Source organism: Triplophysa rosa, linkage group LG17 (assembly GCF_024868665.1).
Source record: "Triplophysa rosa linkage group LG17, Trosa_1v2, whole genome shotgun sequence".
In the NCBI taxonomy this organism is placed as follows: Eukaryota; Metazoa; Chordata; class Actinopteri; order Cypriniformes; family Nemacheilidae; genus Triplophysa; species Triplophysa rosa.
The window spans coordinates 16198002-16323435 of NC_079906.1; the positions used below are offsets into that span (position 1 = coordinate 16198002).

Below are 125434 nucleotides of genomic sequence, written 5' to 3' on the forward strand. Positions count from 1 at the left end.
GAAATTGATTTAGTGCGTGCATTTGTATCTCTAGTGACAAAACTGGGATCACATCTATTGTTTTTGTTTACACCTTTTGTCTAAATTATCTAAAAATCGAATAATATAAAAAATAAGGATTTAAAAAACGCCATAAACACAATAGAAGTAATAAACATTAAGAAAAGAATCATGGTTTAATTTGTAGTGTCTTATTTATTTTTCCCAAACCACTATTGTTTGGCGTATATGCGTGTTATGTTTTGTAATTTAGTTTTATATTGTATTTGCACAGCAATACTACAATCAAATTATTTTGCAAACGACTGCAGGATAATAAAGACAAAATCTAACTCGCCAAAATTCATGTAAAATAATTGTGTGAAGTCTTTGATGAGATCGAAGAAGGTGAAAAAACAAGGATTCAAGACTTTTCACGCGGTTCCCTATAGAAATGCCTTAATACCAGTGAAGGACATTGTCCTCCTGGTCAACTCTCAGCGTCGATATTTCAATGGAATGCAAATCTCGGGGTCTACAGGGCTTGCTTTGGGTGATCCATTGATTTGGGATGAATACAGTGGCTACTTTCAACCCCTTCACAGTTATTAGGCCTAAAAGAAAAACATAAAATAAAGGGTAGAAAAAGAAGAAGGGATCCGCACAAATGGTGCGAATTGCTCGCCTCCTCCAAGCCCTCTCCAACAGTTTGGCCAGCAATTTGCATTCCTTTGTACGACAACTTGTAATCCTCCCCTCAGCATGCCAAGAAACACACAACAGATTTATTGTCCCAGTCAACAAATCGTTTAGGTCATCCCAAACCTATTACCGCCTAATGCAGCGAGAGAGAGAGCCTCCAGACCCAGCTCTCCCCTCGGTCTCATCACACGAACCACTGGTTTCCAAACACCGACGAGGAGCCCAGAGCTCGGCCGCTTTGTTGAGACCCGAATCTATTCATGCCAAATACACTTCTGAGGACTAAACCACTTCTCAAGGTGGGCTATGAACAGCGGATTCTCAGGCCTGGCTGCCCTTCTGTTGCATGAAGACGAGCTTTTACACGCCACTAGCTTTTCAGTGAAGGTTACACCGCTTACACATTTAAGATCATGTTTACGTCACTTGTTGGGACCACCCAATAACTGCACTAATAAATAAATATAGCCAGAGACCAACAGAGACTTTAGCAAAAAATACCTGACCGACGAATTCAAATCACCGCCGACAGTCCATATAAGAAAAATGACATTATTGTTCAGTCAAAGTGTCTAATTGACCTAATGGTGACAAGAGCATGTTTTCAAGCAATGGCGCCGAGATGCGTGTTGGTTTTGCGTGCACGGCTGTTAGTGCACAGAGAAAGAGAAAAGAGGAGACTAAAGCCCATCTGCTCGCCTTTGTGTCGCACAATCCAAGACTCCAATGAGGGGTCATCTGAAGAAGAGAGAGATCGCCTGCGGAGAGAAGCACAGAAAAACTAAACACGTCTTTGATTCCATTCGTTTTGTTTGGAAACACACATTGATTTAATTCTCGCGTTTTTCCCTGCATGGTCTTTTTTTCCATGCAGGTAAAAAAGACATTGCTTAGCCCTTCTACCAAAGCAAATCTGGCAAATAAAGGCTAGTAAAAACACCACAAACAGTTGGGGGAAGTCATCTGCAAAGTAGCCTATACTATATTTTAAAAATATTAAAGTAAACAAGTAAATGTAAACAGCGAGTCAATATTTTTTATAACATCAACTCACTGTGTATAATCATATGGATATCACTGTCTTCTTAATAAGGCTCTCCCTGGAGGCCTATTCATCTTATTTTATCAAAGGAAGCAGCTACTGTATTGTGATATTACAGCAATCGAGCGGCACGCTTGCCAAATAAATCGCGGGCTTTACTGTTAAAGCGCTTCCCAAACTTAGTCTGGACCACTGAGCCTTTTGATTTTCTAGCTATTATTTCGTTGTTATTTTTTTTCTCCCACAACTATGTTGCTTGTAAAACAAAGATGCACTGTACAGGGGCTCGTGCAGCAGCCAAAATCCGGATTGATGTAATGGCGATTAATTGTGCGTTTCCTTCCTCACACCAAAATGTCATCTTCGGTGATTTCATTACATTACATCATTAAGGGAGTACAAAACGGATGAAACGTCGGCGGCATCTTCAATTCGGTGTGTTAGCCGGCTTGGGAACAAAGCTGAAACATATGTTCTCTTGTGGGTTTTCCTCCACACAACCACATACGAAGTGTGCTGACGTTTCTATACTTCTTAAACACATAAAATAGAATAACGAGAAAAGAGATCTTATAATGAAAAATCTTGTTACTGATATGAATATAATCGAAAAATCGCAAACAGTATCAATAATAACAACAACAATAATATTAATTATAATAATAGTAATAATAATAATAATTGTAAATAATTATTGGTATTATTATAATGATAATGACAATCAAATGCTATTATTATAAATATATAAAATATTATTTTTTTATTATTTTGTATTATTTTAAGTATATAAAATAATATAGATAGGCCTAAGTAATTATCTATATTAATCAGTGAGATATTATCCGTATTAGTGGGCTAAAAGCAATCAAACGACTGCTAAAAGTCAAATTGTGCAATGTTTTTGGAAAAGTGTCATAACAATCCAACTAAAATCTGTCTGTGCATGCCTCCTGTTAGGCTATTAATTTATCTTTGTCAAATACATTTTCCGTCTTAATGCATCGAGTCTAATAAACCGTAAGGTTTCAGGAGCATGTTTGTAAATTGTGTTTGGCAACGGATTACGGAGCTTTTCACGATTTGACTTTCTTGAGTTTCAAAAGCTTTATTTATTAATTTATTTTATTCACAATAATTTTTTCTTCCCCGGACAGTCTGTAAAATATTGATACAAGCTGAGGACTATTATATTTCTGTCCAAACGGACAACTCACAGCTGCTTTATTGAAAATAAATCAGGTTTGGACACAGACAGAAAACAGAAAGCTTTGAAGAAAGCTGCTCTGGATGTATTTAGGCATAACCTTTCACGCGTGGCAGAAACTGAAGGAAAACTTAAAAACGAAAGAAATATTTTCAACACACCCGATTATATTCAATACGTTTGTGTGTTAGCCAAACAAATATTAAAATCCCACACTTTAAAACGTTTTTTTTATTTCCCTCTATTAAACACGGCTGGGTTGGGGTTAATTGCATTGTCGGATTAGGAATATGTCCCTCGTTGACAGAAATAGCAGAACGTGAGCTGGGCTGCTATGAGTTATATAGCAAATATAAAACTATCAAAGCCCAAAATATCTGAATTTCATCGCCACGCGCACATATGCGCCTCGTTAGGTTGTGTCTTTTTGAACAGACGTCCCACAAATTCTCCCAAACAAAGTATGTCTACAATAAACAAGACACTGCCTCCAGTGAATTGAGCAAATATATGATTAAATTATGTCAAATTCTGGCCTGTGTTTTGTTCTCCTATTTTACAAATAGATGCAGACAATCTGGAAAATGCAAATGATTATTTCCTGCTGGTGTCTCTTTTACATAACCAAAAGTTTATTTGGATTATACGTCATATTTTTCTTCAGTAAAAGCAACGCAGTGAGCGCAACAGCCTGTGGCTGCCATTAGTAGGAGAGCCCATTGGGTTGGCTAGAAGAGATACAGCTACGGCCAGAAGTCATGCAAAATTTAGCCATAAAATTACAATAAATTACATAAGCTAACGCCTACACCTAGCCCAACCCAAACATAACCTTACAATAATAAAAATATTAATTAACTGTTGTCAGCTTGACAAAAATTATGCTGCACTGAAGTGGGCATGCCCAGTGGAGCTAGCTGTATCCCTTCTAGCAATAACCCCCATATTGCTGGATGTCTCAGTGAGTCTAGACAGACAGTGGGCAGTGGCTTGGAGATGGAGAAGGTTTGGAGTAGATAAGCAGGTGTTTGTTCTTTCCAGTGCTAGTGTGTCAGTAGTGAGCACCCCCATCCCACCCCTTCCTCAATGATCACAGCCTGCATTCTGCAGCCACCTACACTTGGCTGTTCCCCTCTAGCTTTGATCAAAGCCCTTCCACACACACACAGCTGGCCATGTGTGAGTTTCTGCCATCTCTTCAAGCCTCCCCTCCACACACACCCAAAACCTCAGATCACCCCCCGAGAGAAAGTCCTCTGGGTGGGATAGCTGTGTTTGTGCAGGGTGCCAGGGATAGAGAGCGCGAGAGATTGCCACGGAGCTTGTGTGTCCCCTAGTGTGTGTTGGTAGTGGCAACAATGGACTGAAACCAAAGGAGCTCTTGAAAGAGAATCTAAGAGAGCAAGAGAAAGAGAGAGAGAAAAGAGAGAGAGAGAGAGAGAGAGAGAGAGAGAGAGAGAGAGAGAGCGGAACAGAGCTGTACTGCTGTTTTGTTTACATGACTAAACATACAGACGTTTGGGGGTGTTTTTTAACACGCAAACAGACAAGACCGCAAATGAAAGGCAAGAAACTCAATGCCAGTAAACATATGTGAAATGTACAGCTATTTGGCAACACATGTATGTTCTTTATATTTCCAGGCCAAAACTAGATCGGCACTCTGAAACAGAACTGAAACTGTAACTTTGTTTGACAGATACATTGAATCAAGCACTTACAACTTTATAAAAATGGCTTAATATAACATTATTTCTTACACAAAAAATATCTGTAAAAATAGGGCACATTATATATTAATATGAATGCATTTTCCTTATTAATTCTTTACAGCTGTTTCACCCCCATTTCAATTTTACACTGCACCACATGGTGTTTTAGCTTTATTGAAAATATAAATTAACGGATAATGTAAAGGAAGAAAATTACCAGAACCTTTTCTATAATTTTTTTACCTTGTACCAGCATTATTGATGGTAAATGTGTAATTTAATTATCTTTTATACAGCTTTAAATGTAATTTTGTGATTGTTTTTAAATTGTTAGTATTTCAGCAGACAGTAAGCACGAAGAAGGATTTATGGGGCTTACTGTATGCTAACAATTTACAAACAATCACAAGTTCAAGAATTCTGAATGTAAGAAAATCATTATTAAATGCCTTTAAAATGATTAGCAAATTAAGCAATTGTCTGGTGTCCAAAGAAATTGTTCCTTCATGTTTACTCTTTGCCCTGAACTTTTCCTCAAATCAGCCTTTGGATGTCAATCAACTTATTAAGTGCCAATTACACCATTAAATACTTCCCCATAAAAGCAAATAAGTAAGGGAACCATATGAGTTTCCTTCAAAAAGAGGGAGCCAGAAATACAAATTTACGCAAGTCACAAATTCTAAGAAACAAAAATTGTTTGTTGAACAATTACGATACATTATGCACATGATTGACATCAATGATCCATACATAAAATACACACACACTACAACAAACACCTATCTGGAGGCTTTTCAAGACAACATCAACTGGCGATTTTCTTTACATCTCAATCTTGTTGTCACAGCTCACTTTTGGCTGAGATCAAAGCAGATCATCCAGAAAACTGCCCAAAGGCAGACAAAGCAGGAAGAGAGTCATCAGAGAGTCGGGCGAGAGAGATGTATTACACATAAGACAGTCATGTCTGTACCCTCTTTACTCTGCATTAAAGCATCACGTTTTGCCACAACAATGGTCACTTGGGATACGAACTCAGACTGGCTGTGTTGGTTTTTAGGCAACATCTTTGTGCTTCTTAAAAGCCATCAGATGTTTTTAATGGGCCAAGGCTCACAAGAAATAGCCTTCAGCTGTTCTTCCTCCTTCATTGAGGACAGAACTCTGTTAGATCTAGCTTCACAAACATTGCTCATTATTCAGTCCTTTTTCTTACTTTTAACATAAGCATAACATGCAGCCATCACAGGGTTTTAAATCTTATTGCAAAACTAAAACAAGCAATGTTAATTCCGATACTTCCCAAATTATTACCCAACAATAAATACGACACAGGCAGTTTACCTAAACCATATTTCTATTCTTACCCTTAAGCTGAGGTAATAAAAAGTGCAAGTGTGTGTAAAAACATGTTCTTTTGATTGACTACCGAGCACATACATACAAATAAGAAAGACAAAGAACAGTTCAATGCTAGTCTTTGCCACATGGACGGAAAGTCTATTCATCCATAATGCATGATGTGACGTTAGTCGGTTGCTCATTTCTTCCAAATGTTTCATCTGGTTCTCCTGACTCTCTTCAAGTGCTGATACCAGACAGAGTCACAGAAACTCATGAAACTCTAATCCCTTGCCTGTTTATGTAAGCTCCTGCCAGTCCAGTTAAACAGCCTCTTATTTTTGCTTCAACCTGTGGAGAAGCCAAAGCCCAAACTTTTCGGTTGGGCTGAAAAACTATGTGTACGGAAGGATACGGCAAAAAGACGTAAGATTGCTTATTATTATGCCATTTGCTGCTACATTGTGTACTTCTCATTTTCTAAAGGTTAATGACAGTCTGATGATACTGTAAGAAAAACAAAAAAATATTTGGATTATGTGTTAATTTGAGATGAGGTGATGCTTTAATCTGGCTATACGTTCACAAAATGAATGTCAGATTTATGTCGGTGCTTACACAAGTTCAACAGGATCTGATGAGCACAGAACCCTCCAAGACATGACATCACAACATGGCATGAGTTCATACTGATTCTCCTGTAACCACACAAACACACACATCAATCTTACTCATTATGTCCACGTCTCCTGACATGGTGAAACATTTCAGGTGACTAAACAAAGCAGCACAGTCCTGTATGACCACACTGCACTCTATCTTGTGTGTACTAAGACCACTTTGCCTTTCAGTGATGTGATTTTAAAATATTCTAAAGCTATAATGTACTCACCACTCTATGAGCTTCATGGGTGATGGAGGACTGGAGTTTGGACTAGATCACATGTGCAACCTCTGAGTCCCGTAAATTGAGCAGGGAGCATTGGGACAGTCAGTTCACTGCAAATACACCATTAAAAGCATGTAAAATGGTAAGATATACTGCTAATGGGAGAAAGGGAGCTGGTGGAAAAAATAAAGGAGCTGGAAAAAGAGAAAATGGAAGATGAAATGTGAGGCTTGTGATGCAGAAGAATGTAAGGCTTTCCTGAGCACAGCTTCCATAAATCCACTAATGTTTCTCGTGGGCTGAAATATTGAATGTTTTAAACACTCTAAACACAGACACACAGACACATTGACATTAAGTCCAATGGCATGAACTTTACATTCCTCAGTGCTGATGACAACAAAGAAATGCTTGGAATGGAGCAGTATACTAAGCCCACTGAAAAACCCTCCAGAACATGTCATCTTGTGGTTTAATGTACGCATTTTTAACACACATTGAATTTTTTTATCAATTATCAATTTAGCTTCCACATATGGATGCTCAACAAGTTATAATAAAGATAAAAATACTACTCTGTCAGTAACCAGACAAAACTGAGCACTGAGTGTTGATGTGAAATTTAATTTCAAGGTCAGAATAAGGTCACACTGCCCCACAATGGTCAAGCTATTTTTATATTCGACAGTGATAGTTAATTCTGAAAATGTGCATGTAAAACACAATACAACAGATGAATTTTACCAAATTAGGCTTATTCCCTTATATTCAATATTGAACAAGATTGTACATTTTGAATATAAAATGAAAATATAGAATACAAGATGCTTTTCAATTTTACTGAGCAAATACTTCATCCTACCAAAGTAACTTCTGACAGACATATATTCCTTACTTCTTCATGAGGTTGTGATGAGATGATTCCAAAATTTTCACTAAAATGAATGTATATATGATTAAAAATATATGAAACAATTAGCACTAAGCAGTGGGGCTGACTAAAACATTATCCAAAAAAATATCTGAACATTATTTTTTAAACACACACATGCATTTCCATGTTCCATGTTCCATTTCATTGTTTTATGGGACTTTTCGTATACATAATGTCTTTTATACTGCACAAACTGCATATTCTATCCTAACTTTCACAAAAAAAACCTTTACACTAAAATCGTTTAGTTTCATTTATAAGCTGTTTTCCCAAGAATGTCCCAAGGTAAAAAATGACTGATATCTTTGTGGGGACACTTGGTCCAGAACCACTTGCACACGCACGCACGTGCACGCGCACGCGCACACACACACACACCTCTGCATCAACAAAACTCAAGAAACAAGCAACTGTATTAACAGATGGAAAGAGTCAATAAAATACATGCACACAAATAGTTTCTCTGACACATCTGTTCCCCAGTATTAGAATAAACCTCCGCACTGCAGAGACCCGGGCCTGGGACAGCAGTGAAGGAATGGGTTGGTCTGAGGCCTCTCGTCTTTCACTGGGAGCAAGTAACCAGGCTAATCCCCCTTGTTGTTCTGGAAACATTGAAAATCCCCTTGTACTATTTATAACACATTTGGCACTGGGATTTGTTCACTTAATTACCATCGCAGCTCATCTCAGATACTTCTAGTTCATTTTAACCTACAGTGACAAAATAATACAACATAAAAAAACAGACATTAGACATTCATGTGTCACAGACAGCAGGTATAGTCCAGCATGTGTCAGAGCTGAACTGGAACCCAGCAGCTCAAAGCAAGGAAATTCCCATGATTTAAACGGTCCAATTAAATCACAGCGGCTCTTTTTAATCCAATGAGTCATAACTGGCTTTTCTACTGAAAACTTTTGTGCTATTAAATGTATATTAATAAAATTAAGACATGACCTCAAAACCACGATGGTACCATGCTGATAAAAACAATGCTATCTTTGGATAAGAGAATCAAGTCTTTGAACAGGCTTATTTCTGATCACACAACCTCTTTACACATATACTGGACATCTATACTACACATGTACCGCGTACTAAACTATCTATGTATACTGCTATTTTTTTACTTGACAATCTGTCAATTAAATTATGTTTACTATGACAGGGGAGGTCATAACTATGGTTGTAAAACATTGTCTGTACAATATCTCTGAGTGACAACGGAACTATTACTGAAGAAAGGGGAATTTATCATTCTCTATGCGTCTGCAGGAGTGGCCTTTAGACAAACAGTCACCACATGCTTAACTTTCAAATAAGCCATTATAGATCAAAGGGCAATGAATGTGATTAGAGCACGGATGCTCGCTCTCTTTTACTTCTGTCTGCGTGTTTAAAGGGGCCGTTCCAGTAGAATAATCATCACCCTCACCTGGCTTTCCACAAAGTTCTGGAACAAAAATATATCATGCAAGACACAAGCTGACGCACCACCACCAAAAAAAATCGTTGTGGAGCGAAATACCAAAACATCAAACAGATTTAATCAGAAGAGGTCGATAAGCATCCAGCCTCGGTTAATTCTCAACAAATTATCTAATCCAGATGTTGCACTTTGAGTGTAAACACGGTACCCTGCAGAATCATAAAACAAATAAGCATGAAAAGGGTTTAGAGTTTCAAACAGAGCCTAACCCGGCTCGAGACCTTTCCACTGCAAACCCACCGCTCCCCCACCACCCTCCCTCCTGGCTTGGCCTTTTTCAAACAGGAAAATGTAAATATGGTAATATTTAGCACGTGTTCTAAAACAGATCGGTTTTCTCAAGCAGGAAAAAAAGGAAAAGCAGGCCCACACACGATTCCAGGCCTCCCCACATTTACTGTGTGTTCCTGTTTGGTTCTACAGGGATGTGCTTTGTGGCTCTAATGTGTTTGCAAACTGCCCCACCCAGATCTTCCACACTCCCAAAACTTCATCTGGAGCAGAGAAAGCGTCTAATGCCACAGCAATTTAACAATAGAGAAAATACACCAACAGGTCTTCTAATCTACTCATGCTCAAGGATAATGTTTCCGAAGAGGGAGAGAGAGAGATTGAGAGAGAGACAGAGAGACAGAGAGAGAGGAGGAGTGGGAAGGAAAACACTCAAGACATATGGATGTGTTTAAGGACCACCAAGGAAGGGAAACTTGTGCATTTTCGCATAAAGCCAGATAAACTCCAAATATGTAATTACACGGGGTTTAGGGCTTGTCTGTTGACAATTCATTCAGGAATCTTATGGCTATGTCTCTTGGTTTTACTTGTAGAGCACTTGGAAATATGTTGCAGGAGTCACTGCCTAATCTACATTCTATGCTTGATCACTTACAGCCAAGAAGAGAGAGAGGGAGAGAGCCTCGTCATCTGGCAGACCGAGAGAGAGAGAGGAATGGCTGAAAGTACATAAAAAGAAAGGAGGAAAAACGAGGACGCTCATAAAATACCTGCAGCACGTTTTAAAACTTTCATCGCGTCCAGTTTATAGTTCTTCGATTCCATGTCAGTGTTTGTAGCCAATTTGTTGTGTTCCAATAAATAGACTGGCCTATTTATCAGAAGACCACATGGCAGCCATTTATGATGGCTAATGAGAGGCAGATGTGCAGTGTGTATATTTTCACATGCAGGTTTGACGCGCTGACAGCCCCGAACAGATAGCTGAGATGTACAGCCCCGGCCCCTACTTCCGTATCAGCTGCACGCAGCCACCGTGATTCTGCAGCAGCGCGTCCGTCTGCTCGTCCGCTCGCAGATGACTGATGATCGTATTAATATGTTCATTCCAGGTCGTTTGGTCCTTGGACATTGGAAAGATTTTCTTTGGCAGAAATCATGAGCATACACAGCCTAAACAACTTCAAAGCATCTTCATTTTGGAGAGGGAGGATTGTGCGTAATCCCATACACATCTGCGCTATCAAACTGTGATGTAACATGAATCATAATTTGGCCTGGATCTTCCCTCACACTTTGTGAGAAAAGTGCACCACAAACTGTATGTGTGTGTGTGTGTGTGTGTGTGTGTGTGTGTGTGTGTGTGTGTGTGTGTGTGTGTGTGTGTGTGTGTGTGTGTGTGTGTGTGTGTGTTGCCAATTACCTCGGCTATAAATACAAGAGCCCCATCCGTCACCGAGTCTTTGGGTGGCTCTTGCACCACCCTAATTGGTTTCAGATGGTCCCCCAGATTTCTTTGCTTGCAACAGTGCCGTCACACAGCCTGTGTGTGAGAGAAAAGCCGCAGGGCAGAGGGAACAAGGGAGGAAAAAAGATGAGTGACAGTTCAGAAGTAAATATGGGTAGAGGACAGGAATAAACAAGTTCCTTTCTCTTTCTTCTCAGAGTAGCCTACTCGTGCTCCAGATAATCTCTGACTGTGAGCCAGATTCATGAAGGCGGGGCAACACAGAGGATTAAACATGTTTTTTTTACCTCAACTATAAAATTTCTGTTTCCTATTTTGTGAGTTGTTTTATATGATTATGTTTATAAATGGTAAATCCTCTCCTTGCAGAGGGGCTTGTAGAATATCGAACAGCAGCCAATACAAATGATCTCCAGGGCAGGCTTAGCATGGTAAGGAAATAAGGACCAGAGAACTAATGAATAAAAAGACCACTCGCCCAGGTACAGCAGGGCTTTAAAACAGAGATTGTACAATCATCTAAACAGCCTTAAATTTTGTGGTATTTTCAGGCTGTAAGACAAGTTCTACACATGTTCTACACACCCAGTTTTTGTGAATTAAACACAACTTTTAAAGACTTTCATTACTGTCACTGTATTTTTTGTCTCAAAACAAATCTAAACTTTAACTGCATATAAGTTATACAATTGACTATAGACAGAAAAATACATTTACTCTAATTTGTAGTGATTTAACAATGTTATGTAAAAAACAATTGTAACCCCACCTGTGAAATCCGGGCTAAAGTCACAATGTATATGATTATGAACATCAAAGTAGTCATAGTCATAAAAAGGATTAAAATGTAATGTGTGTATATATCATTATGATAGATTTCAAGATACAGTACCCAAAATGTTAATTATTATACGATTTATAAAGATTATTTATAGATTTCGTTTTTTATAAAGCTTGTTTTTTTTAAACATTAATCTCAATCTTTGACATGACCATATACTCGGTCAATAAAGACATCAAGGTGACATTTTCACACAATGTTATTTACATTATGTGGACTAATTTTACATAGAAAACAGTAAAATTCTTTCTTCATTTACTCACCCTCAGATTGTTCCAAACCTGTATAATTGTCTTTGTTCTGCTAAACACAAAGGTAGATAACCGTGCAGATCTCGCCCCCTATTTACTGCCAAAATAAATACTATGGGAGTCAATGGATCTGCTCATTTACCGACATTCTTCCAAACATCTTCCTTTGTGTTTAGCAGAACAAAGACATTTATATAGGTTTGGGACAATCTGAGGGTGAGTAAATGATAACAGAATTTTCATTTTAGGGCGAACTATCCCTTTAAAGTTTTGAATATCAAAAATGTGTTTTTTGACGACTGTGGACACAAAAAATACCGGATAGTTTTCTTTGACTTCAGGAAATATCAACATCACAGGTTATCTTATAAAGATAGTGTAGAATTGCATTTTTGCATAGGCTACTCTCAATTCCCAGATTACCTCCTTTACAGGCTAGATGTCAAACTCTGTGTGTGGTCATGCCACACCCCTGGGAGATCAGATCAATTGACATCTATTAACACTAAATTAGTATTGATCATGGAGCTAGAGGACAAGGCTGATCTGACAGCTGGCCAGAGCAAACACTGAGCCCAAATGACTTTCAACTGCTGTGGAATACAGACAACAAGCCAGATGGATTTAACAGTTATGGTCTTCAACTAACCTTCAAGATCCAGATATAAACTCAACTATGTCTGACAAATGATTAAAATGTAATAAAAGTATTTCAATAATAATTGCAGATTTTGAGAAGACATCTTATTGCTAGTTTACTTTATTTCATAATATAAAATGTGTGCAGCAGTACAGTCACATCATTTTTTATTTGCTTTAAATCACAGCTAAACATGAATGCTTTGTGCCTTACAACAAGCCTACAGGATGTGTCAATCATCAGATTTGACTGCACATTGGCGTCAGGCGAGCAAGTAGACTCGTTGACAATAGAAGGGACTTTTGGGCAAACTCCATACGCCAATTAAATCCATTTGACATCAGGGAGCCTTGTAGGTCTGAGCCCTAAACGGCAATAAATCCATTAAATCCCGCTCATTAGAGTAGCAGCCTCATTAGGTGCGCGCGAGAGAGGGAGGAGCAGCACGTTACTAACTCACTGCATGCGCACTATAACGCAGTCATTAACGCAAGCTGAGATAATTACCGCCGCCTGTTGTCAGCTAATCAAACCGCGAACATTAACACTAACGCGTAATTGCGCTTCTGTGTCGACTAAAATCTTAAAAATCTAAAAAAAAACCTTAAATAAATCAAACCATCATTAACATATTTGAAGGAAAATAACATTTTAGACGGGATCTAGATTTGGACAGAACTTAATCAGATGTTATAGTCATATCTCTTTAAAATGTATCTAGGCTATACTTACATTTTGAATAGAATAAATTAATAAATTTAATAAATTATTAAATTGTTAATAAATATACGCACGCATGTTTATTAAAGGTTAGCTGGAACAATAAACGTTTTGTTTGATTTTTTATGCAATCCAACATCTAGGCTTATGTTAACTGAAACAATTTGGCCTTGTTTTTGTCATTTGGTTCACACAAATAGGTCTATTTGCCATATTCATATATAAAATATTTAATAGGCCTATCAGCTATTTGGGACGGCAAAACTGCTTTCTGGCTTTATCTAATGATTAAGGCAAGCCAATGTTTCATAAAAATTATAGCATTAAAATGATTAGGTAAAGTTGTGCAATGCATTCTGAAACATCCTGATTCGTCACTACACATGAAAATAAAAAATATATTCACAGTAAAAAAGCAATTATTTTCCCCTGCAGTACTCTGAACACAATCTCTCTAAAACTAACATTTAGGAATAGCTGGTAATCTAACTCCCAATTACACAGTCTATTGAAATTTACTACAATATTCATAAAACACTGTGACATTTTGAACAATGGCAGCTGAATCTAATTTAGCATGGTTCACACTATACCCCCATGAAGCGCAAATCCTTTATCAACCATTCACATTAAACACAACTGATGCTGTTTCATCTTAAGGTGTGTAGAATCCATCTGTTGAAAAGAAAAACAGTTGGTGAGGAAAAAGCTGAGTTAGGATAAAGAGAAGTATTTACAAGAGAGGGATCGAAAGAGGGAAAAAAGAGACAGATGGGGTTAAGGAGAGACAGGCTATGCGCTTGAAGTGTGAGCTCTCGTCTGGATGAGCATGTGCTAAACCTTTGCAAACCTGTATCGCGCAAGATCAAATATTTATATATGCTATTGTCTAATGGAGAGCTTGGCGGCGAGTGCCTTAATTTGTTTTCCTCCGCTGCAAATTAATTTCGTCCCCATCATCAGTGTCCTTCGGGTGACAGCGATTATCTCGTCTCTATCTTTGGACCGTTGATCAAGCATGCTCTCCAGACATTTTAATAGTCAAACTCCACTTTACAATTACTTCTCATCTGATACACACATTTCCATAGATTAAAGGTGAGGTAGACACACTTGAGGTATATACTCGGCCACCCCTAACTAGCTCTCTCTCTCTTCATTTCTCTACTTACTCTCTTCTTTTTTCTCTCATCCACCTCCCCCTCTCCATACATAACATGGTTCTAATGAAGAGGCAGATAAAAGAGAACATCTACATAAGAGCGTATCAACTTAAGAGCTCCACAATTGAAACTCTAAGTACATATATTTTCTCTATACTCAATATAATGTACAGTTAGAAAGCCAATCGTCATAGAGAGAGAGAGAAAGAGAGAGAGGGAAGGAAAGGGCAGTGCACACAGTGTCAGGAACATCGCTCATTGTAAAGCAGAAATGTGCTGGCACACATTGAGGTAAATGTTGGCCCCTCCGGAGCAATATAGTCAGAGTTAAAGCCTGATTGTGGTGCTATTACAGTCAAATGACAGCACTTCTATTCTATCTCTGAAGCCTTAATAATCAAAGTCATTGATAGAAAGAGAGAGAGAAAAAGTGGGCCAGAGTCAGGGGCTCTCAGACACTTCTGCTGTCACCTCTATCATGTTGTCATGAGTGGATCAGAGTTTGACCGTGATGAACCTGAACGCAAGTCGCTGAATCTTGCTGATCAAATGCAGTATAAAGACAGATTGGTCTTTCATCTTGATTCAAGAAAATCAAGTCAACAACTGCCTCGCATCAAACCAACAAGCCTCCAATTTCAGGCCAGGGGACACAAACATCAAAGTATCAGACATTATCTGAGCAAGCTGTAGCAGAGAGAAAGTGGAGGGGTCAGCGGTTGAGACCAAGATTATGGTAGTAGCTGTGAAATAAATAAATGGAAAAGTACAAATTAAACCTAAAACTAAGCCTCAATGTTTAGTCTTTCAAGTCAATACTGAGAAAATCAAGCATGAGTCATTGTGAAGATTTACCACACGGATAAGTGCACTTTTAGACAAAATCCTTAGTGTGCAAAAGTCATCAGAAAGTAACAGCAGCAGGTTGTGCTGATCCATAGCATTAGAAACAGGTCAGATATCCCCACTAACACACGTAACAGTTGTTTTTTTTCACTGCAAGAAGATGGCAAGAGAGGAAAAGAAAGAGCCGTAACTAAACTCCTTAAAACATTAACTTAAAGTATGATGTAACTTGAGGTAATCTAATTTCCTTTAACTCAATTTGCGTGTATCTGCACCAAATCTGCATCAGTGCAACTCAATTTGTTGAGAAAATTCTGAGAGCGAGATATCTTGGAATAATGTTTACAAAGTCACCCAAATGAAAAGTCCAAAAGCCTGTGGAAAGACAAACTGCATGTGTTGCAGATACCGTGTACCGATACAACGAGATCTCAAAGAAAGTTTCATTTGAGCTGACTGACAGGCTAAGGGTTGGATTACACGGCTGCTATGCTCGAGCATCTTCAGCGTGAAACTCTTTCAGGTTGTTAATTGGCTAGAACATAAAGTTCTGGAAGATGTGTTCTCACCAACAACATCATCATAAACTGGATGAGTAAATCACCCTCATTTCCATTTTTAAAGTCTGTCTCTTTGGTGACTTCAAACTATTAGCAACATTTTACTGAGAACTCCCAAAATTTATAAACCAGCATGGAAAGTTCACCCAAATGTCTAAAGTCATATTAGACAAAAAAATCATATTCTTTGTTTTCTGACTGATACATGCAAGCCACGGTTCATCCCGCAATTAAGTGCTATCCAGTACTTTGTTCTTCCTGCTGATGTTCCGTTAGTTTTTCTACATGTTTTCATAAGTAAAAGTTACATTTGGTGTTGATGGGGTTTGATTAAGTTCCAGCTCGGCGATGGATGACCTTTTAAATTCACTCTGACAGAGGAACAGCGAAAAAGGCTTTCTGACACGAGCAGCGGTGAATTTTGTCTTCTTTTACGCTAACAATCTCTTTCAACTCTCCATTACCACCATTAACCCTCGTCCCACTTTTCTCCTCATAGTTTAGGTTTCTTAGGTTTCATTTAACCCAATCGACCCGCTTCCTTAACCCTGTGTCCTTCAAAGCTCCCATGCCCCTGCCAAGTGGCATCAGACGCACTTTAGGAAATAAAACGTGAACACACTAAATGTTTATGAAATTCCAGAGGCTTGTTCTTATAGACTATGTAATCGTTTCACTATCGGCCTAAGCATCTTAAGTACAACAGTATGCACACCTTGTAAGGATAACATACAAATGTAGTCATTCCTGAAAGAAAGATATAGAAAGATAATTAAATAGAAGTAGCAGTTGAGAGGTTTGGAGATAAATATAGGAAGACAGGGAAAGATAAAGACAGAGATTAGAGATCTAAAGAAACTGTTATGAGAGGGAAGGAGAGGGAGAGAGAGTGATCACTGTCAGAAGCAGGTCTCAATGTGTGTGTGTTGTTCTCTGGCAGGCTTCAGTGGAAGTTGAAGTCTGTAATGGGAACAGTGTGTTTTTCCCTCCGAGTTCTTTGCCCCAGCTGCCTATCAAAAACTAATATCCTCAAATTTGACGCTTATGTTGTCCTTTGAAATTAGAAAGAATCTGTGTCTAATGCTATAAGCCAAACCCGGCTCCCATGAACTTGGGTTCGCTTCCAGCACAGTTTGCCTGACTCTCTTTTTCTTTCTTTGTGCCACTGAGACCCCCGGTTTTAAAGACCTACAGCATTCTCCTTCCAGTCCCTCGCCCCTGCTCCCCTTGGCCCCTCTCTCTCTCTCTCTCTCTCTCTCTCTCTGTCTCTCTCTCTCTCTCTCGCTTTCTACTGTCTGTTCTTTTTTAAATACAGTAACACAATCTGCGGGAAACTGATATAATCTTTTCTAAACTATAAAAGTCAGTCACCCAGAGAAACATCTGCATGGTCAAATTTAAAACAAACTGTCAGGGAATCGGGTAACCCATAAAGAGAAGGCAGAGAGGTGCCACGAGGGGCTCCCTGATGTTTTCAACTTCACCTCTCCACAGACGCTCCTCTATCCATTTCTTTCTGCTTGTCCATGCTCTAGCCCATCACGCCATACCAGTAAATTCTATCACATTTCTCTTTTTCATCTCAGCAGAGCCCACCCAGGGAACGCTATTCTTGGAGATTGATTTTATTAACCATTAAAGACACGCTAAGTGTTTTGACTTTCCTCTTTTGCTAGCTATCAAACTTTCACAAATGCTTTCACTTTACTCACATACACATTCAAAGACACTTTTGAGGTTTCTGTAAATCACATACTTACCAAAGGGCCTTGCAGTTAGCACGTCTCCGAAGTGTTCAGTTGTGGTACTTCGAAAGGGCCATTTGCATTCATGTAACATATCGTCACTGTTTTTTTTTTTAGGAAATCAAATGATTAAATACTGCATTGTCAAAGTTGTTCGATATTTGCAAAACCCAGGGACAATCATAAAGGGTGAACAGTAACAATGATTTGTGGCAACAAATAAAAATCACAAAATATGGAGGTTTCAGAAGGACAGCTGTGATATATGACACATGCTTCTGTTAAATTCCCAAATTCTTCCGTCACATATTACCTACTCTAAAAAAATGACAAAAAATGTCAAAAAGAGACAAACCCAACCAATGGGCAAAATGAACCCAGAAAATGTTTATGCTTAACCCAACCATGAGTTGAAACAACCCAGCATAGCCCAACGGTTGGGTTTGTCCCTTTTTGACCCAACCATGGGTCGAAACAATTCAGCATTTTTTGGGGTGTACCCTAAAATATATTTTTGGAAAAATTAGAAATAAATACATATGTTAACTAGTAACTATAAGTGTGTATAGGCCTACATTTTTATACATCAGATTGTCCTCTTGCCTGTTGAGTTACACTTTTGATGGGTTTAATTGGCACAATGACCCATCACTGTCAGAGAATGAACCTGACAAAACGAACAGACAAACACCTCTCACAAACACACTATATGCTTCAATACGTCAAGTGTCCTGCTTCTGTCTGAGCGCATACAGTGACTCCAACGTTTGAACGCATAAATACACACCCTGCTCAGACAGTGAAAACATATTAAGAAAACACATGCCAATGAAGAACACACACGCCCTCGTCAGCTCACTTACTCTCTCTGTCACACCAGGCAACTAATCTCACCACAAATAGGTTGAATAACACCCGCTGCGAGGTGTTAAATTGGTAGTAAAGAGTGTGTGCGCATGTGTGTCCTTTGTGCAAGTCAATAACAGTGGATCAGGCTAATGCCGATTCTAAATGGTGTCTCTAATTACTTGGCCTGGAGATGGCTTTTAGCTAAATCACATGCTTTCTGAAGAGCCTGTATCAACAGAGACAAGAGCTTGAACAATTACGCCAGTCCTCTCCCATCGGCAAGCCGTGTGGCTTTACCCATCAGCCCCTGGCTCACCGACGCTCCCTCATTAGCCGCTCTCCTGGACCAGGATGTTTTCCCCTGGTGTCTCTGCAACTGCACATGGCTATGGAGAGGCCTGCCGTGGAGAGAGCTTACTTATGTTAATGTTTTCACTGGCTGTGAGAGAGAGAGATGGATAAACAGAAGCAGAAGATGAGTGCAGAGTGGACTGCTGGTTTTAATTGATACTAGAGAGGTGTAATATGATTATTCTGTAGAGGACACTATTGTTGCGCTTACAGATACACAGGCACACACTCTCCAAGCGAGTGCTGTGGGCACGGCTCTCATGTTTAATGTAATGTGATAATACAGAACACTTTGACTTGGAATTATAACCTCGCCACAGTATTTGATCAGCTGTTTTTATTAAATACTGGCTGAATGTTGAAAAAATGAAATACACATGGCATACACTATTTTGTATGGCGATAGTTAACTTTTTTCATTTTCTATTTGTGTCACGTTGTTTTGTGCATTTTGTGTTTTGCAATTTGCTGTGTCACCATAGCACCAACGGCTTAATAATGACTGCTTTCAAACAGGTTTGCCTATCTACTACCTACATTTTCCCTACTGTTTAGAATAAAGCAGCAATCCCGCCCCAAACTCACGGCATTGGTTGAACCAATGTTGGTCCAATCAAACAAACACAGTTTTGAGGGAAGTCACCAAACCACAGTGTTTACACTTTTGAGGGAAGTCAACCAACAAATGAGCTACTTATACCGTAGCTGTCCTCTATCAATTCCAAAAATGTACATTTTTTTTTTTTAAACACAGCAGTTACACATTTTAGCCAGATAGTGGCAAAGCAATAGTTTACATAGAAACAGAGACAAAACAGAGAGAGAGAGAGAGAGAGAGAGAGAGAGAGAGAGAGAGAGAGAGAGAGAGAGAGAGAAAACGGGGGGTGAGTATGGAGCTAAGTGGGGTTGGCTCTCTCAATACTCATACTGCTCCACCCTATTAGCCTCCAACCATCCTCTTCATCCAACAGCACCATCCATAACTAAACACTGACTCCAAACGCTATCTCCCTCAGAGCGCAAAAGAGGCGGGTGAAGGGGGGGTAGCCTCAGAGTGCCGGTGGCTGTGGCTCTTCAGTTAAAGAGCTTTGCAATCATTGTGCATATTTCATTTTGCACCATTTCCAAATCAACCGTCTCTTTGGCTTCTGAAGCCCATGTGGCAATCACAAGCAGCCCTCTTCACCGCAGTCGTCTTTGACTGGTACAACATGTACCAGCTACACACATCTTATTTTGAAAAGTGGTTTAAGGTAAAGGCACAGGGTGTCATTTCTGTACCACCAACAGCACAGAAAAAAAGCGGATTTCAAACAAGTTTCAACTGAACAGGTAACAGGCTTGTGTGGTCTGACCTTTAGACTGATGGCAGAAGGTATAGGCAATCTTTATTAGCCAAAAACTGCTAAAGAGGCTGTCTGAATGGTATTTTAAAAGCAACCGATCACAGTTTGTTTTGTTAAGCGTCATGTTTAGGGTGTGAAAATGTAAAGTCAATGTCCGTACTGTAACCCTACTCATGTAAGCATGTGTAGAATTCAACCAACCAAACTTTGAAACTCTTGAACTTGTTTTGTGTACCTTATGCATCAGACGTTCAGCCAACAAGATGACATTGAGGCAGCATAATGGGTAACTCGGCTTATTCTTAAAAAGAGGGTTCGGCTGGTTAGCATGACCCCATTACCATCTGATTCCAAAAAGCCTATTTCTTTATTTAAAAAAAGTCTTTGTCTTCTGACTGCCCTAGTAAAAAACAATTCATTTAAAATGCATTTATTTCATGCTAAGTATAGTTTAAATGTATTAATATATTTACTGATGTGACTTACTGATATAAAATTATAATTAAACGTTATTTGGAGAACTATTTATACACAATGCTCATTTCTTCATATTAAGACTGTGTTTCAATAAACATGTGTTCTTTGTCACTTTTGATAAGGATTTTATGATTTTTTAAATAAAATCAATCTTTCATTGAAAGACATTTAAAGTGTACCTGTAGCATACTTGCAATCGTTCCACTTTCATACTGTGTTTAATCGTACACTTAAATGTATTTTTAGTTGGACTTCAGCACTATTTCTGCACAATTAAAGTATATTAAGTACAAAATGAGTTGTTCTAATTTAGCAGACTTTAAATATACCAATTTAGTATACCACAAATACAATCGCAAGTACATAAGATGTAAATGGATTTGCAGTATACTTAGCATCAAATAAATCTATTTCAAATACATTTATTTTTCGCTAGGGATGAATTACATTACATTACAACTTTTTTATCTATAGATATTACAGACCTATTTGCATGGCTCAAATGAATAGATTGCAATTCTGTTCCCTGACACAGAAATTAAATTATGCAAACTTTAATAAAAAAAGTTTCCTAAACACTTCCAGGGCCATTCTGCCTGCTCACATCTTCTATTGTCGATTCTTTTCTCAAGAATTTATTACAGGAAGTCCTACCGTAAGTAATGGCATGTCGGATGACAAGTTGGACCATTCAGACAAATACGGCAATGTTTTGAAAGTCTCACAGAGGCATTGTTTTAACACTCTAAAAGAAGTGAACCTCCAAAACTTTTGTAGTCTCTGCAGGATAAGAGAATATTTTGTAATGTCAAAAAAAAACACACTTCATCTTTAACATGGAAGGAAGAGACCTTGAACATCTTTTGAAAACATGTGGGGTCCGCACTTTCAAGAAGGTGAATTCATAGGGGTCTGAGACAATGGCGCCAGCCAACAACAGTGGTGCCCTCTCTCTTTCCCTTTTTCTCTTCTCTCTCCATCTTTCCTCTCTGCCTCTTCTCTTACACAAAAGCCAGCTGGTTGGATCACTCAGTGGAGAAATGAAAAGAAGGACATGGCATTTTAATGGGAGGGCTAACCGAGATGGGGAAAAGCGACAGAGCAAGAGAGAAAGTGAGAAAGAGAGAGAGAGAGTGTTCAGAGCCTAGCCGTGCTGTTCCTGAGCCTTTTTATCTGAGTGATTGCCCCCAATTAGATCCGTGTTCGGGGTGGGTGAGAACACGCTGGGTTCAGAGAGGGGGTTTACTGTGATAGTGCCCGGTCTCTTGCTCATTAACCCCAGTCAAACGCAACGGCAATGCAAAAAGAACATCAAAAAACACATTATTTTGTTTAATTGCAGGTTTTCATTTTAATCACGTAAACAAGTGTACACGGACAGAAACGGGCTAATTTTGTATCCATGGCTGATCTAGAGAGGGCCCTTCTTTTTTTTACATGGGTAACACCAATCACAATATAACCTTCATTTTTACAAGAGTTTTATTTTAAGAGTGCAAAAAAACCCAGCCACATAACAGAAAGCGATAAGCGGAAATTCTCAATGAGAAAACAAATGACGTAGTTATACCACTTGAGTCTAGGTGATAAGTTCAGACACTTCTGATTACTTTTGTGCTTGGTTCATGGTGTTATTACTGGCCCTCAAAACCCACTAGTGGCTTCCTGGCAGAACTTTCTATTCCCCTCATAACATGACTGAGCGACAGAATAAAATCTCTCCATTCATCCCTGTCTGTCCTCATGCACCCCACGCAAACTCTCATCTACACCGTTCTCTTCATCTCAAACACACAAGTGAACCGCAAAGAGTGGGATTCCAGATTTTTATCGAGGTGCAGGGAATACGCTGTCAAATCCACACTGATTTACAATACCAATTTGCATGGTTTGATATCACTTTATGGCTAAATTATTGGGCAATAAATTGGTTCCATTACTCACCAAGGTGATTGTGGGACAGAAGGGAGGCAGGAAAGTGGTAAATCTTCACCAGCGACTGCTCTCTCACTTTCATATTAAATGACACAAGGATCATCCCTACAGCTGCCCTAATGCACATAAAGACCCACATACATTAACAGATTGTCACTGTCAGGCATCCACGCATTCAGTCTTTCGATTCTACTGTATATTGACACAACAGGTGTGGAAGGGCAAGAGGGGAAAGATTACTGCTGCGATCCCTTGTCTCCATTAGCTTAGACGCTTAAGGGAGAGAAAGACAGAGAGCTGAGGAAGCCAACAACCATAAATCGCCATGAACGTGTAAATACCTCTGCTGTGCATTCCAGCAGAAGAACAGGAGTCCAAACTGCTACAAGTTCCTTTTTCTCCCTGCTGCTGTTGTTTTAATGCAGCTCTCCCACAACCTCTCGCTCTCGCTCTCTGACCCCTAGGAGGCTAATAGTTTAATATGAGTCAGGGCTTTCCATAGAAACCCACCCTTAGTGATTTGAATGAATCTTATGTCTGAGGAAATACTCCCTCGCTGTCATATACTATGAGAGAGGGTAAAGAGCAGTAATATGACAGCGTGTTTCCAATAGCTAAAGGGAAGAGGCTATGCAATCACTCTGTAACACCCCACAGTTGAATCGAGAGGGAGAGTTAGTTTACATTATCATCAGTGTTGCTGGATTTCTGTTTATGTTTAAATAACCACTGTAATTATTTGCTTGGACAACACAGTTACCTACACAGTCGGCTGCTTAAACTTGTTTGAGCGAGACTAATTGAGTGTGTGGGAGAGAAACCGAACTCCTAAATGAGCAATGTTTGTCTTTTTTGCGTGTGTCATGACATTCTTTGTCATCTCAGAAGCTAGATCAAAACAGAGAATAAGGTCTCAAAATAACACTGTATTATGCAATATTTATGGCTACTGGAAATAGTCTTGGAAATTTGCCCTTGATTTTTCACAGGCAGCATTCCAAACAATAGGAAGTTGATTCTGGAGCACACGCTTCCTCTGACCATGGCGTTCCCATGACTTTCAGACACAGAATTAAACAGAAAACTGACTCAAATCTGTTGGCCAGAAGAGAATCCATAATATCTTTGCTTTCAGTATTTTGAAACACCCAAATAACAACATAGCACCTGCCTACCACCTGACATCCTTGATAATATTTTAGCAATATTGTCACGTCCCATATTTTCATCAGTTTATTAAAATCAGAGCTATAGATGCCCAGTTCATAAATAGTCCGTTTAGTTAATAACTATAAATTTGACAGCTGACAGCTGCTTCTCTTACTTTAAATATCTATAAGAGGGGTTTCACAATATACTGATATTGACAACAACCGTGATAGTAAAAATCATGATTAATAATAATATAGTGTTAATACTGCACATATGATAATATATCACAAATAATTTAGCATCCGTTTAAAAAGTCCCCTAATAGCCACAATGGTTAAAACTCTGTCTCTGCCTCCCTACTCTCAATATTTTGAATAAGATTCATTGGCCAAAAAAGAGGAGACCCAAAAAAAAAATTACAGATGAATTAAACAAATACTTGCAATAATATTGTTATTGTAAAATATTTTGCCCACAATAATTGTGTAGTTAAAATCTGATATCTTAACAATTCTATTAAGTACAATATATTAATATTATTTTTATTTATATTATTCAGTAATAGCAGCATAGATATTAATTCCTTCAATATTGTTGCATCCCAACCTTAAGAAAATGGCAAATAATAACGAAGAAGGATAAAGTAAAAAATAAAAAAATCTAAGTAAAATAAACGGTAAATAACTATCATAAAAATCATACAAGCATTAAGTAATATTTTTATATAACCTGTTAAAATGTACTTTGAATTCTAGATGGATTAAGAAGAACGGCCTTTTAATCTAGGTTAACATGTTCATGTATGTTTATGAAGGAGTTCATGCATACACATACACACACACACACACGAACACACAGTCACACAAAGACACCCACCATCAGCCAGTGTTCTTAAACTGGGCCTGCCTGCCAACTTTCCCTTACCCCCACATCAAAGGCCATCAATCTCTCCTCGTACAGAGGGAAAGCCAAATATTTAGAGAAGGCCCAAGCCCCCATAAATCTGTTGTGGGAGAGAATGGGGAGAACACGATATACCCCAAACACACACACATACACACCTAACTCCCATCCGCATGCTCTCCTCACCTCCATCAGACAGAGGAAGCAGGGACAGAAAAGAAGAATTCTGACAAAGAGGGAACAAGAAAAGAAAGCACGAGAGAGCGAGAGAGAGCTGCACTGTGCCCAAGTTTAAAGGTGCATGGGGAGTCTTAAATTAGGTTGAGAAGTATATAGTGCCCCCTGTCTTTTAATATACACATGCATAACTGCAGACGTATGCAGAGACGCAAACATGCCCTAAAATACATTACTGCCTCCTTAAATCTAGGTTACGGCCCACATACTAACACAAATGCAATCCCCCAAACACAATACACACACACTTGCCATGCGGACACTTTGCTCCCTGCCTTTGATTTACAATAACAAGGCTTGGTTCCACTCGAGCAGGCTGGCAAATAATCTGGACTATTTATGACTCCTTTCATTGAAAAACAATATGGTGTTTTGTATAATAAAGAATGGAATGCTGTACTGACAGGTCAGAGGTCGTGGCAGGAGTAAATTGAGGGCAGATGAGGCCTAGTGGAGATTATAGTTTGTGAATGGAGCCGTACGGAGGTGAATGGAGAAGACGTGAATATGTTTGCGTTCTTGCTCTGAGTATGATATTCCTATACAAAAAATTATCTCGGAATTCTCAACAGTCAAACTGATGTGTAACAAGCTGGGATTAAACTGCGTGTTTCTACTCAGCCCTTAAGAGATCCAAGCATGTCCCTTAAGGTCAGAGCAGAAGATTGATCCCGAAACAACACAACAACCTCTAGCCCTGACAGACGCCTGGATCAACTACAGCCTTCCTCTGGGACCCTGGATAAAGAGCCACCTCAGGCTTTTCTGAGAGCAAGCCAAACCTGTCGGCCTCCACCCGAGCATCCAGCAAAGGGTGAAACGCTAATGCAGGTGCTTTGCCATCTCGCTCTGCAGTTTGTTGGTATTCCTGGCTGTCCCGCCCAGTAAAATGTCACCTCTCTGAAGGCCTCCGTCTATTTTGTGTATAAATGTCAATAGTGAGTTATTCAAGCACAATATGGCAGAGGATTCTTTGCACAAGCGTTCCGTAACCTTTTTTCAACGCTGCAGCTTTACTTTTAAAAATTCACGTATGTCTTGAATGTTTCCCCAGAGCAGCTTCGGCCCCCCTCACTGTTATTTAACTAACCGCTTCTCCCGTGTTTCTTTTCCCTGTTTATTCTTACAGCATTAATTCCACCTTTTCTCTTTCCTCTGCTCCTGTGTGGCCTGCGCAGAGAGAGCTCCCTTGTCTCAGTGTTTGACACGCGCCTTCCTGTGCGGCTGCCAGGACCCGCCAGGGACAGCGGAGGAACAAAGCTGTCCAGAGGTCTGCCCGATTCAATTACACACCTTGACCACAAAGAAAACTCAGACCGTCTGCACTCATAGACACAGTGGCCCGCACTTCCAAGACTCTGAATGAAAATATTTTCTGGCTTTGTTGAACTGACCCACAGATAGAGGAAAAACGGTGTGGTTTGCTAAGATGAATAATAAGGACGGTACATCAGCGTATTAGCTTGGATTTTCAGAAAAAAAAACAATACATCTTCAGCAACCATACAGTATAAATATTAATAAAAAATAAGCATACAAATAGCCAGTCATAACAAAAAAATGTGCTCAGACTGGGTAATTTTGTGAAAATGACTGTACAGTATTTCAGACTGTACTCATGTCTTACTGTATAATGCATGGCATGAAGATAAATTGACAAAAGTAGGAATAGATATTTTTATTCATTATCATCTTTATTTACTCAAAATAAATTGACAAAATATTTAATGTAGTTTTTAGATTTAGTTTATAGGTAGAGTATTATGTCACAGGAAAGAGATACATAAGAGAAAGCTATAAAGTTGGAAAACTGGCTGTGAAAATACTACATTTAACAATTTAGACATAATTACAGTATATGTCAGTTGGTATCGCATTGAGCGCATTGCGTTAGCAGCGCAAAGGTCATGGGTTTAATACCCAGTAAACACACACAATGATAAAATGTAGACCTTGAAGACACTGTAAGTCACTGTGGACAAAAGCTTTTGCCAAATTCATAAATGTAAATTATACTATATATACAGTATATTATACATAATAAATATCTGACTGCAGAATGCTAAAGAAAAAATGTTAAAATCACGTGATCACTTATCTGTTTCCTGTATTACGTCATACATATCCCTCTTACTTTCCCAGTCTTCACCTCATTCCACTCATGATGACAACAGTCCCCCACTAGGCCAGGGAGGGTCCTGGTCACATAATTACTCTTTGCTGATCCTAATAGCACATCACAGATGCCGGCACTTCAGCTACCCTCCGTTCAGATGCACCCGGTCAGAGACGTTCGTTACCCCGTGACCCCCCACTTCAGCACCCAGCACCCGGAGAGGGACCCCCAACATCTTCTACCCCCAACACCCAAGCACCGTTCTCCCTCCACATGCATTGTCCCCTGGGGTTTAATTGGAGCGATGTTCTCTATTGTGCTCGCACTCAATGGCAGTGGAGAAGCCCATTGTGGAAGTGAATGAGGCCAGGAGTGTTCATTAGGTCCTGCGGCTGAATGGGTCTAACTGGGGGTGAGGGCCACAACACACAGCGTCCTAGACCTCCATGGAAGGTGAAACCACAGTCGGTCTGACATACACTGACGGTTGGCCCCCTGAAGGGCCTACTTTTTGGTGGCTTTAAGACGAGGTATATAGAAGGAGATAATATTTGAGAGAAGCAGGGAGAGACAGAGAGAGCCAAAAAAAAAAACGAGAAAGAAGGAAAAAGAAAAGAGGGGAGCAGAAGGTAAGATAAAAATACCTCTCATTACAGAAATGTTTCTCCACTAAGAGCTGATCTGGAGCTGTTGGGAATAGGTGGAGAACGTTTGGAACAGGACTTATAATGATTCAAAACATCCTGAGCTGTCTTTACCACGCCCTTACATATGCCACATATTTTCCATTTAAGGGAGAGTTTACCCAAAAATGAAAATAGAAATGGACGGTACCCATTCACTTTTATTGTATAGACACAAATCCAAGTCAATGGGTTACCAACATTCTTCAAAATATCTTTTGTGTTCTGTGAAAGAAATAAAGTCATACAGTTTTGAAATGACATGAGGGTGAGTAAATGATGACGAATTTTAATTTCTGGGAAACTGTCCCTTTTATCTATCATTTTAAACAAAAAACATACTTTGAAAAGTTTCAGGGTCACGCAGGTTGAGCTCCAACATTGGCCAACAAGATGTGTTAATGTGTATGTGAACTTGTAAAATGTGCAAAAAAATGGTTACTAGAAATTTAACACCAAACATTGAAGAAAATGCCCACAGTAGACTAAATGAATGTGAATGCTGGGCACGTACGCACCTCTGCAGACAGCAGCTGGCGCCATGCCCTTCGACTGGCATAAAGCCAGAACCCTTTATACGAGTCAGCTATGATTGGAGGGTTGTACTTGCTGTAAAAAGCTGCAGTATGTTTATTGACTTTTAGTGCAACAAGTGCAGGTTGTTTATAGGTGCAATTTTGCAATTATCAAACAGAGCTTCCTGTAAATGACTCTTTAGCACTTTAAATACTTAGCCTGCAACACAGGTCTATCCTGATATGATGTCATTTACAATAAATCATTTACTCACCCTCCTGACAAACATGCTAGTTGCGGGTTTAAAGCTAAACAGTGTTTAGGTCCAACTTTGCTGAACCAGAACGTAAACCGAGCCGCTTAGGTAAACTTACTAAGCTTCCTCCACCCAGACGGCACTGCCTTTAGCCCTGCCAGACCCCGGCTGCCCTGTCACTGGAGCCACAGTATACCGAAACTGCCCTGACAAACTCCAGCTCTCGTCCTGATCCACGCTCCTCACGTCACCTCTCACAACCCTGCTATTGAAGTTCAGGCTCTCCCTGTCTAACACATACACTCATGACCAATGTTTATGGCTTGGAGACCAAAGTCAACAGTGGAGGTCATGCAAATGAACGCACACATGTACACAAAAGCGTGACTAGATCTTAATGTTAATCTGACATCATAACCATCCTGTCTTGCTTTTCATCCTTTGGTCAAGAGGAGCGTGTGTGGGCACCATGTTATTCCTTTAATACACAAACACGCTGTCTACAACCCTGCCACTCAAAACACGCTCGCACGCACGTGCACAATGATTCATGCGTCTCGAATGTAGCAGATTTTCGTGAACACTTTACAATAAGGTTGTTTTTGTAAACATATAGCAGGGGGCAGTCGTGGCCTAATGGTTAGAGAGTCGGACTCGTGACCAGAAGGTTCGATTCCCGGGGCCGGCGGGTAACGACTGAGGTGCCCTTGAGCAAGGCACCTTACCCCTACTTGCTCCCCGGGCGCTGCAGTGATAGCTGCCCACTGCTACGGGTGTACGTGTGTTCACCACTTGCTGTGCGTGTGTTCACTACTCTCTGGATGGGTTAAATGCAGAGGTCACATTTCAGGTATGGGTAATCATATCTGACTAATAGATCACTTTCATTTTAAAGTAAACTCACAATGAGTTATAGTTTTCAGCATTTGTTTTTTGTTAATGTTAGTTAATGCCTAAAAAATTGTTCATGTTAGTTCTCTGCGCCTTAGCTATGTTAAAAGTTACAACTTTCAATTTATTAAATGTAAGGAAAATCAGAAATTAATAGGAACTAAGATTCATAAAAACTGTATCATTCAGTGTTGCATAAACTAATGTTACAAAATGCAAGACCCTAATTGCAAAGTGTCACCAGATTTTTCTTGTTTTAATTGTTGAGTTTGAATAGTTTTTTTTATAGCAGAGGTGTATTCACTGCATTCATTTGCACCTAAAATTATATTTTTCCAGAACTATGTGATGTGATAAATATAATGCAAATTCCTCACATTAAGCCACCAAAATTTAAATGATTTATTCAAATCTGTCACATTCTGTGATATAACACATCAAGTATGATTAGCCATAAATACATACAAAATAATAAAAACATTATGCAAAACACTTGTATTATATAGTTTCATGCAACTACATTTTGTATATGTATGTAATATTAATGCCAACGTTTGTCCTTGATAATTCAATTACGACAACAGCTCTGCTATTTCTAACTTCCTAACTTATTTTGGACTTAGTCAATACTTTCCTTATTCTAATTTCCCTGCCTACAAATTCTTCAATTCTTTACTTTCAGTTTTTCCACACTCTCTCTCACACTACATAGATTTAAATCCCTGTTTAGTTTTTCACACAGTCCCTCAACTGAACCCCCATCACCCGGTTTGATCTAAGAGTCATGTGATCTTCACTCATATAATGACATCTGTGATTGGAAACAGCGTATCCGCCCACCCATGCGCTGCACATCACACAGAACAAGCTGCCGAAGATGTAAAGCCATCGTGTTCTGCCAAAAGCATGTGGCAGCGGGTACAAACGTCACTGTCTGAACCTAAGATCTGTCTGGGAGAGCTGTCCTGGGATCAGATGGTGGGGCGTGGGTTTTAATAGGCAGGCAGGCTGTATAAAACTCACTGCTTTGGTTTTGTTGCAGGCAGCATTCATACTGTAAAATCCTAAAGTCATTCTCAGCTCCACCCTCTTTCATTGAGGAATATCTGTAGAACAAATGTTTCCCACACTAGAGCTGTTAGTGGCCACACGATGGAGGATGTCTGAAGAAAGAGAGAGAGAGAGAGAGAGAGAGAGAGAGAGAGAGAGAGAGAGAGAGAGCACTTGTGTGATTCAACACAAACTGATGAAACACACACACAATAGAAGGCAGGGCCTAGGGCTGTGAGGTGTGTGTAAATGAGTATGGTCCTCTCCGCAGTTCCTCACATCCTGACTCACACCACATCACAGAGCCAAACCACAGCCTGTCCAGCCATACATCTGTCCCCAAGCATCCCGGAGAAAAACAGACAAACAAAAAGTAGGAAGACAACAACAACAGAGAAACAGACATGCCGGCAAGCCAGATAAAAGAGAAACTGAGTGATGGAGGAAGGATGGGTAGAGCGAAATGTATTCAAAGAAAGTAAGTAACAGAGGAGAAGAGAGGGGTGTCCAGCTGTGTCCCATTAGAGGTGGAGCACAGGAGGTGGTTGGGGTTGGCAGGGGGCAGTGTCCAGGAAGTGCTATGAGGGACATACAGCGGTCTGGACAAGGGTTTTATTAGACAAACTGCCCTCTGTCTCTCTCTCACTCGCTCTTTACGCCCTTGGGCCTAGCAAGGGCTATACCAGTAGAAAACTATTAGAGCTTTGGAACTAGGGCCAGACCACCCAGATACACACATATCATAATGGCTACCAGGAGGAAGTCCGCCATCAGCCCTGCAGCTGGAGAGAGACTGAAAGAAAATGTAGATGACAGAGGCAGGGAGAAAAAAAAGAGAGATAAAGAAATAAAAGAGGCGGACTGCTGAGGTTTTGCCACTTGTGAACAAAGCTCTCTTTTGATTTATTTTTTGTTCATTGAGCCTGATGCATTTAATCAAATGATCCCCCAGTATCCTTACTCTTGGTTTTCGCACACACACTCTCTCTCTCACGCCCTGGCATGTTGGAATAGCTCGCGTACTTGGTTTACGAGCTGTGCTTAAGAAAGCGCGCGTGGAATCAGAGGCCGTTGGGAAATGTGCACGGACGTTTCTTCGCACAAAATAATCATTATCGTCGCAAGCCCGAGGGGTAAAATACATATTCAAGGCAAGTCCGAGTTATTTCAGTGGTATGTCCGCATATTAGCATATTCATCACCGTCGCCTGAGGTAACGTAACCAAAGTTTTTAATAACGGTTTCTCGCTTTAAAAAGTAACTGAACCGCGACGAGCATGTGTGGAGAATTTGACACAGCCACCCTCCGTGTTAACATTCCGGAGCAGGATGTGTATACCGGTAATGAGCGTTGGCTCGGACTTCTGAGATCTTTCCTCCATTGTCTTTGATCTTCTTCGACTGAGTTGTATATATTGTACAGTCCAAAACACGCGCACCGTCGCTATCTCTGCACACCGCAGGAATGTTTGACTAGATGTGAGGGTACACATTGGCTCTCAAAGTTGAATTAGAGAATGTTGAGTGGAAATACGTTGCTCCAGGTACAAATCGCTGCATCTTTATGGATTGGAATGTCCACTAGAGACGCACGGTTTTTCTCTTTTCTAATGATGAAACGTAAGCAGATGTATTTCCATTGAGCCTAGTCCAATACCATTTTATACAAATAACGGTTAAACTATGGTCATTTTCATGACACCATAGTGAATTTGTGGTTATTATGGTTTTACTACAAAGCCAAAATACTAATATTCTAATAGTCAAATCATGGTCAGTTCTAGGTTGCCAGGTTGGGTGAGTTGTTGTAATACTTAAGCTGTTCCGTCATTAATGTTGTATACAGCTAGCCCTGGCCTAACAATAATATTTGCCTTTCATTACATGAGAACCGCACCTACCAAATGCCAGTATATATTTAATAAATAATCAAGTTAATAATCACAAAATCCATAAAGCTTGAGCTGATATGGAAGAGTTGCTTCTGAGATACTGCAGCTTTTTTAATCACTTTTATAAAAAGAGCTTTTGGAGATTGATAGATTATTCTGTATTGTAAGAAGGAATATCATTTTCTAAAAATGATTTTAAATGGGTTTAGTGGTTTAAGATATTTTTTTAAGATGACTTTTCATTACTTATAGTTGTAAGCCCCAAAGTGTTGTATTTCAAGGAAAGAGCAAGACGCGCAATTCACATGAGTTTATACATTTTTCACCCCGGTCTCGGAGTTCACTTTAAAAAGTGAAGCGTATTCATTGGCAGGTAATTATTAAACCACTAGAAGCAGAGAGAGAGAGAGAGAGAGAGAGAGAGAGAGAGATCAAAATTATAGTATGGGGAGGGTTTATTCTCCATCTGACCACATTGTCATACTCACATGTTTGGTCATCATTGGCTTTAATGCTACAGGCTCAGGTCGGGAGGTTTAATACTTAAGCTATTCAATCATTAAGGTGTTTTATTCATCTTGCCTCTGCCTTCTCTCTCCCTCATAAAAAAATAATATTTGTCTTTCCAACTGTACTGTGAACCACAAAGTCCTTATGTTTTATTTTCATCTGAGCTGTAAAACCTTGTTCTTGCCCTCAGTCCCACCCGGCTATGGGCAATTACCTTGTTCTGTAACTGTACTGTGGCGTGTATTCATGTATATGTATGTGCGTCTGAAGATGTATGAGCCAAGTTGTGGGGAAGCCACACTCTGGGCAGGAGGTCAAGGCTACTTGAAATTGGGAGTGTGTGTAATATATGATTTAACTTCTCTTGGCCTGGCAAACACACAGAGAGGGAGAAAGAGAGAGAGATGAGTTCTTTGCTGAAGACAGGGTAAACCCGGAAATTAAGTTGTGAAATTAAATACATTTGAAAGAAAGCACAACATGGACCCAGTACCAAGGTTTCATCACTAAACAGCCAAAAGAAACCCAAGTGAAACAACTTATACCATCATTCTCATGCCTACTACTTGAAAAGTCTTTCTCTACAGTGACTGTCAAGATGTTTACCATCAATCACATTGTGCTTGAGTACTCTGTCAAGTCAGCTAATATTATTGCTGCCTCATTAGCTAATCAAAGCGCTAACTTATGAGATGAGCAGAGTGAGCCTGTTAGCATTGTGAAGAGGCATCTTCAGTGCGTGTCATTTCTCTCATCTACACCAGCAGGCTCATTAGAGGACTTATCTGACGATCTGCTCATTAGGGATGCAAGCAGTGGACTTGAATATGACAAACTCTCTAAAGAGCCCACTGCTGTTGCTATGTTCGGAATTTGGATGCTACCACTACACTCCACATTTTTTGCAATATGTATACAGTGTAGATGCAGATTTTATAAATGCAGGGACAGCCTGAGTAACCTACTACTACTGTATACATTTGTAAAAAAAAAAAGCAGTATAAGTATACAGTATATCGTATCCCACAATGAAATGCACTTAACCTTCTATTTCCAATGAGACAAATGGCCCAGAATCACTGTGGCAATCACCTATGTAATCATTTTCCTGACAAATTAAGAATGTACGAATAACTTGAGATGATAAATATGACAATCTCTGTCATGGGTCCAAAATAATGTTTCAAATAGATTTGTGCTGGTATTCAGCAATACTGGTTATTGTGATAATCGATTTGCAAAATATTGTTACAGTGGGCAATTCAAAAATACAGTGAATAATTCTAGATGACATCAGCATTATTGTTTAAATTTCTCTTTCCTCTTACAAAAGCTTACTTTATATCAATAATACTCTTTATATCAGAATACTCTCTAAAAAATGCTGGGTTATTTTCAACCCAGGCATCGGGTCCATGCGACCCTTATACAATGTATAAGAAGAATGTATATAGCTTTTTAAGCGTGTTAATCTTTTTAATTCAATAAATAACAGCATAAGTGTTGCTGTTGACAATTGTGAATATATCGGACTATTAAATGCAACAGAGTATCGTGATAATACCGTATAATACCATCTTGATAAAAATCTTAGCAATTATTGTGATGCGAAAAATTGATACTATCACTATACAGGCTCACATATAAATGATTAATGTAAGCAGGAAAGAAATGTCTCTACTGCTAAACCATTATAAACCTGCTTTGAAACAAAGCAAAATTGTGAAAAGTGGTAGAAATATATATTGATTTGTTTAGTATGCAGTATGCAACAAGCTAGTATTCCATTCTAAATACCAATGCACAAGAGGTTGGTAAAATAGTAAGGCTTTTGCTTTTTTCGTTTGTTTTTTGGTATATGTTTTATCACATCTTTAATAAAGGTATACAATGTCGAATTTATCAAATTATAGCAGATACTGTGTATTATCATACAATTTCTCAAATTTACTTAAGGTGGGAGGACGTGCTGATAACGGTTCATAGGCCTTAAAATGTATAAACGAAGTTGTTAGATTTATAACCTCTAGTGTATATGAGCAATTCATGGCCTTACAAATACAGAAAAGTGAGCATCCATTTGACCAACTCCAAATTAAACATTAACTCCTGTTCTCTTGTTAAAGCTTTTAGCACGTCACTCAGTAGGTTGTAAATACCTTCTCATTGCCTCTTCCCCACCTACGTGTGTATACCTTACAGTAATGAGCTTCACCAGGTGGCTATATTTGTGCATGAAATTTGACTATCACATAGCCCTGACCACCATCATAAATAAATCTATCATCCTAAATGTAAACATATTTTAGTGCCCTCAGTTTACACTTATTGTTATTACTAAAGTCTCCTCTATGAAACACACACTGAACGCCCGTATCACATTCTCAAAAAACATCTGTTTGTCATTCAAAAGGATCCATAGATTTGTTGTTGTTGCCTGGATTAAAACCAGATTAATCAGATTGTCAGATCTGTTTTTATTCCTCTGATTACATTTTTAGGGATTGTTTTAGATTATGACCCCGGCAGTATCCACGCCAACCATTTATGTATCCCTTTTTTCCATGTCCTGAGCGATTTGTCACCTCTTTCCTTTCCGTCCCAATAATAAAGGCAAACACATTACGATCCAACAAAGAGAAGATGACACGAGCCTGAATTTTCCTCTCAAACCTCATTCCAAGGAATGAAAATATTATCATTTAAGATTTGAGGTTTGACTTTTGTTGTTTGGCTTTAAGGTTTTGAGAAAGAGCCAGTACAATGAACAATGAAAAACAGCAGCTGAGGTAAGTCAATGAAGCACAGAGATGACCATGGGCATGGAAAGATGGTGTATTCAGTGTCAGCATTAGGTTACAAACTTCAGCATTGTCAACACTTCTCTCTCATTCTCCCCTCCTCTCTCTCTCTCTCTCTCTCTCTCTCTCTCTCTCTCTGGAGTGATCCCACCCTGCCAAACCCATCTATTCCTGGGCTCGTTCATTTTGGCTATTGAAACACACCTCAGGCTGTTATGTCTTGCACACTTTCGAGCACTCTAGCCATTAAAAGTACCAGATTGACACGTTTAAACGATATTCACAATATGACTGCATTGGTCAATAGTGCTCTCTGTAGCAATTTCCCATCCGTTCCTGTCCTGTCTATACACTCTTGTAGAAGGACCAACAAAAATATAATCTGGCAGTGAAGGAAAGCAGTCCTCTCCCATTATCAATTCTTTTATACTCTTCTCCTTCCATGTAAAATTAATGTCCTGAATCTCTCCCTTTTCCCCGTGCTTTCTTCCCCTGCCTACCATTATCCCGGATTGTCTATTTTCCTATGCTGCGTTTATTTTTCTGCTGCATTCCAGCGTTCCACTGCCGCGTTAAAACCGGATTCCTGAGAATAAATGGATTACATCATTGTTATTGAATAGATATTGCTAATTCAAACGTGCTGTATGGATTTGTTTTTAGAAATCAAGTACAGTAAGTGTTTGGGGAAGAGCAAGAGCACCAGACAGGTCGAGCAAAAACAGAAATGGAGAGAAAGCTGCAGGAGCAACTTAAAGAGAAACTAAATCTAAACTTTATTTCTGATCGTGCCTGTTGGGTTTGGAGGTAGAAGCGAGCTTTGTGGCCGGCTGTGTTTGGGTTTCTCTCCATCTGCTGACAGCTTTCTCTGTCGGATCGTGGCAGGGCGCTTCCCACAGCGCCATAGCCAATCATGCCAATCAGAGTTGACATTTAGAGTGGGCCCCAGAGTTAGGCCGAGCTACAGACTGACCCGTGAGCTCTGTTAACAATACAACTCAGCAGATTTCAGCACCCGATTAGCTCCCAAACACTGCTGCAGTTTGATGTTTTCGAAAAGTACAAATTGAACTGGGCTTTAATTGAGTGGATGATAAAAACATAATGTTATACGCCTGCATTCTGCATAGCTGGGCAAATTAGCTCTGTTTTGGAACGAGTTAGAGCACACGATTTCTGAATCTGTTCCCTCCCGAGAAAACTCCAAACGGGGAACAACTTACAATTTAAGTTGCATTAACAAAAACACACAGGCAGTGTGAAAGCTAGTGATAGAGATAAAGCAGGAATAAGAGAAATCTGAGAGGCCTGTGATTATGCCCATGAGTTTTTCGCACCACCCAGACCCTAAGATGGAAAAAAACTACACTGTCCACTTCCTCTCCTCAGTCCATTCCTCCCACTCACTTTCTGACACTCCCAGTCATGTTACATCAGCTCGTAAAGGTGAGAGACTTTGAACCCTGTTGTTAGAGAGTCTATTGCCCGTCCACTGTACAGTAGACAGCTACAGACGTTGCATGCATTTAACATCAGGAGGTAGAATAAGTGAATGGCACTAGTTCTTGAAAATCGATTTCTGTATCACACACCTTAGCTTTTGGCTACAAAGCCTTTCATTGTTAGTGGGGCATGTTGTCACACTTGTTGATGCCATCATTGACACTGCCTGAATATACATACTTCTATTTTAAATGTAAACCGTTTATAAAATAAAGCTAATATTGGGGCAAAGTGAGCACAGGTATGTGCGTACCCCAGAAGAATCGCAGACTGCTGATGGTTTGGGAGCTCATTTCCTGCCACTACTGTGATCTGGCTTTATCATTAACACCACTGCTGTCAGAGGATTACAGTAATGATACACATTACAGTCTCTGCCATTTTAACTGATCACACCAAACAGTCACAGTCTTTTTAGACAGGGCATGTGAAAAAAGGGCAGCACTGTTTCTCTGACCTCTCATTCTCAGTGTAACACACGTCTCGTTTTCCATCTCCCACGTTGCCCCAGCTCAGTGTCTGTTCCTCTTTTCTTTTTGGTATCACACTGTCCATCGTTGTCTTTTCCTTCTCTCCTCCCTCTATCTCTCTCTCTAGTGCAGATGTTGCAGCAGTAGCAGAGGTCAGAGGTCAGTAAGGGTTTGGGTTTCCTGAGCAAAGCCTCCTGCAGCGCTCGGTACGAGAGCTTCCTTCAGCACAGCCCACTCACTGCAGCCTTCTCTGAAAAAATATATGTCCTCAAGAAGCACAGGGGAAAAGAAGACAGAGGGAAATTACTGTTTTTCTTCATCAGCTATGATGGTAAAATCTATATTTTGCATGAAATATATTTTGCATAAAAAACTGTATCATAGGAATCTATAGTAAGTCGATATTCTTAACGAAATTATCATTCATAGTAATGATTCTCTTTAGATAAAAAACTAAATTACAATGATTTTCGTGTTACCATAAAACATACTACAAATACACATGAACAATGAAAACAAAAATATAAATTATTTCATTATAATTACAGTAATGAAAATTGTTAAGGAACAATGACAAATATCATCGGGCACAAAATGAATCTACTGAAAACAGGCTAAATTTATTTTTATGAGTTATTTAAAACATATATTTTTACTTTATTAAATAATAAAACATGAATACATTTGATTATTTAAAAAAACTTAATTAAAAATAAAATGTGAAATATAATATCTCATTTTGTTTCTTTAGGGTGAAATGTGACATATTCTTGACATGCTTTATTGGATTGATATACTTTAATAAGTTTAAACTCATTTTAAATGTGTTTGTTTTCATACGTTCATGTTTGTAAGTCTGTGTTTATGAAGAGCCCGGAGGTCCAACTGCCCTGCTCTTTATAAACACATCACTTGGGTTGACAGTGCACAGTAGGGGTGAACTACGAGGCAGAGAACTGCAGCACAGCCCTCATAAAAAATCACTTCTAATTTATTTCCCCCCAAATTGGAAAGTGCACGCTCACACCTGACTAAATCATCACGTGTCAACAGGAGACGGCCCCCCGCCGCACACTTGCGAAACCTGAGCCCAGCTTTGCTGCACGGTCTTGAGCCAGCCAGGCAGAAAAAACACACGAATACATCGCACACCCTGTAATGGATTGTGCAGATGTGCCGGCCCAGATAGCCCCATTCTCAATATGGGCCCTACTATTCAAAGAACCTTTATCAAATTTGTCATGTTGTCTTTTTTCTTCTCCATCTCTTTCTGTTTCTGGTCGGGATGGCCTCAGAATGCCCTCTAACTCTTTCTTGGGTTTCCCTCTGCCCTATTACCCTCTCTTTTCCTCTACCATCTCCCCTCCCTGAATTCCCCCATCAAGCTCATCTGTCACTTTGTGTCAGTTGTCATTTCCTAGAGGGGCGTCCATGCTTGGCATGCTTTAGAAAAAAGGCAATTCCATGCTTGTTCATCTTTATTTTATTCATAACCGGTTTGCTGATCAGATCATTTCCCATGTACAGTATGTTATTTCACACCTTTTCTCAGTTTCTCCAGGTTTCGTGTACTTCGCCTTGTTCACACTTTATTTCATTTTCTCTCTATGGAGTCTCCAGCTTCTAATGTGCAACACATATGTTATTCTGGCATATCAGACACAGCTTACCACAAACTTGACATATACCAAACAAACTGCACAGGTGCCCCTGGGAAAGAAGAGAGAGGGGTTGAGGTTGGGAGGTTGGGAGGCTGGATCCAAATGCCAGCAATGCAGACCTCCATGAAGACTGGAGATTCAAACCCTGCAAGGTATGATCATTCACTATAACTAGTACCATGCGATAATGCAAATTCCATGATATGATATGCATGCCCATGCCCCATATCACAAAATTACATTTTAATATACACATTATCATCATTATCATAAACATCAAATTATTTAGACACCCAAAGGAACATGTAGTAAAACAGGCTAGTCCTACCATTAGAAAGTGCTGTCATGGGAGTTAGGGCAAAAACGAGATTCCACGGCTGACCGATGTTCTGGCTTGGCACAGAATGAGGGACAGCAGGAGTCAAAGGTCAGAAAGGGTTAGACTGTCAATACTAAGACATAGGGCGTTTTTACTCTCTCTCTCTCTCTCTCTCTCTCTGCCCTTTCTCTCTAGGGCCATGCCAGATGTTAAAATGTATGTAACTACTGACAGGCCTACACAGATCTTTCTCTCAGCCTGTGACTGACCCTTATGACCTCTGTTTCTCACAGCTGTTGTACTGTAGAGCACTGCTTCCAGAGATGGCACAGAGAACAGAAGATAAATGATGTTATTACATTTTTGTTAGGTTTATTTTGCTGATTTTTGTCGCATTGAAGTAAGGCGAGGATAATGTTTAAGACAAAAATTAAAATTCCACAAATTTCTTTTTAAAAATGTTGCTTCACAGTGACATCACAATGAATGCCACAATGAATCTCAAAAGATTGTATATATGGTCATTCAATGTATTTATGAATTATATTTAAAAATAAAATACATTATACATAATAATAATAATGATAATGATAAATAAACTATATTTTTCATATAAGTTACCCGTCGCATTAAAATTGAATTCAATTTAAAAATATTAGTAAACTCAACAAGTTAAATCAACTCAATGAGAAATTCATTGAGTTAACTAATATTTTTAAGTTTAATTAACTTAAAATTTTAAGGCAACCATTTTATGTTAAACCAACAAAAAAACAACAACACATTTTTTACAGTATATGTTTTGTGAGAGACTAGGAAATGTCCTGAATGCTACAAAGTGCTGTGTATGACATCACAGTACAACATTTCTTGAGACAGCATGTATGATGTCAAAGAATAATACAGATCCTTATCCTTTATTAAAGCATGGATACTTGGTACTGAATTACTTTATCCTCAATGAGCTCACATAAGAAAATGCCGTGCTCATACTATAATCCTTAAAGGTGGTAACTGAATCTGCATTTTAGCTGAGAGGATGGAAAAATAAGGGTCTGGATTTTGTCACATTCAAGCTGTGGAAGTGTTTTTACCCCTACGTCCCTTAGGCCACTTTAATCTGCAAAACCAATGTATTTCATCCTTCATGGAGCAATAGGCCAAACAGAAATGACACTCAGTGTTGTCACGACCACGCAAGGCGATTTCGACAGGAGAAATACATTGGGATGTGATTTGCATGGGTGACCACTGAGGCTAATAAGACAAGCAAACATTTTTACAAACAAACACATCTGTTAAGGCACTGTCTCGGGTGATTAATCACCACAGTAATTGTAGTGTTGTTCCCACTACCAACAAGTCAGGTTCTGTGCTGCAGGAAACGTGATCCGGGCTAATACAACCTGCAGAGCTGTGCTAAGTTGTGTTTGTGTTATTACAGCTTGTCCAGCTGCATAAGCAGTGATGCCTTGAAGAACCAAAAACACCCCGAGACTAATCCAAAGCCATACATCACCAGATTTAATCATCATGATACACCATTCTACCAAACTAAACTGACAGACAAGCAATACAAGTATTAGTGTATCCAAAATCCAATTTAAAGGATTAGTTTATCTTGTCATCATTTACTCACCTTCAATTGGTCGAAATCCATTTGATATTCTTTTTGCTGTGAAATGTACAGTAGGTAAAGCATTAAAGTAAGTTATAATGTACTGATAATAATTAATAAACAAATTCGAATAAGTTTCAAACCCATGACATGAGGCTAAGAAAATGATAACAGAATTTATTAAACAAATTTAACTAAAAATGTAACTAAACAAATTTTTCATTAAAATCAAATAAAAACAAATTCTCACACTACTATATCAGACTAAGCTAAACATATTCAAATGAAATATAATCACACCAAACCAAACACAATCCAATATTATCATAACATTTTCATATCAAATTACATAAAAACAACATGTTAAACCATGACATCCATTTTAACAATCATTTTAAACAAGCAAGGGTTTTGTTGCAAACCTGTTCCACTTCATTTAAAGGTGTTGTGTTTAATTTTTTGAAAGATCTATTGACAGAAATGCAATGCAATATACTGTACATAACTATGTGTTCAGAGGTGTACATAATGAAGTGTTATGTTTATCTTACCATAGAATGAGCTATTTCTATCTACATACAGCGCGGGTCCGCTTGCAGGGAATGTTGTTGCCATGTCACCATGTTGTTTCTACAGGAGCCCTAAACGGACAAACTGCTCTACAGAACGTGTTTCATAACTAAATTACCTCAATCGGGAAAAAGCGAAAACGTGACAACATTTTAGTCCTAAATTGCTGTATATTGCCCACTGTTTTCATTAAACATCTTTTGCTTGTGCATGATCAAACACTTTCTGTATTGGTTCGGTAATTCTCTAAGAACGAATATGTTGGAAAAAATCTACACTTCAATTGCACAGTAAGTAGCTTTGTACGAAAGCATCTGACAAATGAATGTAGCAGTGAATATTTAGCACTGCAATCAGGTTTGACACCCCTATCCTGCTGCTGTGTGAACACAGTCATAGAAGCTGAAGTTACGGCCAAATCCCCTTTTCCCACCTCTACTCCAGCATCACTGAACAGAGACCTCCAAAAAGACTCCAAAATGTGGCGATTAGAATCTGGGTAAACCAACTCTGCCTCCTACGTTTCTCTCTCCTCTTTGTCTGTCTCTAGCGCTCTCTCTCTCTTTCAATCCCTGTGTGGCTGTATGTAACATCAGTAAAGCTGTCAAGCAGCACAGCCAAGATAAACAGGCCGAGGGCTGGGTTCAGAGGTGAGAGGGGCTGAAATGTTTTTCCTAAGGAACTGAGGGACCCCTGGAGAACCACGGCTGGGGCCAGGCAAGGGCCAGCGGGGAAGACGATCCCCTCGATCGCCCTCTCCACACTAACACATTGGCCAATCTTCTCTCTCTCTTTCTTTCTCTCTCTCTCTCTCACTCACTCTCTCCCGCGTTCTCTCCGATCTGCATCTGTGTACACAAATACTCTCAACAGGATCCCCTTCACACGTACACACACGCACACATTCATTCACTCGCCGGCTCGGCTCTTTAAATCACCGCTGTGTCAACACAAAGGCCAACACTTGCATACGTACTCACACATGCAGGTACACATACACAGCGCAACGAAAAACCTCAGTCTACATTAAAATAAAAAATCATAATAAAACTTTTGGGATTTATACATTTTGAAGGATTTTTATAAATATTGAAAGATATTTATTTAATGCTGTGGAATGAATAAAAAATACTATTTCTAATCCATGACGACTCAAATTCTTTTATGTGATATATAAAAAATGTATGTGAATTTATATAAAAGCTATATGCAAGTAATATCACTATAATAAACTATATTAAGTGCTTAACAAAAATGCTTCAAAACAGAAGCATTTTCACAAGTGGACTGGATTGTTTAGCAGCAAAATAATTGTCAATTTTAAGACACCTTTCACAGAAACGTATTAAATAAAATAACTGCATGTTATTTTGACGAACTTTGATATGTATATGCAAGTATTCCGGGCAGAAGAGCTCTGCATCCTGTGAGCATATGGTACAGGAGTGTCTTGGGAGGGGTGAGACCACTCACCCGAAAGTGACCTTTCTCCATCTCTCCGGCTCCCTCTCTTTTCATAGAGAGTAAGAAAAGGTCCACACAGAAGGAAAGGGAGAAAGGGAAAGCATTCAGGTGCAAAAGCAAACCAGAAGAACAATAACTCAACTAGAGTTATAGCAGAAAAATTAAGCTCGATTAACTTCCAAAGAATAGCTTGAAAAACAAGTTGCAGAAATATTATACTTAAAAAAGATGCAAACTAACTGCTATTGTGGAAATGAATCCATTCCGAGTTACAAAGAAATAGGATAATTACAGCCTGTTTAGATTAGTTAATTTTACTCAGTTAATTAATAAACCTGTATGTGACTGTACATTAAAAACAGTAGTGGGGAATTAATGAACGAAGTGAAAAAGAGAGACCAAGGCCCGAAATTGATGCCCAGAAAAGCATGTAAAACTAGATTCAAACAATAAGACAAAACAGAGAAAGAAGAACAGTGGAGGGTGAGAGAGTTAACTCAACAGCACTCATACCCTGCCATCTGGATCTGCATTCATACATGTAATGTAGTTCAGAAGAGAAGGACTCGTCTAGGATCCAATTCCTTTCTGGTTGCAAAGTGTGGATTCTGGTTCAGCGCTCCAACCCTGGGATAAAGTGTGAAAACCAATACTCTGGTTAAATGGCAAGACTATGAGTCAAGTTTAAGGCAAGGGTTTTGACCTGCAAAAAACACCAGGTTGAGAAGTAAAACAGAGGACAATGGGAAAGTCAAATCAGTCAGGAAGTTCTGGCCTGGCAGTGTCCGTTTCAATTAACCTCTATACCTTTCTGTGTGAAAGCAACACTATCCCTCAGTCAGTGCTCAGTGTGTGTGATGTTTTTGGTTATGGTTGTTAGCTTGGTGATCAAAAGTGTTCATCAATTTTTTAATGCTTCACTGATTTAAGAATATATTATAAGGTATAAAATACTGTCAAATGGCGATGTGAAGATCTCTCTTTTTTTAAGAATTTCAGCTTTTCACTTCATTACTTTCAACAACCTTCAGACAATTACTTTATTTAAACCTAAAAAAATCAAAAACAATTTTACTATTTTACAGAATTTCATTTTTAATCAATTAAACTAAAAAAAAATACTTCAATGCTAAATTGTAATATTGTAGCACAGTACTTTATTATTTCCTATTTATTGTATTGCTACATTGTAGCACTGTACTACAAAGAATAACAGATATGAGTGAGAATTGCGTAAATAAATGATGGAAAGGACGACATAAGAAAAAAGTGGTGCAGTTTATTCCTTTACCTGGCCCAGGATTTTTCTTTCCCAGCCCTCAGTTTCCTGCCACTGCTCCCCATCAATCTGCCTGGCCCACAATGGTCTGTGACAGAGCCAGGCAGGACCGCAGGGGAAGACAAACAGTGGTGGACACGCAGCTCACTTCCTCTTCCCCCCTCATGGTATACACACATGGGGGTCTGCCACCCTGCCGGACTCCCTCGTGCTACATGCCACATCCTCTCGACACATAAATACCCCGAAAAAAAAACTTCCTGCCCTTCACCAAAACATGACCCAGGAACAGAAGAACATGAGAAGACATGGGGGAGATTAAAATAAGAATGGATACATTTGCCAGCAAATGTATGCATTAATGTACAGAAATATTTTGTGACAGAATTCTGCTGTTCCAATGTGTCACCGCACAAGTTAGACCCCAGCAGACATCCAAGGCCGCGAGTTCAAACACCTGAAACTGTAGAATATGGAGAATCCCATGCAATTATATAATTTTCACTTCAGCTTCTCCCTACACACAGCCCCAAGACGTCCTTTCATTCTCTCTCACTCACTCAGCATCTGTTACATCTAAACAGCCCACTTAACCTCATCTCTGTCACTTTCTCCGCCGGCGACGCACACACGCATATCTTCTCTGAGGTCTCTCACAATGCATTCATGACAGAAAAGGAGAGGAGAAATCCTTAGTAAAATTACTAGAGGACATTAATCATTAGGGCAGATTATAAGCAGACCCTGTGCTGCCAGATGCCTCTCTGTTTGAGCCTCTGCTCTGCAATCTCAGGGCACTTCACCTCCGCTGCTTTTGCCTCTCAGGGAGGAAGGCCATTGTTTCTGGCCAGCTTTTATTTCTTTATTCCTAACATTTTTTAAATAAGGCGCATTAGAGAGGTCTCATCATCTTTTCCCGCTTTTCAGACCTCCTCAGCTTTGAACTTGAGGGCTGAAAACCGCAACCCACTTCAGAACCTTTAGCCCTGTGCGGCCACACACACGCACACTCGTATGCACATGCAGAAACCCATACGCATACATCACAAAAGACTTGTTCCTCCATAACATGTTGCTTCAGCACTAAAAAATAGTCCCAGGAAAGGTTCTCCATAGGCAACAAAAGGCTAAGGGGAATATAACACGCATACACACACACACACACACACACACACACACATAGTCCTCTCTCAAAGGATTAGGGTACGAGAAGCAGTATTTAGGACTAAAACCACTAAAGAAGGGTTGCTACCTTAGAAAGTCTCTTTAAGAGTGATAAGTAGTCTCCACCTCCTCTCGCCTTTCGGTTAAATTAAACATGGTGGTAAATTATCGTGGTAATAATGGTTCTCCACTGCTCTATGTGGTGTTTGGTGACACTGGAAAAGTATTAGGGATGGACTCACACCTGTCAGCTGGGTGAACAAACATAGAAATATCCTCAGAGCATCAACAGTTTGGAACTATTGCATGTCCTGCAGGGGAAAAGACACCATTGCCTGCTATCTATTAAACTAATATTAGCAAATACCTCGTCCTGAATCAAACCCTAAGCCGCCTTCAACAAAGACATCAAAGGACACAACATTTAATAGTTTTAACTAATACAGCTGGGATCAAACATCTGGGTCCACTCAGTTTTGTATTTTTCTCATTTAATGTTTTTCATTTTTCTAAATATATTATCTGCATAACAATTTTTTGTAGTATTTGGTTTGCATCTTTACTTAAATAGAAGCAAAGAGTTTTGACCTTGGGCAATGTAACAAATATGCTCATTTGAATATTGACCCAAAATACTGCACAATCATAAATATTTCAATTTACATTTACATTTACGCATAGGGCAGACTTTTTTATCCAAAGCGATTTACATTGCATTTTATTATAAATATGTTTCAACTATGTGCAGTCCCATGGGATCGAACCCATTGCTAGTGACATGCACTAACCATTGAGCTACAGGAAAGCTTATATTTTTATATAACTGTTTCAAAATAATAATACTTTATTTAGTTCCAGGTTTTAATATGATTTTGCATACAAAGTTATTGAAGCTATTTATCTTACATCCTTTTATATTTATCTTAAGAAAACAAAGTATGAAAGGGAATCAGACACTATTTAAATGCATATCTATATATATAATACATAATGTTGCCATTAGTATAAAGACCCTGTTTTAAATAAATTACTTACGTATAAATTTAAAAATACCGTTGGTGTAAATAAACGGTGTAATGTTTAACAAATGCATAATTTTGTTCAAATTTAAAATTAATTTACAAATATAAGTTCACACACAATTATTTTTTTAATTGTGAACACTTCTTATTTTTTTCTTATTTTTGAATCCATTTTAATTTTTTATTTGCTTTCTTTTTTTTTAAGCGCATTAAATGTAAAAACAGTAAAGAAATAAATACATTTATTTTTTTACTTGTTTCCGACCATTTCGTTTGGCCTGGCTGAGCTGCAGAAGAGGCTTGACACACGGGAGCAGAGATTTCATTCCAAAATGTGCAAATAGTTTCCTCTCCTCATTTCCTCTCTTGCACACATCTACAAGCATGAGCAAAATGACAGTAAATGCATTCACACCAACCCAGAGTGTATAATTAGAAGTCAGAATTAGAAGTGGTGCATAGTGAAGGGCAGCATCTTGAAACTATGAACCATCGGAAAGGAAGCATTTGGACAACTTCTGAGCCACGGCGTTAAACAAGTAGGTGCAACAAATCCGGATTAGCCCTGTTTTGCACTGCATTATCTGGTATTGTTTTACTAACGAGTACAACACACACACACAAACTCTCTCTGCCTCTTTCATTATACCTCACACCACTAGGCTGTATAGAGTGGGGTGGGGGAAAGGTGCTCGAGAGCGGTGGAACATTAAGTGTTTCGCGTCACCCGGTGAACTCGAGACTATTGTGCCCGTATGCTGGCGCAGATCTGGGAGGCAGGGGGCTCTGCCGTGTTAAGATCCCTTAAAGGTAGTACTAGGAGAGTGAAGTGCGGAGAGGCTTCATCCTGCTCTCTCTCTGCCCGCTGCCTCTTCACTTGAGTATGTTCTTTGGTATGTGTTGCTGCCCAGTCATTGTGTTTCTGGGCTCTCAATGGGCTTATCTCACTGGTGTGGCATCCGTCCAATAGTTTTAACGCAGTAACACTCGAACTGAACGCAACATATAGCTGTGTTTGACAATGTCGTTAGTTTGTCTAGGCACAAATCCTGCTTTAAAGGATACCACAAAAATAGGCTTTTTTCACAAATACAATAGGCCTAGTATTAAAATATGGTTAAGCACGTCCTTGCGTCCTGTAACGCATTGGTGTAAAATAATTAGTGACTTTAGTGAGCCTGTCATCTGTACCCAAAGAAAATCTCTGAAAATGTGTGCTGGTCCAGAGCTAACTATCCTCCCTAAAACCCGTGTCGGTGGTGAGGCGCGGCCGGGGAGCGTGAGACGGCTGAGGGAGCGAGGCAGAAGCGGGGAGGGAGACGCGCAAGACCAGGACTGGCTGTTTGATGGCCATTCCAGCTGAGCAAACAAAAACACCCCAAAACACGATGGACCTGGGAGTTGGAAAAATGTACAGGTCTGCTTTGAGGTCAGATTCCTAACCGTATCTAATTCAATTTCACAAACTGTAAGAAAACACAGATCTCGACGGAGCCTCTCCTTACAAACAACACACGGGCTTTCATCCGTTATCACAAAAGCATCAAGACAACGGGTCAATTCGTCCCGAAGCAAGTTCACTCGAGCGCGAGCGTAACAGTTACAGTTTCAAAATAATAAATGTGTTGAACCCAAATATTGTGATTCGTCCGTCTCGCTTTTTAACACACAAGTCTCCTCGAGGGGCTCCCGCCACGGTGTCAGTAGCCGGGAGAAGCGCACGCGCACGCGGTGGGCTGCTCGTGCGGTGGTCCGGTCAGCTCTGCTAAAGACATTAGTGCTGCGCTCGAGGAGAGCGCGGGAGGCTCATAGACAGCGCTCACTTCTCTAAATAAACATTAGTCTTAAAAAGTTTGGCCCCGCGACCTCTCTCTGATCGCATTTCACTCTGGATAGTAAACTTCATTTTTATCGCGGGACTTTCCCATTCTTTCCTAAAACAGTCTTTGGTTTTCAAAGATATGAAATACCTACATTGACAAAGTTTCTCTTTCACCTGGCTCTAGAACAGACACGTAGCCTACATCTCATTTCTTTAACGGTGGAAAATAGACCCGTTAAATATGACACGGGAATTAAGTTTTAATTTTCGAGATGAAAAGGCGTGCATGCGGTTGGCAAACTTGGTCGGATCATTCCAGAAAACCAAAAATCATTATTTTGTTTAGACAGACCTCAAAATTTCACACTAAGGGAAAATCTCTCGTACAGTGAGACTGTATAGATGAAATTTATGCCGCTCTTCGAGGCGACTCCACGTTTCACTTTTTCAGTGCTTAAATTGTCTGTTGCTGATAGTTTCCTGGACTGTCTAAATTGAAAAATCACTAGCTTTGTTGCAACCTCTGTATTTAAATGCAATTTACTAAATTGGAAAATTGCTGGAGTTTCTTTAGTTCTGCTTGCTAAAAGCGAACCCTCATTATTATATGTAATATGCCCGTGAACTCATTTTGAGAGGTGCCCATGTACGACTATTTGCGCGTAAAGCTGAAAAAGAGCCATGCTGCAACCAGTACATTAATTAAACAACATAATAAACCACCTTCAATCAAACGCAAGAATTTCTTTAGTTAGTCTAGAAAGAAGGTCCAGCCTGTAGAGACTTTTGCGCATGTACGTTGTGTTGAGAACGAGTGGTGGTATCCTGACCGGATGAGAGGAGTGTGCACGCAGACATGCGACAGCTGCCCCTCTCCATCAAGCTTTAAGTTCTTAGGTCACAACTTAAGCCTTCGGGCCTACGTAACGCCAACACTAAACCGTCACTAAGCCGGGTACCGTTTCAATATCCTGAAATCACATCTTGAAGGAGTGTGTTACTGTTTGGGGCAAACAGAGAAGATGCACTGTTGGCATGGATACTTTTTTTTAACGTAATATACAGTATATCACCTCCGCCGCGAGCAGCCGTTTTTGGGACGTATAAAGAAGCTATTGTGTTCATCTGATGACAGATCAGATTTTAGATCATTCTTCAGTAATCGGTCATCGGTCTCTATGTCCATGTGCGTCTCTGTGTGTGGGATGGCAGGCCAACAGCAGGTGTCCTTCAGCGAGTCCCAGTGAGTCGAAGTCGATGGGGCGAATACTTCCAAAGTTAATATTTTGTTTCCAGAGAAGAGGGGAGGCCTGTATCTCTGCTTTATTTACACATTCTAAATTAATTAAGCAGAGGATTCCTCGGTGCGCTAGAAAAACATGGAGGGGGAGATGCTGGGCTACGAGGGGAGGGCCTAATTTATTGTGGCCGTACATCTCTGCTTCATGCCGGGTGTCAGGGGACTCGGCCGTCGACATTCCTTCACAATGAGGGAGAAAGCTCCCATCATCTATTTCACAGCTTTAAATAAAATAGTAGAGAGAGAGAGAGAGAGAGAGAGAGAGAGAGAGAGAGAGAGAGAGAGAGAGATGCAAGCCTGCTAAACAACAGAAAAAAAGATGGTTAATTACAAAGCACGAATATAATTAAGGATTTGTAAACCTAGCGTTTCGTTATTTATGAAGCGATTAACAGAGTTTTCACCAAACACTTTGATACATATATAAAATTAAAAGTTTGCTTTTTTATCTTGATTAACAGACTTGCATTAAATGGACCAGTTGATGCTAAAACGCACATATACTCTGTAGTTTATATGGTTCATGCAGCAGGTGCCCCAGTTCATTTAAGGTAATATGTGATACATCTGGACCACTCTACTATCAACCAAATAGATAAGTTATGATCATGTAAAATGTTAGAATAATACAAACCATAATCGTGCAATAATAATAACAATTCTGTTCATTTTTAAAATAAAGCGTAAAATCTTCCTAAAACATATAGGCTATGTTTACAATACCTCCGAATATAATGCCGTTTAGATCATTTAATTTGTGAAAAAATACGTGAACAAAATATTACCATTATCAAAAATGTAAATAATATTATCAATAAAGTAACCTTTTTGTGAAAATAGAAAACCAAATAAACTGTGCACATCTTATGATTCTGAAATTTGGATACTTGCTAAATGAATGAAATACAAAACAAAAATGTTTGTATTTAAAGTCAAAACGACACATTAAACACCCATTCTCAAAATATAAATATAGATATCTCAGGATATGCCTATTAATTGTCCAACACATGTCCAGAAAGCGTTTCTAAATTAAATGCTGAACGATCAGCAAGACCTGGTTAATTCGGGCGCTATGAATTTATCTAAAACATAAATAATAATTATTATTATTTGTAAACTTGAGCTGAAAAAGGATTCAGAAACTCAGCACAGCAGCAAAATCTAACAACCCCGAAATATAGAAGTTAAAATAACCTAAACAAAAACACCACAACCTCATAAAACAAATGTTATAAATAGAACATTCTGTGTAAATACATCCATGTGCACCAACTACGACCAGAGATAATAAATCCAATCTCATACATTTCTAAACAATTTAAGAGCGAGTACAGATCGGCGGCGAAAATAGAAAATTCACTGCACGGAACAGTAAAAAACGCTTGATTGGTCTAATAAAAGCAAATAGGACAAATGCTGACAACATCGCAAAACGCAGAGAACACATAAGCACAACAGGCCTGAAGCAAATCCATGGAGTTGTTTTAGAGATATCCGTTTATAAATTACAACGATAGAAAATGAGATAAGTATATATATGCTTTGCTTCATGCCAAATCGTGGGTGGTCCCCTCATGGTGTAACTAACACGCCACAAGGAAAAAATGAAAGCGAAATGAACGGGCAATTAGAGGGATTTAAGGCCGTAACCCGTGATTTACACTTTCGATCCGATTAAAGGAGAGTGATGTAATTTCTCACGGAGAGACAACACAAGACTCAAAAGTATTGAACGCCAAGAGAGTTTCATGAACGCCCAACAAACTCGCATTTTGCGCACTTTAATCTACAGTCATTCTTTCTAAAAACTTAAGCTAATTGTCAACAATTCTTGAGGTGAAAAGAATGTAGAGTCACGACGAGATCTAAACAAGCGTGGGGCTGTGGATATTTTGTCTGTGACTACTATGTGAGCCATGGTGTTTTATTTGCTGTGTGCGTGCAGATCAAAAATTGTCTTTCTGACTTTGGGTGTATATAAACGTATGACCTCTGCCCTGAAGTCAGCCTGAAGTACTACAAAAAAGACACACTCACAAATTATTATTCTTATTACTACTATTGTTGTACTATTGTTGAAATTATTATGAAAATAATTTGTTTACAAAATAAAATTACTATGGCATCACATTTCTGCGTAATGTTTGGCTAAAAAGGAGGCCCCTCCGGTATAGCTACCTTAATTCCTTATAACGAACCAATTTAATGCACTTAAATATGGATTAAGAAAGAATAATAAATTGTAACAAAACAGTATATTGTTTTTCTTTATTATTTATATCCTAAATATGACTTATAAAGCGTGTGGAAATATAGTTTAAACTTTTTAGTTTTAATCATAATTTGTTTTCATGGTATTTTCGGGACAATATACATGACATTTTGAATTGATGGGCTACAACCACAAGCAACATGTTTGCATTCGCTTCAAAAGGATTTGTGGATTTAAAGACGAGGAAAAATACGGTGAGTCAGTCAACCCTCCCTTTATGCCTAACAACCAGTTGTCAAAAACACCCCACGAAGCAAATTTACCCATTTGCGCACGAACCAAGTAAATAAAGGCAGCTTTTTATACCACCTTCAGAACAGTACCGTGTGCTCGGCCAACTCTGAAATGGATTCATCGGTCTGTTTTGCGCACTAGGGCGAATTCCCGCTGCTTCTTTTGTACATGCTCGAGACATTACAGATGACATGAAAGCAGACAACCGAGAGTCTTTAGACGATCGCCTTTCAGAAGCAAATGTGTGTGGCTTGTCTCGCTAGGGACCACTTGCTGGGTGCTCATTCAGGCCTTAGGGACGAGGTCTTCAGTGACAACATCAACAAATGGGCAAAAAACTGCATTATTGTGGATTAGATTCCAGATGAAAAAAAATGCTACCACAAATTAGCAACGAATCCTCAAAAGACTTCGTGGGTATCCATGTAGAACCCTCGCATTCAATTATAGGCTTTCAAACGCTGATGTTCCCATTGCTTTGGCTCTTTGTCGTTTGCCAGCAACTGGTCAATTATCACGGCTCGAAAGCGCCACACAAGAGGAAACATGTGCTGGGCCCTCTGAATATGATGGGCAAATTTCACACGTTTATTTTTCACATTTAATTATTACGTATTTATCCTATTTCATTAAAAACAGTGTAAAGTAAATAAAACATTTTAATAGAGTAAATAAATGTTATTTGCCAATCTTATTGAGTGTCTTTACCCATTCTTTTTAATAAAAGCCTCTGGCACGAACTATATTCTTGAATTCATTGTGGTCATTTTCAAAATAATTTTAATGTTCACTTAACCTTCACAATTGTTTGCTGCTTAAACATTATATTTTGTGTCAAAACGTTTAAAAAAACACTCCGATGTATTTCGGTTAGGATTGAACTTCAAAGCGAAAATAAGTTAAGCATGAACAGTTAAAATTCACAAACATTTATTGTTTTGTCATTACAACAAAAATGACCTACATGGACATTGTTTTGTCTCTTTACATAGAACAACATTCTTTTCACAGATTATTTTTAATGGAATAATGAAATATGACGTATGCTCAAGAGTCAGACAGAAAGAGAGGTAATGCGATTTACACCAAAAACCACATAATCATCTATCAACAGATATAAAATAAGAATAAATTCACCAGAACACGTCTGTTGAGAGAAGGAGGGGAAGTGGGACCTTAACCTATGTAACCTATTTACAGCCCCCATTGTCTCTGGAAATGTGCTTTCAAAACAAGTAAATCCTGAGTTTCAGTCTCGGTATTGACAGTGCTTTTCACAAACTCACAAAATATACAAAATAATAAAATAATTAAAACAATCTTCATTTAAGTTCACCCAACGAGAAAAATGTATGTCAATAAGTACAAACTATTTCACTTTTAGGACAGCGGTAAGGGTCCACTGGCCGTCCAAAGGTGAACTCTTAACCTCATATTTAGCTTACTATTTACATCGTCTTAATTACCTCTCTTCGGCGCGTTTTCTCGTGTCAAAATCTTACATATGTACAGTCCATAAATATAATTAATTATCATTTCATTTAACAATTCAGAAACATAAAACGGGAGGCGTTTTAATCTGGCAAAAGTGTAAATCCTACCTTAGCAAATGAAGGAACAACCATATTAAATTGGACTGCTGCGCATTCAATTTGCTGCCAGTCTAGAAATGGCAATTGTTAAGGCTTGACGTTTTGCTCGAGAATGTCTGTGTGCCAGGCTGAAGCATAGTTTCTGGCGTCAGATTCAAATGATTCGTGGCCGATGCAAGTGAAGGAGTCAGCATGGCCAAGATCTGAGCCTGTCCACCCGGTTGCGCAGTGTAAGGAGAAGCCGGTGAGCTAGCTGCACCAATAATATTGTCTATAGAGAAGGAAGGCCGGCTCGAGGCGTTACTGTCCGTTTTAAGTGGCCCAAGAGTAGGAAGAGTCGGGCTGAGTTGGGGATAGAATGGCTTTCTCAACTCGGTACCTAAAAATGAAGGCAAGGAATGTGGCGTGGAGAATATTGAAGAAGGGGTCGGGAGCCCACAAGTTGCGTTTTGGAAAGGGAACGCGCCTCCTGCTTGGTGTGGGTGATAAGGGTGATGTGCGTGGAAATTCTGCAGCTGTAGGCCGTAGTTGTAACCGTAAGGTCCGTAGCCGAAGCCAGGTAGAAATCCTCCTGCGTCCCTAAGTATCTCATTGGTCTGGTGTCTTTTGAAGCGCTTCCTTCTGCGCAGAAAACTCCCATTGTCAAACATGTCGGCAGACTCTGGGTCGAGGGTCCAGTAATTGCCTTTGCCCGGGTTACCGGGTTCGCGGGGGATTTTGACAAAGCAGTCATTAAGAGACAGGTTGTGACGGATAGAGTTTTGCCACGCAGGAAATTTCTCCCGGTAATACGGGAACCTGTTGCTGATGAACTCGCAGATCTCGCTTAAAGTCAAACGTTTCTTCGGGCTCTGCAAGACAGCCATGGTTATCAAGGCTATATAGGAATAAGGGGGTTTTACCAATGCATTTTTCCCTGGTTTGTCCCCAGTCAACGCCCCAGTACTGTTTTCATCTCGTGGTCCTACCCGGTCACCCGGACAGTCCAAGCTGCTTTGGCCCGGAGAGATTGCGTCCTCCCCCGCGTTTTGGGATAGATTGTCATCGGAGTCATTGTCCAAGTGAAAACTGTGATGATGGTGAAGATATTTACCTTCTTTAACAATATCCCCACCAACAACATCGATGTCCACGTCGTCGGACAGAGCAGAACTGTCCGACATGTCCGTCCCCAGAGTCATCTTTGGAGAGTCTTTTTGTCTTCCTCTCTCGCGTTCCGTGTCCAGTCTCGTGTAGCACCCACCACAAGCAATGCGCCCTCCTCTCACTCACTTGTGTGCTCTGGACCGTCAAACTCCCCGTCCTCCAAATGTAAAGAATAAGCGTTCTTCAGATCCTGGAGCAGCATAAAATTGTATCTTACGCAGCTGTAAACCCGCAAAGAATAACAACAAACTCGCATAAAACAAGAACTGTCCGGAGCTCAATGCGCATTCAAGGCGAGCTGGACAGTCAGACCTAGATTTCCTTTTCACGCAACATGTAGTTGGCCCATATGCAATAAAAAACTTTTAGAATATAAAACTACAACTGTGCGTCCACTACGGGTTTATTTTCATTTTCAAAAAATCGTTATCGAGTACAGCTGTAGCGCGGCGCTTGAGTGAGTTTCCAAGTATACCCCCTCGCGGCTCTCAAAAACTATTTATCCAGACACCACAATCACGTGACCAACATGTCAGTAACCAGGAACTAGAGGAAGTTTAGCGCAGAAAACAGCAGCACGGGAAAGGAGAGCAAGTGCGTGTAATCTATTCTCCCTCAGTTGTGCGTTAGTCTGGAATCATGCATATATAAATTAACATTCGGGTCATAATAATAACGCATTAAAACGAAAACGATTCTGATGTGACAGTTTAAATTGTGCAGTTCACTGAAATAAAGTATTTGTCATATTAAAAAATATGACAAACTTTACTTTATTACATTAATTGGCATTTAATTGACATTTGATGGCTTTTACATTGGATTTGTATTTTTAATCTTTGTTTTGTTGATTTATTTTTGCAGCAATAGGCTACTTTTAAGATATATTCATACAGAAACAAAGAAAAAAAATCATTGAATTCCGATATGTTTATTTTTTAGGATGACCGAAAGATAATCATAATAAATCAACTAGGCCTAAATGAATTACTCACCCTAAAATGATTTAACGAATCAAAATAATCTATAATACACTGTCACATCTCAACAGCTGTTACAAATAGACGCGGTTTGTTATCACAAATAAAAAGGCTTTCAAAAAATCTTTATAAATTTATCATTTTAATAAAGTGCATGATTACTCAAAATCTGTGCTCATAAATTATAGCTCATTCCATATCTGGACATTTCGTGATATTTGTACATTTAAATAAATTGATTAGCATTTTATTATTAATACAAAAAAACAAATAAAAAACTTAGTTTACACGTGCCTGGGCTATTCAAATAAAAATGACAATTGTACGCTAAATTAATATTATAACACTCGATCATTAAATTATGCATATGAATAATTGTCTATGAATTGTCTATTTCATGGTTGAAATTGTGCTAAGGTTGCTCTTTTATTGCCGTCTCAGCTTCTCAGGTTTATGTTTTCTCGGTTCAGATCCTGGACTCCAGAATTCTAAACATCTCGGTTAACGTTTCTCACATAACTAACATACACTCCTGTAGCCTGTATAAACGGTAAACCTCCGATCTGCTCTAATTCATCGTGGCTTATATTGTGTGTATGAAAAGCTATGCCACAAAACGTTGGTTTGTAATTAGCCTTCGTTGTACACATTTTTATACCAAGTTTGTGTCTCAGACAGACTGTAATCCTTGGGATATTAAATATCAATAAAATGCGTTCTGCAAGTTTTCGTTTATATTTTCTTAATCATCCATTCTCTTTTTAATTCCGTTTGCAGTTTAACTATTTAATTAGCCTCTGCTCTTACTTCAAAATCAACACAGTTGAACTAATAACACACCAACTACTTAAAAAAATCAAGGGAGCAGTTTTAAAACCTAAAATAAAAACGTGGCCCAATTGTTTGTATTCACATCTTACCTGCTGGTGGTTCATGGCTAACATCGCTAAATTAAACTGAAAAAAGAAATAAGATACACATTTTAGTGCAGGAATTAAATAGATCTGTTTGTCTGAAATGGTCAATGTGACACTTGAGCTGGTATTCAGAGGTCAAGTTTGCATCCCCTGCAATGCCTTTATATCACCAACTGCATTTGATTTCTGATTTCTATGGCTTAAAACAGGATTTGCTCTAATTGGGCTATCGGTTTACAGGCGGATAATTGAGCAGTGCTTTTTTAATTGGGCCTTTTGCCATGCGTGAAATCTCGGGTTTCTTATAGGCCTAAGAAATATTATGTATACATATTAAGTAGGCTACTGAATAAACCTTTGATATAACTTCTATTCAAAGAGAACAATGTTTGGAAATGTCTGCATGAGACTCTGAACAACACGAATGTCATAGTGGAAATCATAGGCGACATTACCTTCAATTTTTGGCCTAAACTGACAAAAAGGGTTTCGCTTACTATTGCCGCTTTTAAGTGGACTCGCCAGTCGATGTGTTGAGGGCTGACGTGAATAAAACGACTCTAGGAACGGATACTGTCACTATACCACGTCACTGCCTCCTAGCGGTTATCTGGTGCACTCTACAGCTGCAAAAAGAAATTTTTAAAAGGAGTTGAGCTTAAACTTTGCATGTATACAGTACATATAATAATTGCGTACACGCAAACTCAATTGCATTTTGAGTATTGCAAAGCTGTACTACAGACTATAATTCTGCAATAGAGAATTAAAGAAATGTTGGTAAAAGGGTACCCTTTTTTCCCACTGTAGAGAGCCCAAAACGAGCAATAAACGTTGTGATATTAGAAAACAGAAGATGGCCCACAGTAAGATAACGTGAGACATTAGTTGAGGCGATTATTATTATTATAAATTGCAACGTTCTGGCGAAAACCCTGCCATGGTCTTCACTTGGTCGTGCCTGACATCTAGTGGACGTAATATGTATACATAATATGCACCAAATATGGACAGATTAACCTTTAAATTAGCCATTTGGCCAGTTGATGTCGCCCATTCACCAGCGAAATTAGTGCACATTTACACAATTTGTGATTATGGGTGAAGTCTTTCAGAGTTATAAATCGCAGGTATATGATTAAAAGCGTTTAATGCAATTAAGTCTACAGCACAACGATACAGTGTTACATCGTATTGCAATAAATTAATTATAGTTAGACTTTGTCTACGTTTCTATGTTGGCAAACTGAATGTATGAACACACATAATATTATTTTAGATGAGTTATATACTGGAAATGTATATATTTTTACCTTCGTGATAGCGTACTACTAAATTAAACAAAAACATTTTAATAGGGTCTTTGGAAAATAGTAGAGGCGCAAAAATTAAACCCAATTAAGGTAGCATAATGCATTGATAAAGTTTGACACTAAACGACAGGTTGTTACAATCATGTAGGCGTACAAACTTCAGAAACAATTAAAAAAGGTGTTAAAAAAGATACGGATGTAATGATCTAAAAACTGTACTAAAAGTATTATTATTATTATTACTGATGATATATTATATAAATATATATTTAGCAGATAAATCTTCAAACATCAGCATAACCATTTTTAAAATTATTTTAAAAAGATGACAAACAGAAAGAATGACAAGAAACACATTTATTTATTTACATCTATACCTCGAACAAGAGGCTGTTTTCTGGTTCCGATAACCAATGTTTTCGACTACATATAAATAACTATACATTACTTTTTATTTTAGCTAACAAACAGGCCTATCTATAGCCTACTTTCAGCTTAGTGTTAATTTTTACTACTTACACTCCACTTCTATTACATAACATTTGTCAAAAATATGACACTTGTTCACAATGCCTGAGTAAGCAATAAACGTAAAACACAAATTTAGTTAGTTAGTCACTTGAACACTAATATCTAAAACGTCATTTGTCATGGTCAGTGCACGAGTTCTGGTCGCTCTTTCACATGTATCGCTCTAGTCCAGGGGCAAAATTTGCTTGTCTCATATATGTATTATTGTAAGAGTTCATTGCTGGTCCGGAGAGACCTAAAAGGGATTCCGTGTGCTCAGCGCACGACCCAGAAAGCACAGTCGAGAGCGCAATTCTATTCCCTGAACAGTACGCTTGTGAACCCTCTGGAGAGAAATTGGACTGCGAGATCCCGGAAAGGTGCGTCGGTGATGCTGACGTGGGGTACGCGTAGCTGGTGGTCATGTTTGAAGCAATTCCAGTGTTCCTACTTGTGGGATTCATCAGTTGTGTCTGAAAGCATGTAGGGTCGGAGGTCGATACGGAACAGGTGGATGTCATTATACCCATGTCTCCCGCGCCGAGTCCGAGCGACTGCGTATTGAGGTCTCCTCCTGGTCCACTTTGCATGACCGTCTGCTGACTAATGATATTATCGATGCTAAACATCCTAGTCTGACCTTGCGCCGATGTCTGATAATGATGCAGCATCGTTGGATGCGAAGATCCAGTCAACTGAGACCCGTAACCCGACGTCATACTGGGGTACAATGTGTTGGGGAATGTCTGTCTACCCATAGCTGTGGGCGTAAACGCGCTGGAGCTCTGTATGTACCCAGGGTACGTGCTCACATCAGTCCGCTTGAATCTTTTTCTTCTTCGTAAAAAACTGCCATTATCGAACATGTCCTCAGCGCCGGGGTCGAGCGTCCAGTAGTTTCCTTTGCCGGGCCTTCCGGGCTCTCGAGGGATCTTCACGAAACAGTCGTTAAGAGTGAGGTTATGCCGTATTGAATTCTGCCACTTTTTAGAGTTCTCGCGGTAAAACGGAAAGCGCTCCATGATAAATTTATAGATGCCACCCAGTGTGAGTTTTCTCTCGGGTGAGTTGGCGATGGCCATTGCTATGAGGGCGATGTAACTGTAAGGTGGTTTTCCGCGCTGTACCGGCCTTTTTCTTCGCCGGCTCCCAGTGGCAGGCAGATGTTCCTCGGTTTGACCCACTGGAATCCCTTCGTCATTTTCTGTGTTTGGACTGCTGCCCCGTGGCTCAGCTTTGATTAGAACACTGTCATTCGTTCGAGCTTGGTGGTGGAGGGGAGCAGGAGGAATCGGGGATTCCAGGCTCAAGTTTGGAGACATCACCACCGGACTGGCCGCCTCGGCAGGCGAGTGGTGCGACTCTGCCGTCACGTTGCACATGCCCGTGAAATAAGAAAAATTTGCAAGATTCATAAAAGTTTGATCAGTTATGGATTTTGGTCTAATTCTATGAAGCCAATAATAGGCTGTAAAAACACTAACAGGAACGAAATAAAGTTGCGCGCTCTCAGCTGGAGATTACAGAGATGTTTGTCTAACCAGGTGAGTGGGCCGGGGGGAGTTTTATACACCGGGTGGAGTGACGACACTGGCACCTCGTGACGATCGCTTGGGCGTTAGAGACAGTTCAACAAAGAATGTAAGTTCATAAGATCGCCATTAAATTTCAGTTTGGACAATGTATGAACTTAAAATAAATGCGTAATTAAACTATTTTTATGTTAACACCAAAACTGAGGTCAAACTAAAATTTATGAATGAATAAACCGTTCATGCTTCTTGTTAATTATAGCCTACACTTAAAAATACGGTGCTTCACCATGTCTTTCATGTAAGAACCATTTATGGAACCACATGAATGGTTCCTTGAGAAGCTTTAAAATCCAAAGAACCTTTCACAAAAGGTTATTTGTTGTTAAAAAAGGTTACCTTTTTAAAATACTATTAAAAGCAACAAAGAAATTGTTCTTACAAGTACCCTTGTGTGAATGGAAGTTGCTTCTATAGCTTCGCTTTTCTAAAAAGTGCATAACAGTCCTACCTCTCCTAAAGGAAGTGGTACCCGATACCTGATTATGACCCTGCAATATACATCATGAGATGTAAGATAAGGACAAAGTGGCTGACATAATAACTTCCACTGACATGGAGGTCTGACAGGATTAGAAACTGAAGGTTGGGGAGGTGAAGGTTTACCCCCTAGACAATGTAACGGTCCTTAGAGGAATTTCTTGAAAAATCACTAAGTCACTAAAGATCTGAAACATTTCAGTAGCAAATTTGTTGAAAGAAGAAAATCCTCAAATCACAAGAAAGGACTGACAAAAAAAAAACGTTGAACTATCTTGATCAACCTCACCATTTGCCCAGCATTCAGTGTGTATCTAGGACAGAAACAACACACATAAGGCTGTAAAAGACTTCTCAAACTAACTCTCAATCCTCCAATTGAAAAATAAAATCAAGCCTCTAAAAACAGCAATTGAGCTATGAAAGCATCACAGTACGTTAAGAAAATACGGTAGCTGCTTTATTTATACTCTCCAGAATGAGACGGGAAAGGAAAAGAAGATGATAAACTGAAGTCATTGTTACAATGATTGAATTACAAAACGACACGAGAACGAAAAGAGTTGATGTGCCAAGAGAATTATCCACATCTGTACCGACTATCTAAATCTATCAGAGAATTACAAGGGCTTTATTTTTCAACACAAGGGATCTACAGGAATGTCAGGAGTTAGAAAGTTGCTGTGGATCTTTTACTTCCTCTTTTAACAATCACATAAGTCTCTCAAAACTAATGTAATATTATTAATAAGTTATATAGATGTTAAATTGATAAACAGAGTGACAGTAAGCAAGATTGAGACAGTACTGGACAGACAGTATGTTTTCAAAGCGAGACCTCATCCAGCAGGGATCTGACTGATAAGAAAGAAATGGTAGGATCAGGATGAATAAGACCAGAGTCATAAAGTATTACAGCGTTCATAGCACAAAGCATGTGGCAGCCTCAGCCCACGCCCCTCCCAGCGCCCAGACGGACTAAGCCCAGCTAGCCCAACACAGTGGCTGGCTAACAGCTTCAGACAGGCGTGGGATCAGGGTTGTATCCAAGCAGGATCTGCCTCTAGTGCTGCCAGGTCAGGCAGACAAACAAGGGCTATAGCCAGGAAACAGCCCCTCATCCCCCACCCTCATCCACCAGCCCCAGGGTGTACCATCTCACGGTAATCCCCGTTATTTTACTCCAGCATCACACACACACACACACACCACAGATTCACAGTCTCCCAACTCCTGTAAAGTCTGAAGTGAAGTATCACAATGTTTACATGTTCACAAGCATGCACACAAACTCTCATCGTGTTATTCATTGATGGATGTGTCAGCATGTACATCAATTGACAGTAACATCGCAATATGTAACATTTCTTAGAGACTTAGAGGTTGTATGGAATTAAATGCAACCTCAAGTAAAAACATAAGCCGAACAGCTTTGGTACCACCAACAGTGACCCCAAGAAGCATCTTGACATAAATGACTATTAAAAAGTTTAAAACAATTGACTAAAATGTTTTTCATCTTAAAGGGACACTTTTACAAAAATGTAAATTCTGTCATGAATTACTCACCCTCAAGTTGTTCCACACCTGTAAAAAAATATTTCTGTTGAACACACAAAGAAAGATATTTGGAAGAATGTTAGCAAATGAGATTTTTGAGGTTTTCAAAAAATGCTTGTCAAAGGTGTCCCAGAACAGTTTGCTTTGCTAAATTCTGCAAAAATGTCTTCTTTTGCGTTTAACAGAACAAAAAAATATAAAACAAAATATCTATGGTAGTCAATAGTGCCCCAGGAATCTCAGTTGCTAACATTTTTCTAAATATCTTTCTTTGTGTACAACAAAACAAAGAAATGTATACAGGTTTGGAACAACTTAAGGAAGAATAATTCATGACAGAATTGTCATTTTTTGGGTGGACTATCCCTTTAATTTGCACCAACATCCTTTCATTAGACAACTAAAATATAACAATTTAATGAATGTTTATAGCTGCACAGCTGTGTTATTCCATAGTTTTGATGAGTTTGCTATTAAAATGTGGTAAAAGTAAGTGTTTCTATTCTTTTGAATGGTAGTGTGTAAGCCACATTTAAAGATGTTCCAATTTCATTGCATTGGATGATACAATTTTAAACAAAGAGGCCAAATGAATAACGTCCTTTTGCTTGCAAAGTGTGCTACCATTCTTTAAAGGAACAAAAGAAAATTTTGTCATCACTTTCCCACCTCTTCAGTTCACATGCATAAGCATGTCATGACCTTTATTTCATGAAACACAAAAAGAGACATTAAAAAGACACAATAAAGACATTATTTTTGTAAGCAATTAAAATGAAGGACAGCTGAAGCTTTCAAAAAAGGACCATAAAAAGGCTGATATGACTTGCATTATTTTACATTAGCTATAGCTCTCCTTCATAAAAGTTTTTAAAAATGTTGATAAGTCTAATGGTCTTGAATGGCCGTTACTATGATTTAGTTCCTATTCATTGTAATTTCACATAAAAGAATGACAGCACACTTCTCAATTTATTTTACAATCAAAAATAAAGTTGTATGGGGGAGGCAGAATTTCCATTTTTTTGTAAACTATTACTTTAAAATGTATTCCATTTGGTTTAATATTATTTTAGTGCAACAATATTTGTATTTTTATGTTCAAATACATACCACAGTATACACTAGTTTAACACTATTTACTTTCATTACAGTAACACAACTCATCTCATATTTTAACCCAACTCTATATAATAACCTTTTCGATGTTAAAAGACATATTTTTGATATTGAGCCTGAGATCTGTCATTCTATCAGATCAGAGCGTGGAAAGAGAGAGATCTGAAGGAAGAGGAGTTAGTGAGAGAGAGAGAGAGAGAGAGAGAGAGAGAGAGAGAGAGAATTGCTGAGTAAACACTTAGAACTCATTCATTTGCACACTGGCTCCAGGCAGGGTTGGGGTTCGAGAGGGGGGTGCATGAGAAAAAGAGAGAGAGAATGAAAGAGTGCAAAGCGAACGAGAGAAAGCGCTGCCCCTTTTCTTACCCAAGCTCATCAAGTACGGGCCAGGGCTCCTGAAAACAGCAGGATTAGTGGAGGGCTGGGGTTCGGTCATGTCGGCTCAGCCCACATCACTCCTGTACTGCACGCTACGCTGCTTCGCTAAAGCATTTCAACATGGTTCTCACAGAAACACGCACGCAGACACAAACCATATAGATACTTACTAGCACGCTCTCAAAAGCATAAAGTACATCACATAGGTCACTGATGAACATTCTTAAAGTAAAAATCAACACACATTTTTTTCAATTATATATTTCTACTTAATTCCCTCTTGTACGACTGCATTTAAAGGATATAAGTGGATACAAGTAACATGCACTTATGGTTATAATCTTCTATTAGCACAATGTCAGTTCACCTACAAGTTTACCTCTAATCTATACGTTTTGGTCAAGCTCTACATCCATTGCTTGATTTTATCACTAAACTCCTAATGACAGCTCTTATTGATTTTGACCCTTAGGGCCTGCTCTCATGCACGAAGAGAATTCACGTTCACTAGCACAAATGCAGTTACATCCTGACCTAAACCACTCTTCCCTCCTTTTTTTAACTAAGCCATTCTTTTTGCTGTGCAGCAATAGTAAAAATAAGCCAACACTGTAAAAAATGATTTGTTGCTTTTTGTTGGTTCAACTTTATAAAATAAGATAAATGAGATAATTAATCTTAAAAATATTAGTTAACTCAATGAATTTGATGCGAATTCGTTGTGTTGACTAACACCGCAACCTTACCGAACGCTATGCAATGAAATTCCTGCAATAAGCAATTTGTCTGTCCATACCGACTGTGAAAAAGGGGCATGACGCGACAATCAATCACAAAACACAGCCAATCAGAACCACGCACTGCAGCCGGAGAGTGCACATAGACAGATAGGACCTGTTCTCATGACTTCAGTGATGCCTCACAGGATGCTATAAGTTCAGAATCTAAAAGTATGTAATCAAACGCATAGAGGCTGTCCTCAGCCATCCATGTTTGGCGATTAATATTCATGAGGTGTAGAATTTACATCGAATGAGATCGTTGTGTGGGCGGAGCTGTCAGCCGCGACGTCACTGCCGTTGCTGCGCGACTCGGCTGGTTAGGACAAAACCATTAACATTGAAAAGATACCTTTTATCGCGACGTCGCATCGCCTTTGGACAAAAAGACAATAAAATGCATTAGAACACGTTGTAATTTTAAAATTTGCCCACACTGTATGCGTCGCGATGCAACAAACCCATTAGAACAAGCCGTGTGTCGTGTCGCGTCGGGCCGAACGCGTCCAGGGTAGACAAAGTGAACTATTTTTAAGTTGAATTAACTAGATTTTAAGGCAACCATTTAACTTATGTTTTTACGGTGAATAATAAAATTAAAGGCATCTGACAAATTTACAAGAAACTTCCAGTCTGTGCTTTTATGCTTTTTATTCTGTCATGGTGGGATCTCATCAATGCAGTTGCACATATTTCACGTAAATGAAATGACAGCCTAGACAAAGATCTTTCTCTGAACTAACTCTGTAAAAGTTAACCCCATAAATGCCTGAACCTGTCAAACAGGAATTTCTGTCAACAAGCTAATTACATAAAGCAGGGATCCATCAGTGGTCCCTCATCTTGTAAATCCACTGGGTGTTACACAGAATCTCTATTTGGACAGAGTAAGCCTCAGGATGACCACATCATAGCTGATGCGAAGAACCAGTGTGACTAAGCGACAAATAAACATAAACTGTCTATATAGCATTCCTGAATGTTCATTGCACATTTACAACCCACAAAAAGAAAGAGAAAACATAAAAAAATGAACCCGCAAAATGTAAGGTAGTTTACTCTCTTTTGTTGGCGGTTTAGGTTTGTTGATGTTGAGAAGTCTACTGCCCTGAGTGGGAAGTGTCCTGAGCAGACCGGAGATTCTTTGTGTGTTAGGTGGCCCAGACTGCAGATTGAATGTGTCTGTCTATAAGAGAAAGGGGGTTTTGAGAAAGCGGGCATGTGAAGTATTTTGAAGCACTGCGGAAAGTTGAAATTAGACACATTAAACTCCCGAAGAATATACGATTCTTTTTTATTGTAAAATATTTTTTAATCCAAAAACAAATGCTGCCACTAAAATAATGGGTTTATAATTTAAGTTTTATGAGAATGAAACAAAAAAAATAAAAACAGATAGTTATAGATAGCCATGGCAAAGAGAAAACTAAGTAAACATACTCCATTTTCTAGGGGTACCCACACAGCAAAATCGGCAGTGTTAAAAAAGGTCAAATTAACACTCACGGTGTACAGTATATATAATCCACACTCTCAAATTTGACCTTTTTTAACACTGGCGATTTTGCTGTGCACTAATCTAATTCAGTGGAAAAATTTTGCAAGTGATGCAGGAGAGGCCACAGGGCTATGAGAGGCGAGCCAGAGACAACCACAAACAGACAAGAGCCTTCTTTCTCATTCCAGACTTATCTTTCAACAGACACTTCTCCTTGTCTTTACCTGCTTATTCCATGAAAAAAACTAGGTAAAATCCAAGAAGTAACGTTTTCGATTTGGGTTCTGTTGAACTATTAAAAAACTTTAATTTTATTACAAGCTTTCAAAAAAACATGCAAACACTTCACCAGCCCGAAAGTCTGGCATGAGTAGTAGCATTGAATAGTGATGAGAGATGGAGCCTCAGTATCTCAACCCTTCATTACATCAGGGAAAAAAGAGAGAATGGACAGTGAGAGATAGCATGAGAATGGCACGACAACATAACATACACATCTGCCTACATTCTGTTCACACTCACAAACTGGTCCACACACACACACAACTCAGCTTTTATCTTCATGACATTTCATTAAAGCAGAAAGGTCAGATGCAAACAGGTTTCTGATGAGTTCCTCACCTTCTATGCTCCACCCACTATTCATCCAGTAACCCACACACACACTTTTCCTGTCACCAGAAGACACCATCTACACCCCACACATGCCATCGGGTGCTCAGATGTTTTAGGAATTTCACTATTCCACTAGTCACTATTTTTTACTACTGCCTGGTCCCAGCTCCATCTGCATTGCATGGATTTAAGTGTATTGTACTTGTTTACCAAAGGAGGATTCCCATGCATGTCTTTAAAAGTCCCATCACAGAGTCACATTACAGGGATTGAATAGGCGGTAAAGTGGTCTAGACCTGTGCTGTATAGGTGAGAGAAGTCCTGGATTATTTACCCACCCATATAAGGATTACAGACCATTTTAACCTGTCCATTAGTCCATTAGTATTGGGCTATTTTAGACAGACAGGCTACTTTACAGACATAAACCACCTCTGTTACTCTCATTCTCTTTCTTGACCTAAACTCTAATCCATATCTCCAGAAGCCAGAGTCGGATGACTGAATTTAAAATCCAGCTTCCTTTCTTTTCTCTGCTTCTCTTCCTCTGATGGCTAACTCTCTTGTTCTTAGCCAGGCAAAGACAGGTGAGATCTTGTCCCCAAGAGTCTGGAAACACAAAAACCTTAAAAAGCATTTGTCAAATATGGCTATATGTAATCAAGTTGATAGTGCACATTGTACTTTTATACAGCGTATATTTTGCACTATAGAATATATTTTTATAAGAAACTTTTGTCATTAAAATAAGAAACAAGACAATGTTGCCAAGTAGACTTTACACACACGAAAGCAATCGGATACACTCTTATAACATGTCCAATCCGCATTCGTCATAAGCAACATGGCCCCCTGCTGGACAATTTAGTAAATGCAGAAAATGCCTTCAGAAACGGTAACATTCCAGCAAAATAAAATCACTCGAGTTGTGTAAAAATAGTCCAAAAAAGAAGCAAATATTACAATAAATGATACAATGTGTATCTATTGTCAAATAATATATATTTCGTTTTTATTGAAAGCTTCCATTTCATTACAAATACTTTTTGGCGTGGTCTCCACAACACTCCCTTCATCATTGCAATGGCAGATAATGTGTCTCTGCACATTAGTTTTTCTTTAGTTTAAAGTTTGAAATGCACCCAACAATGATACTTTATTTTCCTGTGATGTCACTCACACCTGTACACATTTAACCAGTCAAGTCACACTTTATTTCGGGGTGAATTTAGATAATCATCATCATTATAAGACTGCACGGTGATACTCTCTGACAGTGAAACGGATAAATCTGACATGAGTTCGCCTCAATGACGACAGTCCATCCCTGCCGGTTGTCATGGTTACACGGAAAGCTATCAATTAGGAAGCGGAACATGTTTCGCTGCTGTATAATCTCCCCTGCGCGAAAATGTATAGTTCCCTAAAGGTAAACTAATGGTTATTTTCAGTTCCGCAACTAAACATTTATATATATATATATATAAAGGGAGCAGCAATACTGCCCATTTAATCCAAGTATTGTAAGTAAGAGTTCATTTTGCTTTAAAAATTTGATCAAAAAGAGACATCTGAACGATCACGTGCCATAAAATGAAAAAAAGCTATAAAAAAATTAGAAGATATAAAGCCATACTCTACCGGATCACATTATCACGACATTTGTATTCCTAACAAAGTGTAGCTACTTAACATCCTCAAGGAATCAACCAGTGTTTAAAACCCTCTTCCATTACAAAGAACCTTTTGTGTAACAGATAGATTTTGTGAATGTTAAAGGTTCTTTATGGAACCACAGTATAACATAGAACCGTTAAAGAAACTTTTTTTTAAAGTGGAGAAAATAATTATGACATATATTAATAAATATTTAACAGCAAACATCAACTTAAGTCAATAGGTTCAAACTCCCGTAATATGAGCCCGCCTTTTATTGCATTTAACAATCGTCTTATTGCAAGATTTCACTGCAATATTGCATTATTTTTCCCAGATTTGACAAACTGACAAGATCAGCGGAGTGAATCTACGTGAGCAGATCTATAACGCACTCCCACGCGCCTATGAGCGTTCATTCAGCACCACAGCAACTGAACAGCGACAGCGGCGCGCATGCCAATAACGGAGACGCGCACTGTTTATTCAAACGGTCAGGATGAAAGTGCACAGATGAAGCTGTTATATTCCAAGTTCAGCGGTCTATTCAATTTCATTCGGATGCTTTGCATGTCCATGTGGATTATTTATGCTTACGGAAGGTTTACGCTATAACGTAACGTAACGTCAGATGTGATGTGATCGAAAGCAACATACCACAGGCGTACGATACTTTTCGCGGTTCCTCTGCCGTAAATCATGCGATACTTTGAGAGTGTTTATTGTTCGGAAAGGACAAAAATCAAGCAAAAAACGGAGGATCGCGAGCATCTCTCGTCGAGGCGAGAGGTCCGCCACACCTGACTGTTTCTGCTCTGCCTCCGGTTGTGAGATGAAAACTCGGACCAGAAAGAAACGGATAAAAGGGCACAGAGCTGCAAAAGGACATGTGGATTTAACAGAGAAGATATACAATTAATGTGGGCCCAAAACAACCCTCAACTCTGTTAGCGGGTGACAATCACAAGCTTGGGAATGCCAAAGATCAAGAAAGGATCTTGCAACCTGTGGAGATCTATAGCTGTTGGTTTAGAATAGCATGACAGTGATTTGATATATATAATTTTTTTCACTTAAATGTATTTATTGTGAGAAATATCTGTATTAAGCGCCTGAACAGGATCAGACACCCGACTATAAAAGCACACCCCTACTTGCTGGTTACCCCGATTCTGACCCTCTCCAGTCATGGGCTGCCTTCAGAGTGTCGCCTGTAAGCCGCGCATTAAGCGTGAGAACATTGTTGTTTACGACCTTTCAACTACAATTGACCATTGCCCGACCGTAATCGAGGAAAACTCACCCATAGTGCTCCGCTACAAAACCCCATACTTCAAGGCCTCCGCCCGGGTAGTGATGCCCCCGATCCCTCGTAATGAAACTTGGGTGGTGGGTTGGATTCAAGCGTGCACTCAAATGGAGTTCTACAACACTTACGGAGACCTTGGCATGTAAGTTTATCTTCAACCTGTCAAGTATTAAGTCTTTGCTTGACTACAATCATCCTGTACAATAGATTTTCCACCGATAAGCAGGTTGACAAATTTAGGGACATTTAACTCAAAAATGAAAATTTTTGCATCATGTATTCACCCTCATGTCATTTCAATGGCAATTCCTGTATGACTTACGTTTATCTGCAGAACACAAAAAAAGATATTTTGAAGAACGTAACCAAACACCATTGCACCCCATTGACTTTCTTTGTATGGACACAAAACCAGAGACATTTCTCAAAATGTCTTATTTTGTGCTACACAGAAGAAAGACTCATAAGTTTTCAACCATGAGGATGAATAAATTATGACAGAATTTTTATTTTCCTTAAGGTAAACTGACTGTGTGACTGTAGGAATCGTGTCTGAATCAAGAAAGGATAAGTTCAGTGCAATGCAACAGTGATTTATATTCACAGTGTGTCTTCGCATACATCACCTCGCTGCCTGACGGGTTGAGTGTTTGCACCTTCATCATTCACTGCTCTTTCATTCAAACTCCCACAAATGAGTTTCACAGATTGTCAGTGGATCAGACCAGAGCTAGTAGATAAAAACTGAACAGATGCTCTGAAACACGAATGTGGTCGCACTAAACACAGACAGCATTGCCGGGGAACACGCTTAATGCCTGATCTGCAAAAGAAGACAGAGCATTCTCACACCCACCCACAATCCCTGTGACGTGTGATGTGGGCCCTTCTGATGCTGCCGGGGGGCCTGTCTGTGTGGAGGTGCGGACATGTGTGTGGGGGTGTGCATCACTGACTGCGCGGCTGCGAGACAGATGGTACCGTACCGAAATGCCAGAGCTGGGTTATACCTAACAACACCCATATACATTAATGTCCTCTCACACTGAGTCATTTTACACTGCCAGCTGGGACCTTGCTAATGAATGTCATTACCACTACTCCTTCAGTTACATGTGCAGCAAAACCAACGCATTCATTTGTTAACCTCTGAACTTCAATCTTTGCAGGTCAAGCTGGGAGTTGCCCGAGTTAAGAGAGGGACTCGTGAAAGCCATCAGCGACTCGGACGGCGTAAGCTACCCGTGGTATGGAAACACTACGGAAACGGTGACCCTCTCCGGACCCACATCCAAGCCTTCCCGCTTCACAGTTAGCATGAATGACAACTTCTATCCTAGCGTAACGTGGGCCGTACCTGTGAGCGAGAGCAACGTGCCTTTGCTAACACGGATCAAACGGGATCAAAGCTTCACCACTTGGCTGGTGGCTCTAAACATGGCCACACAGGAGAAGATCCTTCTCCAGACAGTCAAGTGGAGGATGAAGGTGGACATCGCAGTTGACCCCACCAAGCCGCTGGGCTCCCGAGCGAGACTCACTGGACGGCTGCACCAGGACCAGCCCAAGGTGTTGACCCACATGGAGCCCATCCCAACTAACGCTCTGGGCAACCCCAATGCCAATGATGCCCAAGTGTTGATGTGGAGACCCAAGCGAGGCCCACCATTGGTAGTCATCCCATCTAAGTAGCAGGTCATGAGAAAACAAGCTAAACAAAGAGCAGTAGACATCTGTAAATCAATGACAATTCACAAGTAAATTTGCCTTAATCCACACTGATGCCTTTAAATAGATACTTGTTTTCTGAAATGTTCATATGCCTTAAAACCTCTTTGGACTCTTTAAAGAACTAAAGAGAAAAACCAGTCTGATAAACCCAAAGGCTGTTGATATTAGGATATCATAGATCAGAGTTTCTCAATCAATTTCTACAGCCCCCAAAATCAAAAACTCGGGCAACATCTACAATGATCAGGATTAAACAGCATGGTTAAAGATTTTTTTTATTCATTCAACCCAATACAATCAGGATAGCAAAGTGCTTACTGTCCTGCCATTTTTAAAGATTTTATTCAATTGAACGATAAATACTGCAAAACGCATTTTAATACAATGTAAACCAAATGTTTCGATTGCAGTCAACTACACTTAAAGGGATACTTCACCCAAAAATGAAAATTCTCCTTCTATGGCATTGTTTAGCACCTTTATTTTTAAAAAGTGTAGTGAGACATCTGAAATGTGAAATGCTGGGGGGTCTGTAGGTTATTCAGCTTCAATAATTCAGTGTCTTTAAACTGATATGAGCTTAGACTCCGTGAGGTTTTAACTGAGAACGCCAGAAAAACCTCCTCGTGTGAAACAAAAGGCTCCTGTTCCCTACGAGAGGAACATTTGGACTACACAGGAGCCACTGAGTCTCAGAAAGCGGCAAGCTACACATGCTAATTTAAGATACACGCTATCAAAAAAAGGAAATTGTGCAAAATTTAGAATGCGCAATTTTTGAAATTATACTGAAACTGGGCTGAATTCAGTTTTGCCTTGTGATTCCAGTTTGACTCAAAGTTGACGATTAAAAAATCCTACCTTTGCATAAGGAGACCTAAGGTCCACCAATTACAACTTGGATTTGCATACCGCTGCAGCGTTTGCAACCTGGAACCCTAAAGACTCCTGAGACCTGAAGGTCTATACATAACTCCAAAACTTGAAGCTTTGGACGAAATGTCTGGAGCTACAAAATCACTGTTGTGCACACCTGGAAACGAAGGAACAAGAGGGCAAAAGTAAGATTTCCACTTTTATTAACTCCCACGACAAACCGACCAGACCTTCCTCCTCATATCATACACATAGGCCTTTATCCACATTCAAAAGCACAAAAAACACTCACCTGTTTTTCTTCAAAGGACCTCTCCTCTTCTGCCTCTCCAGTACCCAACACCGACACAAATTAAGCTGAAGTGACTTCTTGATTATACAAAATATAAAACTGTCAGCTGACTTGAGCATTAAAGTCACTGCATTTGTACAAGCTGAAATTATGATGCCATATGGGATGTACCGACTTCAAAAACAGCATAACAGCATAAACTAAAGGACTGGAAGAACTGACTGAATAAATGCCAGACCAACTTGATGTAGGTACAGAACAATCATTTTGCTGTGCTTGCATGCATTGTTTTTACAGTATTTACATCTGGAAAATGCCAAACTTTTTTCTTTAAAGTTTTGTGCTGCCCTGGTGAAAATGTGTGTATTGTTTGAGAAAAAAAATATTTTTTAACACAACACCTGATTTAATATTACTCATCACCAGCAACTAATACAGAGTCATACATAGTGCAAAATAGCCTAAAAAAGCAATTCCTTGCATATATACCGGTTAAATCAAGTATTATTTATTGCCTGGTGACAGAGGTAATTTGTTAAATAAAGTGTAATCACGGCAGTGGAGACGGTCCACAAACTGACTTCCTAGCATCATTATCATCATCATTAATAATTACAAACATATGAAAAGTTTATATCATATCCACAAAATGTGGATATCCCTGCACAAACCTAACCCAGCAACCCAGTTAATTAAAATAACATTCAAATTTTTCTTCGGGACTGAAGCGGTTTGATTTGATTTGGTAAATGAAAAATACAGTGAAGAAATGACCCCATCAGAAACCTGAAATTCACAAGTTTTGGTGAGATTCAAGTTTAATTTGTGGCAAATTACTGCAGGCCACTGCAGCGATCCAAAAGCAGCCATCACCCCTTATGGATGAATGTATATAAAACCACTGATCACGAACGGAAACTGGCAAAGTCGTGCGCTACAGTTCCTGGAAAGTCATGATTGTCTAATAGAGTCTTAATTCCTCAAAAACATCTGACAAAAAATGGCACATTACGAAGCGGTTTTATTCCACACACTGACGTTATTAGCGTAGATGAATACATTTCACGCTAAACTCGACAGTGTTATCGGGCTCTCAGAGTGTCTCAGCTCAGCACTGCACAGCAGTGGCCCAGCCTGTTAATCCAACCTTGTATCAATCTGTTTTTCTCCTCTCCACGCCTCCTCTTCTGCGTCCTTCCACTCATTTTATCCTTTTGTTCTGCTCCACTTTCACCTCATCTCTCGTCCACTTTCTCTTTCACGCTCTGCTTGGGTTGGCCACCGGCTTGCCCTCGTAACCATAGAGAAACGTTGCCGCTATCACCAATGCCGCGCCCATGAAAAACACACTGCACAGGGAAAAACATTTTCAGTTAAATACAGTTCATCTCCAACAATTTATCTCGAATATCGGCACAGGAAAAAACATTTGCCCAGGTTTTGTTACCTGGTTGGTTCGAAGTCCTCGAGCAAGAAATATGAAATGAATGTGGAAAGAATGATGGAGAGTGATGTAGCAAAGCCTTTCAGTATGTTGTCAGCATATTTGATAACAGCAGCTATCACTAGCCCTCCAAGAGCCTAAGGAGATAAAAAGAAATTCAATTCATAATGTTGCATTTTAATAAGTTGCAGGGCAATAACTTGGAACAGCTTCCTGTTGTTCTTAACACTGAATCGCATGTTAAGAGCTACAACAAGTTTGTAAGACTCTGAAAAGCATTTAGAGTCACCTGCAGCGCAACAACAATCCAGGTGAGCATATTGTAGCCCTGGAACATTCCGTGTTCTTGGACTCTGGCACCATCGTAGGCAAACATCCCGAACAACCCGAACACAAGCCCAAACATGCCTGCACAACGGAGACATAGAGGGTATATAGTTATAGTCTATATACAATGCAAACACCAAAGATCTCAGATACATAAAGCCAAATGTGTGCAAAGTACTATAAAAAATTGTGTTGTCACAGTCAAGCCCTTAAAGGAACAGTTCACTCAAAAATAAAAATTCTGTCTTCATTTACTCAGCCTCAAGTTGTTTCAAATCTTTATACATTTCTGATGAACACAGAGAACGATGTTTGGAAGAATGCTTATAACCAAACAGTTCTTGGCAACCATTGACTACCATAGTAGGAAAAATTGCTTTATAAATGACTTTGTTCTGTTGAACACAAAAGAAGATATTTTGAAGAATGTAGGAAAGCAAACCGTTCTGAGGCACCATTGACTACCATTGTAATTGTTCCTTCTATGGTAGTCAATGGTGGCCAAGATCTGTTTGGTCACAAAGCATTCTTCTAAATATCTTTCTGTGTTCATCTGATCAAAGAAACTGTCATATAAGCGAGTTAAGTCATTCTGGTGGCACTGCATCATAGATGTGTATTTATATTGGTTTACAGAGCAACAGGGTGGCTTATTTTGGCTCAGTTCACAAAGATGAACAGAAGTTCACATTAGGAGGTGAATCGCTACAGACGCTCAATTCACACATTCCCAGTTAAAAATAAACTTGACACTGAGACACCACATGGCAAGTGGAACACACTGGAAAAAATGACTCGAGCATTAAAATGTAACCTGCGAATTTTGTGTGCAAGGATGCTTAAATGATTTACCTGTGGGTGGATATTGGTTTGACTTAATGAAATTAAATGTCCAAAAAAATCAGAAATTCTGAAAACGTTTCTTTAACAAAAACAGCATTTATCCTATAAAGATGTGATGGTGTTGTTTAGTTGACAGTTCATTTTTACTTGTGCAATTTGAAGTGTTAAATAGGTTGACTCAATGGGTTGACATGTTCAGCGTTAGAGAAAACATTGTACATCTCTACCAGCTTCTATTTTTCACTTTAGTTTCAGTCGTGCTCATAGTGGGCAAAATGGTGGGTGGGGGTTTGAGAAAATGAGAAACACAAGGTAGTTCTGATTTGACTATGTCTTCACTGCATTCAACCTGTGCTTTATATAAAAAACCAAAAGAACATTTTATGGAGTATCTGTAAACGCCTTTTTGTATAATAATGGTTTAGTAGGAAAGTAAAAATCAGTAAATTAACAAAAATCACCAAAGTAATCTACATGGATGGTAAAAACTAAGGCAATTTCAAAATCCAATACAATAAACAAAGTCCCAGTGAACCGGAAGTTGCGATCGTTTTTTACTTCCGTATTTTGTCGCATTTCCGAGTAAAATGTAATTTCTAATGAGAAAAATAGTGGGCGTGGCTTTCGTCTTTCTCTGCCATTTGATTGGATGTATAAAAACAGCCGTTGCATTTAGAAATGGAACTGGCAGCAGACTGACAGTTGAAGGGGTAGAGATAACGGATGCTCCGCCCAAGCCAGGAAGGTGCATTTTCAGATTTTAACTAAAGATTATGAGGGCACACAAATTTTAAAAAGAGAATGACCCACATTGATAAACTATTTACAAAGAACGCTGCAATATTTCATGAAAAAATAGGCATTGTCATTTTTAATTTCACTGGGACTTTAAATTTTGAAAAATGAAGGAAGAAAGTTTTCTTCACAAACATACTGACCTAGCTGGATGTTCCGAACCCAGACACTTTGTTTGGTCTCCTTGAGGATCTTCTCAAAATAAACTCCAGCAAAGCCACTGGAGCAACAGGCCACCAGTACAGCCACCAGTCCCACGAACTGTGAGCCCGCAGTCAGCTGCTCTTTCTGAGGATCCGATGGTGAGTCAGTAGGCCACTGTCAAACCAAGAAACCACGAGGTCAGCCAATCATTTCAACAACTGCATTTTTTATGTAGTAGAAGACGTATTGCTTTAGTCCAGGGGTCCCCAGGTTCAGTCCTGTCCATGTCCTGCAGAGTTTAGCTCCATCCCTAATCAAACACACCTGAAGCAGCTAATCAAGATCTTACTAGGCACAGCAGAAACTTGCAGGCAGGTGTGTTGTTCCTCCAGGAATAAGTTTGGGGACCCCTGATTTAGTGGATTAGTGGCTTCTCATTCAGCTTTACCTGTACAAATGCAACCCCAGCCATAAGAATTAGCAGAGACAGCCACTGGTAAACCCCCAGTCGGCGACCCAGCATGGACACTGAGAACAGGGCTGTGGTGAGGATCTTCAACTGATATGTCACCTAAAAGTTCATTAGGGTGAAGAAGAGGGGTGGATTGTTAATGGTGAATCGGAAACAAAAAAAAACTTGGATGATGATTTAGGACGATGGATGGCGACTCGCCTGGTACGTAGCAGCATCAAGGTTAGACAGTGCTGCATAAAGCAGGTTATTCTGCAGTGTGTAGATGCCTGAAGGAATCGCCAGCTTCAATGTTTCTATAGGCTTGTGGAGAATCTCCTGTCTTAGTACGCTGCTCAGCGCTCGGCCGCTGAAACCTGCCCAACACAAACACAACATTTATCCAGAAATAATTAATCAAATTCACAGCCATTGTAATGAACCACACACAGACTACTTATTGACTTTCTGAACACAAACCAAAAATCACTTGTGAAAATTGCATGCTGCCTGCATCAACTGACTACAATTACAAATGATTGGATTTGCCAAAGTTTACCAAGTGCAAATACTCGAAAGATGTTTTTTTAAATAAACGTTTGGCTTTTATTTGTTTTATCGCGTTTCATCATGTTTATCGATTTGGCTTGTGCGCTTTTGGTTAGACAGCTTCAAAAATGTCAAAAATGATTTCAGGTAAGAAAAATCTGTTTCAGTGCACTGGAAGGATTCTGCCCTTAAAATGACCGACTCCCCGATCAGCGCCCTGACTACTGTCGATTGAGACGCACCCTAGGTTCACACACTAAAGCGTACACTTTGTTTAGCTGTTTGTCTGTACTGAGAGAATCATTACGTAAAGACAGACAGTAATTCTAGACTTTTTTCCATTCACAGAGAATGTCATTCTATGATTAACCTGTCAAGTCTATTATTGAGATATAGTCTCATTTTATTTCAGATAAACCTGCACCCAAACAGCAAACAGGTTGATCAATTTACATGTCAAACAGATGGTTTCTTCCTGTCTAAGTGGGTGATTCTTGGCCAGATTACACTGAAAACCGCCAAAAGTCAAATGTCTGGCAACACTAGATTTCCCTGATGTTACTCAACCATTTGTTACAGTAGTCTGTCATTTCCTATTGAATCGAGGGAATTTCGAAGAAGAAAATGATTGAGATAATCTGAGAGGTTTAGTTATAAAAGGGGAACTCAAGGTCATGGCTCATGCATTTTCCTCTCCGCTTGCTGAATGCATGGTTTAATTATAGAAATACATCGCTGAATTTCACACTTCGTTCACTATAATCTCTCTGTCTCCCACAGAACGCGGTGAGTGATAGAGACAGCATCTTACCATGTTGTGGTGTGTTAAAAAAAGACATTAAAAAGACAAGATTATCTTAAGCAACCAGAGCAAAAACCAACACTTACAACATTACAGCACGAAGTAACATTAAAGGGGTAGTTCATGAAATGAAAATTCATTTATTCAACTTCATGTCATTCCAAACCTGTATGACTTTCTTCTGCAGAACACAAAAGATGTTTTGAAAAATGTCGGTGATCAAACAATTGTAACCCCATTGACTTCTACTGTATGGACACAAAACTACAGAGACGTTTCTTAAAATATCTTCACTTGTGTTGCACAGAGGAAAGAGCCATGTACAGGTTTTTCATTTTTATTTACGGGCGAGCTGTCCCTGTAAGCACCCTGCTTAAAACCATAGAAACCACCAAAGAAATTCTAATAGATATAATAGTTTTAATGGGAATTGTTTGGTTTTCAATGGGAACTGTAATGGTCTCTGTGTGTATCTACTGGTAATGTGTTGGTGGGATGTTACCTGGTGGATGGGAACCAACAGAACATAGTAAAGCTTAAAACACACTACAGAAAGGAATTTTGTAATGGTTTTAATGGGGTATTAACTGCTGATGGTTCATAATGGTATTTGCAATAGAAACAACAACCGGTTTGAGAACTGACAAAGTCGAGTAGTTTTGCTTAAGGTAAACATACTGTGCTCTTTGAAGACCAGTCCCACACAGGTGAGGATCTTGAGGAGCTCTGCCACCACCACAGCAGAGGAGGCCAGGTACCGCGGCCCATCGCCCTGTAGGGTCCGTGAGTAACGCATGGTCAGCACCAGAGAGGTGGTCTGGAAGACCAGGACCCCCAGAGAGAGATACTTCAGATTGGCTGATGCCATTTTCACAGTCTCTCACAATGAGACCAGGACCGGTCTGTGATGACATGATGAAAGAGAAAAGGGCAAAGAGCATACAGATGTTTAAAGACAATATTGTCTCAGCTGGATGGACTCTGTCAACATTAATGCCCAGAAAGTACACTTAAGCTTATGTCCACATACGCTATAGTTGTCTTCACAAAGATATCAAACATTAACCCTTAGGTTTTCTTAAATTTTGGCCACAGATTGGAGACTGAAATGAAGAATAAAAATACGAGTTTCAACGTTTCAATGAGTTTAAATAGTTAACGTCATATGTGCTAGTCTAGAATTGATTAACAGTAGCGTTCTCGAGTAAGTTAAATGTAAATAGTACATACGTGATTATTACCACACGTGAAAATGTCTACATATAAACACGTTGTCTTAAACAAAACACTAGAATCTCAATTGAGTTTTAGTTTTATGTAACGTTAGACTCACCCTCTCTGAAGATTAATGAGGAGATCCCGGAAGAAGTGAAGTTGCAGTTCGAGAACACGAGTTTGAAAACAAACATAAACTTCTGACCACCCAAAAAAACTGTCAAAGATCCATCCTTAAAGATAAGGTACGGGCACAAAATTCCCGCGAATATATGACGTTAAATAAACAGTTGAGTCGTGTCTTATTTTGACACCTTAAGGCTGAGAACTAGTGCAGCTAAGCGCTGGACTGAAATATCCGTCACGAAAAACAGGTCTCCATAATATACAATGCTTATGTCAATCTTATAGCTTTTTCTTCATTCATCAAGTATATAAACCAGACTGTCCAGTGTGCTGTACAAAATCCTGATCTCTAACAGTCTTGCAGTACTTCCTAGTGTCCTGTTGTTTCGTTGCTCATTGCGCCTCGTTGTCGCCACCTGTTGACCGGCGGACAGAACGATACCGGTTTTACTTGACAGTTCTTTTATTTCTTTCATTTGAATAAATTGATATAAGATTGCATTTTGATTCCGTGGTAACTGTTTAAATAACTATATTATATTATTATTATATTCCATGTTAATGAATTGTGTACACTATGAGAACACTGTCAAAATGTTTTTACAGTCTTCACTGATGAATAAGGATTTGGGAGACTGTAAAGTGCATTAAAGTGTTCTGCCATTAACTGCACAGAAGGGTAGTGTCGATCAAGATGAATAATAAACTTTATCAATGTGTGTAAACTGCAAGAAAATGACTCATTTAGCCATATCAAATTTTAAAGCTCTTCATTTATTGTTGCGTTTCATTACTATTGTGATCATCAATTTGTTTGTTTCCAATACACAGACTTTTGTTCTTTAAATCAGATTTTCATCTACGAAACACTAAGATGAAACAGTCACTTCATTCTAGCATATTTTATGCATATATTTGGTGAACAGGAAAAGGAGATACAATAAGCATAAAAACAAACAATCAAAATTATATACAGCACTTATAAAAATAGCTTTGCATAACATTTGGGTGAAAATACAATGGTCCAGAAGCTTTGCGATGATCTTTTGGTGGACAAACCTATTAATTCACTTAGATTTCATTACACCAAAAATGATTCTGTTGAAGGGGCCATAAGTGCTACAAGAGGAACAATATGTGAGAATATATTGTGGGTTTTACATCGAATAGTGATATTTTAAGCCACATAATGAAGCCAATTGATTCCAAAAAGAGCCTTTGGAACATATTGCAAAAAAACGTTGTTTACACAAGTAAGTGTAAAGTCGACTCACTTAATATTGAACACACAATATCACCGATGAAGCCATTAAAACAAATACAGGAAGTTAATAAGACCTTATAAAGAGTATTTTATAATCTCTGACTAAGGTATGCATGGCTTTCTATATACTACTTTGAGTATTTATTTGGTGTTTAGTAGATACAGGGGCATTATTGTGCAAAACAAAGAAAAGTGTGATTGTACTAATCAGGCTTATAAAGCTTTGCTCACATCATGAATCATAAAAAGAGAAACAGTACATTTGAATTGTATAAAGTATGATTTCTAAATTACAAAGTTATTTGAACGATCGCACAGACAGGCTGATTGTATTACAATAAAGAGAATACATGGAAATACATGTATTTAAAAATCACGTAAATGAAAACACAAAAAGAACCAGTTAAACTGCTCAGAATATTTATGTAACACAAAGCAGAACAACAAAAAACATAGTAACAATGATTACAAATACATTTAAAAGGCACTGATAATATTTGTCTAAACTTTTCCTTTTGCTGGAATTCCATTCGTCTGTAATATTTGTGTGGCCACAAAATACTGCATACCATAAAGAAACGAAGTTGAACCCTTTCATATTTACACACCTCATTTTACCTCTTTTAATCATTGGCAAGGCAGAAGATACAAAGTAACACAGACAATGAGATACATAAACTAACATTTTACAGACTATTTACACAACAGTTTAGCTGTGAACCACATATGAATGAGATGTATGTGGGCTCCTCTACTACACACATTCATGCTTCCAATCTAAATGCGACAACAAAAGTACCACCAATTCTTTAAGAAACATTCCATCAGTACAAAAAAGGTGAACGATAGGAAAACACACAGCTGATGTCTTATATAAAAAAGACAAATTGGTACCACCTAAGCATATCTGGCAAAAAGATTGCAGATTAAATGAGAAAATTTCCTTCAATACGTAAAAGCTCCAAGAAAAAAGTCCCACGCTGGGACCGTAACCACAGATAACTTGGCAGCGTGATCGTCCATGTGTAACAGTGGAGTTTTTAAAAACATTGTTTTTCTCTGCTTAAAAGACAGGTTCTGTGTAACATCTGATCCAATTTTAGGATCTTTTGGGTGATCAAAAATAGCTTGTGGAAATTTCTAAAATGCAAACATCACAGTCAACATGCATAAAGATGAAGGGCAGAGAAAACACAAGGAAGACTGATAGTTGGCCACTCCTTTGACACCTAGACAGAGAAATCAAAATGGCCGTGCAATTAAACTCCAAAGGTCAGAGTGCACCACTGAGGTCTGTGTTCTTACGCATACACGCTGCTGCGCTGTGACTGCTGTGACTGAACCGGCTGCAACTGGGGCTGCAGCTGAGCCTGTTCGGGAATGTGTTTGTGGCAGGAAGGAGGCAGTGAATGAGGGTTTCCTAGAGGGGTGGGGCTTGTGGTGACATCGGACCAGTCTGAATTGGAGTGTGGTGATGAAGAGGACCAGGGGTCAGGCGATTCGGGTGAAGGTGTGAGGTAAGGGTGTTCGCTGGGAGGGTGTGCGGGATGACCCGGAGTGGTTCCCTCAGAGCCAGCAGTGGCATAGCTGTGCTGGGACGGTGGGGTGGGATATTTATCCACAGGGCTCTGGCGTGGCTGATAGGACGCCACTTGTCGTGCTTGCCCCTCTGCCAAGCCGTGCCCGTGAGGGAGGGTGTGGTTGTGACCATGGGGGTGTTGAAGGGTGTGTGAGAGGCCGTGCAGCATTCCTACATCAGGAATGGGGTACATCAAACCCTGGTTGCAGTGCAGGTGCTGGCCCGCTTGGGCATGGGCCTGGCTCTGGTTCTGCCCTTGTGCTTGCATCTGCCCCTGTTGCGGCTGCTTGAGGAGGCTCTGCCCACCGCTCGTTGCCATCGTCTGGAAGGTGACGATGGGGGGCAGCTGTTCTCGGCTCATGGTGACATTCATCGGGGTGAGCATGCCAGGGCTGTGGTGTTGCTGCTGCATGCCGGTGTGGCCCATGCTCATCTGGTGGGACTGCATGAGACTAAACATGTGGCCGTTGTAAGGGTGTTTAGGCAGACCCACCCAGCTCTGCTGCTGGCCCAGCATGTGACTGACAGGGGGCAGCATGGGCCTAACGGACGGGCTGCTCAGCAGCGGGGGAGAGTTTGCCGTGTTGGATGTGACGGCAGGCTCTCCGGCGTACGAGTGTGGAGACTCCAGAGAATCCACAGGTGACATGGTGACAGAGCTTTCGGAGAGACCGCCGGCCACTTTGGTGACATTCCCCACAACTCCGCCCACCGCTACCACAACCGGTCCCTCTCCGCCAGCGGGCTTCTTCCGCCTCTTGGCTTTCATTTCCTTCAGATCTTTGGCTGTCCCACCTGTAACGCCGCCTGCTTTGCCTCCACCCCGTCGATTCTTTTTACCCTGCGGTCCAGGTCGCATGCCAATGAATCCAGGTCTGTTCGGCCCGCAGACCATAGAGTGCCCGCCGCCGTTTCCGATGTGGTTTGACCCGGAGTGTGGGCTGTGCACCAGGTTGTACTGGTCCAGGAGACGCACAATGTCGTGATGCATCCTCTCCTGGGCGGTATCACGTGGCAGGCGGTCGAGGTGGTCAGTGATGTCGCGGTTTGAATAGTGATCTAGCAGGACTTGAGCTGCTTCAAAGCTGCCTTCTCTGGCCGCAAGGAACAGGGGGGTCTCCTCCTACAGCACAGTACAGACAAAAGTGAACAAACAGCATACATTTAGCAAATTACCAAACCTTATGATTACATGAATGCTTGTTATTTATTATTAATAAAAACAAATAATAACTAAACAATATAACTTGTATAAATAATATTATTTAACAAATAAAAAGTAAATAAACACACCCAAATAAATAAATGGACACAGAAGCTCTAACCTTGTTGTCCTGCATGTCTCTGTTGGCTCCATTCTTCAGTAGCACCAGTGTGGCTTCTACATTATTGACAGCAGCTGCCCAATGCAAAGCTGACTTACCTGAGAGTAAAACGAGACCAATCGATAAGATTAAATAAGGCAGTTTTTCTATTTATGAAGTTTGATCGTTAAAATTATTTACACATCTGTTTTGTGAAATGTTTGTGTTCATGTGTTTCTCACCATGGTCGTCCACAGCGTTGACATCTCCATGGCAGTGCACCAGCTCCTCTACCATGCCCTCCACTGCCAGTCTGGCTGCCAGGATGAGTGGTGTGGTGCCATCATTCATGCGGGCATCAAGATCCGTGGCACGGTTACGGATAAGAATCTAAAAAAAATTTTACAGTGATGATTGAACTTAAGTGTCAAAATTATTATTTTTGTAATATATTTGTACGTGTTTCATGACCGTGGCAATTCCATTTAGAATGAAGTACAGCATCCCCAAACCTGGAAGACTCCCTGGGCATCTGCCGCCACGGCCGCATGCAGAGGGGTGCGGCCCATGTTATCGTGAGCGTTGGCATCAGCACCGGCATCCAGCAGCCTCTTGGCGGCATCAGCGCGAGCATATCGTGCAGCGAGATGAAGGGCGGTCTCTCCGGTGCGGTCCGTCTGGGAATTGAGTGAAGCGCCCTGTCCGATGAGGTCGGTTATAACGTTTGTGCCAGGCTCGTCTGCTCCGCTTTCCTCCTCCTCATCACCCAGCATGCTGCCACAATCAGAACTGCTGCCATTCCGCAATGATGCCAGCATGAGGGGAGTGAAACCATCTGAGACAGAGAGAGAAAACAGACTTGGCCAACCTTTCAACGGAAATGTGTTCCTGTGGAATGCTGGTGGCGCATGGGTTTGATTCACAGGAAATCCACTTCCTGATAAAATTAACTTTTAATAAATAATTAATAAACTTCTATTCACCTTCTCAAAGTATAAAGACAATCGGAAGTTAAATTACCTGGTCCTTTGACATTGACGTCCAGGCTGTCCATGTCTATGTCCGCCTGAGGCGGAGTGAGTGTGATGTCAGCAGCTTTGTGATGCTGCAGGGTCCATTCTCTTTTGTCCACCCCTCCATCCACTCCAACAGGAAGCAACGGCTTATCCTCCATCTGCGGAAAGGATGCGTTCAGTTTGATCATACATAATCTAGTAGACTTTTTGGCCGTGGGTAAACGTAATTCTGGAATAATTTGTTCCCCAAATGTTCAGGTTTCATGATTTAATAGTTAAAAACAGTCCTAACCCCCTTTCAAAATGACAAGTGTAAGTTTTATTACTTACGGTTCCCTCTCTTACCCTGGGTTTCTTAGCTAGATGATCCTCCTCTGACCAGTGGTGGGTAGAGCTGCCATCCATCATCCCAACATCCTGTGGCTTCTGTATGTTCCTTAGAGAAGTGGAACAAGAAGACAAAATGAAATCATTACAGATGCCACCAGACATGAAACACTGCCTAGGATTCACATCATGTTGGAATGATCATATCGTCACTGTCAGACTGAAACCTCCAAAACCTTCCTTTACGGGAATGGAAAAAACACTGAATGTTTTCAATAATTAAACACTGGGTTTCCCAAGTTTACAAGCTCTTTAATACATTTTATTGGTTAAATCCAAAATGCAAAATCCACAGACAAACATGAAGAGTGACCAAAAAGCTGATTTATATAAAAATAAAAATAAATGAAAAATGAGATTTCAATCCAACAGCAACGTTATTTACGAGATAAATGCACATAGTTCTGAAAAGAACTGAAAGCTGCCACACTTACTGCATGCCAAAATCATCCTGGCCCACTGGTTCCCTGCGCTTGCTGTCCTTCTTTGCCATAAAGCCGTCAGGAAGCCATAAAGTTCCATGCTTGCGTTTTCGCTTGGCAACCAATACACACAATATCAGTATCAACAAGATGATAGCTGCTGAGACGCCAACCAAATACAGCAGAGGGGGCACGGTATGAGGATCATGTTGATCACCTAAGATGGAGCAGGGTGGTTAACAAAGTTGAATATCAGACTGAATATCAGACCACAGAATGCATTCTGGTAGTATACGAACTGCTGACGGAGTACAGGGGGTACGGCAGCTCCGATTTAAGATACTCGGCAGCTATGCAGGCTGCAGCCTGGTCTGCACTGGAGATGCATTCAATTGAGTGCTGTGAACACTGACGATTGTCAATCTCCAGGAAAACCTTCGACCTAAAGCACACAGAGACATGTTCGGTTACTGATGACTTATTCATAACATCACTTTGGAAAATAAGGTTCATGATGACATTTCCACAAGTGACAAACATACCCAAGAACCTCCTTCCCCAGCTCTCGTTTGCTACGTTGCTTCATCGTGGAAACACCGTCTTGCAAGTCGCCTTGTTCTTTTCCATAATACGGGTACACCATAGGTCTCTGCTGCTGGTCCATCTTTAGCCGCACATTAGTGTGCAGGAGCATCCCCAAAGAGCGCAAGAAACCCCGAATGTCACGCAGCAACTCTTCGGGCTGCAGCAACACCACGATCACCAGCGTGCCGTCAGCCAGTTTGGGAGGAGTGTTGGTAGCGCAATCCAGTCCGTCCCAGCCACATGCTTCTGTGTCACAGCCCTGGTTACAATGACCATTGCCGTAATGATCTGCACAGTATTTGCCATATCTGAGGGGAGAATTAGCATAAAGAGACAGACAGAACATGTGAGACAGAGACAGAGAGCTACAGCTACTATGACATCTGAATAACGGTGCTGGCACCTTCCAAGTATAGTAATTCTGCAAAAAGTTGTGAGAAAAGTTTAACTATTATCTAACCTAAAAACTAATGTCACTAGTAATAACTAGTACTACTGGCAATTTACAGCATACTTCAGACACACATACTTGCAAGTGTTCTGACCCGAAGAACATTCAAAGTTGTCAAAAAGGCAGCCGGCATTGTTACATTCTAGGTCACAGTGTCCATTATGGAAAAGATCCCAGCAGGGCACAGGGGCAGCGCAGTTCTTCCAGGGCTTTTCGAAATGCAATGTACAGTCGCCCCCATCCCACTCGCACTCTGCAGTTTTACACTGTGGGTCACATACTTTGTCTCCAGCCCGTTATTCACACTCCACGTATGGGCAGGTAGGGGTAGTTCTAGATAAAATCTGACAATCCGGCCCGCTGTATCCAGGCGCACAGCGACAGCTAATCTTGTTGGAATCGCGTGAATCTGGGATGCAGGTGCCTCCATTACGACACAAGCAGAGATTTTGGATAATCTCGCAGTGGGGGCCGGTAAAACCGTTTTTGCACTGGCACTGCGGGCGCCCCAGCGTCTCCATGCACCGTCCACCATTCAGGCAACGGACATTGTCACAGGGGTAATCACCACAGTTGAAGCCAGTGAAACCCTGCAAGAGAGGAAGCAGCTGTCAGATGCCAAAAATAAACAGCACCACGGAAACTGATTTATAGAGGTGAGATATCTTACTAAAGAGTGGCTGGAAAAGTGAATCATTGAGTTAAGACTGTAGGGTTGGTGTCAATACAATTAGCACAAATATGCTGTAAATTTTCAGTTGACCGCCTTCTTTAAGGATCTTTTAAGATCGGTGTTTAACTTCATACCTGATGTATGCAGCCTCTGTCTTTAGCGCAAGCATGAGAATAAGAGAACAAATAGCCTTAAGAAGAGGAAACAATTATACCCAAAGCAAAGCGAAGATCAGACAGCACATAAGACAATTAAATATTCTGCATCACCTCTCCGAGAGCGATTAGTAAAAATTAGTAAGCTGCTTTTTTATTTACTGTACAGAAATCAAGTTAATTCAGTGAGTGGGAAAGAAGACAGGAAACACTTTGCAATACAGGAAATATTTAAGCGCATACACACAAGTATACATACTAAAACAGCACTTACGGATTGGCAGGTGCAGCTGTAGCCATGCACCGAACTCATGTTCATTGAACATCTGCCGTTGTGGTGGCACGGCTTGGACTGGCACAGATCCACCATTGACTCACAGTGTCGACCTGCAGGAGGATAATGAGTACATTTATGCAAACATTTTATTTTAAATATTCTCAAACAATAAATTTACTGAAAAAAACGTAATATTGGCTTTTGAGTCTCACCGGTATAACCGAGACGGCAGCGGCACTGATAGTCATTGGCGAGTGGGACGCAGTCGATGGTGCCAGGAGGGTGGCACGGTCCGGACAGACACTCGTTTATATCTCCCTCACAATGCTCTCCGGTAAAACCAGGTGGACAGGAGCAGGTGTACCGTCCCAAACCGTCCACACACTGGCCACCGTTCAGACAACGCGGACTGAATTCCTGGGCACACTCATCAACGTCTATTTCACACTGCAAACCTGCAGAACAAGAGTCGTCAGATGAACATTTACATGACAGTAAGGTGCTAAAGATCCATTAAAATAGGCAGCCACTAGTTCGTACCTTTGGTGCCAGGAGGGCACGAGCAAGAGAAACGGTTGACCAGGTCAATGCAGGTGCCTCCATGGAGACAAGGATTTGATTGGCACTCGTTAACATCGTATTCACAGTTCACACCCTGATAACCTGCTTTACACTGATAGACAAGGAGAGAGATTTGGATATTATAAGACAGTTCTTGAAAATACCATTACTAAAGTTTTTTTAGGTCATGATGGACATACCTGGCAATCGTATCCTCCCTGATAATCCACACAGTTTCCTCCATTTCTGCACGGGTTGGACAAACACTCATCCACTTCCAGCTCACAGTAACTGCCAGTGTAACCTCTCTGACACAGACACTGGTGTGTGTTGTCTTTGTTCACACAGCGCCCCGCATTCTTACAGACCATGTCCACTATAACACCTAGATCACATGCAGGACCATGAACTTGTATTATTAGACTTATCAATATACATAAAAAGACTCATGCATAAATTCCATAAACCTTTCTATTTTTAATTTATACTAAATGAATTATTTTTAAATCTCTCATAAAGAGCTTAAACTTCAGCTCAAAGTGCTAAAAAAGTTTCTGATGTCTCACCCTTGCTGATGGCAACAGCCTGGCAAGACACGCTGGGTATGTCACAGTACAGGCCGGTCCAACCTGGGTTACAACTGCACCTCCAATCCATCTCCTTTTGGATGCACATGCCTCCGTTCTGACACTTAATCTGACTGCACACATTCACCATTGACTGTTGAATGAAAATAGTCAATGATCAGTTGGGCAACAACCACCAAAGAACAACAGACTGAGGAAAGCTATAATTACAACACTTCACTATTAAACTGTATAATATGTATTTTCGCAATTCCTGTTTTTATGAAGAAACTGTGAAATCATCATTTTAAAATGTCTTTTTCCATGAAAACAAGTTCAAAGAAATTGCAATGGAACGAATAGCAGATTGTGTAGTATTAAGGTGTGGTTTAATATCTAAATGGTGTTGTAATTATCTAGAAATTGGACAATTTTCACAGCAACTAAAGTTGTGTAATATCGCCTGTTCACGTTCCAAGACTGGACAGACTGTTCGTACCTCGCAGGTTTTCCCATTGTACATCAGCGGGCAGGTGCAGTGGAAAGTCCCCAAGCCGTCTATGCAGGTGCCTCCATTTTTACAGGGTTGAGAGTCGCACTCGTTCAGCTCAAACTGGCAAAACTGACCCGAGAAACCATGTCGACAGCGGCAGAAGAAACGATTAATTCCATCCACACACGTTCCGTTGTTGAGACACGACCTGTGGGGCGACAGAGACTGAATGAACAAACAAATTCCACTTGGTGGAATACTTCCATGCCAAAACATCACTTAAGTGAAATGATCAACTTGAATAAAACACACACTTTCACATCATTTATACAGAAAACATACGTGTCGGTGCAATCTGGAATGTCGCGTTCACAGTTGATGCCATCAAAGCCCGGCGGGCACTCGCAGGTGTAGCTGTTCACGTAGTCTTTACAGAGACCTCCATTCCTGCAGGGGGCGCTAACGCATTCGTCCATCTCCTCCTCACAACGCTCTCCATAGAAGCCATCTCTGCACTCGCACAAGAAACGGCCCACTCTATCCACGCAAGTGCCCCCGTTACGGCATGGATCTGGAGAAGAGAGGGAAACTGAGATTATAAAGTTAAAAAGTAAGACAATGGTTGGTCAAAATATAGATATGCCAGTGTTTACCAGGATGTGGATCAATGTGACTGTGAAAATGACACTTACTGGAGCTGCAGTCATCAATGTTGGTCTGGCAGTTGACTCCACTGTACCCAGGTTGGCATTCGCAGTAATAGCTGCCCTGCGTGTTCACACACCGAGCCCCGTTCTGACACGGGCCCCTCCTGCACTCATTGACATCCTCTGTGCATTGGGCTCCTACATGTACATAATACACAAAAAACATTTACATTTAGCCCCAAAGATACTTTTGAGGAATAAAAGCAAGAAAACACAAAGAATTAAAGCACTTGCCTTCCCAGCCGCTAAGGCACTGGCAGGTATATGCGGTGTAATCTGGGGACGGTCGACACACACCGCCACTCTGACAGGGTTGAGACGCACAGGGGACCAACTTTTCCTCGCAGTGTCTCCCTGAGTGTGTGAGAAAACATTCACATAATAAGTCACATTATACGGCGTGGTGCATGTCGCTGTACTGAACCCAGAGGGGATATTGTGTTACATGTGGATGTGTGTCACCTGTGAAAGGTAGAGTGCAGTGGCAGGTGTAGCTGTTGATTCCATCCACGCAGGTTCCCTGATTCATACAAGGGCTTGACTCGCATTCATTAACATTAATCTCGCAGTTGGAACCTGAGAGAAAAGGGCACAGAGATGCAATCAAATTGTTCACATTCACACATAGCAAGTTGAACTCCCAACTGTCTGAAATGTTTGCACTATAAGTCTCGCTTTATACCTGCAAATCCACGGGGGCACACGCAGATGTAGCTGTTCAAACGGTCATTACAGGTTCCTCCATTCTGGCATGGGTTTGACAAACACTCGTTCTTTTCTCGTTCACAATTCTTGCCCACCCAGCCGGCTTTACATGCGCAGTGGTACCTACACGCACAAACATACTTAGTGTTTAACAGAAAATGGTAAACGGAGAGAAATGATATCAAGAAAGCATATCGGCTGTTCCTACCCGTCCTGCTGCTCGACACACTCTCCGTGCAGGCAAGGCTGAGGACTGCAGTAATCTGCGCCAGAATGACACAAGGGACCGTGAGTCCCAGCCGGGCACGAACACTGAAAGCCGTTGATCTTGTCCACACATGTCCCTCCACTCAGACACGGTCTTGAGCTGCACTCGTCTATATCCTCTGTGCACCTCTCCCCTGACACAGAGAAAGAAAGAGCAAACAATAATACATGATGGAGAAAGCCTATGTACACAGAAATCTCAAATAAGGCTCTGTACATATGTTTTTATGTGCATGTGTGTGTGTGTGAACAGACCTGTGTATCCAGGTTCGCACACACACTTGTACTCGTTAATTCCATCTTCACAGATCCCGTGCTGGCATGGATTGTTGGCGCAGTCATCATGGTCGATCTCACAGTTCACACCTATATAGAGACAAAGATAAAACCACACAGAGAATGTGACAAAACACTCTAAAGTTGAAAAAAAATGGTTCTGTTTAAATTTTAATTTACTGTTATTTAGAATGTTTTATTTTCTGGGTGTGTAGTAAGGTAGAGTGTCCAGCAGGGGGTGTAGTGAACCATGTCAGACCTCAAAAACCAACCACATTGCAAACTCGGAGTCTGAACTTTTAACAATTCATTAATACAGGTGGCCCGGCAGTATGTTGGGACCTTTGGAGGTCTTTTAAAACAGACATTTCATGGAAAACCACATTTCTTGTTTTTTATTGACAGTTTTCTACGCTGTGTAGACATTACTGCTCCCATCCCTTTATAACAAGATGTCAACCTTATTTTTATAAACTAAGTTGCAAAAATTGGTAATTCAGAAATTTCCATTATATAGACATCATGAGCAAATTAACATGTATATTTATTATCAGTTAAACGCACAATAGCCAGTAAACAGCCTGTTTAATCCCAAACCGTTAAGTGGTCATGAAAAAAACAAAACAATGCCTTTGTTTGTTGCAAACAAACTTTGTTGGTAATATAATTGGACTTCATGTAAATAAAATAAACAAAATGATATTTCATTATGATACATATATGTAGAATACAGCCTGGACCATATATTGGACTCACCTGAGGTGCCTGGCAGGCAGTTGCATTGGTACATGTTGACCAGGTCGACGCAGCGCCCTCCATTTTGGCAGGGGTCACTCTGGCACTCCCTTATTTGCTCACTGCAGATGGGGCCCATGTAACCCGGGTGACATTCGCAGAAGAATGTTGCAATTCTGTCTATACAGTCGCCATGGTGACAACGCTTAGGTTCACAGTCATTAATGTTTTCCATACACAGCGGCCCTGTGAAACCTAGAGAGATCGGCAAATAAGACATATGAATATAAGTCGCATGCTTCGAGAAGGTCATATCTGTGAGCGCAACTTAAAGGGATAGTTCACCCAAAAATGAAAACAAAATGCATAAAATAAGAATTATATTTACATTTACATTCATGCATTTGGCAGACGCTTTTATCCAAAGCGACTTACATTGCATTGTATTATACATTTGTTTCTGACTATGTAAAATCCCCTGGGATTGCTAGTGCCATGCTCTAACCACTGAGCCACAGGAAAGCTATTTACATAATTGAACAACAATTCAAATCTCGAATAAATAAACCACCATAAAAACAGCCCATACTACTCAAGCATTTAATAATTTAATAAATATTTAGGAAGCCATATGTGCAAGAGTCATTATTCACCAAAAACTCGTCCACTGCAATCAAATCAAATATGGCACATGTACGATTTATTGCATCAGGTTTAAGGTCAACAACGTTTGCTCAACAATGGCTTCAAGTAAGGTTCAAACAACTATTAAGATGACAAAGAATTACAGAATTTTTTAGGGGTGAACTATTCCATGAATTATTAAAGTAATTTGTTCATTTGTTATGTTAACACGGTTACACTCAACAATGTTTTACTTAATTATTTTTATGACAGTTTAAAACAGCAGTGTAAAAGTTAATAACACCACCTTCAGCACATTCACACTCATAGCCGTTGGGTCGGTCGAGACACTTGGCCCCATTATGGCAAGGAGTGCTGGCACATTCGTCAATGTCAATCTGACACATTTCCCCAGTGAAACCTGTGGTCACACACACATTTACAATCAGAATGAACAGTATCTGCATTGACATCACATTAGACATCCTGGTTGATGGTAGTCTGAATGACTACCGAAGAGGATGTCATCACATATCCACACACAATTATGCAGCGCTTCACAGCATCTGCATGTTGCAGCAGTAATGAATTCATCTTTCAGCATGGGTCAATTTTATGCTCACCCTGAGGACACTCGCAGACGAATCGGCTGACCTGGTCCAGACATTTGCCATTATTAAGACAAGGCGAGCTGGCACACTCATTAATGTCAATCTCACAGTGAACTCCCTCAAAGCCTATGAATGGGAAACACACACATACAGTCAGTAAATGAATGAGGGGACGCTGAGCCAAATCAGTGTCATCATACGTCTGATTACAGTGTGTGTGTGTGCTGGTATTCATCACTGTGTGGGGACCAGAGAGAAATACCAGTAGATTTTGACCTTGTGGGGACATTTTTCAGGTCCCCATGAGGGAAACATCTTATAAATCATACAGAATAATATTTATTGAAAATTAAAAAACACAGAAAGGTTTGTGTGATTATTAGGTTTAGGTGTTGGGTTAGGGGATATAATATATCATAAGCCTGGTATAAATGTGTGTATATATGTATATATGTGTGTGTGTATATATGTGTGTGTGTGTGTGTGTGTTCATGTTTGTATATCCCGGTGGGGACCTAAACCTGAATACACACCAACACATGGGGACTCGTGTCACTCGTGTGACCTCAATTTTGGTCCCCGCGGGCAAAAAAGCTAATAAATTGTACAGAACAATATTTTTTACAAATCTAAAAATGCAAAAAGTGTTCTATGATCTTTAGGTTTAGGGTTAGGGATAGAGCGCGTGCGTAACTACCTGCCATACAGATGCAGGTGTAATCTCCTATCTGGTCCAAGCAGGTGGCGTCATTCAGGCAAGGATAGGAGATACATTCGTTGATGTCTGTCTCACAGCGGGGGCCCGTGTAGCCCGGAGCACAATTACAGGTGAACGAGCCATCTGTATTCATACATGAGCCACCATGCTCACATGGGTTTGGCCCTGATCGACAGCAAATTAAACAAAGTCAGAAAAATGGGCATCAGGGCTACAAATGCTTAAAATCTTCACATACATAGTTCCACATACTGTACATAACACTTTGCATAGATGACTCGCAACTGATTTTATTGCCATCTATAAGATATTAAAAAGATCTGAGCTAGAATTTTCTTATTTTGTTTTTTATTGAATACGGTTGTTTCAAAATTGTATGTCTTGTGTTTTCATTTCTTGCCTCCACTTTCTTGAATTTAAGTTGCACTCTAAATTTTTATTATCTCATCAATGGAAGATATGTAATGCTCCTTTAGAATTTGACTAAAATGATCTTAGGAAGCAGTAGGTTTTAGACAAATTAACACTGTAGATGAGATCATATCTAACCATAACAGTAATGCATGCAAGCATACATTATATATTGCGTATGCAGGACAGGAAGAAAATAAGAGAAAAATAAAAGCAGAGAGAGATGAGGAAAGTTGTAAGGGTTTCCAGTGGTCTTACCGATGACACACTCGTTAATGTCGTCGGCACACGTGCTGCCCTTGTAACCCGAGGGGCAGTTACAGTTAAACTTGCCATTGACCGGGTTTGTGTCGCACTGAGCTCCCATCTTGCAAGGGTTACTGGTGCAGGCATCATCGATGTGACACAGCAAACCTTTAATTATCAAAACAATTGCAATGGTTACTACACTGTCATATCTGGTTTAATATGCGTTGTGTGTAGTATCAGGGATATTCATTTAGATTTCTCCAAAAAGTATACTACTGTATAAAACTGTCCATACTGATGAAACCAGTAATATTTATTATTGACATACAATTATTATTGATTATCAACTATTATAGCATCACACCGTGCGTGGTGAAGTAGATCCCCTTCAGCTTTTATTACTCACCAGTTTTGCCAGGAGGGCAGCTGCAGACGAAAGACGCAACACGATCAATGCAGGTGGATCCAGCGGTGCAGGGTGCCGCGGCACAGTCATCGATGTTCTCAGAGCAGTCGGGACCGCTCCAGCCGTTCACACACACGCAATTGTAGCCGTTCAGTGTGTTACTGCATGTTCCTCCATTCTGACAGGCGTTGGGCTGTAGCCTGCATTCATCCACGTCATTGGTGCAAAACTGACCTGAGATCACAATGGTCCAGATTTCAACACTTTTTTTTTCGTTAGTTTTTTTTTGGCGTTTTTGCCTTTATTTGTACAGAACAGTGAGAGCAAGTGACAGGAAGCGAAGTGGGAGAGAGAACAGGTTGGGATCGGGAAAAGGCCACAAGACAAGAACCCTGGTCGCTCGAAGCGCAAACCACACCACATGTCGTAGCATGTGCCCACGAGGCTATCAGCTCAGACAGATTTCCATTTTAATGGAGAGTCTATTATTACAAGCAATTTGTTGGTTTCATTAAAATAAACTGTATGGCTCAATACAACAATTTACAAATTTATGTAAGTGAGTCTTTTTATCGATGGAAATTAGAATGAAAAGACACAAAATCACTAAAATGCAACACAGATGAGAAAAGACCTCCAACGTTTCCATACCAGTCCATTCAGGTGGGCATTGGCAATTGTACGTGTTTACTCCATCCATGCAAGTAGCTCCATTCTGACACCGGTGATTTGGACAATCATCAATGTTCACCTCACAGTTTGTTCCATTAAAACCTGATCGAAGATAAATAATGAAGAAAATTATATCAAACTTGCTTTTAATTCTACTCATTAGCTGGTATCAGTGTCATAAAGAAGCTCCGTCTCACTGTGGCATTATTAAAATGTAATTGCTCAACTTTAGAGAGCAAACATTTCTCACGGCTCGGGTTCTCTGCCTGAGGTCTGAGACTGGTTTTGGCCTGTTGCTGTGTTGTGCCAGCACATCTATCTTTAAACACTACACTCTTAAAGATTCTTTAAAGTCTCTCTGTGTGTTTAAACCCCAAACAAATACAGATACAACCAGCGTCTCGGATGAAGAAAACAGAAAACAGCTAAATGCTTTAGTCTGAGATAAAAACAAATTCACCCAAAATTTTAAATCTCTCATAATTTTCTCACCCTCGTGCCATCCCAGCTGTATATCAATATCACTTCAATTTAAGTTCAGCTGAAGAATAGTTTTTATATAAAAATGACTTCTGATCTAAGTAACAAGAACAATCTAGTTTCTGCTCCAATTTTGCAGATTTTCCTGTTTACTCTTATGGAACCAACCTGGAAGGCAGTGGCATACGTAAGTTGTGTCAGTCATCTGCCGGCATGTGCCACCATTGAGGCAGGGTGATGGAGAGCAGGGTATGTAAACTAACTCGCAGTGGCGGCCCGTAAAACCGGGCGGGCAGTTACACTGATATGACCCAGGGGTGTTCACACACAAGCCTTCATTCTTGCAGGGAGAGGGGGACAAGGCACACTCATCTGTGTCATTAAGGCAACGGGGGCCATGGTAACCAGGGGGACAGGTACAGGAGAATTCCCGGTTTGGGAGAGCTTGGCAGGCACCCCCGTTGGCACACGGGCTGGACAGACAAGTGTCCTCATGTTCACAATGTTGACCTGGAAGGACAACGGAAAAACAATATTTACTCTTGAACAGCCAAGATTCATATTCATACATGTCATTACTTTTCATTATTTGTTCAATACTTGGATTACAATCACTATATAGACATGGATAATGTTGGCATAAATTATTGCCACTGCATGATTCTCTAATGTCGACAAGTTTGACTGTGAATCACAAATAGTTTATTTGGCTTAGACTTTGTGTTTGTGTTTAACTGTTGATTTTTGTCCCGCCTGTTTACGCATTTACACAAACTATGTCATCCTTATATCAATCAGTTACATATATTTACAAAGACATAACTGACTGTTTACATTGACATTTCACATTTTGAGAAAGAGGCACATGTTGCGCTCACGTGAGGTGCTCACATGTTCATGCGCTCACCACACATGTGATTCTGCATATTAGCATTTTAAAGCTGCCGCTGGCCATTTAAGAAGCAATATTAGCTAAAGCTAAATGTTTTATATCTGATTACAGAAAAACTGCTTGTGATTCAAAATCAAATAGTGAGATGCCCCCATAGACAGCATTATAGGTCATCTTAGGCATGTTCCAAAGTATGAATCCTAAAAAATAAAATCTAGTTAGAAAGCACACGAGTATGCTACGCAGCCAGAGAGATAAAGTGAGGGAGAGAGAACTGACCTGTCCATCCACGGGCACAGCGGCATTTGTACTTGTCGTTGGGAAGGAGCGAGCACGTCCCCCCATTGCTGCAGGGGTTGTTAGGGTAGCAGGCGGAGTTTTTCTGGATCTCGCAGTGGGGGCCGATGAAGCCCAGAGGACAAACGCAGCTGGGGCTTCCAGGAACTCCAGACAAACTCACAGTGCACTCTCCTCCATTCAGACAATACCACACGTGACACGGGTCTCTGTGCTGGCAGTACTCACCTAAGAAACCAGGAGAGCACCTGAAACACACACAGAAAAAGAGCATGACTTTTGCTTAATAAAAAAGCCACAAATGGACATTTGCATATACAAATCAAAGTGTGTGTTAATGTTTTAACAACTAATCATTAAGAATAACTGCGAATTCATTTGTTTTTATTCGACTGACAATCCTAACAGAAATCTTCACTCTCGTCTTCTCTTTAAACCTTTCAGAAATATTCTTTTCTGTTACGTTGTGAACCAATGTGCCAATGAATTCAATTGCTTTTTGTTAAAGACACATTTCAAAATCATTCTGCCTTTTCAACACAAGTCCACTCAAATTTCAGATATTTCTGTCTGACTATTTTCTCTTGAAAACATTTCACATGACAAAAGGTAAGTGGGTTCTATAGACCATTAAGTCAGATGGGATTTGATGGCAAAACGAGGACAGAATTATGGCAATACCAGATGCTAAATCATACAGAATGTGTATGTGTAAAATGTGTAAATGTGTAAAATGATGCATGTCATGAGACAGTTTGACACATTTCTCACTGCAGATCTCCGGAGTCTCAGCACTTGACTAGAGCTCTCGAAAAGGAAATTACATGATTGCAAAATAAGATTGAAGAAAAAAGCATGCCCACACTTCCCCCATTCGTCTCTATTTCTCTGACCTTTTGAGACTTCCCCAAAAGACTGTATGAATAAGACAAACCTAATGAGAAGGCTACGAATCAGTCAAGTTTAAGTAATTGTAATAGTACATTTAGATGTATATGAAAACAATAGTAGTCTACAGTATATCCCTTGGTGAGGAGGCCTGTTTGGGTGTGTGTACGAATATACAACGGCCGGCTGCCATGCAGGTGCCGGCCTCCCAGAGGACGGTCAGGTAACAGAGATGAGGGACAAAAAAACCTCCTTTGACAATGTCTGTGCTTGTGTGTTTAGTCCCGCCCGTATGACCATGTGAATGCACCTACTTGAGATTCTAAACAACCAGTTTCTCAAAGCGTGTCGTACACAGAACACACACATTCTCCTGTCGTAACAGGTGAGAAGTTACAGTCTTAGCTCACGCTTGGAAATTTTTATGCCACACACACAAGGAACAAAAAATAACTTTTTTGCCACACATGCCAATGTGGGTGAATTAAAAGAAAGGCAATAAAACCGTATTTCGCATTTAATCGAAAACATTTTTGACCCACACTTACATGTACACAATAGCCCTTTTCTCCTATGCATTTTCCTATATTCATCCTGTCATGTGCATATTATTGAAATACTACATGCAAACATGCATCCTCCAAGCATTCAAATGAGTGAGCGTGTCGTAAACTAGCAGTCTTAGTCTGACCACCCCGCACGAGTGTGATCTGGCCCCGTTTCCAGCTGTGTGTGTGTGAGCTCTGGGGAAAGAACACACCCACAGCGACCCTCTGGTCACAAGATCACAGCAGCGCTGACAATAAAACAACAACAAACACGCTTAAACTCTGCGCAAGCAAACAGCCTGGGCTCAGGGGAGCGAGCCTCTTTCAGATTGACTTACAACTGCTCTGTCACTTTATACTATTCAAAGACATGTTTCTTTCTTTATCTCCACTTGAATTCACCAGGTAAACCTGAGTAGACCACCTTTTCTTTTCTCCAGGATTCCAAAGCATTTGCATTTTACATGCAACAGATTGAATTAACTTTTAGCAGAATAATTTTTTGTTAAATTACTGAATCGGCTGCACCATACAACATTATAATAAAATGTCACAATGGGATAACAAATGGTATCTTTTACTCTGGACTTCAGTGCTTTGTATGATTATATTCTTTGTTTAGGCTATATTACAATTTTGTTTGAATAAAAAATACCTGCGTTGTACATGCGTTGACCCTATGCTACAGTACGTTTTAGCGTCACATTTGCTTAACTTGGCTGTTAAACTCATTTTCTCCAAAAACACTCCAACTGCTAATACAGATTCTTAGCGTAAAAATGTTTATACTTATCGTTTATCTTATTATCACGTGGCAAAAATATAAATTCCCTCCCCCCAGTGTGATGATGATTTACACACACATCACACACAGATTTTAAACACACAATGACAAAATGACTAAACTCTGCAGCTAAACTCATCTATAGATTCCTTTGTTATTCTTACTGCATTTTTCTCTCTCTTTCTCTCCATCTCGTTCTCGCTCTTTTGCTCGGGGTGTCAGATTTCTACAGATGGTTCATATTAGCGTGCCCCCCATCCCCCCCCCCCTCTATCTGGCTCACTGACCTCTTCATGTGCTATACACGGGGCCTGGGGTGAGTGGGTGGGGGGAAAGCTCTTTCTAGTTCATATTTTTACTAGACACCTCATCAGGAACTTGATTTCTGGCCACTCACTTAGTCGTACAAAACGTCACCTCTGAGTTTTTACCCCACCCCCAAAACCACAGTACTGAGATTATCTACCACTCACCAGCCGAGGGTCTAGTTAGTTTCACAAGAAGTTGGCAAAATGTGACATTTTACATCGTGCACAAAGGGCAACTAAACATAGCTTTTTGCTAATTCTACTGTCCTTGTTCACTTTATTTTAGAGAGTCCGACGTATTTATAGAAGCAGTCACCCTCCCTACTTCTGCTCTCTAATCCATCCATCTTCAGATTTCTCAAATTTTTGCTGGAGAGGCGAACAACCGCTGAAAAAAAACACAGAGGGAAAAAAGAGCAGAGGAAAGGGGGAGGGGGACAAAACGATAGAGTAACATAGGAAAGAAAGAAAGAAAGAAAGAAAGAAAGAAAGAAAGAAAGAAAGAAAGAAAGAAAGAAAGAAAGAAAGAAAGAAAGAAAGAAAGAAAGAAAGAAAGGAGAAGAGAGAAACAGAAAAAGAGAGAAAGAGATGAACAGAGCAGAGAAGGGTGGAGTACTGTAGGCTAAAGTGTTGTGGTCAAACTTAGCGTGGCTTTGAGTACATATGTGCTATAAATCTGATCTGAAAACAGCATGTCTCACTAAAGGGAGGGTTCTCCACTCTTTACTCTTTCTTAATATACGCTTCCTCCCTATGCCTCTCTCCGTGACGCTTTCAAATATCTTTTCTTTTCACTCAGTTACTCTACCATTTTCCTCTGTGCGTTGATGAAAAGATTCATTGTGCCGGTGTAAAGTCTGCACAAAAAAAAAACTGAACAAATCCTAAACTGAAATTTATTTCAAGTTTTAATGTCCTACCTTGGCACTTCAGGGCATGGAACTTCATAAACATAATTATTTGTAACGTGTATCATAAACAACAATGTAATGTTACAAAAACAAAGACCTTTCCTGTTGGTGCAAACACATTTAAAAAAGCTTAAAGGAGTAGTTCACCTTCAAAATGAAAATTCTGTCATCGTTTACACGCCCTCTTATCATTTCAAACCTGTTTGACTTTCTTTCTTCTGCAGAACACAAAAGAAGATATTTTGAAAAATGTTGGTAACAGAACAGCACAGCCCCCCATTCACTTCTACTGTAACCAATGCAAGTAAATGGAGGGCTGTTAACAACATTCTTCAAAATATCTTCTTTTGTGTTCTGCAGAAGAAAGAAAGTCAAGAGGGTGAGTAAATGATTTGGAAGGTGAACTACTCCTTTAAGCAAAACAAAAGGCAAACATTTACAAATCGGTTAGGAATGAACTGATTCATCACACTGAATGGCATTAATAAACAAAAGTTTGAAAGAGACAGTTTGAATTCCAAAATGTTTTCGGATCTTGTTACAGAAAGAAAACATTTTACTGGATTCCACTAAATCAAGATGATTATCTGAAATTATCCATGGGGTCTTTGTTCTAGATAACAGGAAAGGTGGTCTTTATATATCCCCTGGGGTCAACAACACGCCCATGTCCACAACTATGGCTTTTCCAAAAAGAGCGGGACTAACCACAATTTGTTTAACAGATGGAAACATTTATTGTGACGATTTTAGAAAATCATGTTACCTCCTGACGTGTGATCTTTTTCAAACAAGGCGCAGCATTTGCAAAGATTTTCATCCTTATTGATTTGTTTGATGAGCTGCTACAAAGAATGCAAATGGTTGGCTTGTATTTCGATATCAGCAAACACCACCAACACTGCTGTAGTTTAATGGAATGCTAACAAGCACTAACTTCCCAAATAGATAGTTGGTAAATTACTTGCAATTTACCAAACGGCTCTCATTCCAAGAGCCCCCCGGTCTTTTAACTGTAGGGCCGATTCCCTTCAAGCAACCATGGATTAAGCACCTTTCTCAGGAACACAATGCTGATAAGGTCCCTGTTCAGGATTGAATCAGTCACCTTTGTGTCTGCATCCTACAACTGTAATAATCACCTCCACCCTAGTGTGACACTTAGGAAAAGGAATGCAAGGTTAAAAAAAATCACAACAAAACTATGCCCTGTAACCTAAAACCATTTGTGTGTCATTGATTGTTCTCAAAATCACGTCACCTTTCTGTCACTCAACTCCACTTGTCAGCATGGTGTGTCGTGGGTTTAAGGCCTGGTTGCCACATTTCCCACTACTGTGTGAAGCCTCCGGCGATAGGAAACGTTTGTGAGAATTTGTGCGAGTGTTTTCAACAGACTCCGGTTCATCTTGACGTGGGACGGCCCCTTCAGGCCCGTAGCAGTTATTGACAAGCCTCGCACAGGTTAGCTGGCAAGGATGAGTAATTTTCTTTCATGATGAACTGTTTTGTACAAGTGTGTGGTTTAGCAAATTCAACACACACACATTTTCACCTACACCGATGCCTCGAAGTACAGGGAGTCAGGGACTATCCTAAATGAGCTATAGCAGCTAGTTTATCTTTGTAGCTGCCAAAACATAATTTGAAAAAAAATGACATAAAGCAAGTATGCGTGAGTATTAAAGAAGGATGGAGAGATTGAAGACTGTAGTAGGGCTGGGCGATGTGACGATGTTATCGTATATCGCCAATGTCTCGCAAATATCCCGATGTCGATTACAACAGACAGATACCAGACGATAATTGATAATAATGGAATATACGCATTATAACATTACCATGCGATGTAGGCTTTAGCGTGAACGTTAATGTTCATATGCCCAGGCAGTCAGTAACAGTGACAGAATTTTGGAAACGCTGTTTTGTTCGGTCAGTTGAATGAGCTGCTGTTTTCTGCCGGTCGCTGCACAGAAAGACCAAGAGAAAGACGAGCTGCGTCGGCAAAGCAAAACCTCACGCTCGCGGGGCTGTACCGGTGTTCGAATTGTCGTAACCTGTCAGATTTTCCTACCGCAGGGCAAACCTTAATATAATCTAAACCACATCTACAAAATAAACAGGTAGGATGATTTTACAATGCAAAATACCCTGTCAGATAGTCCTACCATCTTAAAATAAACACATAAAATTAATTTACCCAATCAAATTGTGCTATATTATATTAGGTATTAAATAATATGTAGAATGACTTAACAATGAAAATACACTATCATATTCCCGTAGCAGCATAAAATAAACAGGTAGGGTGATTTTATAGCGCAAAAAAATGACGTAACATTGATGTGCGAATGCCTGGTAGGATAATCTGACGGGTAGGATGAAATTTCAGGACACCTGCAACACTTTTCTACTGCATAAAAGCAATGGTTTATCTACGCGCTTTACCTGATGAAAGAAGTCACTGCAACACTGGTTTGTGCGCGTGGAGCGCCTGTGTGTGTGTGTGTGCGTGCGTGTGCGTGCGTGTGTGTGCGTGCGTGCGTGCGTGCGTGTGTGTGCGTGCGTGTGTGTGTGCACGCATGCCTGCGTGCGTGTTTGTTTGAAACTTGGCTGGTCCGGAACGAATTCCCTGCCGGTCCGTATCCGCAAATTGATCGTCTGCTCAACGTTGCATGAAGTCAAACACACCCGATATTATCGGATATCGCGATGATTTTAAAGTTGATTATCGATCATATTTTTTAAACACATCGCCCAGCCCTAGACTGTAGTAATTATTATTAGCTTGTATAAAACAACAAATATGTTCATCTGATGTTTGGCCAAAAGCCTGAAGTTGCATCAAACTTCAATATATCATCTAGGGATGTAACGATTCTCTCAGCTCAGGATGCGATTCACAATACTGATATCATTCACGATTTATTTTTACAAAATGAGACAAATTAGAAATGAACAACTGCCCTTTTATTGTCTCTAAAATGCTGCAAATTTCTTTGTAAAATATAAATCTCTTTTATGTCAAATAACAAAACTAAACTCAAATTTAAAGACAAATTCCAAATCAAATAAAAATAATTTTTTTTTACAATTTTTTTTACATTTAATAAATATCAGCATATCCACGTTTTCCAAGTTTTCAGTAAACACAGCGGCCCCTGCTGTTCAAAACATGTATTGCGATTCAAATAACATCTCAACCGGCTTGAATCGTCACATTTTATAATCGATTTTCAACCAGCTCGCGGTGAATTGTTACAACCCTAATATCTTCACAAATATAACGAAACATGTCAAGAGCCAAAATTTGACAACATGCAAGGAGCTCGCTACTCAAAAGGCTCAAAAATCTGTCCAATCATGCTTAGTTTTAAATCCTGTTTTCAGTAAAAGATTTATTTTAGGAGTATCATTGTTTTGTGAAAAACCATTGTGTCTACGAGCGACCCTCACTAATACAGCTTCTGAGTTCCGCGTTTGTGTAAACGGTGCTTAAGTAAATCACGACTGCTGCTTGCCACTCTTCACACACAGTTGAGCTGTTGATTTAAGCCGGAGTGTTATCAACAGTACTGGCTACATGTCTCCTACCCTCTCTCTCTCTTTCGATCTCTCTCCCTTTTACGATTAGAGTTTCTGGTTGGCAGACTGAGGCCATCACACTTTGAATGTGGCTTTGAAACAAATCAGCTCAGCCTGCAGGCATACAGAGATGAAAAAGGAGTGAGGAAAGATGGGCATGAACAATAGAACATGTTAAAAGAAAGGGATGGTATGGCACGAAGATTAAAAAGGAAGAGAGAGAGAGAGAGAGAGAGAGCGAGGGGGGGGAGAGGGACAGAGAGAAACTATCACAATGAAAAAGCAAAAAAAAACTACATAAGAGATGATTGATGGATAGATGAGGCGAGATGTATTGACAGGGTAATCTCTCTCTACCTCATCTATCTCTTACCAGCAGGCAGGCACATCTCTGGTTTCACCCTCTTGAGCACTAAAAGACGTCTCTATACTGTTATGCTCTCCCCGCAGGCACATTCTACCTGTCAGATTAAACAAACGCCAAGCAGACTCTACTCTCTCTTCCGACTGAGGGGGGAGCAATGGGTGAAAGGGAGGGAAGGAAGTGAGGGGTAAAAATTAATAAGTTTGCACCCCTTACGCAGGCCAAAACAAAGAGATCTTGTTTGATGTGGGGGAGGGAAAATACGATTCTGGGCAAAGAAAAGCTATTCAATCCAGTCTTACTTCACTACACTCAAAACACATATACGCCACCAGCTACTCCCTTACTGCTAACTCACTCGGGCTGAATGCACGTTCATTTGCGAGCTGCGAAAGTCTGTAGTTGTGTCAGTTTCCGATTGTTCTGAATTGTTACAATGCCATTTAATAAAGTGCAGACATGACACACATTACACACCACTAAAAAAACAAGTTTTGATGTTTTGCATGTTTTGAAACTGTGGTTCTAGGAAGATGCTAAAGTGGAAATTCTGCAAGTTGCTTCCTCACGTGCTTCTATTTTTTATAAAACACAACTGCAACTGCAATGACACACATGTACATCTGAAACCAGAAACATATATCTACACACGACACACATAAGCACGCAAAAACTTTCAGGTAACACACAGCTTGGTTCTCACACCTTGGCTGGAGGCTTGCAGACACACCGGTCTGACCGCTCACACACACCCTGCTCTGCCAGCTTCTCTCACAGTTCTCTTCCTGTACTGAGCTCTCAGTGTCAGAGGGAAAAAACTGAAAAACACCTTGTTGACTTTGGTTCTCAGGTGTCACCTCACCTACACAGAATGTATTAGTAACTCCTGAGAGCACCTTGTGTCAGCCTGTTCCATTTTGAGACCGCACGCACACCCAGGCAGCCATTTCAGGTGGCTGAAAGAGTGTATTCTTCCAATCTCCGGCAAAGTCAGGCAGAGTTCTTGAACTTTAAGAGCATTCCAGCACTGTGCGTTCGAGCTGTGGAGACCCGAGAGCTGTCGGATCCGGCAGCAACCGGTGTTACAGTTTCTATCAGCTGTGTGGAATTTCAGAAAGTGGATGACTTCACTCAACCTTCTTGTTTAAGCTTATCTTTTTAAGACACCTTTCTTTCCTCCCTCCATTAGGAAATACAAATGAGATCTCTTCAATGTCAAAATTCTTTCTGCTACACTGAGATTAAATGTAGAGCGAATGAATGTGTTCTGTTCCTCAGCTATTTCTTCTGGATAAGATCAGGAAACAATTTGAGTCAGACCAAGACCTGGACTGGAATCAACAATCATATAACAATTGCTTAATTTGTTTCTTTTTTTTTGTCTTCCGAGTACCTAATAGGGATGGGCGATATGGCCCTAAAACTCTATCACGATAATTCCTGGTATTTGTTGCGATAACGATAAAAATTGCGATATAGCCATAACGCCATCCACCGCTGTTTTTTGCGTCAAGTGATAGTAGCTGCATGTAGTCTAGACCCTCAGAAAAACAAATATTATCAAAAAATAAAAATTACCCCAAATCAAACAGCTCCTAAAATATACCTACAGTATTTTTGTAAATATAAAATATAATAGTGAGATTCGACTTCAAAAGGTTGTAGTAAAGAAAAGTTAAATCTAAAGCTCAATAAACACATCATGTCATACCTAAAACTGTATCATTTCTATTGTTGGGTGGTTTCAATCACTCTCTTGAACTGTGTGAACCTTCTCTTCTCACAGCAACATACACTGAATCTGTCTATGACTCGCGCTACAGAAAGAGAACAGAAAAATGCGGATAAAAGAAATCTAATTAAATAATCCATGCTTTTATACGCTCATAAACATATTTAAAATAACGTAATACAAACTCGCATTTGTACTGTATGTAAACAGGCAGCAGTGCTGTGCGCGCTGTGTCGCTATGAAAGCACATGTGGGCGCGAGCTGCGCACGGGACGCTCCGTTCATGCTGTATATAACAGGCAAGAAATCGTATTAAACAATTTGCGCACGCGCTCATAACATCTAACGAATGTTTAAATAAATACTTTTAGCCAAACTAAATGTTGTGGTGTAACTTATTATGACTATCAACGAATACTTAACAAACGAATTAAATAAAACGAAAGTGAAACTAAACATTAACTCGGATGCATCTACAGTGCCAACCTAAACGAGATTTAGAGCTTTAGTGCAAACTCTTTCTCAGCTTCACGTCCGCCCTCCGCTATACCCGTTTTCGCTTCACATATGAGCTGTGAATGGGTCTCACAAAGAAATACGTCATCGACTAGAATTTATCGTTTATATCGCGGGAAGACTAATTCCTATCGTGTGGGGAATTTCTACCGGTATATCACAAACGATATAATATCGCCCATCCCTACTACCTAAATGCTTAAGTTTAATACTGTGGAAACAATTAGTTCAAATCTGATACAACTGAACCTCCTCTTCACTGCACGTACACTATGATCTTAAATTGAAACAACCCCACAGTATAACAGAGATAAGTATGAGTATGAGCAATAAGTGTTATAAATCCTGAAATATAAAGAGTTTAATCTTACTCGTCTTTGTAAATCAGAACGGGTGCTAAAGGTCTAAGCATGTGACTCACTTTCTTTCCTTGTAATTTGTGTTGCGAAAAACACAGAAAAGCCAATGTTGCAACGTTTGGTTGCAAATTACCAGAATTAAGAAACAATTTCCTAGAAGCTGAGGAATTCTACAGATATCACAAATAATTTCAGAATATTTTTTATCTTAAACGTGATGCTGAGGTTAGCTATTTGTGCATTCCTGTCCTGATTCACAGAACGTCCTTGTGGTTTCAATTTCTCTGTTATTTCAGGATGCCGTGTTTCGAGATGCAGTGGTATGGATGTCCTTACTGTAACCCAAACCCACAGTGCACAAGATACATTTCAAGGTAAAAAAGACAAGAGGAATTTGTAAAATATGTTTCAATGTCTGTAGATTGTAGGAAGAGGATTCCTTCAGTACTGAGAAAACTGACTCTCTGTGTTTCACAGGCCTTTGAAGTGTAACATGATAGGTTTGTAACCAAGAGTTTATTTTGGGCATTGTGATAAATGTAACCTTCAATCATACATCAGAAAAAGCACAATTACAAGCTGGGATGTGCCACAAGTAGTGTTCAACAGGGAAACTTGTGTGTGTGTTCAACTCTGGAACCACAAGAATTGGATGCATTTTACAGTTTTTCCATTCCAGCTGCTACTGCTCTTTTTTGAATATGCTTTGCATAGTTTTTCCTACACTCAGAGCCGGTTTTAAATGCACCGCACACACATAAAAAGCAATCATTGAACCTTTACTTCTCAATGCATTGTGGGAGCAAAAGATATTTGGCAATATGCAACTCAGTAATATTTGGAAATCAAGGTATATACAGGAATCATGACCTCATCGCCACTTCAAGTTAACCGGTTACATTGCGAACACTTTAACTTTACATTTGCTATATACTGATTGTAAAATAGCACAACTAAACAGTCTTAGTTTGTGATAACTCCTTATTAATGCAACATAATTCAGAAGGGTGGGAACGAAGCACAAGAGATTTAATTGAGTGACTACCCCAATGAAAGGTTTATTAGAAAGTAGGGGTTGAACGACCTCCGATTTTTTTAAGTCGACTATTATGTGATAAAAGTCCTGTCAACTAGTAACTCAAATAAGAGCTAGGGAATGTTTATAACCGGATATGATGGGTGTGGGCAGTAAGACACTCCTGTGTGCATGCGGGCTGCGGGAGAATGGCGGGACTTCCGCAAAATAGCCTCTAAATATATTAGAGATGCAATTTTCTTGGACAATTTCGGTTTCCGATTTTATTATAAGTGAAACCTGCAAATTCCAATTTTTGGTATATATAAAACCATATTTACTTTCTTCAATGCACATTTTTTCGTAATAACACACAAGACAAATTATTGAACATTACAATTGGTGCACCTCTAAAATACTGTATATAGTATCTAAATACAAATAAACTGTTGTTCATCTATTCCACAAGAGCAACAACAACTAAACTAAAATAAAACTATTTTGAAGTGCGAGGTCGGTGGTAGCAGGGCAAAGCAGTAAAAGAGCAGCAGGTGGATCTCTACAGTAGCCTAACGTTACTTCAGATATGAAATGTGTGTACAGACCAAACTTCCCTGACATTTACAAGTCAACTGAAAGTGTCACATGCACTAATAGATGAAAAAACAGAAAAATGTGTTGAGTTTGTTTGTGACGGTTTGTTTGTGCACGTTACAAAACAGGCTGTTCTGTGTGGATGATGCTGCGCAGTGTCAGATATTGTGTGTGCTAACATTAATGCTACCTCAAGGGGCAGGACTGCTAATGTCATTCAGCACTTACACAATAATAAAAGACAATACTGTATATAAGATAATACATATACTGTATTATTAGTTTATATTTTTACTTATTTATTTAAAGATTGTCTAGTAAGTTAACAGACAGTGTTTAAGTGCAATCAACATGTTTATCATTTGTTTATTACAGTGACTCTACATTATCAAATTAATGAGTGTGGTAAAGCCACAGTTTAGTTTTATATTTATGTAATCTGCACTTTAGTTTCAGAAATGAATGACTTTCATGTTACACCAAGCTTATTTGTCAGTGCTTTATGTCATGATAATTATTACATGTTTACATGGCTAGAAATTTTACAAATCATTCAATATATAGTATGATTGAGGTAATAAAAATATGTCAATCATTTCATGCATCAACTAATATGATTTTAAGCCTGGCCTATAGTTTATGGTTAATCTATCATGGTTGGTTACCATGATTTATTGATATTCTTTATTAAATAATACAGAAGATAAGGTGCTTAAAAAAATCGAAATCGTTCAGCCCTAAAATGGACCTCTCACTACATTCGCCTACACAATGATTGAATTCAGGCAAACTTTAGCATATGACCTCTTTGGCCAAAAATATGAAAAGATGATACACAATTTAATACCTTGAAAAAGGGCATTTAAGACTTTTTAATACTTTTTAAGGGCCTTAATTTTCTCTAAATTGATTTATCAACTTTTAATACTTTTTAAGACCCTGCGGACACCCTGGAAATTAGAGACCTAATTTCATTATTTCTGTGGAGAAATTAAATTAGGCAACGCAGCGTTGTGAAAAACATCCTCCCTGCTGGACTGTTCCAGTTCCCCTTGAGGGCTTTCTCTCATCAAGTTTTTTTGAGGAGATTCAGACTCGGTGGAATTTAACTCTTAGCCGCCTTGTCTTACCTGCAGTAGCCTGTTCCATTGTGGAAGGTGACACAGGTAGCATTGTTCACACAAGGCTTCATAGGATCCACACACTGCAAAGCTGTGAAGGAATATGAAGACAAGGACAAGATTAGGACTGCCCCAGTTGAGACAACATCAGTGACTTTTATACAACATTACTCATGTATAGTACCAAACAATATTGAGTTAATACTACTTATGGCCAGTGGTGGACAGTAACGAAGTAAATTTACCTGAGTACTGAACTTAAGTACACTTTTTGAGTATCTGTACTTTACTTGAGTATTATTTTTTCTGAGTACTTGTACTTTAACTTTACTACATTTGAAAGACAAATATCATACTTTTTACTCCACTACATTTATAAAAAGGTCCAAAAGTAGAAAATGGTTTCTATGCAGCGGGTTTTCCTGTGTGCGCAATTTATCTGGCTTGCGATCTGCCAGGACCTTTTACTGTTGCCAAGTATTTCAGTTTTTCTATGCTCGCCGTTTTCCGGCAAGCTTTGAATGGCCATTTGGCAGTTTTTTAACGGAAATCTGGCAACTCTGGGATCTTCCCCGCTAAACTAATGTAAACGTAGGCGCTGCTACACCATTGATAGTGCTCTAAAAAGACAAATAGAACATTAAAAGACGAAAAAGGCACATGTTAAAGTGTGGTGTAATCATCTGTGGGTTACGATCAGTCAAAGATCATAGAAACATTGTCATGAAAATGATCGGCATAACGGCTAAACGGTAAATAAGCATCACATACACCTTGAGCTACACGTGCGTGTTAACTTCTGATCTGCTGCTATATCATTTAAAGCGATTTGGAGAATGAATGATGTTTTTACTGAAGTAACTATAGTTGAAGTATTCCTGTTGAAATAAAAACAATAGAACCCTGCCCAAAATACAACATAAAATGTAATGGATTTAATGGTTATAATGGGACTTGTATTATGGATACTTGTTGTCTAGTTGTTTGTGATGTATTCTATTGATGGGATGGTAAATCCTATTGGAATAAAACCCAAAACACACTACAAAGAGGAATTTAATTTAAAAATCTCATTCTAATTCAAAAATTCATTGTTTTTTCAGCAGGGATGGTATTTGCAGTAAAACCACAGTATCAACATATTTACCATTTTCTATATATGGGAACCATACTCCAATTAATAATCTTTAGTAAAACCACAGCAACTAAACACATAATGAACATAGTTCATTATACTAGCTATAGTTTACAGTATGTTTGTAGTTAAATTATGGTGATACAAATGGTAATAAATCCAACAAACACATGGCTTCTACACTTTACTATTTACAAGAACCTTATTACTTACTGGTAAATTGCTGCTAAAACTGGTAAAGGGAATATACAAAATAAAAGAACACTGCTCATAAATACATAGGCCTAGGGGGCTAATGAGGATAATTAGGCTAAATGATCATACAGGATTATATCTAAACTAAACATATATGTGCTAAACATATAAAGCTCTTAAAGGAGTTGCTCACTGCAAAATTTTCCCCCATTGACTTTCCATAGTAGGAATAAAAATACCATGGAAAGTCAATGGGGGCAAATTTTGAAGTGAACTAATCCTTTAATACAACTGATACTGTGAACTACTCAGTGTGTTCAGTAGGTTGCTTCAGAGGCATAAGGTATACGACAATAAAACAATGCACAACTGACATAAAGGAAATTTACTTTTAATACTTAAGTACGTTTAAAAGCATGTACTTCTGTACTTTTACTTAAGTAAGAATCTGTCTTTACAACTTTTACTTGTAGTGGAGTAATATTTGACCAGTAGTATCTGTACTTTCACTCAAGTAAGGAAGTTGTGTACTTCGTCCACCTCTGCTTATGGCTGATAACCAATATAATTGGCGATAATTAGAATTAGGGCTGTTACTATCAATTATTTTGATAAATCAAGTAATCTGATGATTATTTTGTTGATTAAACGATTTATCGAATAATCAAGATGCAAGTGAACACAAGGCTCAACGCTAAGGTTTTTTGCTACAGGCCCAGTTGGGTTTATATTTTTTTACATTTTCACTGGAACCACTACAAAAAATAAAAAATAGTAATTTCTTAGCTGCATATATTTATATGTCTGTTTTTTTTTTAGGAGGAACTACTTCATTTAATTATTTGTATAGTGTTCTTTTGCAAAACACATAGTTTCAAAGCAGTTTCACAGAGTGTAGTAGAAAGTAAACTATGCATGTGAGACTACAGTACACATCTTGATACTTCTTTTAGACACTTATTTCATAGCAAGCACAGTCAGTGTGATAAAATCATGTGCTGTTTCATATTTGCATTGTGCTTTTGGAAAACACTCAGAAATTTGCTAATCATATTTATTTAGCTGTTACTTAAGAACACAAGTGACAATGTGGTATTCATAGATTTTGAGTAAGTCCTACCGCTCTTTACTTTCCATTAGAAACACTTTTACTGCTGCGGCCCTTTTGGTAAATGTGATTGTATTATGAGCGAGCAGCACATCAAAACTACATCACTCCAGTGCCACGGGCTTAAAAATATGTAAAAATGCATTTTGTTTCATGCAGCTATTAACACGGCACACTTTACTAATCGAGGGAGCGAGACAGAGACAAAGAGAGAGACTGAAGTAGTGCTACAGTAGTGTTGATTCACTTGTTCTTAAAAGTAATCATGATAGCTGCACTATAAATCCCTACTGTTTTGTTTTATACATACTTACATACAGACAAATAACTACTTTCCAAGTATGTATAATAAGAGAACTCATATAAGAGAACTCAAAATCAATCGATGACTACTAAGTTACCCGTTTAGTACTTCATGTGCAAAAAAGACACTTATGACTGATACCAAAATAATCACAATTAAAAGAACCAGTTAACTGTATTACAAGCACATTATTGAAAGTAAAATTTGCTTTTCAATTAAAAATGTCATACAGCTCTGAATGTTATTCTTCTGAGGTCACAAAGTGAAGGAAAAAAAGCCTTTGCAGACTTTAACCACAGCACTCTCTCCGATACAAACACTACAGGTGATGGTGCTGTCAGGGAAAGAGGTGAGAGACAGAGGCATGAAACAATAACCCCTCATAGTAGTGATGCACCATACAGTGAATTTAAAATGGAAAGTCCAAACAGATCAACAACTTTCACTCATTTCCTCTCAAAACACAGGAAGCATGTGGACGTCATAGAAGTCACAAAGAAACAAAGACGGCACAAAGAACACATAAGCCAAGCCCAACATTTTCAAGTCAAATCTTTAAACACATAGTCTATATATGTTCTCTGGTTTTGATGAATCTATAAAGCCGATTTCCTGACATCAGAAGCACATTTCTGAAATAAATAGAAGCAGGTTGTAGAGCACACTTCCCTCTGAGACACTGGGTGGCAGGTCATATGATTTCAAAGCAGTGCTGAGGAACACATTACTACAGCTCAAGACAGGAAGTGTATTGAGTGCTAATACTGACTTCCTGCACTCTGACCAGCGTGCAAGAGGTCTCAAAATATCACCGTGTGCAAGAGTAAGGCGAAAATGAGCACAGCCTGGGCACGAAGCCAACTGCTAAAGACAGCTTTACATTAATGCCCCAAAGCTCTTTAACTATGGGCCCTGCTACAGTTCTTTAAAAACACTTGGGTGTCTAACACAAAAAAAAACAGAATATGAGACTGAGATGACAAGTCTTCAGCACGGTGGAACATGACAACATTGTGTGATAAGGTCAAAACCTAATCTTGGTTTAATTAATCATAAAACTCAAAAGCACACCGCACCCCGATATAATACAAAATTACATAATGAACATGAACCACATAAGACCAGGATATGGGGGTTGAACGGTGGCATATGCAGTCTTGCCAAACAACTCCTGTATTTGAACTACGATTCTCCTCCAAAAAACTGTGGCGCTATCAAAACATTGCCGTGTTTATTTGAAAATCAGAGCAGATGGGGATGCAATCCTAAAAACTGTATAAAAATTTGGCAATGCAAAAGGGGGGATATTAATAAAATCATTTTTTTATATTAATGTATACAGTAATTATGTTCCATTGTTAAGAGTTATCCTTTTACTTGAGAATCAGTTGCAAAAATGCCAAATTAAGAACAACTTGATTCAATACCGTACAAAATCGTGAATACTTTCTAAAAGCACTGTATTAAGAGCGTCTTGCCAGGCATCTAATGCCCTGGGAGGTCAAAACCTGCAACAGAAAAAAGTGTTTGGCTGCACCCATCTATGGCAGGAGCCTGGGACTGTGGTGGGAAATATTTGGGAGAAGTGGGTAAGCTGAGTGTGAAATTGAGCTTTCACAGTGATTTAAGAGGCGAAAGGAGGGGAGCTGGAGTGCCTGAGATATAAGAGGGAAGAATAGAAGAGCAGGAGTCAAGTGTGCTCAAGAGATAGAGCAATAATGGAGGACAGAATGAGAGAAAGTAAAAGACAAGAGGGTTGGGACCAACTGGAATACTGAATGTGCATGCAAAAATAAAGATCTTTTAATGGTTCCTATACAAGAATCCCCTCCTTATCAAGACATGTAGAAAAGTAAAATTGTAATGAGTTTTCTTTTCAGAAAATTAATTGGATTTCATTATGGTCCATGTCACACCCAACCTATTATTTAACTGTAATAAACAATATAAAATATAAGAATATAAGCCCTTTTACAATACTAGTTGTACTAACAAGTTTCAGTACCTGTGTGTTGTCACCTCAGTTTAAATATCAATGATCAAGACAATAAAATATCGGTGTGGACCAAATACAGAAATGTATGATACAGTAATCTCTTTATGATATTTTATTGCGTTAGTTTTATTGAGTAAGTCTTGTATAGGCTATAACCACAGCTGTAAAGTAGTTATCTTTTTTGGGGGTTTACAACATGACAATCACAAATAACCATGAAGTAGTATCACCATACACTTTGGTATCGTGACAGCCTTACATGAAATCTTTCTTTTTTAAAAGTGTGGTCACATTTTCTCATGAGCAAACACGATGAAGAGAAAGCGACATAATATACTGTAGATGAGTGAGAGACTGAAGCGAAAGGTGAGTCATGCACGGAGGGAGGCTTGGCCTGACTGGTCTGACAAGCTCTCCACATGCTCTATCAAACCACCAAAGGTGGAGATCATTCAGGATTTTGGGACGGACTGTCATGAATTAACACTTATTCACTCCTAAAGCAGCTGTTCCCATTCAATTCCAGCCCTACCAAAAGCAAATTGCAAATCCTCTCACTTCTCAATTCTTCTTCACCCAAGAACATGTAAACGTGTGTTAAGGATCCAACAACTGTACAATCAGCTTAATCCAGCTGAAAGCCTGCACACCTGCTTCGTATATCTGTATTCATAGCCGAAAGTCAACATTAATAATTTCCCTGATCTATGATCATGCTTTATTCTACACCTAATGGGCAATAATATAAAAGAAGGGCAGAACTTCTAACACATATGGGCTGATGTACTGTTCTGTTTACTTAAGAGTTTTTTTTACAAGCAAACTAGAGCCACCTCTTTCACACAAATGAGAAATCCTGCTGTGATTGAACATTTTGTCCTTATTTTTCCACATTCATGAGTCCCAGGCTTTCCTTAAGGTGTGAAGAAGAGAAGTGACAAATTTGGAAAATGTGAGGAAAGGTGAAAACGAGATAAGAAAAACCTAATGAAAAAGAAGCAGGGGGTAATACGCAAAACAATAAGCGAAGCAATTCACACTTGTTTGTTAAATAAACGTTTTGCCTGTTAAACTTAATCTTTTCAGGAGAAGCAAATAACATTGATTTGTTAAACATGAACATCATCTCCTCTGCCCTTTTGTTAACACTTAAAGCACTTCTCAAATCCCATCTTTAATTCTCTCAAAACAGATGGAGGACAGACACAGAGATGTGGACGTAGTTAGACAGGGAGTGGCAAAATGGACAAACAATAAGATGGAGAATAGGAAAAGATGTAGGAAGTGATAAAAGGAGGCAAGCTGGATCGTGTGATGATGGGAGTAAGGGCTGATCCCCGTTGATGAGCACATGAAGGTGGGGAGCTCCAACTCGGAAGAGAGACTCCAGGGACCCGTAACACAATACACTTCACTTGAGTACCTCTCATTCTCTTAAAATTTGTTTTTCTTTACTGTCTGTATAGCCTGTGTTTCTCATTCTCCATATCGTTTTCTTTCAGATGGTGCTCTGAGCTCAGCTCAAAAAGTGACTGTGACTCTTCCAGCCCCTAAAATCTATACAGCAGATTGATGACTCAATGTGTGTGTCTGTAGTGTGTACAAATCCACATCAGCACCCAAGTAATTACATTGTGCGTGTGTGTATTTTTTGGCACTGATCGTTTATCTGTATGTCCTAAAGCCAAATAAAACCTAAAAAGCAGTCCCATGACCTTTTATCCTCACAAAATGCTGGAATGAGATTAGGGACTCTCTAAACTATATTCACGGACTTATAAAAACAGTTTTGAACACAAAATCTGCCTTGAATTAGCTGGTAGGCTTTGCCGATTTTAGGAAATTAGTCTTGAATTCAAAAACCAGCTGTGATATAAAAGCACATCAAATACATACAATTTGATATCAGTCGCACATATATGCAAATCACATTAAACATATTTCGATCCATCTTTAACCAAACCCGCTGGAAATTATACAATAAAAATAAGGTCAACATCAAGGAGTTTCCAAATAAAATTTGTTTCTCTTAGTTTCAGATGGGATTCAGACGGCACTATAGCGTCAGAGCTTTTGTACAAGTGCAGCTGTCTCACAGCTGTAGTCCATGTTCCCTGCACGCCTGTTTGAAAGCACTGCCTCATCCCCGCGACCAAACCCAGAGCCCAAGGGAGTTCTGTGCTCGTGTGCGTCTCTCTTTCACTCTCTCTAGTGCTAATAGCTGCTGAGAGAGATGGGGAAGTAATTATGCGAGTCTGACGGGGCTGGGTTGAGTGGAAAGTACTCAAGAGTCAGAAGAGATTTGTCGGCATTGGCCCGCATCCATGCTGGACAGCAGAAGGAAGTTGTTCACGCTGAGTGAGGAAGTAACCCCATTTCCTGACATTTTTGTAAATACAACAAGTGCTCTCTATTCTGTTAAACGTTGACATGGCAACAAACGATAACCCCCCTGCCAAAGCCAATCTCTAATGAGACGCGCTCCTAAATGCATGCTGAATTGATAACACTAATGCGAAGGGTGGTTTTCAGCGGCGCTCATTAAATCCGTACGTCACGTGAGGCTGAAGAGCACCATGGTAGTTTAATGATAGACTGCGTCTAGTTTGGGAGGAAACCTTGCTAATTATGAGGAGCAAAAACAACATTCCGAAGAAAGTTTCTCAGACAAACCCTCAGAGCTGGCTGTGTACAAAGCCATCAGACAGAAAACTTTCACTTCTTAACCCCAGTCCCTATTACGTGCAAATGGGTTTTAAATGTCACAAGGAGATTTAATTCATATTACTACATCAATGGCACAAAGAAGGAAATGAGGCTGTATGACATGGTAGTGTGCTCAGATCAGATCTGATCTGTAAAGTTTGTATGCACACTGCACAGCACACACACACACACTTGCACAGTGCATATGGTTGTGTTTGCACTGGTGACTTGGTGTATTAGCCTGAGGCAGGAATGCAGAATGACTTAATTCCCACTTCATTTTAACCTACTCTGCTGTGAAGCGTAAAGGTTTTTAATCCATGGATTTTAAAAGCTTGAGTATCTCACTATTTTCTGGCTTAGTGTTGGAGTTAAATCCAGTCCAGGTATGGAAATTGAATGTTTTATTGGGTCTACCGCTTTAGGGTTCCTTTATGCATGAAACCAAGCTCACTGATGCAGGCTACATACAGTATAATACTGACATAGTAAGAAATAGAATCACACTCACAAGGACATCACATAGAAACCATATATTAAATTATTTTAACATAACACAGACCATTGCCCAGTGACCCAGTCGAACCCTCCACCGCACCAGCTGGCTCGATGTGGGCATCTCAAAGATATGCACAACCGTAGGCCATTTCATAAGCAACCCGTTGTGTTCTAAGTGGGAGCTTGCCAAACATAAATCACATTTCACACCAGAGAGCAGGAGCGGGTCAGAACCACGCAGCTCGCAGGCGGAAACAATGGGCCAACTTCTCACAGCACGCGCTGCAACGGCTGATGTGAGCAAATACATGCAGCTGGTAGCAACCTACACAACTGGGGCAATGCGATGTCGTGTGCCAGCGAAGAAAGGAGGAATCAATCCCACCCCAAGGAGTGATATTCAATCCAGAGAAACAAGAAACCTAATCTGTCAGACACAATGGGCAAGCTCAGCGTTGTGAAAATCAATGCATCCACAGGGAAATGTGTGTCTGTGTGTGTATAAGGGAGGAAGAGAGGGGGAGAGAGAGCAAATGAGAAAGGCAAGGGAGAGAGAGTGGAATGCGAAACACCAACAGTAACATTCCTATCGCTTCTTGCAGAGCCTGCAGTCATTTTATATTGTCTTGTTTTCTTTTGTAAGGCTCAATTTTGGAGGGAGCGGGTCTGACTAAAGCATGTGGAATAGGAGTCATATGTGACCTTATCCAAGTCTCTAATGCAACAACTGGCACCCTTTGTGTGTGAAACCTGCTGAGCTGCTCAGCATAAATAAACAGGCGTCAGATGGAAAACTCTTTGGCCCTGCTGAAACCATAGATGCAACCATTCTGTGTTTTGGGTTTTACGTTTGTCTTTCAACAAACATCGAAAAAACACGATTCTCTCACACACATACACAGCCCAAACAAATGGGGGGGAAAAAACTCCTCTTAAAAAAAACACAACTTAATTTTGATTACGTTTCATTTTCGCTCTGCTTCTCGAGTTGAAAACGTATTTCACTTTTTCCTCAATGGTCTATTGCTAGAAAGCTACACATGCTAAAAAGTCCATCATATTTCCCCTCAGCCGAGTCCATTTTGAATTCGTCTCTGCTGCTGAATACATCACATCTGGGCAGCGGTGCCAATGACAAAAGCAACACTCAAAACAAAATCTGAGGCAATTTAAAAGCTCATACATTATACACAAACCATATCGTTTATAGAAAAACACATTATTCAATTTTAAAAATGTAAAATATTTTCAAGCAGAGGTTTTTAGACCAGAACTCTGCTAACAAGGCTAACAAGTGACTAACGTTACAATTTCTATTACCAGTTTTACAGTAATACAAATACAATGGATATGGTTACTAACTTATAGTAAGACAATGATAAACCAGTGGTTACTATGGTTTGAATACGAATACCACACGCCATACCATTTTCGTAAGTATGTTTTCAGGCGAGTTTGCAACAAAGTTGCAACTGGCTCGTCAACTTACGTTCAACACAAAAGCAATAACATTTATCAGAAGCGCTATGATATCAAAGATGAGCTGTCACACGCCATTCGAGGCCGAGCAGAACTGAAACGTGACCACTGATGCTTCAGACATCCGCACAGATGCGCACTAACGGCGAATGATCTTTTAAACGAACAAAAAATTATTATTATATACTGTTAAAGTACTTACCATATGATAATTTAAGGCAGCAAATAACTAGGAGGATGACTTTGCCCGAAGAGACACCTGGTAATTGGCCCATATTTTTTGTAAAATCCACATAGAGTCGCCAGCGCGAGGCTGTGCTCCGTCTCAGGTTAAAGCGCAAGAATCTATAAATGATTCTCAAATTTAAGCGACAAAGAGTATAAAAGCGAACAACACTCGATTGATGAGATGTCTTTTATCCCGTCAGAATCTGTCGTTTGACCATATATATCCGTATATTTCTGTCTTCATTTGTTAGGGGGTTTTTTTCTTCGTCTAGCAGCGCGGTGATCAAACTTTCTGAACTTCTCTTCTTTTCGTCCCAGTCACTGGTCGCAGACAGAGTTGTTCATCCGCAAACGCTACGGGTGGATCTATATTTTACGCTGCCTCCATAAATTTAACAACGTATTTATTGTTTACTTACTACAAAAAACACATCTAACGTTAAAACAATTCACGTTGATATTTTGTACTAAGATTGCGTTTTAGATAAAAGGCTAGAAAATCTTCCAATACAGGTTCTTTAACTTTCCGTGGCGGAGGAATTTTCACTTATTCTCGACTCCGCAAAGCAGAGTATGACTCAAATTTAACCCGTTCATACTTTTTCCTCTCCACCCGCTGACGTTATTTCGTCAAATACCCACCCCTTTCCAAGGGGTTTTGATTTATCCTGCAGTTTATTGTCTTTCACGATACAAGTATGGCAGAAAACAGATTATTTAAAAAATATATATTTATATTTTAAAATGTTTAAATGGCCTGGACCTACATCTTCTCCTGAGATATAAATTAATTGATCTGTGTATATACGTATTACTTTAAATAAATTAACATTTACCCAATTAAAAAATATAATTTTGATGGCACATTAAAAGCACAGATGTAACAACATTCTCACATCGAAAATGTGTATATCATTCAAAGCATTCAGCATACCTTTGTCCTAACAACAATGATCAAACAGCTATTGTGACCCGATGACATTGGAAGCATTATATCACACACAAGCTCCACTTGTGTCCTGCAATCCAATTCTTTCCACCACATCAAAACATGACAACACAATATATGACATGACTCAGGTACTGATCTACCCAGAGATCATCAAAGATGTATTGGAGGGACTCCATTGTTTCAACTGTTGCATTAATAGGCTCCCACTGTAAAGGCAAAATAAATAAATCAACCCCTTTTTTGTTCATGTCCTCCAGTGTTTTCCTGTGAATGACTACATTGAAAAGAACAAATTAACCCTCCCAGTTTCCCTGCAGGGGGTCAAGCTTTGGTTACTCTATTGTTAAAAGCTGGTTCTCTACACATAGTACCCTTCTCCAGACTTTGTTTTATGCCAATTTTCAGCCCCAAGTGGTTTACTAGTCTCATTACGCAAACAATGAGACATCTTTAGATAGCCTACATATATTGTGTAATATTACTGTATTCAGAATCAGAATCAGAATCAGAATCAGAATCAGAATCAGAATCAGAATCAGAATCAGAAGAGCTTTATTGCCAAGTGTGCTTGCACACACAAGGAATTTTCTTTGGTGTTGGAAGCTTCTAGTACAGACATTCAACACAATGACAATACAATATAATACGATTTACAGTCTAAAAGATTCTAAATTGTGCATTGTATTGTGTATTGTATTAAGTATTGTAAATATTAAGGGATTTATTAGTCAAACTACAGTTGGATTTAACAAATTTTTACCCATAAACTTAAGGCAAATTAAAGGCAAATACTGCGTCTTTTGAATATATCGTTTTATGTAGTCAAATTTACAGTATTTAAGGGATGAACAGTTCAAAATTATTACTAATTTACATCAGTAATAATTGCTGGAATCTCCCCAAAAGACCTTATAAAAACTTTAACTTTTGGGTGTGCCATCTTTGCCTCTCAGCTCAGATTATGCTCACTCATACATTTTTAAAGTATACAGTGTACAGATAAATGTATTGTTAAATAAGAAAAAAATTAAACAGTTCAGTTAAATCTTGTACAGTACGTACAGTGACAGGAAAGGAGTTAAATTACTAATGTTTGTGCATAAAAAATACAGATAAAACATAGATACAATCTCGCACACGTCAAAGGACTGAACACAGCTTTGATCTGTGTGCACGGGTATTTCAGTTACAGTGATGCAGAAACAGCAAATATCAGTCATATGCCTCTCTATGAAGTACAACATTCAGACACCTTAAGAAAAATATTTCTTTCACCCAAATGAAAAGATTTTCTTACACCCTTTCAAAATGGAAACAAACATTATTTCAGCGTAAACAAACAACTCGTGCCAGGCCGGCAAATTAAAATATATGCATAAACGAATGTATCCGTGACAGGACGCAGGTCACATGGTGAATACTGGGACAGTTTTTTAATGGCCTGCCATAGAAGGTGATTTATCCTAGTAAGTACACGTGTCAAAGGGGCCAGATAAAACAGTGATATATGATGTTAGATGAGATGGTGTCATCAGAAGAGTGATTGCTTCATCATTGATCACCTACTCCCCAGCCCATGCTCATTTACCGTGGGAAACTACACATAGCTCAAAAATACTGTCTTGACATTGGAGGAAGTTGCCAGTTTGTAGAATGTATGAAGCCCATGGAAAGAGATAGATAGATAGATAGATAGATAGATAGATAGATAGATAGATAGATAGATAGATAGATAGATAGATAGATAGATAGATAGATAGATAGATAGATAGATAGATAGATAGATAGATAGATATAGATAGATAGATAGATAGATAGATAGGTAGGTAGGTAGGTAGGTAGGTAGGTAGGTAGGTAGGTAGGTAGGTAGGTAGGTAGATAGCCACTAATGATGACACTAGTAATATCAGGCGGAAGCATCATCTATCTTGCCCTATCCAACTGAAATGAGAGAGGGGGCACAGGAAGTGAGGGGTATATTTAGTGGTGGATTATCTCTCTCCCCATGACCTCTATACACTTCCGCATTACATGATCTCAATGGCACTGCAAAAAGTACAGCAGTGGCTGTAATACGAGAGAGTGTTGAGCACTACGGCTTAGGATGTGCTCTATTAACTCAAAATAAATAACAATCAAGGGATTACTCTGTTTTTTTTGTAAATAACCATACTTGGGGGTTTCCTGCTATGCTAACCTCGTAGTGTTTAGATCAACTATTGTGGCACATACATTCAATAACTTTCCCATAATGTGGTGATGTAACATTAGGTCAACAAAAATCTCCAAATATTACAAAAAAAACCCTCTGCAAATATTGTGGCACATTCATTCACTAAGTTTCCAATAATGTGGTGATGTAAAATTAGGTTTCACACACAGAAGGGGGATCTGAGAAAAAAAGCATCATCCACAAAGATTACACATGAATTGTTCATCAAAATCTAATAGAAAATGTAACCATGTGATACTGTCTGAAGGTATAGTTCTGTTCATAAGGAACAGTAAATGGACCTGGCATGGACTATTTTGCCATTAAAGCTATAGAATTACAGACGATTATACCTCTTACTGCATGCGGTTAATGTTAATACACACATGTTGTCACAGATGCTGCAGGACTTTTACAAATTCAATCTGATGATTTATGTCTTTGATAATGTGCATAGAACTCCCTTTATGTGGTAAAAGACTCACGAATCCTCAACATTTACGAGCAAAGCAATGAGCCAGTAATTACAAGGCCCAATGTGAGATTTCACACTGCGTCTTCAGACTAAAATAGCAATAGTCTTGGCATGCGTAAAAGACAAGTTCTCAAGCATCAGGTTCACTTTGCACAAGTGTTGGGATCACCGAAGGACCTCACCACTTCTCAACGTTCCACAGTGGTCAGGGCTCTGGGTCGGCTTGCGGCACAGCTTGGCACGAAATCCATGCTTGTCCGAAAGGGCCAAGAGAGTAGAGGTTATTGGAGGATGGAGTAAGAGGAGAGCTGACAAGAGGCTCTCGAGGGGTAGAATACTGTGCGTCTTGTAAGGGGACCGTGGGTCTTGGCCCGGGCAGGTGGGCAGAATTTGCTGTTTTGAGTGTGAGGTCTACCAAGCAATCACATACACGGCGAGAGGGCTATTTATACAACACTGTGGGAAAAGAAGAGCACACATGTTTATGAGACGTGGAGAAACGGAGGCCATGCAGATCAAGCTGTATGGGCCACCATTACTCACACCGGGGTCAATGTGAGCATGGGGACACTTAGAGGGGTCCTACATTGAAAATTCTAAATTCAATTTAAACCAGGAAATAAGCTGAGAAATCATCTTTCAAAACATTGTGACATCAAATAGATAAGAAATATTTACAACTATGCACTATATAGACCACAAAGTATGCATGTGACCACATGAGAAGCACACATCATGCTCTTTGGAACATTCTTTTGGAATCATGATGCAGTAACAAGTATACCAGGAGTCAATGACAATTCAAGCGCATGTTTTTATTAAAGCAAAAGGGGCAAATTACACATTTCCAAAATAATTTCTCAACATTTGAATAAAATTGTAATAGTGATAATAAAGTAGACTCACTTCTCAACTCCACTGTAAGGGTATCATGTTTTTGAAGACAATGATTTGTGTTGATCCATTGCAAATGTGTGCTGTGGGTGGTGTACAGTTTTAGGATATGGCAAATCGCTTTCGAGTTCATGCTAAATAAACCTCCCTTTGAGTTTCTGGGGCCAGTCCCAGTGGCTTAAAAAGTGCACTGAGGTTAAATTAATTCTCTACGGTTGGTGGCCTCTCACCCACGACAGAGTGTGTGAGAGAGCGAGAGATACTAAAAATTCAAGTTAAAAAGCTAGAAAAAAGTATTATCAAAATGCATATTGACCTTTTCTTCAACATCATGCACGCACACGCACGCATGCACGTGTAGACAGAGGTGCAAGACAGTGGAGAAAGTGTAAAGTGAGTAAGCCTTGTGTTGTTCCTGCCAAGGGTTAATTGTGTCATAAATCCAGCATGAGGTCAGGCATGAATGGTATTCACACCTGTCTGCAACACAGACTCCCACAGCTGCGCAACTAATCTAGATAGAACACTATTCATGTTGCCATCTGCAGTCACCAGGTTGACATATACTACTGCAGGTAAACCCGTTTGTGGTATAGTCTAAATGGAATATCCCAGTTTCAATACATGTGATCAACAACAACAACAAATCTACAAATCCAGCATACAGTGACAAAAAAAACACTTTGATGACAAAATATGGCATTTTAGAGCTTCTCAAGTAACATTTTTAATAGTAGAATTTGTACTTTCAAAAAAACATAGGCTTTGAATTTCTGTTTCAAACTCCTGTTTACTTCTATTATTAGTCTCTTAATGTAAAATCAAAAATACTGCTTTGATCGCTAAGAATCAAAAATACAAAAAAAAGGTGTGCATATCCAAAAGCCTAATGAGACTCAGGTGCCGGACTAAAAGATGTGTTAGGAATAAAAAAGGAATAATGTCCGCACACCTATAAAAACGACCAAAAAAGAGAGGGATGAGTTCAATTATTTTAAATGGATATTAACATTATCCACAAATGCTGTCAATTGACCTTAACTTGCAATGCACCAAAACATTCCTTCATAGCCTATAAACCAAAAAGACGAGGTATCCGTACAGACTTTAACCAATTACGGTCACACGCGGTTACTACATACGCTCCCATATGGCTGATGAGCTGTGCAGATGAAGTTTAGTGCGACCTTAATATAAGGGTCACTCCCAATTGTGTAGGTAATGGGGACTGTGTACACACAGGGTGAAGGGGCATCAAGCTTTAACCGTCAG

The 125434-nt window shown here is 39.6% G+C and overlaps 5 protein-coding genes across 5 annotated transcripts; 1 reads left to right on the forward strand and 4 right to left on the reverse strand.

Annotated features, from left to right (window-relative positions):
* Positions 1–53395: 53395 nt before the first annotated feature.
* foxd2 (forkhead box D2) lies at positions 53396–55627 on the reverse strand. Its single transcript, XM_057356962.1, has one exon. It carries the CDS (start codon positions 55204–55206, stop codon positions 54097–54099), a length of 1110 nt encoding a protein of 369 aa, XP_057212945.1. The 5' UTR covers positions 55207–55627; the 3' UTR covers positions 53396–54096.
* A 3213-nt stretch (positions 55628–58840) lies between these two features.
* On the reverse strand, positions 58841–60306 carry foxe3 (forkhead box E3). Its single transcript, XM_057357325.1, has one exon. It carries the CDS (start codon positions 60304–60306, stop codon positions 59062–59064), a length of 1245 nt encoding a protein of 414 aa, XP_057213308.1. The 3' UTR covers positions 58841–59061.
* Positions 60307–68901: 8595 nt separating this feature from the next.
* Positions 68902–71569, forward strand: fam78bb (family with sequence similarity 78 member Bb). Its single transcript, XM_057355975.1, has 2 exons — positions 68902–70019; positions 71047–71569. The coding sequence occupies exons 1-2, from the start codon at positions 69757–69759 to the stop codon at positions 71567–71569; spliced, it is 786 nt and encodes a 261-aa protein (XP_057211958.1). The 5' UTR covers positions 68902–69756.
* A 33-nt stretch (positions 71570–71602) lies between these two features.
* Positions 71603–79853, reverse strand: slc35a3a (solute carrier family 35 member A3a). Its single transcript, XM_057355974.1, has 8 exons — positions 79465–79853; positions 78810–79033; positions 77003–77157; positions 76778–76900; positions 76329–76503; positions 74510–74628; positions 74224–74357; positions 71603–74125 (listed from the first exon to the last, which is right to left on the reverse strand). The coding sequence occupies exons 2-8, from the start codon at positions 78997–78999 to the stop codon at positions 74035–74037; spliced, it is 987 nt and encodes a 328-aa protein (XP_057211957.1). The 5' UTR covers positions 79000–79033; positions 79465–79853; the 3' UTR covers positions 71603–74034.
* A 374-nt stretch (positions 79854–80227) lies between these two features.
* On the reverse strand, positions 80228–120186 carry notch2 (notch receptor 2). Its single transcript, XM_057355973.1, is given in 34 exon segments — positions 80228–83438; positions 83641–83738; positions 83862–84009; positions 84132–84454; positions 84640–84793; positions 84981–85071; positions 85457–85661; positions 85744–85886; positions 85987–86337; positions 86559–87070; positions 87583–87695; positions 87798–88040; positions 88126–88258; positions 88347–88531; positions 88713–88866; positions 89212–89413; positions 89548–89776; positions 89898–90050; positions 90147–90266; positions 90375–90488; positions 90595–90740; positions 90826–91018; positions 91140–91250; positions 91917–92150; positions 92827–92940; positions 93143–93256; positions 93828–94013; positions 94518–94673; positions 94915–95148; positions 95566–95688; positions 96235–96576; positions 97238–97503; positions 109990–110071; positions 119604–120186. Coding segments are annotated over 34 exon segments (7446 nt in total). The 5' UTR covers positions 119677–120186; the 3' UTR covers positions 80228–82037.
* Positions 120187–125434: the final 5248 nt, after the last annotated feature.

What these genes read in the sequence shown, in the direction of transcription:
- foxd2 (XM_057356962.1), bottom strand. Translation starts at nt 55,206, where the DNA reads ATGACTCTGGGGACGGACATGTCGGACAGTTCTGCTCTGTCCGACGAC.
- foxe3 (XM_057357325.1), bottom strand. Translation starts at nt 60,306, where the DNA reads ATGAATCTTGCAAATTTTTCTTATTTCACGGGCATGTGCAACGTGACG.
- fam78bb (XM_057355975.1), top strand. Translation starts at nt 69,757, where the DNA reads ATGGGCTGCCTTCAGAGTGTCGCCTGTAAGCCGCGCATTAAGCGTGAG. An exon ending in ACTTACGGAGACCTTGGCAT is followed by an intron (nt 70,020 to 71,046) that starts GTAAGTTTATCT and finishes CAATCTTTGCAG; the next exon opens with GTCAAGCTGGGAGTTGCCCG.
- slc35a3a (XM_057355974.1), bottom strand. Translation starts at nt 78,999, where the DNA reads ATGGCATCAGCCAATCTGAAGTATCTCTCTCTGGGGGTCCTGGTCTTC. An exon ending in ACTGGTCTTCAAAGAGCACA is followed by an intron (nt 77,158 to 78,809) that starts GTATGTTTACCT and finishes TGTGTTGGGCAG; the next exon opens with GTTTCAGCGGCCGAGCGCTG. An exon ending in GAGGACTTCGAACCAACCAG is followed by an intron (nt 74,126 to 74,223) that starts GTAACAAAACCT and finishes TTCCCTGTGCAG; the next exon opens with TGTGTTTTTCATGGGCGCGG.